General features: G+C 43.0%; 1 long non-coding RNA gene across 1 annotated transcript; it reads left to right on the top strand.

Moving 5' to 3' along the window:
• The first annotated feature begins 65,973 nt into the window (after positions 1–65,973).
• On the top strand, positions 65,974–118,460 carry LOC139389988 (uncharacterized). Its single transcript, XR_011629451.1, has 5 exons — positions 65,974–66,102; positions 68,296–68,379; positions 101,069–101,183; positions 116,127–116,213; positions 116,569–118,460. It is a non-coding gene; the product is annotated as an uncharacterized lncRNA (long non-coding RNA).
• The last annotated feature ends 25,719 nt before the right edge of the window (positions 118,461–144,179 follow it).

Genomic DNA, 144,179 nt, shown 5'->3' with positions numbered 1-144,179 from the left:
ATTTGCATCTGCTACATGCAACTTTGCATTCAAAACATGAACACATGTAAGGCTCTGATTGCTGACTGGAAACCATACATCCTGAGGCTGCATTTATTGTAGCTGGGGATTTTAACAAAGCTAACCTGAGAACAAGACTTCCTCAGCATATTGAATACAGTACACGAGCTGGTAGCATTCTGGATCATTGCTACTCTAACTTCTGCGATGCATACAAAGCCCTCCCCGCCCTGCCTTTGGCAAATCTGACCATGACTCCATTTTGTTGCTCCTAGCCTATAGACAGAAACTAAAACAGGAAACGTCCGGGCTCAGGTCTATCCAACGCTGGTCCGACCAATCGGATTCCACGCTTCAAGATTGCTTCGATCATGTGGGCTAGGATATGTTCCGGATAACATTGATGTATACGCTGACTCGGTGAGTGAATTTATTAGCAAGTCCAAACCTTTCCTAACCAGAAACCGTGGATTGATGGTAGTATTCACGCAAAACTGAAAGCTCGAATCACTGCTTTTAATCATGGGAAGGCGACTGGAAACATGTGTACTGTATTCACATGACCGAAAACAAACAGTGCATCTATTCCCTCCGCAAGGCAATCAAACAAGCAAAGTGCCAGTATAGAGAAAAAGTAGAGTTGCAATTCAACAGCTCAAACACGAGACGTATGTGGCAGGCTCTACAGTCAATCACGGATTACATAAAGAAAACCAGCCCCGTCGTGGACATCGACGTCTTGCTCCCAGACAAATTTAAACAACGTATTTGCTCGCTTTGAGGACAATACAGTGCCACTGACACGGCCCACTACCAAAGCCTGTGGGCTCTCCTTCTCCATGGCCAATGTGAGTAAAATATTTAAACATGTTAACCCTCGCAAGGCTGCCGGCCCAGACGGCATCCCTAGCTGCATCCTCAGAGCATGTGCAGACCAGCTGGCTGGTTTGTTTACAGACATATTCAATCAATCGCTTTCCCAGTCTGTTGTCCCCACATGATTCAAGATGGCCACAATTGTTAAGGTAACTGAAGCTAAGGTAACTGAACTAAATGACTATTGCCCCGTTGCACTCACTTCTGTCATCATGAAGTGCTTTGAGAAACTAGTCAAGGATCATATCACCTCCACCCTACCTGATACCTGAGACCCACTCCAATTTGCTTGCCACCCCAATAGGTCCACTGACGATGCAATCACCATCACACTTCCCTATCCCATCTGGAAAAGAGGAATACCTATGTAAGAATACTGTTCATTGACTACAGTTCAGCATTTAATACTATAGTACCCTCCAAACTCATCATTAAGATCGAAACCCTGGGTCTCAACCCCGCCCTGTGTAACTGGGTCCTGGACTTTCTGACGGGCCACCCCTAGGTGGTAAATGTACGAAACAACATCTCCACCCAGCTGATTCTCAACACTGGGGCCCCACAAGGGTGCGTTCTCAGCCCTCTCCTGTTTTCCTTGTTCACCCATGACTGTGTGGCCATGCAAGCTTTCAACTCAATCATCAAGTTTGCAGAAGACACTAGAGTGGTAGGCTTGATTACCAACAATGACAAGACAGCCTACAGGGAGGAGGTGAGGGCCCTCGGAGTGTGGTGTCAGGAAAATAACCTCTCACTCAATGTCAACAAAACAAAGGAGATGATCATGGACTTCAGGAAATTGCAGAGGGAGCACCCCCCACCCACATCGACCAGACAGTAGTGGAGAAGGTGGAAAGTTTTAAGTTCCTCTGTGTACTCATCACGGACAAACTGAAATGGTACACACACACAAACAGAGTGGTGAAAAAGGCGCCAAAGCGCCTCTTCAACCTCAGGAGACTGAAGAAATTTGTCTTGTCACCTAAAACACACAAACATTCATAGATGTACAATCGAGAGCATCCTGTCGGGCTGTATCACCACCCTTAACCGCAAGGCTCTCCAGAGGGTAGTGCGGTCTGCCCAACCCGTCACCGGGGGCAAACTACCTGCCCTCCAGGAAACCTACAGCACCTGATGTCACAGGAAGGACAAAAGGTTCAAGGACAACAACCACCCGAGCCACTGCCTGTTCACCCCACTTTCATCCAGAAGGCAAGGTCAGTACAGGTGCATCGAAGCTGGGACTGAGAGACAGAAGCTATTCTTCAGTCTCAAGACCATTAGACTGTTAAACAGCCTTCACTAACATAGAGGCTGCTGCCAACTGTTACATTCCCCTGTATTTCAGGAAATGGCTTCCTGGATTCCCCTAAGCAACTGATTGGTCAGCCCCATTAAAGATTGAAGCTCTGACCCCGCCCTCTCGTCAGGAGATCCACCTGTCTGCAATTATCGACACCCTCTGCAGCTTTAAAAGCCGGTGTTTCTTTGTTAGGAGAGAGAGTTTCTGGATGTCCTGTGTTGGTCGTTGCGCAGAGACAGTGTTGTTGAAAGTATTGTGTGTGTGTGTGTGTGTGTGTGCGTGTGCGCGCGCGCCAATAGGACTCAGTGTGCTTTGATTATTGAAAATGTTCATTTTAAGTTAGTAATTATTCTGTTTTTGTTCCCAGGGGGGAAGGGGAAGGCACCTTTGGAGTGCTTAGGCAAGAGGCCTGCGGACATACATAGTAGTATGTACTCTGTCTATGCACAATAGGTAAGACCTGGGCGTACCACCCCCTGTATTTTGGTTAGCGCGCTAAGAATAGGTAAGTAGTGGGTGGGTCGGTCGGTAAGGTAGGCATTCTTTGCTTTGGTTCGGTCCAGCCTATTTTTCCCCACATTACCATGTGAAGGAAATACATTCCCTGTTAAAGGTAAACTGCCTCTGTCATCCTTACCCGCACCTACAATCACATACCTCTTTCACTTCACGGGGAGTTGAGTGTAGCAGGGTGTTGCATTCCCTCCTCCAAGAGGTGTATGTAACACCAACATACAGACTCAAATCTCTTGCTACTTTAATAATTGGATGTAATAAATGTATCACTAATCACTTTAAATAACACCACTTTAATAATGTTTACATATCCCACATTACTCATCTCGTATGTATATACTGTTCTATACCATCCATTGCATCTTGCCTTTGCCGCACGGACATCGCTCATCTATATATTTATGTACATATTCTTATTCACCCCTTAAAATGTATGTGTGTGTATAAGGTAGTTGCTGGGAATTTGGTAGATTACTTGTTAGATATTACTGCATTGTCGGGACTAGAAGCACAAGTATTTCACTACACTCTCATTAACATCTGCTAACCTTGTGTATGTAACCAATAAAATTTGATCTGATTTTACTGGCAGCATCAGTGGCAGCCATGCTTCCCCACTCTTACTGCTGACTGGCAGCATCAGTGGCAGCCATGCTTCCCCACTCTTACTGCTGACTGGCAGCATCAGTGGCAGCCATATTCCCCCACTCCTATTGCTGACTGGCAGCATCAGTGGCAGCCATGCTTCCCCACTCTTACTGCTGACTGGCAGCATCAGTGGCAGCCATATTTCCCCACTCTTACTGCTGACTGGCAGCATCAGTGGCAGCCATATTTCCCCACTCCTATTGCTGACTGGCAGCACCAGTGGCAGCTGTTTTCTCCTCATTTCCCACACTTCATATGTCTCTATTTCCTCACTGTAAATATGCAGATATTTACACAGTTGCCTGTATTATATTCACACATTTATTTTTTTAAACTATCCCCTATTTATAGATTTTTTTAAACAATCGTTGAAATTATTTAAATGCAAACAAGTCCATAACTTTAGAATGTCTAATTTGATTCCTGAGGGGTAATATATACGTAAACTTTTCTGAATTTTGCTAGCTTCAGTTAGCTTCACATTCCAGCTCATGCTTCCTCTGTACCATGACGGTGGGTATTGCTGGTCCGCCTGCCGCTAACTCTAGCAGGCTTGTAACTGCGCATGCATGTGACATGAGGCTAGTCGAACACTGTACTCTTCATAGAGGGAATGCTGAAACATCAATCCATGGGCAAGGCAGTACCACATTTTCATTTGGCTGAAATCAACATGAAGGAAAAGTTATCTTGCAAATTCAGCAGGCTATGATGTGAAGTAGGATTTTTAGAAATGCCGTCTTTGGTGTGCTTTGTTGTGCTTTGGTGTGCTTTGTTATGCCTATAAATGCACACAGAACCATTTTCCCACTCCTAATAAAGTAATTGTATATCGCCATACAAACGTTTTAGTGTGAGTGAACATTCAAATACATCCTGCTATTACAAAATATGTGAAAGGTATTTTAATATTACTATTTTTTAACACAAAACATTTGATTCTTAAAATATTTAATTGTTTGTTTTCCTCAAATGAATGGGATGATGACGCAATGTTTACGAGAGGGAGGGAATCTGATTTCGTTGGTCCTCAACTCGTGGCTTAGACACTTCATTCAGGATAAATGGAGTTAGCCCTGAGTCAGCCTGCCCCGGAACAGGTTGGTCCCGAAGCATTCATTGCCAGAGAAATGCAACTGGCTAAAAGGTTAGCCACTTTCGTAGTACCAGATATCCTGAGTTAAGGTTGGGCAGTATCCAGATTTTGGGATTTACGGTCTTACCGGCTTAATACACAAGGGGTGCCAAAAAACACAAAAAAGCCCATTGAGTGTCTATTACCAGAATGCTAACAACATTTGCACAAGTAACAACACATTTCAATGGAAGCTGCTAAATATGCTAACAAGCGCAAACTAAAATAAACAAATATCAAAGACAGGCAGTTCATAAAGTTATATATAGGTATGTATAGGACTTACCGAATGTCAATTTTTGTGAGTTTGGACACTATAAGTGAATTTGAGTGAGATACATTGTTCAAATTAGCAAAGTTGGACACATACTTGTCTGAAGGAAGAACGGCTCTGGAGCAGCATGTGTAGGCCACATGCTGTGTCTGTGTGGGGTCTGGAGTAGCTAGGGCAACAGGTAGTTACCCCATATTGATAAAGTGAAAACAAGTTTTTAGAAATTTTTGCAAATGTATTAAAAATAAAAAACAGATACCTGTCTTACCTAGGTATTCAGATCCTTTGCTTTGAGACTCGAAAATGAGCTCAGGTTCATCCTGTTTACATTGATCATCCTTGAGATGTTTCTACAACTTGATTGGAGTCCACCTGTGGTAAATTCAATTGATTGGACATAATTTGGACAGGCACACACCTGTCTATATAAGGTCCCACAGTTGACAGTGCAAAAACCAAGCCATGAGGTCAAAGGAATTGTCCGCAGAGCTCCGAGACAGGATTATGTCAAGGCACCGATCTGGGGAAGGGTACCAAAACAATTCTGCAGGGTTGAAGGTCCCCAAGAACACAGTGGCCTCCATCATTCTTAAATGGAAGAAGTTTGGAACCATCAAGACTCTTCCTAGAGCTGTCCACCTGGCCAACCTGAGCAATCTGGGGAGAAGGGCCTTGGTCAGGGAGGTGACCAAGAACCCGATGGTCACTCTGACAGAGCTTCAGAGTTCCTTTGTGGAGATGGAAGAAACTTCCAGAAGGACAACCATCTCTGCAACGCTCCTCCAATCAGGCCTTTATGGTAGAGTGGCCAGACAGAAGCCACTCCTCGGTAAAAGGCACATGACGGCCCTCTTGGAGTTTACCAAAAGGCACCTAAAGGACTCTCAGACCATGAGAAAGAAGATATTCTAGTCTGATGAAACCAAGATTGAACTCTTTGGCCTGAATGCCAAGCGTCACGTCTGTAGGAAACCTGGTACCATCCCTATGGTGGCAGCATCATGCTGTGTGGATGTTTTTTAGCGGCAGGGACTGGGAGATTAGTCAGGATCGAGGGCAAGATGAATGGAGCAAAGTACAGAGAGATCCTTGATGAAAACCTACCCCAGAGCGCTCAGGACCTCAGACTAGGACGAAGGTTCAACTTCCAATAGGACAATGACCCTTGGCACACAGCCAAGACAACGCAGGCTTGGCTTCGGAACAAGTCTCTGAATGTTCTTGAGCGGCCAAGCCAGAGCCCGGACTTGAACCCGATCAAACATCTCAGGAGAGACCTGAAAATAGCTGTGCAGCGACGCTCCCCATCCAACCTGACAGAGCTTGAGAGAATCTGCAGAGAAGAATGAGAGAAACTCCTCAACTATAGGTGTGCCAAGCTTCTAGCCACATTCCCAAGAATACTCAAGGCTGTACTCACTGCCAAATGTGCTTCAGCAAAGTACTGAGTAAAGGGACTGAATACTTATGTAAATGTGCTAATTTCTAAAAAACGTTTTTTTATTTGTCGTTATGGGGTATTGTGTGTCGGCTGTAAAGGCTGTAACGTAACAAAATGTGGAAAAAGTAAAGGGGTCTGAATACTTTCCGAAGGTGCTGTTTTTTTTAGGGGGTAGATCAGTTTTAATATTGCAGATAGATAGTGGCTTCCACCAATCTAATTGTTTGCATAATTTACAATCCAAAATATATTTGTGGGTAAATATATACAATTATATACTTTTTAAAATATATTTTCCTTTATTATTTTCCCCTAACCTTACCATCCCTCCCTAATTGGAGTAAACTAATGGACAATAACACTTAGGCTTCTACTTCCAGCTTATACATACTATATACATTTTACGGACAGTTATTTTGTTTTTTGTCCCCTTCCTTCAGCTCCACTCAACCCCTCCCATCTGTATCTCATTGGGAGTGAAATCCAGCCAATGCAACTTAGATGAAGTTTGACTCAAGTTAAAATAGTTCAACACAAATAAAATATATATATTTTTACCATGCTCTTGATAAATTATATAAAGCCTTATTTTGGGTGGCCAGTGGACAGTGTGTGTAGACTGGCCGTACCCTTTCTGAGCCAGACTGTCTGTAGGCTTCCACAGGAAATGAGGTCAGCACCAAATGCACTCCACAAGTTGTGATGTCATTAGGAAGGGATCAGAGACATTGTACGGACAAAAGGTTACCAGATGGGCACAACTCTGAGCCCAGAGCTCCAACTTGCATATTTATATGACAAACAGTCTTTCTCATATCCCTTGTTTGAATTGTTGTTGTTGTTAATCTTCTTCCTTTGTTTACTTGGAATAGACGTCAAGTGCTGACACTTCAAAGCTGTTTTATTCTGGGGTTGTCGCTTGACGGATGTTTTCTTTGCATTACGAGGATTGAGGATAGCTTCCAGGCACTCAGCCATCTTGGCCTGACTGTTTGAACTGTAGAAGAGAAGAGAGATTCAATAAGCCCAGCAGACACCTGCCATGCCTGCCCCCAGTGCCCCTTTTCCCTTTGCGTGGTTCACAAAACAGCAATTCTTTACTTGTGGTATACTCCTGCAGGCCTCCAAGGTGTTGGGGAGGAACAGAAGGGGGTGGGAGGAACAGAAAGGGGGTTGGATGGGCAGAAGGGGGTTGGAGATGTTAGTGAGAGGAGCAGAAGGTGGTTGGAGGAGCAGATGGGGGTTGGAGATGTTAGTGAGAGGAGCAGAAGGGGGTGGGGGGAGAAGAAGGGGGTGGGGGGAGGAGAAGGGGGTGGGGGAGGAGAAGGCAGTGGGAGAAGCAGAAGGGGGTGGGAGATGTTAGTGAGAGGAGCAGAAGGGGATGGGGGGAGAAGAAGGGGGTGGGGGGAGGAGAAGGGGGTGGGGGAGGAGAAGGCAGTGGGAGAAGCAGAAGGGGGTGGGAGGAGAAAAGGGGGGTGGAAAGAAGGGGTGGTAGGAGGAGAAGAACAATTTATGTCTTTAGCTGTTTTTGTATATAAACTCAGCAAAAAAGAAGAAATGTCCTCTCACTGTCAACTGCATTTATTTTCAGCAAACTTAACATGTGTAAATATTTGTATGAACATAACAAGATTCAACAACTGAGACATAAACTGAACAAGTTACACAGACATGTGACTAACAGAAATGGAATAACGTGTCCCTGAACAAAGGGGGGGAGGGGTCAAAATCAAAAGTAACAGTCAGTATCTGGTGTGGCCACCAGCTACATTAAGTACTACAGTGCATCTCCTCCTCATGGACTGCAACAGATTTTCCAGTTCTTGCTATGAGATGTTACCCAACTCTTCCACCAAGGCACCTGCAAGTTCCCGGACATATCTGGAGGGAATGGCCCTAGCCCTCACCCTCCGATCCAACAGGTCCCAGACGTGCACAAAGGGATTGAGATCTGGGCTCTTCGCTGGCCATGGCAGAACACTGACATTCCTGTCATGCAGGAAATCATGCACAGAACGAGCAGTATGGCTGGTGGTATTGTCATGCTGGAGGGTCTTGTCAGGATGAGCCTGCAGGAAGGGTACCACATGAGGGAGGAAGATGTCTTCCCTATAACACATAGCTAAGTCCGATGATGCTGTGACAACAAGCTAAGTCCGATGATGCTGTGACACATCACCCCAGACCATGACGGACCCTCCACCTCCAAAATCGATCCCATTCCAGAGTACAGGCCTCGGTGTAACGCTCATTCCTTTGACAATAAACTCAAATCCGACCATCACCCCTGGTGAGACAAAACCGCGATTTGCCATTGAAGAGTACTTTTTGCCAGTCCTTTTTGGTACAGCGATGGTGGGTTTGTGCCCATAGGCGACGTTGTTGCCGGTGATGTCTGTTGAGGACCTGCCTTACAACAGGCCTACAAGCCCTCAGTCCAGCCTCTCTCAGCCTATTGCAGACAGTCTGATCATTGATGGAGGGATTGTGCGTTCCTCGTGTAACTCAGGCAGTTGTTGTTGCCATCCAGTATCTGTCCCGCAGGTGTGATGTTTGGATGTACTGATCCTGTGCAGGTGTTGTTACACGTGGTCTGCCACTGTGAAGATGATCAGCTCTCCGTACTGTCTCCCTGTAGCGCTGTCTTAGGCATCCCACAGTACTGACATTGCAATTCATTGCCCTGGCCACATCTGGAGTCATCATGCCTCCTTGTAGCATGCCTAAGGCACGTTCACGCAGATGAGCAGGGACCCTGGGCATCTTCCTTTTGGTGTTTTTCAGAGTCAGTAGAAAGGCCTCTTTAGTGTCCAAAGTTTTCATAACTGTGACCTTGCCTACCGTCTGTAATTTGTTAGTGTCTTAACGACCGTTCCACAGGTGCATGTTCATTAATTGTTTATGGTTCATTGAGCAAGCATGGGAAACAGTGTTTAAACCCTTTACAATGAAGATCTGTGAAGTTATTTGGATTTTTACGAATTATCTTTGAAAGACAGGGTCCTGAAAAAGGACCCTGTTGAGTCCTTTTTGCTGAGTTATATATATACACACACAGTGCATTCAGAAAGTGTTCAGACCTCTTGACTTTTTGCACATTTTGTTACATTACAGAATTATTCAAAAATGTAATACATCTTTTTTTGTCATCAATCTACACACAATACCCCATAACGATGAAGCAAAAACAAGTTTAGATTTTTTGCAAATGTATTACAAATTAGAAACTGAAATAATACATTTACGTAAGTATTCCGTCCCTTTACTCAGTACTTTGTTGAAACACCTGTGGCAGCAATTACATCTTTGAGTCTTCTAGGGTATGACGCTATAAGCTTGGCACACCTGTATTTGGGGAGTTTCTCCCATTCTTCTCTGCAGATCCTCTCAAGCTCTGTCAGGTTGGATGGGGAGCATCGCAGCACAGCTATTGTCAGGTCTCTCCAGAGTTGTTAGATTGGGTTCAAGTCCAGGCTCTGGTTGGGTCACTCAAGGAATTCAGAGACTTGTCCCGAAGCCACTCCGCGTTGTCTTGGCTGTGTGCTTAGGGTTGTTGTCCTGTTGGAAGGTGAACCTTCACCCCAGTCTGAGGTCCTGAGTGCTCTGGAGCAGGTTTACATCAAGGATCTCTCTGTACTTTGCTTTGTTCATCTTTCCCTTGATCCTGACTAGTCACCCAGTCCCTGTCACTGAAAAACATCCCCACAGCATGATGCTGCCACCAACATGCTTCACCATAGGGATGGTGCCAGGTTTCCTCCAGACGTGACGTTCGGCATTCAGACCAAAGAGTTCAGTCTTGGTTTCATCAGACCAGAGAAAAATTTCTAAAAACCAGTTTGCCTTGTCATTATGGGGTATTAATGGAAATAAATAATTTAATCAATTTTAGAATAAGACTGTAACGTAACAAAATGTGGAAAATTCAAGAGGTCTGAATAGTTTCCGAATGAATGTGTATTTGTGTATATATATATATGTATGTTAATGTTTTTAAATGTTTTTTTTCCGTTGTGTCTGACCCCAGGAAGACTAACTGTCGCCATTGGCGTCGTCTAATGGGGGATCCTCATTAAAATATTCTAAAAGGGGGTGGGAGGAGGAAAGGGGCGTGGGAGTTGTAGATTGAGAAGGGGGTGGGAGGAGGAGAGTTTAAGTAGGGGTTTGAGCCATGGAACCCCCAGCATGTGGGAGAGGATGTGTGGATTATTCCCAGCAACAAAAGCCATTAGTCCCTGGAAGGACTTCAGAGGCTGCAGCTATTTAATCTACAGATTGGGAAGTATGTGAGTCCTTGGGGCCAGACCAACCACTGCTTTCCTACCATTCCCCCCTATAAAAACAACAGAGGTGGCTGAGGAGAGTAGGGGGAGGCAGGGGGGCGTTATAGGAGTAATACACCCCAAACCACTAAGTCCTATGATTTACAATGTTAAATTACACCAATATGTGAGAACAATATTTTTTGTGAACAAAGTTTGTCATTATAACAAGAGTGGAAGCAACATGTGAAAATGGTTGTGGAAATCTGTTGCAGCTCAAGTCGACTACAAAACCCACAATGCAATAATACCAAAGTCAGTATCAGCATGTGAAGTCGCTAGCTAGCTGTAAAACCAACTAAACAAACTACACTATCAATTTAGGAGCCTACAATCTCACTATGTTGAACCTGCAGTTCTTCTGAGTCTGCGCACAAAGTGCAGATGTTGCTATGGCAACCACGCCCTTTCCCACTTGTTTCCCACAGACACACAGGGTGCATTGCCTGATGGTACTTGGAGGAGAAACAGTTGAATAATTTGGTCCACTGTTTATATTGAGCACATCTAAGTGAAATATCTATGTTGTCATGAGGATATAAAAATATGGATGTGTTCTAGACAGTATGTCCATACCATCTACTGGCTGATTTGGTGTTCTAGTGTGCAGGTAATTGTTAAAAAAAAGTTTTGAAATGTGATGGTGTGTTATATCCTATCTCCAGTGACGAGAACATTATAGGTATGATGAATTCCAACACCATTTCCTGAAAGGACCACTTATTAGTTGAAATATTGTTATTTTACCCATAGATAAAACATAGACTTTCACCAAATTGACAGGAGTTTCATGATTTTTATTTCTGGGGGTGGATTATCCGTTTATGTTCTTCAACTGGGATACAGGGGAAAGAGGGAGGGGGAGAAAGGGGGCTGGGGTGGAGTTTTTGTATCCATATACAGGGACTCAGGGAGGCTATAGGGCAGGAAACCTAAGATGAACAATTCAAGAAAGAACAGGTCTGGTATGGTCCAAGTAAGGGAGGTTCTGATCACACACATCTGTGTGACTATGTGCACGGAGACTGAGAGTACAATTTACCTTTGCAAAGAGGACACCATTTACACTTCCAGTCAGGGAGCTGCCAGACCTCTGTTACAGTGGGTGGCAAATGAGTTGAATAGCCTATTTAGTTTGTTTTGGTATATATTTAATATTTTGTGGTGTCTGTCTGTCTGTAGAATCACCATGGTAAAGCTGTTAAGGCTCTGGTATGTGGAGGCACTGTGTGTGTCCTCTCCTGATGCTGAGACAAGAGGAGGAGAAGGAAAAAAAGGAGGGGAGAGCAATGATAATGGAGGGGAAAGAAAGGAGGAAGAGGAGGAGGGGAGAGAAGAAAGAGGGGGAGGAGGAACAGTAAATTGGAAACATCAATGGGGACAGCAGGGAGCTATTTAGCTTAGAAACACTCCCACACTGGTTAAAAACAACTCGTTGTCTAAAGAGGATGGAATGACATGAGAAAGTTGTAAAACTGAAACTTTGAAAACACTGAAATGACTGTGAATGGCTGCTGTGGATAGAACTCCTTCAGCACAAATCCTTTGAGAAAAAGTTAACTGCAGGCTCAGCTCTGTCCCTGTTTGACTTTGGAATGACCTAATTAAGGTGTGTGTGTGTGTGTGTGTGTGTGTGTGTGTTTGTGTGTCTGTACGTGCAATCACTTGTGTGAGTGTCTCTGTGAGTGTTTGTCTACCCATTTTCTCCCCATCACATCTTGGCCAAGTCACCCTGTTCCGAAGGGGAGTTTCAGGAAAGGCATGGCCCTTTTGAATTGGCTGGTTGTGCGTCCCTTAGCAGCCCTCTCAGACCCAGCTGGACATAGCAAGAATACTCGACTCACCACCTGGGCAAATAAGGACATTTCTACTGGCAGATTCCACAGTTTTTAGGTTATTCTAGGGTATTATTGTGGACTGGTTTGTTGTACCCAATGTAGTGGAGAGGGTATTGATAGTGCATCTGGATGGTTTGTTGTACCCCACGTAGTGGAGAGGGTATTGATAGTGCATCTGGATGGTTTGTTGTACCCCACGTAGTGGAGAGGGTATTGATAGTGCATCTGGGTGGTTTGTTGTACCCTACGTAGTGGAGAGGGTATTGATAGTGCATCTGGATGGTTTGTTGTACCCCACGTAGTGGAGAGGGTATTGATAGTGCATCTGGATGGTTTGTTGTACCCCACGTAGTGGAGAGGGTATTGATAGTACATCTGGATGGTTTGTTGTACCCCACGTAGTGGAGAGGGTATTGATAGTGCATCTGGATGGTTTGTTGTACCCCACGTAGTGGAGAGGGTATTGATAGTGCATCTGGATGGTTTGTTGTACCCCACGTAGTGGAGAGGGTATTGATAGTGCATCTGGATGGTTTGTTGTACCCCACGTAGTGGAGAGGGTATTGATAGTGCATCTGGATGGTTTGTTGTACCCCACGTAGTGGAGAGGGTATTGATAGTGCATCTGGATGGTTTGTTGTACCCCACGTAGTGGAGAGGGTATTGATAGTGCATCTGGATGGTTTGTTGTACCCCACGTAGTGGAGAGGGTATTGATAGTGCATCTGGGTGGTTTGTTGTACCCCACGTAGTGGAGAGGGTATTGATAGTGCATCTGGATGGTTTGTTGTACCCCACGTAGTGGAGAGGGTATTGATAGTGCATCTGGATGGTTTGTTGTACCCCACGTAGTGGAGAGGGTATTGATAGTGCATCTGGGTGGTTTGTTGTACCCCACGTAGTGGAGAGGGTATTGATAGTGCATCTGGATGGTTTGTTGTACCCCACGTAGTGGAGAGGGTATTGATAGTGCATCTGGATGGTTTGTTGTACCCCACGTAGTGGAGAGGGTATTGATAGTGCATCTGGATGGTTTGTTGTACCCCACGTAGTGGAGAGGGTATTGATAGTGCATCTGGATGGTTTGTTGTACCCCACGTAGTGGAGAGGGTATTGATAGTGCATCTGGATGGTTTGTTGTACCCCACGTAGTGGAGAGGGTATTGATAGTGCATCTGGATGGTTTGTTGTACCCCACGTAGTGGAGAGGGTATTGATAGTGCATCTGGATGGTTTGTTGTACCCCACGTAGTGGAGAGGGTATTGATAGTGCATCTGGATGGTTTGTTGTACCCCACGTAGTGGAGAGGGTATTGATAGTGCATCTGGTTTTAAAACAATAGTCTGGTGACATGCTCTGTGGTGGGCCTGAATGATATCTGCGATATTGTATTATTTATTTGAACTGATCTAATAGATTTCAGAGATTTAGCATCCCATTGAATAGCATAATTCATCTATTTGGTGTGTGCTGTCCTATTCATTTTTGATGGACTACATGAAGAACATTCTATTCTTTAGAAGAAGAAGAACTTTGGAATGATTTTTTTGCTACTGGTTTACCTGATATATCAAGATGCTATCTCACTGTGAAACAGACCACCTTCCTGCCCTAAACAGACCCTCAAGCTCAGCAGTGTAAATATGATTTGTCTTTTTGAATCCAATTGAATGGAGGAGGATTCATTCAATTGCTTATCTTTTGTTTGTTGTTGCTGGTTGTTTTCAATGGAGTCAGAATCCCCCTTCCCTTCAGTCCAAGATGGCTGGTACTGATACACTCATTCACAGCACGTCATCTCTCTCTCTCTCTCTCTCTCTCTCTCTCTCTCTCTCTCTCTCTCTCTCTCTCCCCCTCTCCCTCAGCACGTCAGCTCACACAGAGCCCCTGCCAACTCCCTCAATCACAACTGTAATTCCAAGCAGAATAACATTGAAATAGCACACAACAAACGGCTTATTGCACAAGCAATTACTTTGTTCTCTAGATGCATTATTTTCTATTCAGAGAATTTGACCTGATATTGCCTCCTCAGCCTCAGTGTGAATGTAGTGGGGAACTGAGGGGGTTAACCTAGCTTGGAGGGAAACAGTGACATATGGAGAACTACAGTAGAGACGACACCCGGACTACAAAACTTACTGGTTGAATAAATATGTACAGAATTAACAGGTTGTTAAAATGCCAGTTCCACTCCCCATATGGCTGAACTAGGTTGTAATATACCTGTCACACGTACTAGGCCTGAGTTACGTACAGATACCAAAACCTCCTGACCTTTTGTGAGTGGTTGTAGAGAAAGATTTTCAGCCTGACTTCAGACCACTTCATAGTTTGTTTATGGGTTACAGGGAGCAAGGGTGGCCATTGGTACCCGTGAAGGGAGAAAGAGTGTGTGGTTGTGTGCGTGCGTGTGTGTCTGCCCCTGCAGGGTTTAGCTTCTGTCCTGAAGCAGTTTAGTTCACTAACTGACCTGTCACTCACAGACTGGGGTTAGGCCTGTATTAATAGAAGTGCTGATCTAGAATCAGTTTAGCCTTTTAGTTCATAATAATATGGGGGGACTTAGATCAGCACCCTAGATCAGCACTCCTACTCTGAGACCCTTTATGGATACGGGCCCAGGCTTATCTTCAAGCAAACCGGTATCCAGAAGTTTCTGGAGTTCAAATCAAAACACATTCCTCAATAGTTCAGTTTTAGAATCCATGTTTGGAATTGTTCAGTCAATAAAACAATGTGCACTCTGTGTTGCTAGAGGTGGATGGAAAGTTTGTTGGAGGAGTTGTGTTCGCTAAGTCTTCCCAGCTGATAACAGACACTCTTTCTGTCCAAACACACAACTCTCTGGGTAGAAACACAGGGGAAAATACCACTGTTCTCCTATATAAAAATAGTTAATGAGAAAAATATAGTCTGATAATATGACACTGTCAATACCCAGCTAGCACATCATGTTCTGAGAACAATACTGTGTTTTTCTTAGAGCTTGGTAAGAGTGTGGTTGTCCTAAGGTTATATCACATACAACCTTCGCACAACTTTCTGGGAATGGGACAGGATAGTTGCTTGGCTTAGGAACATTCTTAGCACATTTAAGGAACTTGACAAAAAAATTATTTTCTTGGTATTTCATTACTTTAACATTACTTAAGCTTCCTAAAAGTTAAAACATGTTGACATTTAATATACATTTTGGTAATGGTATAGGAACATCCTCCAACTGGTTTGATATTGGGAATGTTCTCAAATAGTTCCAAGAATGTTAAGGAACAACGTCCTTCTGTGGGAATTTTAGTAATCCATCACAACGTTTCCTATAGCTTTCCTCATGGTTCTATTTAAAGTCATGTTCTCAAGTTGTTCTGAGAAAGTTAAGAAAACTTTTCAGAAAAACCACAAGAAAACGTTACTAACGTTCAGAGAACATTCTAAGAATGTTATTTAAAAACATATGCAGTCCATTCTGCGCATCAACAGAACTCTCTATCTTGTTAACTGTGTTCAGGTGTGTTGGCCACGCCCATTAATTGACTGCACCTGAATTGAATGAGCGTCTGTTCCTTTAAAATGGGGTCTGTTTGAATAGACTAAAATTAACAGCTTTGAATGAGTAAAAAAAAAACATGGTATGCTAGCTCCATCCTGGTGGCACAGTGGCCTAATTCAATGTATTGAGAACAGAAGAGCATAGGTTCAAATGTCACTGATGGTGTGCCACAATAAAAAAAAATATGTTTTTGCATGATTAATGCCTAAGCAAATGAATTGATATGTGTCATATATGTGCTTGGAGTTCAGAACAGTTACCTAAGCTGGAAATGTTATCAGAACATTATTTAATTACCTTCAAATAACCTATGGTTTCTCTTCTCACAACGTTAATAAAACCTCCCAGGAAAACTTTCAGGGAACCATAGTAAAATGTTCTTAGAACCTCCCTAAAACCAAAAAATTTAAGTTCTCACAACAGGCAAAAGTTTCACTTCTGTTTTCCCAAAAAAATTGAGTTTTACAGGGCAGGAAACTTATGGCTTCATTTCCAAAACCAATGGGAAACCAAAAACGTACGTTCCCAAAACTTCCAAGGAACCAAATGTGCTCGCTGGGTACTTTTTTATCAAGAGGTATTATTTTCTATTCAGAGAGTTTGACCTGATATTGCCTCTCAGTGTGATTGTATCTTAAGCAGTGGGGAACTGAGGGGGTTAACCTAGCTGGGAGGGAAACAGTGATATAGGGAGAACTACAGTAGAGACGACACCCGGACTACAGGAATGACTGAATAAATATGTAAAGAATTAGCAGGTTGTTAAAATGCCAGTTCCACTCCCCATATGGCTGAACTAGGTTGTAATATACCTGTCACACGTACTAGGCCTGAGTTACGTACAGATACCAAAACCTCCTGACCTTTGTGAGTGGTCGTAGAGAAAGATTTTCAGCCTGACTTCAGACCACTTCATAGTTTGTTTATGGGTTGTAGGAAGTAAGGGTGGCTGAGGTACCCGTAGGGAGGAAGTGAAGGGAGGAAGAGTGTGTGGTTGTATGCGTGTGTGCGTGTGTCTGCCCCTGCAGGGTTTAGCTTCTGTCCTGAAGTAGTTTAGTTCACTAACTGACCTGTCACTCACAGACTGGGGTTAGGCTCTGCTCAACTCACTTAACCCGCTCTGAGAGTACAGAGGACAGGGCCTATAATAATAAAGCCCCTGAAAATAGAAGTGCTGATCTAGAATCAGCTTTGCCTTTTAGGTAATAATGTGGACAAAGGGGACCTGACCCTAGATCAACACTTACTCTGAGAGCCTTTAAGGCAGCGTTTCCCAAACTCGTTCCTCAAGACCCCAAGGGGTGCACGTTCTGTTTTTTGCCCTAGGATTACACAGCTGATTCAAATAATCAACTAATCATTGATGTTTGATCATTCAAATCAGCTGTGTAGTATTAAGGCAAAAACCAATACATGCACCCCTTGGGGTCCTAAGGACCAAGTTTGGGAAACGATGCTTCATAGATACGGGCCCAGGCAAAACACAGCCCTTGAAAGTGCAATTTCAGAATCCATGGAATTCTTAGGTTAATAAAACAATGACTACTCTGTGTTGTTAATGGTAGATGGGGAGTTTGTTGGAGGAGTTGTGTTAGTTAAACTCTTCCCAGCTGATAACAGACTCTCTTTCTGTCCAAACACACAACCACCTGGGTGGAAACACAGAGAAGAATGCCACTGTCGTTCTGCCCCTGAGCATGACAGTTAACTCACCGTTCCCCGGACGCCAAAGATGTGGATGTCGATTAAGGCAGCCTCCCGCACCTCTCTGATTCAGAGGGGTTGGGTTAAATGCGGAAGACATATTTCAGTTGAATGCATTCAGTTGTACAACTGACTAGGTATCCCCCTTTCCCCTTCACTGTTCTCCCAGCAGCTTGACGTTTATTGTCATGAATCTTGTCCTGGAGGCAGAGCTGAGCAATTTCCGCTATTTATATATTACTTCTGAGCTGGCCCATCTACTGGAAATCGTTGAAGACAAAAAAGCACATTTTTGTTTCCATGAATTTATATTTATATATATAAATTAATGGAAATAAAAATTAGCTTTTTTTGTCTTGATTTAAGGTTAGGGTTAGGTATAAGGTTAGCAGTGTGGTTAAGGTTTGGTTCAGTTTTAAAATCACATTGTGGCTGTGCAGGCTAGACTACCCTGGAGAGCTGCCTCCAGTACACAAGCTGTCCCAATAAATGAGTCTTCCCATCCTGCATTCTCCTATATCAAAAAGTTTGCCGGAAAAATAATAGTCTGACAATATAACAATGTCATGGTGTCCTCATTTCAGTTGATGGGACCTAGGACTCCCCATAGCACCCATCTATAGCATCAATGATGTGATGTTCAAGGCCACATTCAAGGTCATGTGACCAGAGCTGACAGGACTGGTTTGTGCAGTGAGATGTCAGATTGACCATGAGAAGGGTTGAGAGGCAGGGATAGCATAGGGGAAGAGAGATGGGAGAGGGATGGGGGAGAGAAAGGGGGAACACAAGGAGATGTCACAGGGATTAAAAGGGAGAGATAGAGGGCTGAGGAGGGGGAGACAGAGGGGAATCCTCTGTGATGTGGTCACAGTGTGGGACACATATGTGAGGGGTTTGGAATGTGGCCTGACCCTGAGACTCCAAAAGTAGAAGATTTAAAGATAGAGGACGGGGAGAAAGAGAGATCTCTCTCTCACTTTTCTTCTCCCCTATCCAGAGTGATGTGGCGGGTAACTCTAGTAGTGTGTGGGTCTTTCAGACCCAGAGACTTTGGCACCAACGATAGCTGTTAATCAAATAGTCAAAGATGAGCTGGCTCTTCTCCACGTCTTAAGGTTACCTCTTCTGTATGCACACAATAGAGCCGGCCCATTGGAGGTAGGCTCTGCATGCCTGCACCTGGGGAGAAAGGCAGGAATGTCTATACACACACTTTAGTAATTGCTAAAAGAATAGATGTATTTTTCCCGAAGGCCTTATTACACTTTATGTCCTCTGTCTCTCTCTTCATATAGTTAAATTCCACTTCAAACGTATTCCTCATTGTTTAATGAAGATAGCATGGTCCAATTTAGAAAGTGAACATTCCTCTCCTGATCATCTGGGGCTCTCTATCTGCTGTACAGGTTACCGTCTGTCCCCACAAGGTGCTCAGCATGTGTCTGCTTTTAACCCTTATACTGCCACAACATACAGAGAGACACACGCAAAATAAGTCATAGCAGAGGTGAAAAAGATGTGAAAGCACTGAACAATTGGGATTGTTTTAAACACTTAACAAAACAAATGGTGTCGAAGAAAGAAAGTGTAATGTCGCCATTGTTTGCTGTTCCCACTACACATGATCATTAAAGACATGCTCTGGACCTTTGGCGACTACTAAGTCTTTTTTGAACCTCCCTCTTTGGGCTGGATGTGTCAATGTGTAGTTCATACATGCATAATCATTGAACAGAACTACTGTCTTACCTCAATTAGCCACAAAAAAAAAACCTAGTTTGAAAGTGAAAGGGCCAGCCCCTTAGCAATTAGAGTTCTGGCCAATGAGCTGCAGCCCCTCGCCATTTGAGTGACATCTAGCAAGATGCCTAGCGTTATCCAATGAGGTTACAAGGCGTGCCCAACTTCTCAGCGGACACAGCAGAGTGAGAGAGAGAGCAATGACGTTGTGCACACATTTGCACATACACTACCGTTCAAAAGTTTGGGGTCACTTAGAAATGTCCTTGTTTTTGAAAGAAAAGCCCATTTTTGGTTGATTAAAATAACATCAAATTGATCAGAAATACAGTGTAGACATTGTTAATGTTGTAAATGACTATTGTAGCTGGAAACAGCAGATTTTTTTATGGAATATCTACATAGGCGTACAGAGACCCATTATCAGCAACCATCACTCCTGTGTTCCAATGACACGTTGTGTTAGCTAATCCAAGTTTATCATTTTAAAAGGCTAATTGATCATTAGAAAACCCTTTTGCAATTATGTTAGCACAGCTGAAAACTGTTGTCCTGATTTAAAGAAGCAATAAAACTGGCCTTCTTAATTAAGACTTGTTGAATATCTGGAGTATCAGCATTTGTGGGTTCGATTACAGGCTCAAAATGGCCAGAAACAAAGAACTTTCTTCTGAAACTCATCAGTCTCTTCTTGTTCTGAGAAATGAAGGCTATTCCATGCGAGAAGTTGCCAAGAAACTGAAGATCTCGTACAACGCTGTGTACTACTCCCTTCACAGAACAGCGTAAACTGGCTCTAACCAGAATAGAAAGAGGAGTGGGAGGCCCCGCTGCACACCTGAGCAAGAGGACAAGTACCTTAGAGTGTCTAGTTTGAAAAACAGACACCTCACAAGTCCTTAACTGGCAGCTTCATTAAATAGTACCCGCAAAACACCAGTCTCAACATCAACAGCGAAGAGGCGACTCCGGGATGCATCTTCACTCAACTAGTCTAAAGAAGGCCAGTTTTTGTCATGCCTGCTCCCGCTCACTCTTCTTTACACGCAGCAGCGCTTATTGGACTCATCTGGACTCCTTCACGTTGTTGATTACCCTCTGTATATCTGTCTGTTCCTCTGTGGTGTTCCCTGTGTCCGCATGAATTGTTGTTATGTGTTCCGGTCCAGACGCTGTTCCTTTTCCGTTTCATGTCCATCAGCTATTAAACCTTCACTCCCTGTACCTGCTTCTCATCTCCTGCATCGATCCTTACAGTTGTATTGCTTCTTTAATCAGGACAACAGTTTTCAGCTGTGCTAACATAATTGCAAAAGGGTTTTCTAATGATCAATTAGCCTTTTCAAATGATAAACTTGGATTAGCTAACACAACGTGCCATTGGAACACAGGAGTGATGGTTGCTGGTAATGGACCTCTGTAAACCTTTGTAGATATTCCATTAAAAATCTACTGTTTCCAGCTACAATAATCTTGTACCATATTAACAGTGTTTACATTGTATTTATGATCAATTTGATGTTATTTTAATGGACCAAAAAGATGCTTTTCTTTAAAAAAACAAGAACATTTCTAACTGACCCCAAACTTTTGAACGGTAGTGTATGTGACGTAGTATGACATTTTCGGGGACCACTTTTGGCTCGTGGGCGCTACTTTCAGAACTACTGGCTAAAAAGTATACACAAGTACCAGAGCATCTCCTTAATAAAGCTTTACTGTCCACGGAAAATGTGCTATTTGGTCTGAAACAAGGTTTTGCTGGTCGGTATGCTTTTGGTCAGTAACATAGTGACAGAGTCCAAATCAATAAACGTGCTTCCTCTTTCTCTGGTGAATAGTTAAGGTTCCCTCTGGTCAGCAACAGAGAGATGGTCAGGGTAGAGTTATTTGTTGTCATGCTTTACATCATTTACACTATTTATGTCATGCTGTGGTATCTGATCAGAGTGATGTTGTGTTGCCTTTTCAACCTGTTGTCTAATATCAAGTCGCTGGCAGCAGCAGCCATCCTGCCCTGTGTTTAACAGTAACACTGGCACACTGTACCATAACTCTGGATTAACAGCCTTGGTAAGACAGGCATGTCGCTGCACACTCATTCCTACTGACTGATGGATGAGTCCACTGCAGCCATTTCATTAGGTGATGGATGGGCCCATTGTGTGGTGAGGCGGGACGATGTTTATGTGGTAACTTTTTTATGACAGGCTCTTTGAGGCTGAGTATTGTGGGTCATTTCATTAGTCTAGGTACAGCCAGACGTCCAAACGTCGGAGGGACCTCTGCTGATCTGACCAGAATGAGACATTTCAAACCCAGCGCTGTGAAATGTTCAGTACAAATTGTCTTGACGGGTCTGGCTTTGCGTGAGCCTGAGGGAGGAAACAATGTTTTCAGTTTTATAATGTACAGGTTGTCAAACTTCAGATTTAGGCTGTTCTGTCTGTAAATACGTGCATTATTACAATACATATACACAGAGATAGAGGAGCTTTGACACCCCCCTTTGTTTTTACACTGCTGCTACTCGCTGTTTATTATATATGCATAGTCACTTTACCCCTACCTACACTATCGTTCAAGAGTTTAGGGTCACTTAGAAATGTATTGTTTTTTTGTCCATTAAAGTAACATCACATTGATCAGAATTACAGTGTAGACATTGTTAATGTTGTAAATGACTATTGTAGCTGGAAACGGCAGATTTTCATGGAATATCTACATAGGCGTACAGAGGCCCATTATCAGCAACCATCACTCCTGTGTTCCAATGGCACATTGTGTTAGCTAATCCAAGTTTATCCATTTTAAAAGGCTAATTGATCATTAGAAAACCCTTTTGCAATTATGTTAGCACAGCTGAAACCTGTTGTCCTGATTAAAGAAGCAATAGAACTGGCCTTCTTAATTAAGACTTGTTGAATATCTGGAGTATCAGCATTTGTGGGTTCGATTACAGGCTCAAAATGGCCAGAAACAAAGAACTTTCTTCTGAAACTCGTCAGTCTTTTCTTGTTCTGCGAAATGAAGGCTACTCCATGTGATAAATTGTCAAGAAACTGAAGATCTCATACAACGCTGTGTACTACTCCCTTCACAGAACAGCGAAAACTGGCTCTAAACAGAATAGAAAGAGGAGTGGGAGGCCCCGGTGCAGAACTGAGCAAGAGGACAAGTACATTAGAGTGTCTAGTTTGAGAAACAGACACCTCACAAGTCCTCAACTGGCAGCTTCATTAAATAGTACCCACAAAACACTAGTCTCAACTTCAACAGCGAAGAGGCCCCCTGAGATGCTGGTCTTCTATGTAGAGTTGCTAAGACAAAACCAGACTGGCCAATAATAAGAAAAGATTAAGATGGGCAAAATAACACATAAACTGGACAGAGGAAGATTGGAAAAAAGAGTTATGGACAGACAAATCTAAGTTTGAGGTGTTCGGATCACAAAGAACATTCGTGAAACACAGAAAAAATGAAAAGATGGTGGAGGAGGGCGTGATGCCATCTGTCAAGCATGGTGGAGGCAATGTGATGGTCTGGGGCGCTTTGGTGGTGGTAAGGTGGGAGATTTGTACATGTTAAAAGGGATCTTGAAGAAGGAAGGCTATCACCTCATTTTGCAACACAATGCCATACCGTGTGGACGGTGCTTAGTTGGAGCCAATTTTATCCTACAACAGGACAATGACCCAGAGCACAGCTCCAAACTATGCAAGAACTATTTAGGGAAGGAGCAGTCAGCTGGTATTCTGTCTATAATGGAGTGGCCAGCACAGTCACCGGATCTCAACCCTATTGAGCTGTTGTGGGAGAAGCATGACCGTATGGTACGTAAGAAGTGCCCATCAAGCCAATCCAACTTGTGGGAGGTGCTTCAGGAAGCATGGGGTGAAATCTCTTAAATTGCCTCAACAAATTGACAACTAGAATGCCAAAGGTCTGCAAGGCTGTAATTTATGCAAATGGAGATTCTTTGACAAAAGCAAAGTTTGAAGGACACAATTATTATTTCAATTGAAAATCATTCTTTATAACATTGTCAACGTCTATTCATTTTGCAACTAAGTTCATGGAAAACAAGGACATTTCTAAGTGACCCCAAACTTTTGAACGGTACTGTACATGTACAAATTACCTGGACTAACCTGTACCCCCGCACATTGACTCGGTACCGGCACCCCCTGAATATAGCATTGTTATTGTTATTTTATTGTGTTTAGTAAATATTTTCTTCACTCTATTTCTTGAGCTGCATTGTTGGTTAAGGGCTTGTAGTAAGTAAGCATTTCATGGTAAGGTTGTATTCGGCGCATGTGACAAATAAAATTAGATTTTACACTTCTGTATGTGATTTACTGCTGCCTGTTCAGAATGTGAAAGGGTTGAGAATGCCCAAGTTTTAAGGGTGACTTTTATTGACAGTCTGACTGGTTGAATGAAACCTATAGTCATAGCAAATTCTTTGTCTCTGTCTTTCTTTCTGACTCCTGAATATACTGCTAGGATCATTGTCACATGGATTTCCTTGCAACACGTCTTATTCAGCCCTGACAAACATCTACTCTCTATGTGTTACATAATAACACTGTCCCCTACAGCCACATGACTCCTTTCATTCTCTGTAATGTGGAACTTACTGAAAAACTAACTGAAAAACACCGCTTTTGATCACATGACCTTACCCGGAAAATTAGGGCCTGGAGTTTTTCCTGGTCAGGTCACGGGTGTGTGTTCTCTCTAACACCTATGGAAATCAGGGTCCTTTTGAGGATGGTGTTTCCTATATTTTGATAAACTGGAGGTGGGAGAGGAGATTCCTCTGTCTGATTACTCCAACATCTTTGACACGCTACTAAATAGACATTCCTCAGCCATGACATCATGGTCATAGGCTTAACCTTTGAGGACATGACGGGACTCGACAAAACCTTTGCATACCGTCAGCACAGCCGATAGAAGAAACATCTGCTATCGCTTCAGAACTCAGCCCAGCCTGGACTCTGTGTGTGAGCGTGTGTGTGTGTTTGTTTGTGAGTGTGTGTGACTACTCTGTACAGTTTCTTGACAGGCAGTAAGCCTCTGAACTGCTAATGTGGAGCTATCAAGTTTACAGGCAGAGAAAGGAGGGCACAATGTATGCATAACAAACGACTTTTGAGTGGTGTCTCTACTGTTCTCTACTGTGTGTGTGTGTTCCTACTGTAGTCCATATGGCTCCAATCGGTCTGCTCTGTTCTGCTCTGGACATCAGCAGCACGCATACATACCTACTCAGTTAGAACCAGCTGTGTGTGTGTGTGTGTGTGTGCTACCGTGGGTCTGTGTGCATGTGTGACTATGACTGTTTCCTCACTGGTAATGTCCCCTGATATCTCCAGTGATATGTATTTTGTATTTTCAGGGTGCATGTGATGTGGCCCTACATGGATTGGCATTTGGCCGGGACTCTGGGGCCAGCCTGGGAACAGAGCATAGCACAGCACCACACAACTGATCCTCAGCCAGGCTGGAATGCCAGACATTTGAAGTCAGACGGTAGAAGTTTGACCAAATAGGACCCTGTGTCTAAAGTAAGCCCACAGGGTCAGAGCAGGGAGAAAAAAACAACAGACAATGCTTCCCGCAAGCCGGAATTAGTGAGTGCTGCTCTGCTGTCTGAGGTCTGGCTTATTGAGACGTAGGACCTAAGAGGTTGCTCTGGCGGGTGTGTACGTGCGTGTGCATGATCCTCAGGGAGGAGAGAGAGGAAGTCAAACTGCCTCCTGGGACAGTCAGAGTGTCAGTCGGACACACACACAATCTCATCCTCCCCCTCCTCTCTCTCTTTCTCTCTCTCTCTCTAAGTGGGTGGCGGTGGGATGTCATTACAAGACCATGATAGGACCTGCTGCATAATGCATCCAGCCGTCTTGCTGCTGAGGAACAAATGGCCTCTGGTCAGGATGGAGGGATGAATTATGGATGATAGAGGGATAAAGGAAATGTCACTCTGTGGCAAAAAGTTACAGTTTATAGAACTGTCCCGATGCTACAGATATAGTGCAGCATCAAACTAGATTTGAGCATCAAACCAGACTAGAGCATTCAACTAGCCCAGAGCATCAAACTAGACTGGAGTATCAAACTAGAGTTAGAGCATCAAACTAGACTAGAACATCAAACTAGATTAGAGCATCCAACTAGAGATAGAGCACCAAACTAGACTGGAGCATCAAACTAGAGTTAGAGCATCAAACTAAACTAGAACTTCAAACTAGAGTTAGAGCATAAAACTAGACTGGAGCATCAAACTAGATTAGAGCATTAAATTAGAGTTAAAGCATCAAACTAGACTCGAGCCTCAAACTAGATTAGCGCATCAAACTAGACTGGAGCATCAAACTAGATTAGATCATTGAACCTGACTAGAGCATTAAACTAGCCTATTGCATCCAACTAGACCAGAGTATTAAACTAGATTAGAATATCAAACTAGACTGGATCATCAAACTAGACCAGAGCATTAAACTAGATTAGAATATCAAACTAGACTGGATCATCAAACTAGACCAGAGCATCAAACTAGACTAGAGCGTTAAACTAGATTAGAGCATCAAACTAGACTAGAGCATCAAATTAGATTGAATTTCAAATACCTTGCAGGTCACTTTGAGTCAGTAAGTAACATGTCCTAGCAGTCAATAACGGACAGTCAGTGTGTGTATTAGCCAGTGTGTTTGTGTGTGTGTGTGTGTATGTGTAGAGTGGTTCTTCCTTTAAACGTTGTGGCGTACTGCAGCACAGCTTGCTGGGTGCCGCAGAATTCTATGGCATGTTATTTAAGTGTCAGCCATTGTTTCCAGAATGATACAATTTACCACAATCTGCCACCATCTACCACAAACGGTCGCAGCATAAGTTCAAAACCTTTAATGGAAGAACCACTGTATGTGTGACAAGGGGTGTGAAAACTGTTGTTTTGCGTGCCACCGCCACTGGTGGGACTACTCGAATTGTCACCGCTCTGACGGATTCCACCTCCCTCGTAAGTGCATCCCTGATATATGACCTTTGTTTTACGCACACACACACACACACACACGCACGCACACACACAAACACACGCACACACACACACACACACATGCACACACACACACACACATAAAGCTAATTTTAGCAGCTTCTGTTTTGCTTCCCTTTCTACCTACCTGCAGCTACTAGCCTGCCACCAAGGGGAAAACACTGCCAATTGTTGAATTAGTCATCTGTTTGATATTTTTGAGAACGCTAAAACATAACCGAGTGTAGGTTCACATGGGCAATTCTATTATTTTCAAAATGTTTATGGGGTGGCCAAGAGGGGACCAAGAACCAGTCATAGATGGCCATGAGAAATCAGAAAATTGTATCACAGATAACTTTGAGACTTATCTTAAACTACAATGCATTGTACTGAATAACTGTTTCAACTGCTAATTTGTATCTGTACCTAATCTATTCAAATAAATCAATTTGAAAATGAACATAGGGAAAATACTCATTTAGATAAAGTACACTCTTAGAAAAAAGGTTGTCCTCATAGGAGAACTCTTTTTGGTTCCAGGTAGGACACTTTTTTTTTAAAAACCTGGAACCAAAAATGTTTTTTCAAAGGGTTCTCTTATGGGGACAACCGAAGAACCCTTTTAGGTTCTAGATAGCACCTTTATTTATAAGAATGTACATATTTAGTGGTTAATCACTGGCAATTAATAATTGTCAACCTTTGAAAGCAATGATGAGATGGAATGACAGTGCTACTGTGCATTCCTTCTTTTACCCACCAATCTGATTTTGACATGGTTAGATTGGTAAAGGTGGGAACCTGGAAACCAACAATGCCTTTACTAATTCCCTACTGAAAAGGAATGGAGGAAATACTACTAATGCACAGATGAATTTAGACCTTTTATCTGTGTTGAAGCACCTGCTTTGAATAAATATACAGATATGTCCAAAATAAAGGAAACACCAGCATAAAGTGTCTTAATAGGGCGTTGGGCCACCACGAGCCACCAGAACAGCTTCAATGCGCCTTGGCATAGATTCTAAATGTGTCTGGAACTCTATTGGAGGGATGCAACATCATTCTTTCACAAGAAACTCAATAATTTGGTAGTCCTAACCATAGCCCAGAAATAGAATGCTGATTCTGGGTGGGCTAGATCGATGTCATCTATATTTTTGCCAAATGGTCGGTCGCAGCTTATAACTGGGTCATGAAACATTTAAGTGAGTCCAGGAACTACTGATGTAATCTGTACTGGTGTTTTTGTTCCCAACACGGCAGGTAGTGAACAGTGTTGAACAGTGATGAGCAGGTGTAAACAGTGGAGAACAGTGGTGAACAGGGATGAACAGAAGTAAACAGTGGAGAACAGTGGTGAACAGGGTTGAACAGTGATGAACAGGAGTAAACAGTGGAGAACAGTGGTGAACAGTGATGAACAGTGGAGAACAGTGGTGACCAGTGATGAACAGAAGTAAACAGTGGAGAACAGTGATGAACAGGGTTGAACAGTGATGAACAGAAGTAAACAGTGGAGAACAGTGGTGAACAGGGTTGAACAGTGATGCACAGAAGTAAACAGTGGAGAACAGTGGTGAACAGGGTTGAACAGTGATGAACAGGAGTAAACAGTGGAGAACAGTGGTGAACAGTGGAGAACAGTGGTGACCAGTGATGAACAGAAGTAAACAGTGGAGAACAGTGGTGAACAGGGTTGAACAGTGATGCACAGAAGTAAACAGTGGAGAACAGTGGTGAACAGGGTTGAACAGTGATGAACAGGAGTAAACAGTGGAGAACAGTGGTGAACAGTGGAGAACAGTGGTGACCAGTGATGAACAGAAGTAAACAGTGGAGAACAGTGGTGAACAGGAGTAAACAGTGGAGAACAGTGGTGAACAGTGATGAACAGTGGAGAACAGTGGTGACCAGTGATGAACAGAAGTAAACAGTGGTGAACAGGGTTGAACAGTGATGAACAGAAGTAAACAGTGGAGAACAGTGGTGAACAGTGGAGAACAGTGATGAACAGAAGTAAACAGTGGAGAACAGTGGTGAACAGGGTTGAACAGTGATGAACAGAAGTAAACAGTGGAGAACAGTGGTGAACAGGGTTGAACAGTGATGAACAGAAGTAAACAGTGGAGAACAGTGGTGAACAGGGTTGAACAGTGATGAACAGAAGTAAACAGTGGAGAACAGTGGTGAACAGGGTTGAACAGTGATGAACAGAAGTAAACAGTGGAGAACAGTGGTGAACAGGGTTGAACAGTGATGAACAGAAGTAAACAGTGGAGAACAGTGGTGAACAGTGATGAACAGAAGTAAACAGTGGAGAACAGTGGTGAACAGGGTTGAACAGTGATGAACAGAAGTAAACAGTGGAGAACAGTGGAGAACAGTGGTGAACAGAAGTAAACAGTGGAGAACAGTGGTGAACAGTGATGAACAGAAGTGAACAGTGGAGAACAGTGATGAACAGGGTTGAACAGGGTTGAACAGAAGTAAACAGTGGAGAATAGTGGTGAACAGTGATGAACAGAAGTGAACAGTGGTGAACAGGGTTGAACCATGATGAACATAAGTAAACGGTGGAGAACAGTGATGAATAGAAGTGAACAGTGGAGAATAGTGATGAACAGAAGTAAACAGTGGAGAACAGTGATGAACAGAAGTAAACAGTGGAAAACAGTGGATAACAGTGATGAACAGAAGTAAACAGTGGAGAACAGCGGTGAACAGGGTTGAACAGTGATGAACAGAAGTAAACAGTGGTGAACAGGGTTGAACAGTGATGAACAGAAGTAAACAGTGGAGAACAGTGGTGAACAGTGATGAACAGTGATGAACAGTGATGAACAGGAGTAAACAGTGATGAACAGTGATGAACAGAAGTAAACAGTGGTGAACAGGGTTGAACAGTGATGAACAGAAGTAAACAGTGGAGAACAGTGGTGAACAGGGTTGAACAGTGATGAACAGAAGTAAACAGTGGAGAACAGTGTTGAACAGTGATGAACATAAGTAAACACTGGTGAACAGTGATGAACAGGAGTAAACAGTGGAGAACAGTGTTGAACAGTAATGAACAGAAGTTAACAGTGGAGAACAGTGGTGAACAGGGTTGAAAAGTGATGAACAGAAGTAAACAGTGGAGAACAGTGTTTAACAGTGATGAACAGAAGTTAACAGTGGAGAACAGTGGTGAACAGGGTTGAACAGTGATGAACAGAAGTAAACAGTGGAGAACAGTGGTGAACAGGGTTGAACAGTGATGAACAGAAGTAAACAGTGGAGAACAGTGGTGAACAGGGTTGAACAGTGATGAACAGAAGTAAACAGTGGAGAACAGTGGTGAACAGGGTTGAACAGTGATGAACAGAAGTAAACAGTGGAGAACAGTGGTGAACAGGGTTGAACAGTGATGAACAGAAGTAAACAGTGGAGAACAGTGGTGAACAGTGATGAACAGAAGTAAACAGTGGAGAACAGTGGTGAACAGGGTTGAACAGTGATGAACAGAAGTAAACAGTGGAGAACAGTGGAGAACAGTGGTGAACAGTGATGAACAGTGATGAACAGAAGTAAACAGTGGAGAACAGTGGTGAACAGTGATGAACAGAAGTAAACAGTGGAGAACAGTGGTGAACAGTGATGAACAGAAGTGAACAGTGGAGAACAGTGATGAACAGGGTTGAACAGAAGTAAACAGTGGAGAATAGTGGTGAACAGTGATGAACAGAAGTGAACAGTGGTGAACAGGGTTGAACCATGATCAACATAAGTAAACGGTGGAGAACAGTGATGAATAGAAGTGAACAGTGGAGAATAGTGATGAACAGAAGTAAACAGTGGAGAACAGTGATGAACAGAAGTAAACAGTGGAAAACAGTGGATAACAGTGATGAACAGAAGTAAACAGTGGAGAACAGCGGTGAACAGGGTTGAACAGTGATGAACAGAAGTAAACAGTGGAGAACAGTGGTGAACAGGGTTGAACAGTGATGAACAGAAGTAAACAGTGGCGAACAGTGGTGAACAGTGATGAACAGTGATGAACAGTGATGAACAGGAGTAAACAGTGATGAACAGTGATGAACAGAAGTAAACAGTGGTGAACAGGGTTGAACAGTGATGAACAGAAGTAAACAGTGGAGAACAGTGGTGAACAGGGTTGAACAGTGATGAACAGAAGTAAACAGTGGAGAACAGTGTTGAACAGTGATGAACATAAGTAAACACTGGTGAACAGTGATGAACAGGAGTAAACAGTGGAGAACAGTGTTGAACAGTAATGAACAGAAGTTAACAGTGGAGAACAGTGGTGAACAGGGTTGAAAAGTGATGAACAGAAGTAAACAGTGGAGAACAGTGTTTAACAGTGATGAACAGAAGTAAACACTGGTGAACAGTGATGAACAGGAGTAAACAGTGGAGAACAGTGGTGAACAGGGTTGAACAGTGATGAACAGAAGTAAACAGTGGAGAACAGGGTTGAACAGTGATGAACAGAAGTAAGCAGTGGAGAACAGTGGTGAACAGGGTTGAACAGTGATGAACAGTGATGAACAGAAGTAAACAGTGGAGAACAGTGTTTAACAGTGATGAACAGAAGTAAACACTGGTGAACAGTGATGAACAGGAGTAAACAGTGGAGAACAGTGGTGAACAGGGTTGAACAGTGATGAACAGAAGTAAACAGTGGAGAACAGGGTTGAACAGTGATGAACAGAAGTAAGCAGTGGAGAACAGTGGTGAACAGGGTTGAACAGTGATGAACAGTGATGAACAGAAGTGAACAATGGAGAACAGTGGTGAACAGTGATGAACAGAAGTGAACAGTGGAGAATAGGGTTGAACAATGATGAACAGTAGAGAACAGTGGAGAACAGTGATGAACAGAAGTGAACAGTGGAGAACAGGGTTGAACAGTGGAGAACAGTGGTGAACAGGAGTCAGCAGTGGAGAACAGTGGTGAACAGTGGTGAACAGTGGAGAACAGTGGTGAACAGTGGAGAACAGTGGAGAACAGTGGAGAACAGTGGAGAACAGTGGTGAACAGTGGAGAACAGTGGTGAACAGTGGAGAACAGTGGTGAACAGTGGAAGTGTATAGAGTCATAGAACGTCTGAATGGAATGCACACGGTCGGCTGCTGTTAATTGAGCAAGGAAAGAGAGTCCCATTAATTTGCTCTTCTGACCCCTCTCCCATTCTTCTGCTTTTCTCTGTGTGAAGAATATGCTACCTCTCGTGCACACACAGCCTCGGCCTCAGTCTCTCAGGGTAGGCTAGAAGGAGAGAATAAGAATGATCTGGAAGGGTTAGGAAAAGTCTGCATCCATGACAGTGGGTGTGAAAAGAAACATGTATTCTGCAAATTTGACCAATTGTACTGCACATTTCAAAAGGAGTCAAATGATGTCTGTCAAAACTCTTGTGTGTGTGTGTGTGTGTGTGTGTGTATTGTACACACTCTACTGTACACTCTTATCAGAACATGACTATATTTATGCAGGTGATATGTGGTGCAAATATTTTAGTTCTACCAGATGAAAATACCTTAAACAACCCTTTAGGAATAGACAGCTCTGTGTACACACTGCTCAGCAAACTGGATACAGCCTCATCAACACTCTCCACCAATTAGAACCTGCTATCTAAGCTCTGAGCCAATCAGAGTTGAGGAAAGTGGAGAAGAACTAACACTGGTTTCTCTGCAACTGGAAACACTTATCTCCCTCACTAGCTTTAAGCACCAACTGTCAGAGCAGCTCACATATTACTGCACCTGTACATAGCCCATCTATAATTTAGCCCAAACAACTACCACTTCCCCTACCTTATTTATTTCTTTGCACCCTATTATTTTTATTTCTACTTTGCACATTCTTCCACTGCAAATCTACCATTCCACTTGCTATATTGTATTTACTTCGCCACCATGGCTTTTTTTTGCCTTTACCTCCCTTATCTCACCTCATTTTCTCACATTGTATATAGACTTATTTTTCTACTGTATTATTGAGTGTATGTTTGTTTTACTCCATGTGTAACTCTGTGTTGTCGAACTGCTTTGCTTTATCTTGGCCAGGTCGCAATTGTAAATGAGAACTTGTTCTCAACTAGCCTACCTGGTTAAATTGACATATTCTAAGTCAGAGCTGTCCAGAGTAGTGATGCTGGACAGTCGAGCAGGTGCGTGCAGGGATCGGTTGAATAGCATGCATTTAGTTGTCCCTGCGTTTAAGAGCAGTTGGAGGCCACGGAAGGAGAGTTGTATGGCATTGAAGCTCGTCTGGAGGTTAGTTAACACAGTGTCCAAAGAGGGGCCAAAAGTATACAGAATGGTGTTGTCTGCATAGAGGTGTACCAGAGAATCAACAGCAGCAAGAGCAACATCATTGATGTATACAGAGAAGAGAGTCGGCCCGAGGATTAAACCCTGTGGCACCCCCACAGAGACTGCCAGAGGTCCGGACAACAGGCCCTCCGATTTGACACACTGAGCTCTATCAGAGAAGTAGTTGGTAAACCAGGCGAGGCATCATTTGAGAAACCAAGGCTGTCGAGTCTGCCAATAAGAATGTGGTGAATGACAGAGTCGAAAGCCTTGGCCAGGTCGATGAATACAGCTGCACAGTAATGTCTCTTATCGATGGCGGTTATGATGTCGTTTAGGACCTTGAGCGTGGCTGAGGTGCACCCATGACCAGCTCTGAAACCAGATTGCATAGTGGAGAAGGTACGGTGGGATTCGAAATGGTCGGTAATCTGTTTCGAATACCTTAGAAAGACAGGGTAGGATAGATATAGGTCTGTAGCAGTTTGGGTCTAGTGTGTCACCCCCTTTGAAGAGGGGGATGACCGCGGCAGACGATACGAAAGAGAGGTTGAACAGGCTAGTAATATGGGTTGCAACAATTTCGGCAGATCATTTTAGAAAGAGAGGGCCAGATTGTCTAGCCCGGCTGATTTGTAGAGGTCCAGATTTTTCAGAACATCAGCTATCTGGATTTGGGTAAAGGAGAAATGGTGGGGGCTTTGGCGGAATGCTGTGGAGGGTGCCGGCCAGTTGACCGGGGTAGGGGTAGCCAGGTGGAAAGCATGGCCAGCCATAGAGAAATGCTTATTGAAATTCTCAATTATAGTGGATTTATCAGTGTTTCCTAGCCTCAGTGCAGTGGGCAGCTGGGAGGAGGTGCTCTTATTCTCCATGGACTTTACAGTGTCCCGGAACTTTTTTGAGTTATTATTACAGGATGCAAATTTCTGTTTGAAAAAGATAGCCTTCGCTTTCCTAACTGCCTGTGTATATTTGTTCCTAACTTCCCTGAAAAGTTGCATATCACGGGAACTGTTGGATGCTAATGCAGAACGTCACAGGATGTTTTGTGCTGGTGTTTTTGTTATTCACCCAATGTTTGTGGGTCTGATGGACCTACAACATTATTGAGTTTTTAAAACAAGTCAAAAAAAAATGTTCATTTAACTAGGCAAGCCAGTTAAGAACAAATTATTATTTACAATGACGGCCTACCCAGGTCAAACCCGGACAATTATATTTGGCTGATAAAATAACCCACATTAGGATAGTTCTATTTTTAAAGTTTCTCTGCCTACAGGAGTTCACAGTGGCCGGCCAAAACAAACAGTAAATAACCTTGGTCATGAACTAGTGCTGCAGAACAGCTCCCATTCAGTATATTGTTCTGTTATCTGACCTATATATGTATTTACTGTTAGTCCTTCCCATATAATAAACCAATGTAAAAGGTTCCCCTTGTACGACATTTAGGTAGCAAGTAGTTCATAAGTTATTACTGTGTAAATTACCATTAATTACCAAATGCCACATACATTGTAAATGTCCATGTAATCATCTGTATAAGCAAATGGTAAATAACAAGCATTACTGTGTGCATTCAGATAGAATTCATACAGGGTACACAAATGGTAAATAACAAGCATTACTGTGTGCATTCAGATAGAATTCATACAGGGTACACAAATGGTAAATAACAAGCATTACTGTGTGCATTCAGATAGAATTCATACAGGGTACACAAATGGTAAATAACAAGCATTACTGTGTGCATTCAGATAGAATTCATACAGGGTACACAAATGGTAAATAACAAGCATTACTGTGTGCATTCAGATAGAATTCATACAGGGTACACAAATGGTAAATAACAAGCATTACTGTGTGCATTCAGATAGAATTCATACAGGGTACACAAATGACATATTATGAACCATTCAGAAGCAGAGGCGTGTCCAAGCAGAAATTATGCTTTTTCATTCAACTCCAAACAAAGTGAACCTATTCTTCAATTCACATCTTTCCAATTCATATCTCTCCACTTTTCTGGAATGAATCTATTCTTTATAAGTTACGCAATCTGGAAGATCTTCAGACTGAAATAGTAACACACACACACACACACACACACACACACACACACACACACACACACACACACACATGCACAGCATATGTTTTACTATCCTTGTTGGAACCTCAAATGTATTTCCATCAAAATCCTATTTTCCCTAACCCCTTACCCTAACCCTGTACTTAACCCCTAACCCTTATTCTTACCCCAACCCTAATTGTATCCCCAACCCTATACCTAACCCTAGGCCTAAAATAGACATTGTCCTCTTGGGGACCTGGGACAAAAGTGGTGCACTATGCAAGGAAAAGGGTGCCATTTGGGACGCTAACTACCTAACTAACTACCTCTAACTACCTCTAATTGCCTCTAACTGGCTCTAACTACCTCTAACTGGCTCTAACTACCTCTAACTACCGCTAACTGTCTCTAACAGCCTCTAACTGTCTCTAACAGCCTCTAACTGGCTCTAACAGCCTCTAACTTTCTCTAACTTTCTCTAACTGGCTCTAACTTTCTCTAACTGGCTCTAACTGCCTCTAACTGCCTCTAACTGCCGCTAACTGCCTCTAACTACCTCTAACTGCCTCTAACTACCTCTAACTGCCTCTAACTGCCTCTAACTTCCTCTAACTGGCTCTAACTACCTCTAGCTGCCTCGAGCTGCCTCGAGCTGCCTCGAACTGCCTCGAGCTGCCTCTAACTGTCTCTAAATGCCTCTAACTGGCTCTAACTACCTCTAACTGGCTCTAACTGTTTCTAACTGGCTCTAACTGGCTCTAAATGCCGCTAATTGCCTCTAACTGGCTCTAACTACCTCTAACTGGCTCTAACTACCTCTAGCTGCCTCGAGCTGGCGCCAACTGCCTCCAACTGCCTCCAAATGACTGTAAAACCAAATGAAAAACATTTTACCTCAAATGTTTCCAACAACTTCATTGGATCTAAAGTTTTGTTTATTTACTAAGCTTTATTTTACTAGTTCAGTTGACTGAGAACACATTCACAATTACAGTAATGAACCTGGGTTAGAGATATTTTTAGTTTCTGCAATCAATAAAAGGTAGAGAATGTGAAACCTGAACATAGGCAATGCAGAGTGGTAGCGTTGTGATCCACATAGCATAGTTTGACCCCCCCCCCCCCCACACACACACACCACAGGATGTTGCTGGCACCTTAATTGGGGAGGACAGGCTCATGGTAATGGCTGGAGTGGAATGAGTGGAATGGTATCAAATACATGGATTCCATGTGTTTGATACCATTCCATTAGCTCAATTCCAGCCATTCCCCTCAGCAGCCTCCACTGACTCACACACATTCATAAACACATGCCCGCACACATACACACAAACACACACACAGTCGTTATGGCGCCACGTTGTTAGGGCTATGTCCTCCTCCTCTGTAATTATAGGTTGGGTTTGTCCCTACCAATCTTTGATCTCTCTCCAGGATAGTGGAGCTGTGTGTGTGTGTGTGTGTGTGTGTGTGTGTGTGTGTGTGTGTGTGTGTGTGTGTGTGTGTGTGTGTGTGTGTGTGTGTATGTGTGTATGTGTGTATGTGTGTGTGTGTGTGTGTGTGTGTGCACATGCTTCAAAAAGCATCTATCTGTCTGTCTATGCATGCATGCGTTAGTGATTTTCAAGCATTCTTTTTATATATAGTATACTTTATGTTGTTGCTTATGTCTACATTTAAATTTGTGTTTTCTTGTTTGCCAATGTATGTTAATGTATATTCATTCTAACCGTCTTCCCCTGTCTCATCCCCTAAGCCTCCACATGATAATCCTGTCCCATAGTGTGCTGTTTGGAGAGAGAGAGAGAGAGAGAGAGAGAGAGAAGGAAGAGGAGAGCTGGGCCTGTCTCTGTGTCCATCTAGTCTATGTCATGAGGTGTCCGACTTGTGGTTTGTTCTGGCTATCGGAGCCCGGGACTGGACTGAGGAGTGGTTTGGTCTGGCAATCGGGGTCCTGGAGTGGACTGAGAAGCGGTTTGGTTTGGTCATCGGGGCCCTGGACTGAGGAGTGGGTTGGTTTGGTCATCGGGGCCCTGGACTGAGTAGTGGTTTGGTTTGGTCATCGGGGCCCTGGACTGAGGAGTGGTTTGGTTTGGTCATCGGGGCCCTGGACTGAGTAGTGGTTTGGTTTGGTCATCGGGGTCCTGGACTGAGGAGTGGTTTGGTTTGGTCATCGGGGCCCTGGACTGAGTAGTGGTTTGGTTTGGTCATCGGGGCCCTGGACTGAGGAGTGGATTGGTTTGGTCATCGGGGCCCTGGACTGAGGAGTGGTTTGGTTTGGTCATCGGGGCCCTGGACTGAGGAGTGGTTTGGTTTGGTCATCGGGGCCCTGGACTGAGGAGTGGCTTGGTTTGGTCATCGGGGCCCTGGACTGAGGAGTGGTTTGGTTTGGTCATCGGGGCCCTGGACTGAGGAGTGGTTTGGTTTGGTCATCGGGGCCCTGGACTGAGGAGTGGATTGGTTTGGTCATCGGGGCCCTGGACTGAGGAGTGGTTTGGTTTGGTCATCGGGGCCCTGGACTGAGTAGTGGTTTGGTTTGGTCATCGGGGCCCTGGACTGAGGAGTGGTTTGGTTTGGTCATCGGGGCCCTGGACTGAGGAGTGGTTTGGTTTGGTCATCGGGGCCCTGGACTGAGGAGTGGTTTGGTTTGGTCATCGGGGCCCTGGACTGAGGAGTGGATTGGTTTGGTCATCGGGGCCCTGGACTGAGGAGTGGTTTGGTTTGGTCATCGGGGCCCTGGACTGAGGAGTGGTTTGGTTTGGTCATCGGGGCCCTGGACTGAGGAGTGGTTTGGTTTGGTCATCGGGGCCCTGGACTGAGGAGTGGTTTGGTTTGGTCATCGGGGCCCTGGACTGAGGAGTGGATTGGTTTGGTCATCGGGGCCCTGGACTGAGGAGTGGTTTGGTTTGGTCATCGGGGCCCTGGACTGAGGAGTGGTTTGGTTTGGTCATCGGGGCCCTGGACTGAGGAGTGGATTGGTTTGGTCATCGGGGCCCTGGACTGAGGAGTGGATTGGTTTGGTCATCGGGGCCCTGGACTGAGGAGTGGATTGGTTTGGTCATCGGGGCCCTGGACTGAGGAGTGGATTGGTTTGGTCATCGGGGCCCTGGACTGAGGAGTGGATTGGTTTGGTCATCGGGGCCCTGGACTGAGGAGTGGATTGGTTTGGTCATCGGGGCCCTGGACTGAGGAGTGGTTTGGTTTGGTCATCGGGGCCCTGGACTGAGGAGTGGATTGGTTTGGTCATCGGGGCCCTGGACTGAGGAGTGGTTTGGTTTGGTCATCGGGGCCCTGGACTGAGGAGTGGTTTGGTTTGGTCATCGGGGCCCTGGACTGAGGAGTGGATTGGTTTGGTCATCGGGGCCCTGGACTGAGGAGTGGTTTGGTTTGGTCATCGGGGCCCTGGACTGAGGAGTGGATTGGTTTGGTCATCAGGGCCCTGGACTGAGGAGTGGATTGGTTTGGTCATCGGGGCCCTGGACTGAGGAGTGGATTGGTTTGGTCATCGGGGCCCTGGACTGAGGAGTGGTTTGGTTTGGTCATCGGGGCCCTGGACTGAGGAGTGGTTTGGTTTGGTCATCGGGGCCCTGGACTGAGGAGTGGATTGGTTTGGTCATCGGGGCCCTGGACTGAGGAGTGGATTGGTTTGGTCATCGGGGCCCTGGACTGAGGAGTGGATTGGTTTGGTCATTGGGGCCCTGGACTGAGGAGTGGATTGGTTTGGTCATCGGGGCCCTGGACTGAGGAGTGGCTTGGTTTGGTCATCTGGGCCCTGGACTGAGGAGTGGTTTGGTTTGGTCATCGGGGCCCTGGACTGAGGAGTGGATTGGTTTGGTCATCGGGGCCCTGGACTGAGGAGTGGATTGGTTTGGTCATCGGGGCCCTGGACTGAGGAGTGGTTTGGTTTGGTCATCGGGGCCCTGGACTGAGGAGTGGCTTGGTTTGGTCATCGGGGCCCTGGACTGAGGAGTGGTTTGGTTTGGTCATCGGGGCCCTGGACTGAGGAGTGGTTTGGTTTGGTCATCGGGGCCCTGGACTGAGGAGTGGTTTGGTTTGGTCATCGGGGCCCTGGACTGAGGAGTGGTTTGGTTTGGTCATCGGGGCCCTGGACTGAGGAGTGGATCAGTGAGGGCTTCGCCACCTTATTATTATGATTGTTGCTAAGGCAACCTGCAGATCGGTGAGGGATTCGCTACATACTTTGAGGACTAATCTGGGCCAGAACACAGCAGGTATACTGTACTATACAGACCAGATAGAGGAGAGATTAAATAAAGCAGGTTACTAGACAGCATCATCAGACAGTGTTTGATTACTGATGTCTTGGGACAAGGCTTTGAGAGTTTGAGGGTGACATTTTCTTCACACAAAAAAGCACAGCTCCGTAAAACTAATTTCAATCTGGAGCACAATTTAATTTTTAACTTTTCTTCAACGCTGTGCATTATAAGGGGAATCATATTTCACCTGAGTTTTGTAATCTGTATGGTGCTGGTGATGCACAAGATCGAACACAAGTTGAAGAATTATTTGGAATCGGCATAAGTTAATGTGCCTTCCCAGTCATTTGAAATATGATGGTTATTTTAGTCACAGCTCAGCGCCATTTGCTGGTACAAAATGTTTGCCTGAATGTTGAAGGCATCACCTGAATAGACAAGGGATCACCTGAATAGATAAGGTATCACCTGAATAGATAAGGCATCACCTGAATAGATAAGGCATCACCTGAATAGATAAGGCATCACCTGAATAGATAAGGCATCACCTGAATAGATAAGGCATCACCTGAATAGATAAGGCATCACCTGAATAGATAAGGCATCACCTGAATAGATAAGGGATCACCTGAATAGATAAGGGATCACCTGAATAGATAAGGCATCACCTGAATAGATAAGGGATCATTGTCACTAAACGTTTGGTGCCAACATGAAGTAAAACATTTGATCCCATCATAATGACAGTGGAAAGAAGGAGAAAGTTGATGTTTTTCATGTCTGTACAGATACAATCCTCCCACTCCTTTTCCTTTGCCATCTAGAATTACCCAGAAATGTTCTTCTTTTGTGTGTGCTCTTTAATCACGTCACTTTTATGACATGGTTTTGTCTCGGGAAAAACAGTTAAACTCGGAAATGGGTTGCATCCCAAAAAGCACCCTATTTCCTATATAGTGCACTACTTTTGACCTAGGGCCCTTAAAGGTAGTATAGGGAATAGGATGCCATTTGAAGTAGGTGAACTATAGGGAGGAACAGCAGGAAACTCAACCTGGGCTTACATCGCTCTCAACCCCTCCTCTCCCTCTCCTCTCTCTCTCATCCCCTGCTCTCTCTCTCTCCCTATCCCCTCGCTCTCAACCCCTCCTCTCCCTCTCCTCTCTCTCTCATCCCCTGCTCTCTCTCTCCCTATCCCCTCGCTCTCATGCCCCTTCTCCCTGTCTCCCCTCTCTCATCCCCTGCTCTCTCTCTCTCTCTCTCTCTCATCCTCTTCCTCTCTTTCTCTCTCTCTCTCTCATCCTCTTCCTCTCTCTCTCTCTCTCTCTCTCTCTCATCCCCTTCCCATCTCTCTCTCACTCGCTCTCTCTCATCCCCTGCTCTCAGTCCAACTACAATACTTAGTAGAGCAGCTGCAGATCTTCACGTCCGTCTCTCATTGGTTAACACTAGAACCGCCATAGGCCAATGACGTTTGATTTTGTAAATAAAAAACGTATACCCAAAACATAGCTGTGTCCTTCCCTGACTTTTTTGTTTGTATTTTACACTACTTGTTTTTCAGAATTTTGAAATAACTTTTTTCAAATCTATCCCTAATGTAATCCACCAAGACATTGTGCTATAGGATGACTTGGTATCCAGCCAGGTGTTAATTCGTCTCTCTCTCCTCACTGAATGAATGACAAATGGATGAATGGGTGATAATTGTGCACCTTCACAATTGAATTAAAAATAGGCCTAACTGAATGATAAGGAGGGTGAAGAGGTTGATTTATTTAGAAAGACAAAAGTGTAATGATGAGTTGGTATTAGACCTATTTATCAGCAGCAAATCATCTGACAGAGCCTGGCGGGTTGATGCTATTCTCTTTATGTTTTACTTTGTAAAAAGAAGCTGTTATGGGACTGTTTCCTTTACTAGAACTCCATTACTATAACCCACTGAAGGGTAAAACTGACCTGTCTCACGACGGTCTAATCAGCTCACATTCCCTATTATTCTAAGGGAAACTAAACATGTTACATGTTGCAGTAGGTCTTTAGAAAAATGCAAACCATGTCCTTCACTCTATCCAGCGATGCAAACGATGCCAGCCCACTGAATGAATGAACATGGATGGAATGGGCGATAATTTAAATCAGGTTTGTTGGTGGTTTGTCTGTAATCTGCCCATTCTCATTTGTCTGTCAGCACAATTGTAAATTCAATCCATGGGTCTGTAGTTGTGGTGTTTGTAGCAATGGTTATTGTCCATTATAAACTGGGTGGTTCGAGCCCTTGATTCTGATACACACACACACACACACACACACACACACACACACACACACACACACACACACACACACACACACACACACACACACTAAGGGAAACTAAAAAAATATTTGAGTCATTAAAATGCAGCTGTGTTAGTCTTTCTACCACACCTGGAAAACACATCAGAGGGAAACAGACACACACACACACACACACACACACACAAACATCATGCTGTCTCTCTGATGCCTCTGGGATTTATCCAGGGTGGGGTCAGAGTGTCACCATGGGGATTAAGTCATTCAACTCAGAGGCATGGCATGGGTTAAAAATGGGGGATTTAGAACATGTGGGGCCTTTTTGAGTAGTGTAACTTTCTGTTAACATTCTGTCATAAAGAAACAAACTCTTACAGTCTCACGTTAGATCTTAATCCATGTTTCTCAAACATCACATTTTGAAAGTCAAATTTCGAAGTGTTTAAGGTGAATTTGAGTCATTACCCCCAAATTCTTAAAGTTAGGCATTAAGGGTTAAGGTTTGGGATAGGCTTAAAATAAAAATATAAAAAACAACTTTTTATTGCTGGAGATTTCAAAGTGTCACGACTTCTGCCGAAGTCGTTGCCTCTCCTTGTTCGGGCGGTGCTCGGCGTTCGACGTCACCGGTCTTCTAGCCATCATTGATGATGGCGACATCTCCCGACATCTTCAGACATGGATGGACGTTGAATACTGACTTGTATCACTGGTGACCTGACAGCAAAAAGAGCACATGTTCAACTTAATAAAAAACATGTTTTCCCATCTCATCTTTCCCCTGGTGTGGCCACCAGCTGCATTAAGTACTGCCGTGCATCTCATGGACTGCAACAGATTTGCCAGTTCTTGCTGTGAGATGTTACCCCACTCTTCCACCAAGGCACCTGCAAGTTCCCGGACATTTCTGGAGGGAATGGCCCTAGCCCTGTGCTGTGAATTGAGAGCTGGGCTCTTCGCTGGCCATGGCAGAACACTGACATTCCTGTCTTGCAGAAAGTCACGCACAGAACGAGCAGTATGGCTGGTGGCATTGTCATGCTGTAGGGTCATGTCAGGATGAGCCTGCAGGAAGGGTACCACATGAGGGAGGAGGATGTCTTCTCTGTAACGCACAGCGTTGAGATTGCCTGCAATGACAACAAGCTCAGTCCGATAATGCTGTGACACACCGCCGCAGACCATGACGGACCCTCCACCTCCAAAACGATCCCGCTCCAGAGTACAGGCCTCGGTGTCACGCGCATTCCTTTGACAATAAATGTGAATCCAACCATCACCCCTGGTGAGACAAAACCGGGACTCATTAGTGAAGAGCAATTTTTGCCAGTCCTGTCTGGTCCAGCGACGGAGGGTTTGTGCCCACAGGTGATGTTGTTGCCGGTGATGTCTGGTGAGGACATGCCTTACAACAGGCCTACAAGCCCTCAGTCCAGCCTCTCTCAGCCTATTGCGGACAGTCTGAGCACTGATGGAGGGATTGTGCTTTCCTGATGTAAGTCGGACAGTTGCTGTTGCCATCCTGTACCAGTCCTGCAGGTGTGATGTTCGGATGTACCGATCCTATGCAGGTGTTGTTACACATGGTCTGCCACTGCGAAGATGATCAGCTGTCCGTCCTGTCTCTGTAGCGCTGTCTTAGGCGTCTCACAGTACGGACATGGCAATTTATTGCCCTTGCAGTCATCATGCCTCCTTGCAGCATGCCTAAGGCATGTTCACGCAGATGAGCAGGGACCCTGGGTATCTTTATTTTGGTGTTTTTCAGAGTCAGTAGAAAGGCCTCTTTAGTGTCTTAAGTTTTCATAAATGTGATCTTAATTGCCTACCGTCTGTAAGCTGTTAGTGTCTTAACGACCGTTCCACAGGTGCATGTTCATTATTTTTTCATGGTTCATTGAACAAGCGTGGGAAACAGTGTTTAAACCGTTAAGACAGGGTTCTGAAAAAGGGATGTTTCTTTTTTTGCTGAGTTTATTTCAGTATCACCGACACATTAAAGAGCAACTGAAGGCAACACACAACTTCTCTGGTAGAAAATGGCTTATGTGTCATCAATATTAGTCAGAAACATTAATTCTAGTATTGACTACAAAGTCTAAATAGGATAATTTCGGTTATAAAGTCATTCTGTCACGACTTCCGCCAAAGTCGGCTCTTCTCCTTGTTCGGCGATCGACGTCACCGGCTTTCTAGCCATCGCTGCTCCATTTCTCATATATCCATTTGTCTTGTCTTGTTTTCATACACACCTGGTTTACATTTCCCCAATCAATCTACTTGTATTTAACCCTCTGTTTTCCATCATGTTTTGTGTGTAATTGTTTTAATGTCAAGTGATGTTCGTTAAGCGCTTTACTTTATTGTTCAGTTTTTGAGCGCATTTGTTTTGTTGTGCTCCCAGTTTGGAACTGTAATAAAGTGTGCTTTATTTAATCATACTGCTCTCCTGCAGCTGACTTCGCCTTCATACACACCCTGACAGTCTCGTCCAAATATTTTTTAAATGTCAATATCTTAATGGCTTAAAAACATCAAGCCAACTATAAATTGTAGATATTCATGTGCAAATATTGAAAGCATTTAATGAGACAACTGAAAAATGTGCAACATTAAAGTATTGTCCCATTGTGTAATTTATTGACAGTACCTTACTAGCCCCAGAGAGGCTAGCCAAAGTCAAACCAACTTAGCCACGGTCGCAGACCAACTTAGCCAACTTAGCCACAGACAAACAGACAGTCAGTCAGACAGACAAACAAACAGTCAGTCAGTCAGTCAGTCAGTCAGACAGACAAACAAACAGACCGTCAGTCAGACAGACAAACAAACAGTCAGTCAGTCAGACAGACAAACAAACAAACAGACAGTCAGTCAGTCAGACAGACAAACAAACAAACAAACAGACAGTCAGTCAGTCAGTCAGACAGACAACCAGACTGTCAGACAGACAAACAAACAAACAAACAAACAGACAGTCAGTCAGTCAGACAGACAACCAGACAGTCAGGCAGACAGACAGACAGTCAGGCAGACAGACACACAGTCAGACAGACAGTCAGACAGTCAGTCAGTCAGGCAGGGAACCACTACTTCAAGGTCTCAGAGCAAGTGATGTCACCGATTGAAACGCTATTTAGCGCGCACCACCGCTAACTAGTTAGCTATTTCACATCCGTTACACTCCTTTTCCAAAAGTTGAGAAAGTTAAAAGGAATAATCCAGCTACAGATGTTATCTCTTAATTTGAGCCAGTTTGCTACAGCAGGACAATAATCCTGCAGCAACAAGAAATGTGAATTATTATGTTGATAATAATAATTAGACATTTTGTAGGTGTTGATACATTTTTCTTAAGAGGAAATTGAGTCTGAAACTTCAAAGTGGAAATTACAAACTTCAGAAGCCTTTTTAAACCCCAAATACACTACACGTTTTAAATGTCCATTGCAGGAAAGTTATTCTGCAACAGGGCAATCAAATGAAGATCCTACATCTGTAGAGTCCATTTAGTCAGCAGTGTAACCCCTCTTATTTGTCCTGTGCATTAAACAGGCTGCCATTGTGCTAAAGGTAGGCCACAAATCACATCCAGATTTATAATGTCATTCTATAGTGTTTGTACGAACTCACCATGCTACGCTTTGACTTTACTGCTCATGACTCACTGAGCCCAGCCTTCCCGAGAGAACACACACACACACACACACACACACACACACACACACACACACACACACACACACACACACACACACACACACACACACATACAGATGAAACAAACACACACAGAGACTATACACACACAAAAACAATTAAAACAGTAAAATAAAAGTGATTCCTGTGCTCTGTCTGGCTGTGGATGCGATGATAGTTTCTGTGAAAGTGTATTGATGGTTTAGAAAAGATTAACTCAGGCTGCCATGGGCTTAGCCCTTGAAGGATTTGTCTATACACAGGCAAGACAGGCGCCTGGCTAGCTGATCAATACACTCTACATGACTGGCCGTTTCTCTTAGCTCCCTCTCACTGAGGAAATAGGAGGCAAGGCTACAGACATGGTGAAACACACACACACATTCCACGTGACAACACATACCGGTAGTATATCTCTGAAAATTACAAAAAGGTGAAACACACATACACACACACACACAGCACTCATCATGACAACACTAGGTATCTGAGCAATCTATCTACTGATGATGTTACTCCTCTCAGTCATCCGGCCGATTATTTGTGATTATTTCTGGTTACGTACAGTAGGGCTGGTCGGCTACCTGATCTGACCTCCACCAGCAGCTAATAGAGCATAAACTGTAATAGGGTAAGCATGAAGGGGGAAGAAAGGAGAGGAGATGGAGGGGATGGGGGTGGGGGGGGGGATCAGACTAGAGGACTAGAGGAAGTGACATTAGTGTTTTGTCTGCTCAGTGTGGACTACTGAGGAAAATATACTTCCTGGAGTTTACCGGAAACCTCTTCCTAGGGCACTCTGTATGTGTGTGTTCTTTCCTCTCTTTTGGGATTAACTATGTGGAGCTGGTTTCTGAGAAATCAATTTCAGATCCAGCAAAGACATGACTCAGGTCTGTTCAGGACAATAACTTTCCTTTACACAATAACCTCTATGAATAACTTCAAGATTACAGTCATTACATTAAGGCAGAATTACATCAAACATAATGACATTGTGATTGCACTACCTGGAACTATGTCTTTGTAAAAGATAACTAAAAATAGCCAAGGTTGGTTTAACCATGAGAGATTTCTCAAAGTCAGAGATAGGGGAGAACTGGGATAGTAGTAACACTCTCAATATCTCCAATCTGGCACAAGATAGAATGCACATGCTCAGTTTAGTCCTCAACTGTAATGTGAAGAAGTAAGACCCTGTGATGGACTCTTCAGAGTCCTGGAGTAGCAAGCACCATGCTCTACCAACGGAGCTACAGAGAACCATCTCCTGCTTTGTAGTTAGATTCACCAAACTTATATCAGGTTTATAACCAGTGTGTGTAGATATATTTGATGTACAGTACCAGTCAAAAGTTTGGACACACCTACACATTCCAGGGTTTTTCTTTATTTTGAAAATGTTCTACATTGTAGGATAATAGTGAAGACATCAAAACTATGAAATAACACATATGGAATCATGTAGTAACCAAAAAAAGTGTTAAACAAATCAAAACATCATTTATATTTGAGATTCTTCAAAGTAACCCCCCTATGCCCTGATGACAGCTTTGCACACTCATGGCTCTTGTTAGTGTATGAAACGTGATGGACTGACTGGTTTAAGTGTGTATTACGTAAGATGTGTATGTGATCCTTTTAATGGAAGGTGAATGTTCATCCTGGATGGACAATAAAGTTGTTTTCTATACTATTCTATTAGCCTGGTAAACCAAAGTCCCATTAAGATAGTGTTTTAGAAAGTCATAACAACTCTTTAGGTTCAGATCTTATGAGTGTACCAGCAATGACATGGCAGTAAACTGTAGATGACGACCCAGTGCAGTCTTCTTTCTCTTATGTCTTTTGATGTGATGTGAGACAGCTCTCTCCTGCTCCCCCTCTCCCTCTCTCTCTCTCTCTCTCTCTCTCTCTCCTTCTCTCTCCTTCTCTCTCTCTCTCTCTCAACAATATTTTTTGTTATGGAAAAATACATTTTACAGTGGTTTAGATTGTACAGTGATTCTCTACACTATGCATTGCTTGTTTTGTCAAATAAACTGAAATTAGGCAAACTATGAGAATTTTAGCAATCAGGAAATGGCACACCGATTTCTGCATATTGCACCCTTAAATTCGCTGCTCTGATTTGCTTGTTTACAGCGGGTCATTTATAGGGAGTTGTCGGAGGCGTTCTAGTATTGTTACATCAGCAACATTTGGAGAATTAAGGCGTTGTTGCATTGTTGGTTAAGGGCTTGTAAGTAAGCATTTCACCTGTTCTATTTGGCACGTGACAAATAAAATTTCATTTCATTTGATAACATGGCGTCCGTTCTAAAACCTGCCCAACTCTTAATATGGCTCTGCTAGATTATTAACAGTTTAAACAGAGCTCTTATCTGACTGTGTGTGTGTGTGTGTGTGTGTGTGTGTGTGTGTGTGTGTGTGTGTGTGTGTGTGTGTGTGTGTGTGTGTGTGTGTGTGTGTGTGTGTGTGTGTGTGTGTGTGTGTGTGTGAGACTAGGAGGAAATCAGAAGCTATTACCAGAGTAGACAGCACTCTATGTAACACAAAGACGTATAGCTCCCTGGACTATATCCTTACATCTACAGATTACACAGGTTTCACTGTGGAAACCGGATGAGGTACAAAAACACTAGAAACTATGCCGATAAATCAGCAGGAAGAGTCGCCTCTCAGCCTGTCTCTAAATATAACTCTTCTGAAAGAGACAGATAAACTATGGTTCCCTCCTGGGTCTGGCTTTATGCAGGTGTGTGTGTGTGTGTGTGTGTGTGTGTGTGTGTGTGTGTGTGTGTGGGGGGGTGTGTGTGTGTGTGTGTTTTCAACTATGTGTGTTCAAATGTGGGTTTGAGCAGTGACCAAGTGAACTTGAACAAAAACAGCCTTCAGATGAGCTCAAATTGAACATCCTTAAATTAAATAAAAAAGGATATCTATCAGCCCAATGGAGGTGTCAATTACATCTCACATTCCAGTGTTCCAACTTGTAAACAAGGCTGCATGGGATTACTCGTAATGCGACTCTGTGCAGCCAATGGCAATTGTCCGCTTTGGGTATAATGCCAGGAGCCACTTGTGGATTTGACAGCTGTAACACAGTTCCACCTCCGACGTCAAAACAACAGCTATGCGGATGTCGGCTAGAGCAGATGTGATTGAATAGATCCCCAAGTGTTTATTTATAAACTTTTTCAGGACCCTGACTTTCAAAGATAATTAGTAAAAATCAACTTGGCAGATCTTCATTGTAAAGGGTTTAAACACTGTTGACCCATAAACAATTAATGAACATGTACCTGTGGAACGGTCGTTAAGACACTGACAGCTGTCAGACGGTAGGCAATTAAGGTCACAGTTATGAAAACTTAGAGGCAAAGAGGCATTTTTTTCTGACTCTGAAAAACATAAAAAGAAAGATGCCCAGGGTCCCTGCTCATCTGCGTGAACGTGCCTTAGGCATGCTGCAGGGAGGCATGAGGACTGCTTATGTGGCCAGGGCAAAAAATTGCAATGTCCATACTGTGAGACGTCTAAGACAGCGCTACAGGGAGACAGGACAGACAGCTGATTGTCCTCACAGTGGCAGACCATCTGTAACAACACCTGCACAGGATTGGTACAGCCGAACATCACACCTGCGGGACAGGTACAGGATGGCAATAACAACTGCCCTTGTTACACAAGTAACGCACAATCCCTCCATCAGTGCTCAGACTGTTCGCAATAGGCTGAGAGAGGCTGGACTGAGGGCTTGTAGGCCTGTTGTAAGGCAGGTCCTCATCAGACATCACCGGCAACAACGTCGCCTGTGGGCACAAACTCACCGTCTCTGGACCAGACAAAAATTGCTCTCCTGGGGTGATAATTGGATTCGCGTTTATGGTCAAAGGAATGAGCGTTACACCGAGGCCTGTACTCAGGAGCGGGATCGATTTGGAGGTGGAGGGTCCGTCATGGTCTGGGGCGGCGTGTCACAGCATTATCAGACTTAACAGCTGTGCGTTATATGGAAGACATCCTCCTCCCTTATGTGGTACCCTTCCTGCAGGCTCATCCTGGCATGGCCCTACAGCATGACAATGCCACCAGCCATACTGCTCGTTCTGTGCTTGATTTCCTACAAGACAGGAATGTCAGTTTTCTGCCATGGCCAGCGAAGAGCCCAGATCTCAATTCCTTTGAGCACGTCTGGGACCTGTTGGATTGGAGGGTGAGGGCTAGGGCCATTCCCTCCAGAAATGTCCGGGAACTTGTAGGTGCCTTGGTGGAAGAGTGGGGTAACATCTCATAGCAAGAACTGGAAAATCTGTTGCAGTCCATTAGGAGGAGATGCAAGGCAGTACTTAATGCAGCTGGTGGCCACACCAGATACTGACTGTAACTTTTGATTTTGACCCCCCCCCCCCCCCCCCTTTGTCCAGGGACACATTATTCAATTAGTCACATGTCTGTGGAACTTGTTCAGTTTGTCTCAGTTGTTGAATCTTGTTATGTTCATACAGATATTTACACGTTTCATTTGCTGAAAATAAACGCAGTTCAGAATGAGAGGACATTTCTTTTTTTGCTGAGTTTATTTAAAGCAGTCAGTGTTTGAAACAATATCTTTATGAAAATTTTGATCCCCAGGCCTTAAATATACAGTACCAGTCAAAAGTTTGGACACACCTACTCATGCAAGGTTCTACATTTTTCTTCTATTTTCTACATTGTATATTTCTACATTCAAAACTATGAAATAACACGTATGGAATCATGTATTAATGAAAAAAGTGTTAAACAGATCAAAATATATTTTATATTTGAGATTCTTCAAAGTAGCCACCCTTTGCCTTGATGACAGCTTTGCACATTCTTGGCATTCTCTCAACCACCTTCTCCTGGAATGCTTTTCCAACAGTCTTGAAGGAGTTCCCAGATATATGCTGAGCACTGTTGGCTGCTTTTTCTGCAACTTCTGGTCTAACTCATCCCAAACCATCTCAATTGGGTTGAGGTCGGGTGATTGTGGAGAGGCCAACACTCTCCTTCTTGGTCAAATAGCCCTTACACAGCCTGAAAGTGTGTTGGGTCATTGTCCTGTTAAATAACAAATGATAGTCAGCTGTTGGAACCAAAAATCTAAAATTTGGACTCATTAGACCAAAGGACAGATTTCCACTGGTCTAATGTCCATTGCTCGTGTTTCTTGGCCCAAGCAAGTCTCTTCTTCTTATTGGTGTCCTTTAGCAGTGGTTTCTCTGCAGCAATCCGAACATGAAGGCCTGATTCACGCAGTCTCCTCTGAACAGTTGATGTTGAGATGTGTGTGTTTTTTGAACTCTGTGAAGTATTTATTTGGGCTGCAATTTCTGAGGCTTGTAACTCTAATGAATTTATCCTCTGCAGCAGAGGTAACTCTGGGTCTTCCTTTCCTGTGGTGTTCCTCATGAGAGCCAGTATCATCATAGCACTTGATGGTTTTTGTGACTGCATTTGAAGAAATGTTCAACGTTTTTACATTTTCCGCATTGACTGACCTTCACATCTCAAGTAATGATGGACTGTCATTTCTCTTTGCTTATTTGAGCTGTTCTTGCCATAATACGCACTTGGTATTTTACCAAATAGGGCAAATATCTTCTGTATACCACCCCCTACCATGTCACAACACAAGTGATTGGGTCAAACGCATTAAGAAGGAAAGAAATTCCACAAATTAACTTTTAACAAGTCACCTCATGAAGCTAATTGAGAGAATGCCAAGAGTGGTTACTACATGATTCCATATGTGTTATTTCATAGTTTTGATGTATTCACTATTATTCTATAATGTAGAAAATGATCAAAATAAAGTAAAACCTTGGATGAGTTGGTGTGTCCAAACTTTTGACTGGTCCTGTACGTCACGAGCCAAGATGTGTTTGTCCTGCTAGAACCTTATGGCTGTGAGTGATCACACCTTGCTGTGTGCGTGTGGGTGCATGCACCTGTGAGTGTGTGTACGGATGTGTGTGTGTTTGTGCATGTGTTTGTGTCCCTGTGTGCGTATATGGGCTACCACACCTGGCCCTTGGTGCCTGCAGTAGAGGACCCGGGGCCCTATTCATTAATGAATGTTTCATAAACCCGTTCAGACCCATGGCAGTGACCTAGGTTTACAAGCAAGGGGGGGGGGGTTCTGCTAAGCCAACATACGGAATTGTTTTAGGATGGTCACACGTGGATCATTTAGCTATTTGGTTTTTCATTTTAAGACCCCCTGTAGGTATAAAAACAAAATATAAAAACATTATTTTATCAAATATTTAATTGGGGCTTTACTACTATATCCCATAGAAATGCATTGAATAAAAAAGTAATAAATGGAAAAATAATCACAAGGAACCATGTTTTGAAGTGTCTGTCCTGTATTTAGGAGATGTAAGGAAGTATTTTTGTTTTTGGCCACCCTTTTTTTGTTGGCACACAACTACCTACATACTGTTTTAAGGGGATACTTTGGAATTTTGGCAATGAGGCCCTTTATCTTCTTCCCCAGACTCAGATGAAGCCTATGCCTAGTAAATAATGGTCATACCACTTCAAAAATGTGCTCTTGTAGGCTACCCGTGCACGTTGGTCCACACACAAAATAATTTCAGCGTCCAAACCCTAACAGTGCACTGCACACCCACAGTTTAATGAATTGAAAGAGACATCAGTTACAAAACCCCTACAAGTACTGTAAGGAAATTCTGCCAATGTCATTAGGCCTCCACTTGCAGTCTGAATTTAAGCGTCCACTGTTGTCCACGCGCGCCTCGATATCTGCCACTCATCTCCGCCTTGTCCACTCCTGTCTTGGTAAACAGTAAGTGTTCTCGTTGAACCAAAAATGCAATTTGAAGCATTTACCACCCGGCTTCCAGTCAATTCACACATTGTTCATGTGGCTGATAATTGTATCCACAAGTTCATCTGACAATGGAGAAGTATATGAAGGGCCTCATTACCAACATTTCGAAAAATCCCTTTAAATCAGTACTGGGTTACCTTCACACGAGGCCCATGACTGTTGTGGGGGTCATGCTGAAAAGCGGAGAGAACACCATCGTGTTGGTGAGAGTGTTATCTTTCCATAGAGTGATATAGCTTGGACACTACATCCGTTTTCAGAATGTCGCCTGGTCTGACAAACAGCACTGTAGCTCTGCCACTTTCCACTACAGATGTGGAAGGACAACATAGGCGGAAGTGGTGGATTCGCTTCAGCCATTACCACGAGCCTGTCCTCCCCAATTAAGGTGCCACCAACCTTATATCACAATTCTTACAGTAAAGGGAAACATTGATAGTGTTAACTAAATGGGAAACCTCTAGTTAAGCGAAGTTCAGTCTCTTGCTTCTCTGTGCATGCTGATATTTATTTTGCCTGGTGCGAAGGGTGTAGCTTAGAGGGAACATTGCAACTCACACATGGTTATGGGCAACAACAAAAAAGACACCTGTACTATGTCAGATATAGAGTTGAAATGCATTCAATTTTGAATTTGCGTCCCAAGATTACACTTTATATTCATCACAAAAATATTTTATCAATTGTGAAATGATGAAAAATATGAATAACATTGAGGCCAAAGAGGGCACTTTTGGTCATTGACTGCAGGAAAGGACTAGGGATTTTAAGAGCACTAATCATTGCGCTTACAGTACACACATACAGTATATACATGCATACTGGTACATACTGTACATGCACTGAACTACATGTAATTAATCATTAATGTTTTGGTTCAGGATTTCTTGCTGCTGGAGACCGTTTTTGACACGGAGAGTTAAGTTGATTTGAGAAATGCATAGGGAAATGGACACATAATCAATCCTGTGTACACCTTTTTCCACTGAGGTTTACTGAATGGTGAAAGGAGAAATGCTGTCTTTCTGCTATCTCTTCCTCTCACTCCCTCTCTTTCTCTCCTCCTTATTGTATAATCTCTCTCCTTTCTATTCCATCTTTCTCACCTTGCCTCTTTCCCACTTCAGCATCTGTCCCTCTTGTCTCTGTCCCAATCCCTGCTTGTCTCTATCCACTTCACTCTTTCTATCTTTCTCACTCCCTTTCTCCCCCTCCTCTCTCCTCTCAAAGCAGTGTCTTCTCCCTTCCTGTGCTGTAGCTTGTGTCCAGAGCAGATTGATTTAATTAAAGTGAGAGCTGGAGGGAAAGGTAAGGACGGTCAATATTTGTGTCTGCTGCATCCAACTGTAAACACCATAGACTGAAAGAGGAGGTGTGTGTGTGTGTGTGTGTGTGTGTGTGTGTGTGTGTGTGTGTGTGTGTGTGTGTGTGTGTGTGTGTGTGTGTGTGTGTGTGTGTGTGTGTGTGTGTGTGCGTGCGTGCGTGCGTGCCAGAATTTCCCTTCTCTGCTATTTGAAAGTGTTGCCCAAATTTTTCTTCACATTATAATAACTATTTTCCCAGGATTGTGTTTAATCATTGTGTCTTAGGTAATAACAGTGGTTACATTAACAATAACAATTATTCTGAACTAAAATATAAACGCAACATGCAACAATTTCAAATATGTTTTCTGAGTTACAGTTCATATAAGGAAATCAGTCAATTGAAATACATTCATTAGGCCCTAATCTATGGATTTTGCATGTCTATGAATACAGATATGTATCTGTTGGTCACAGATACCTTAAAAAATAGTTATGGTCGTGGATCAGATAACCAGTCAGTATCTGGTGTGACCACCATTTGCCTCACACAGCACATCTCCTTCTCATAGTTGATCTGGCTGTTGATTGTGGCCTGTGGAATGTTGTCCTACTCCTCTTCAATGGCTGTGTGAAGTTGCTGGCTATTGAGGGGAACTGGAATACACTGTTGTACACATCGATCCAGAGCATCTCAAACATGCTTAATGGGTGACATGTCTGGTGAGTAAGCAGGCCATAAAATAACTGGGACATTTACAGTTTCCAGGAATTGTGTACAGATCCTTGCAACATTGAGCCGCGCATAATCATGCTAAAACATGAGGTGATGGCAGCGGATGAATGGCACGACAATGGGCCTCTGGATCGCATCACGTACAGTATCTCTGTGCATTCAAATTACCATCGATAAAATGAAATTGTGTTCATTGTCCGTAGCTTATGCCTGCCTATAACATAACAGCACGGCCACCATGGGGCACTCTGTTCACAAAGTTGATTTCAGCAAACCACTCACCATCACGACGCCATACACGTGGTCTGTGGTTGTGAGGCCGGTTGAACGTACTGCCAAATTCTCAAAAACAACATTGAAGGTGACTTATGGTAGAGAAATAAACATTAAATGATCTGGCAACAGCTTTGGGGGATGCATGCCAATTGCATGCTACCTCAAAACATGAGACATCTGTGACATTGTGTTGTGGGTAAAACTGCACATTTTAGAGTGGCCTTTTGTTGTCCCCAGCTCATGGTGCATCTGTGTAATGATCATTCTGTTGAATCAGCTTCTTGATATACCAGACCTGTCAGGTGGATGGATTATCTTGGCCATGCAGAAATGTTCACTAACAGGGATGTAAACAAATTTGTGCACCACATTTGAGAGAAATAAACTTTTTGTGCCTATTGGAACATTTCTGGGATCTTTTATTTCAGCTCCTGAAACCAACACTTTACATGTTGCGTTTAGATATTTGTTCAGTGTATGTTCTGCCATTGTATTCCAGACAAGGCCTCACCATTTAAGCTATTTATGCAGACTGGCTAGATTGACCAGGAAATCCTAAAGTAAGCTGAGTGGTTGAAACATCTGCAGTAACACAGATCAGAAAAGGCCTGGTATGCTATAGTGTTGAGGTTGAACTCTGGAGTTAGTTCAGTTACATTTTAGTCATTTAGCAGACACTCCTATCCAGAGCGACTTACTGTAGTGAATACATACATTTTTTGACTGGTCCCCCGGGGGAATCAAACCAAAACCCTGTCACCATGCTCTACCAACTGAGCTACATAGGAACAGTTATTCCTCTTTTGGTTCATTTTTTGTTTTGTTTTATTTATTAGAAAAGGCAGATGGAAACACGAGTCAGACACTAGTGATGTATTTTTCATAACTGTGAAAACATTGTGGTCATGTCTAATACCAATGCAACATTATTGAAAATGTGATGTACAAGGTTTGAACTTGGGAGCTCTCTCTCTCTCTACATTGCCAAAGCAAGTGAACTAGACAATAAACAAATGTGAAATGTCTATATAGAGTGTTGTAACGATGTACAAATAGTCTCTCTCTCTCTTTCTTTCTTCTTGGTGTTCAAATAAGACATTTTCCTCTATCAGCAGTCACATGACTCATCTCTACTGCATTGACATAAGTGGATGTGAATGGTGCTATGCTTCTCTTTTCATTAGGAACTCCCAGCGTATAGATATCATTTAAGGTCTGACAGCTCTCTGCTAGTCACAGGTCTCCAACTCTCAGCTCTCTGCTAGTCACAGCGCTCCAACTCTCAGCTCTCTGCTAGTCACAGCGCTCCAACTCTCAGCTCTCTGCTAGTCACAGCCCTCCAACTCTCAGCTCTCTGCTAGTCACAGGTCTCCAACTCTCAGCTCTCTGCTAGTCACAGCGCTCCAACTCTCAGCTCTCTGCTAGTCACAGCGCTCCAACTCTCATCTCTCTGCTAGTCACAGCCCTCCAACTCTCAGCTCTCTGCTAGTCACAGCGCTCCAACTCTCAGCTCTCTGCTAGTCACAGCGCTCCAACTCTCAGCTCTCTGTTAGTCACAGCCCTCCAACTCTCATCTCTCTGTTAGTCACAGCGCTCCAACTCTCATCTCTCTGCTAGTCACAGCCCTCCAACTCTCAGCTCTCTGTTAGTCACAGCCCTCCAACTCTCAGCTCTCTGCTAGTCACAGCCCTCTAACTCTCAGCTCTCTGCTAGTCACAGCCCTCCAACTCTCACCTCTCTGCTAGTCACAGCCCTCCAACTCTCATCTCTCTGCTAGTGACAGCCCTCCAACTCTCATCTCTCTGCTAGTCACAGCCCTCCAACTCTCAGCTCTCTGCTAGTCACAGCCCTCCAACTCTCAGCTCTCTGCTAGTCAAAGCTCTCCAACTCTCTGCTAGTCACAGCCCTCCAACTCTCAGCTCTCTGCTAGTCAAAGCTCTCCAACTCTCAGCTCTCTGCTAGTCACAAACCTCCAACTCTCAGCTCTCTGCTAGTCACAGATCTCCAACTCCCCCAACCACCTCACAATCAATCTACTCTAATGACTACACCTAATCACCATGATAACTGATCTTAATTACCTCGTAGTGTTCCTTTGTCTGGCAATCCTTACCTCCAGGAATATTCACTGATAAATTGTCATCATCCCAACCTTGGAATGCGTGACGGTCAGTTGATCGGAGAGTTGTGTTTTCTGACACTCGATTGCCGTGTTTTTCCCGTGTATGATATGTTGGTAACATTGGCAGAATCTGGATCAATCTGAACCTTTTAGATATCGTATTTTTTCAGTCCTTCACTTGATCCACTACTCTAAGGTTAACAATACATTATCTTGAACATGGCTGGAAATAGAAAATGGTAGGCAACAGTTTGGAGACATAATAATAAACAATGACATCCCCACACATCCCAGAAAGGCCAAATGGAATGGGAACTGAGCAGCTGTCTATTTTTAGATCACTGTTAGTATGAGTAAGCAGCAAGGTTGTTATAGTAAACTGAAGTTAAAATGAAAAACTACTGCTCAATACAGAATTTAGTAAACAAATATAAATAAAAAGTAATATAAAACACAAACTATATTAACCTTGGTAAGCATGCAGTTTGGGGATGAGTCTAGGGTGGGTCATAACAATTCAATAAGGCCACCCTCCAGAGCCACCAGACAGAGACACCCTCCAGAGCCACCAGACAGAGCCATAAGACAGAGACACCAGACAGAGACACCCTCCAGAGCCACCAGACAGAGCCACCCTCCAGAGCCACCAGACAGAGCCACCCTCCAGAGCCACCCTCCAGAGCCACAAGACAGAACCACCCTCCAGAGCCACCCTCCAGAGCCACCAGACAGAGCCATAAGACAGAGCCACCAGACAGAGCCACCCTCCAGAGCCACCAGACAGAACCACCCTCCAGAGCCACCAGACAGATCCACCCTCCAGAGCCACCAGACAGACACCATACAGAGCATTGAATGGACAGCTCATATCCAACGCATTGAGTTTACCTGCGTAAATTGAGTTTACCAGCTCACAGAATGGGACCGCCGAGTGCTGATGTGCGTAACTCGTAAAATCATCTTTCCTCGGTTGCAACACTCCCTACCGAGTTCCAAACTGCCTCTGGAAGCAACGTCAGCACAATAACTCTTTGTTGGGATCTTCATGAACTGGGTTTCCATGGCAGAGCAGACGCACACAAGCCTAAGCTCTCCATGCGCAATGCCAAGCGTTGGCTGGAGTGGTGTAAAGCTCACCACTATTGGACTCTGGAGTATTGGAAATGTGTTCTCTAAAGTGATGAATCATGCTTCACCATCTGGCAATTTGACGGACTAATCTGGGTTTGGCAGATGCCAGGAGAACGCTACCCGAACTCATAGTGCCAACTGTAAAGTTTGGTGGAGGGGGAATAATGGTCTGGCGCTGTTTTTCATGGTTTGGGCTAGGCCTCTTAGTTCCAGTGAAGGGAAATATTAATGCTACAGCAGACTATTACATTCTAGACGATTCTGTGCTTCCATCTTGGTGAAAACAGTTTGGGGAAGACCCTTTCCTGTTTCAGTATGACAATGACCCCGTGCACAAAGCGAGGTCCATACAGAAATGGTTTGTCGAGTTTGCTGTGGAAGAACTCGACAGGCCTGCACATAGCCCTGACATCAACCCCATCAAACACATTTGGGATAAATTAGAACATCGACTGCGAGCCAGGACTAATCGCCCAACGTCAGTGTCCTACCTCACTAATACTGGTGTCTGAATAGAAGCATGTCTCCACAGAAATGTTTCAACATCTAGTGGGAATACTACTCAGAAGAGTAGAGGCAGTTATAGCAGCAACAGAGGGACCGACTGCATATCAGTGCCCATGATTTTGCAATGACACGTTTGATGAGCAAGTGTCCACATACGTTTGGACATGTAGTGTATGTGTGTGTTTGAGCTTGTAGCGTGCATCGCTAGTGTCTTTGAGCACTTGGAGTGTTTTTACAAGTGGGGCCAAGGCTATGAAAGGGTTGTGTGTGTCTCTCTCTCAGGAGTACAAAAGCCTTGCTATGCAGGGAATGGCAGCAGTTATCTAGGCTGTAAAACAGCTATGTGTGGTATCCTCCAACACAATGGCCCTTTACTGCCTCAACGCTCACTACATTCTACCCTACCCACTCTCTCACAATCACCATGACAAACACATTAACACACAATACTAGATTCATTCGGACACAAACACACTGGCAGACAACGTTAGTATTGAAATAGGAATGTTGACATCTTTTGACAGGTCCACAAACAAAGCAGCTCATTTCATTCCAGTGTCTAAAGCATTGACAAGATCATTAACAACCTAAGTGGTTACTGTAATAGTGATGTGTCCAGGCCTAAACCCTGAGGGGAACTGGAATACACTCGGTCTACATTCAAAATACATTTCTCAGATAAAGAGCAGTTGTACATTTACCAAGGATTCAATAATCTTAGCAAGACAAGGACGCCTTGAAATGGGGTGGTAATTAAGATCACAAATAGCCCCTCCGACACAAGAGCTGATTTCCATACTTTTTGAATATTTCCTGATAACAATAAAAAAAATGTGCGTTATTGGGCCAACAATAGTGGGCGCTGCAGACTTCAGCAGAACAGGATCCGATTGGTCAGCACCAGTTGATTTCTTGTTGTCAATTACTAGCAAAGCATTCAGGACTTATTTTTCTGTAAATAGTCTTAAAGAAAATCATTGACTATAATTCCTATTATCATTCAGCAAGTTTCCCCTATCAGCATCCAGACCATTATCAAGATAGCCCGCTGAAATAAAATGGTGATTAAACGCATCAATGATGGCATATTTTTCTGTAATGAGGCCAGTGTCTGCATTAATGTGTTGTGGGAGAGAGGAAGTAGAGCCCTTCAGGGATTAAGTTCAGAATTTAGACGGGTTCCCATTAAAATCCGAACGGTTACATAATAATCAGATTTATCCTTTGTGTTTTGTCTTAAACAATGATTCCTCAGTTGCTTATTAAAAGCTTGCTAGTCCGGGCCTAAGCCTGTGTTGCTGGCCTTGACCCCAAGATCAGCTCTTTTATGAATGACTTCTGATAATTCCGGAGTGCACCAGGCATTCGACTCACCTTTAACCCTTTGTTTTTTTTGGGAGCATGATTATCCACAATAGTATTGAAGACATCTGAATAAAGGCTGAATGCCAAGTCAGGTTCAGCTGAAGTACAGTCAAGGTCACTAAAATAAAGATCATCGTGTTCACTGAAGTTATTAAAGTTCCCCTTTCTGATGACATGAGGCTGACAGAAACAACTGTGCAATGGTCACTAATATCTTGGGCGAAGCCACCAGTAGAAACATATTTCTCTGATTTATTCTAACGAATACATCAATCTAGAGTTGACTTTGAAGGTTCTGTAGGGTTCGGACATGTAGGCTTAGTCACTAGCTGGGTTAAGTTTAGATCATTACACATGTATTTTAGATTGTCTAAAGCCTGCATTTTCTACTCCTATTTTAGGTCACCCAGGATAATAACTTCTGATTTAGTAGAAGATGTTACGCACGCCTCTAGTGAGAGGGAACGCAACACCCTGCCACAACTCAACTCCCCGTGGTGTGAAAGAGGTATGGGACTGTAAGGATGACAAAAGGCAGATAATTTACCATTTACTAGGAATTTATTCCTTCACACGGTAATATGGGGAAAAGGGGCTGGACGGAACCAAAGCAAAGAAAATAAATATCAAAACCCCCTCTCCTATCTTACCTGCCTACCCACTACTTATCACCACATGGTGCACTAACCAAAATACAGGGGGTGGTCCACCCAGGTCTTACCTAGTGTGCATAGACCGAGTATATACACTACAGGTATATGTATGCCCGCGGGCCTGTTGCCTAAGCACTCCCTAGGTGCCTTCCCCCCTGGGAACAAATGAAACAGAATATTACAAACAGTCCTTTTGTCATAGACATACCTTAGTAGGACCGGCTACAAAATACTGGCAACAAATGATACCTCTGCGCAACACCGAAAACACAGGACATACGAATCATCTCCCTCTGAGCACAACCAACACAGTATATAACCAACACAGTATATAACCAACACAGTATATAACCAACACAGTATATAACCAACAGCCTCCTCTCAGAAATCCTCTCTTTCTGAGAACAACCAACACAGCATATATAGCTTCAGAAGGAGTCGTTAATTGAAGACAGCTGCGTCCTGACGAGGGGGCGGGGTCAGCTCTCCAATCATGAATGGGGCTGACCAATCAGCTGCTTGGGGAGAATTTCAGGAAGCCATTTCCTGCAACTCACTCACAAATACACAAACTACAACACAGAAACTGGGGAACGTAACAGAAGACAACAAACTATACTGAAAAAAAATACACAACATATAAAGTGTTGGTCATATTTCATGAGCTGAAATAAAATATCCCAGAAATGTTCCATATGCACAAAAAGCTTATTTCTCTCAAATGTGCACAAATTTGTTTTCATCCATCTTTGTGAGCATTTCTCATTTGCCAAGATAACCCTTCCACCTGACAGGTGTGTCATATCATGAAGCTGATTAAACAGCATGATCGTTACACAGGTACACCTTGTGCTGGGGACAATAAAAGGCCACTGTAAAATGTGCAGTTTTGTCACACAACACAATGCCACAGGTGTTTCAATGCGTGTAACACAATGTGTGCAATTTCAAAATCAAATCAAATTGTATTTGTCACATGCGACAAATACAACAGATGTAGACCTTACAGTGAAATGCTTACTTACAAGCCCCTAACCAACAATGCAGTTTAAAAAATATGAGTAAGAATAAGAAATAAAAGTAACAAGTAATTAAAGAGCAGCAGTAAAATAACACCGGTACCGGTACAGAGGCAATGTTGGGGGCACCGGTTAGTTGAGGTAATATGTACATGTAGGTAGAGTTATTAAAGTGACTAATAACAGAGAGCAGCAGCGGCGTAAAAGGGGGGGGGGGGGGCAGAGAGAACAGTCTATGACTAGGGTGGCTGGAGTCTTTGACAATTTTTAGGGCCTTCCTCTGACACCGCCTGGTATAGAGGTCCTGGATGGCAGGAAGTTTGGCCCCAGTGATGTACTGGGTCGTACGCACTACCCTCTGTAGTGCCTTGCGGTCGGATGCCGAGCAGTTGCCATAACAGGCAGTGATGCAACCAGGATGCTCTCGATGGTGCAGATGTAGAACCTTTTGAGGATCTGAGGACCCATGCCAAATCTTTTCAGTCTCCTGAGGGGGAATAGGTTTTGTCGTGCCGTCTTCACGACTGTCTTGGTGTGCTTGGACTATGATAGTTTGTTGGTGATGTGGACACCAAGGAACTTGAAGCTCTCAACCTGCTCCAATATAGCCCTGTCAATGAGAATGGGTGCGTGCTTGGTCCTCCTTTTCCTGTAGTCCACAATCGTCTCCTTTATCTTGATCACGTCAAGGGAGAGGTTGTTGTCCTGGCACCACATGGCCAGGTCTCTGACCTCCTCCCTATAGGCTGTCTCGTCACTGTTGATGATTAGGCTGTAACGGTTTTCCTCCTCTTCTGAGGAGGAGTAGGATGGATCGGGCCAATATGCAGCGTGGTAAGTGTTCATCATTTTATTATATTAAACTGAACTGAACACTACAATACAAAGTAAACAAAAAGAACAACCAAAATAGTTCTGTCTGGTAACTAATACAAAGACAGAAAACAACTACCCACAAATCATAGTGGGAAAACAGGCTGCCTAAGTATGGTTCTCAATCAGAGACAACGATAAACAGCGGCCTCTGATTGGGAACCATACCAGGCCAAACACAGAAATACAAAAACATAGAACAACACATAGAATGCCCACCCCAACTCACGCCCTTGAACAAACTAAAATAGAGACATAAAAAATGAACTAAGGTCAGGACGTGACATAGGCCTACCACTGTTGTGTCATCGGCAAACTTAATGATGGTGTTGGAGTCGTGCCTGGCCGTGCAGTCATAAGTGAACAATCATAGATACATTTTTCCCCAGAAAAAGGCTTAAAGATAATAGCTAAAATGTTGGGGTAAAGGAAATGGATTTCAGTAAACAGACAGAGAAATGATTTTTTATAAGAATGGCCACTCCACCACCTCTATCTACCCTGTCTGTCAGCTCTGAATACATTATTTCCCTCAATATTAATATGAGTCCAGAATGTCCCCAGAGATCCAAATTTTAGTCATTACCAGAATGTCTGGATTCGTCTACATAGCCCAGATCTTGATGTAATCCAGTTTAGGAAGTAAACTCCTAATGTTCAGACGCATCAACCCAAGTCCTTTACGATTTGTGACCAAGCACCTCTTTTCAGTCTTATGTAGCAACATTTGAAATTGTGTTTTTTTTATACATTGGATAAAGTACAGACTCAGAGCAAGACAATTGTATATCATACAACACAGCTGATGAACAATGGGAAAGTAATTATACCTTGAAAATCGAAAAACTTGTAACCCCACTTTTGAGAAAATGGCCCTTCAATTGTTTGGTACACCTACTGGAGAGCTCTTCTTTGTCTATACCCATTCAGCATCATTCACACCCTCTTAAGCCTTAGCCCCACCCATCTATTTAAGGATTCACATGTGAGGCCATGTGCTAAACAGAATGAGTAAGGTAGTGTAGTAAACATCCAAAGATTTCAAGACTAAAAGTGGTCAAAATAGTAGCCTACAATAAGGAAAAACTCCAGGTAAAATGACACTTTATCTAGTCCTTGGCCTAAATCCTAATCTTACTTTTGTGCAGGTCATGTTGTTCTTCACATTACCGTCTCTGGTAAACACACACTACATCAAATACAGTCTATGTTTATTTGTCACATTCACAAGATACAGAAGGTGTAAGCAGTATAGAAAAATGGTTACTTGCATATTTGCATCGTAGCAATATCAAAAATAGTGGTCCAGGTAAAAATATGTTATAAATCATTTAGAACTATTAGATTATGTTTACCCAGACATACTTGTCTAAATTGATGGATCATGTGAAATAAATGCTAACCACCCTCCAGCCACATCTAGATAAGTGGATGGGTCACTATTGTCTAGATGTACACATGTTCATGAAATACAAGATGGCCGTAATCACTTGATGGGTCACTTGATAACTTGATGGGTCATGTGAAAGAGAGGTTATAGGCACCCCACAGCCACGCCTAGCTAAGTGGATGGGGCTCTACAGAAGGCGTAAATGGTACAGTGAAATTATTACTTGCATATTTGCTTAGTAGCAATATATAAAATAGAAAGTGTCAATATCATGTTGTTTAAATAACAAAAAGTATCAATTCCCGTAGAGAAAGAACAAAATAATATACCGTATGTACAAAAACAATATCAGCGATACTGGTGATAGACAAGGTAGTTAGTTATATGTGTAACTGGTGTGAAATAGCTAGGTAGTTAGCGTGGTGTATTTTAAGTAAAATATACTTAAGTATCAAAAGTAAAAGTCTAATAATTGCATATCCCTTATATTAAGCAACCCAGATGGCACCATTTTCTTATTTTTATTTATTTATGGAAAGCCAGGGGCACACGCCAACAATTCAATTCAAGGGGCTTTACTGGCATGGGAAACATATGTTAACATTGCCAAAGCAAGTGAAGTAGATAATATACAAAAGTGAAATAAACAATAAAAATGAACAGTAAACATTACACTCACAATTGTTCTAAAATAATAAAGACATTACAAATGTCATATTATGTTTACACTCAGACATCACTTACAAATGAAGCATTTGTGTTTAGTGAGTCCGCCAGATCAGAGGCAGTAGGGATGACCGGGGATGTTCTGTTGATAAGAGCGTGAATTAGACCATTTTCCTGTCCTGCTAAGCATTCAAAATGTAAAGAGTACTTTTGGGTGTCTAGGAAAATGTATGCAGTAAAAATTGCACTATTTTCTTAACTGGACGGTTGAGCTAACGTAGGCTAATGCGATTAGCATACGGTTGTAAGTAACAAGAACATTTCCCAGGACATAGACATATCTGATATTGACAGAAAGCTTAAATTCTTGTTAATCTAACTGCACTGTCCAATTTATAGTATCTATTACAGTGAAATAATACCATGCTATTGTTTGAGGAGAGTGCACAATTTTGAATTAGGTACATTTGGGCAGTCTTGATACAACATGTTGAACATAAATGCAATAGTTCATTGGATCAGTCTAACTCTTTGCACATACACTGATGCCATCTAGTGTCCAAAATCTAAATTAAACCTGGGCTGGAATAATACATTATGGCCTTTCTCTGGCATTTCAAAGATGATGGTACAGAAAAATACAAAATAATGGTTGTTTTTTTCTTTTAATGATCTTTTACCAGATCTATTGTGTTATATTCTACTACATTAATTTCACATTACCATAAACCTCAAAGTGTTTCCTTTCAAATGGTACCAAGAATATGCATATCCTTGCTTCAGGGCCTGAGCTACATGGCAGTTAGATTTGGGTATGTCATTTTAGGCGAAATTTAAAAAAAAAAAAAAAAAGGGGCGGATCCTTAACAGGTTTTTAAGGAATCTAGTGAAGTAAAAGTAAAAGTAGTCAAAAATATACATGGTAAAGTAAAATACAGATACCCCCAAAAAACGTCTTAAGTAGTACTTTAAAGTGTTTTTACTTAAGTACTTTACCTCACTGGTAGTAGGTACCAGGCTCACAGGTTTGAATGTCAAGAACAGCAGCGATGCTGTGTTTTTCACTCTCAACAGTTTGCCATGTTTATCAAGAATAGTCCATCGCCCGATTGACATCCAGCCAACTTGACACAACTGTGGGAGTCAACATAGGCCAGCATCCCTGTGGAACGCTTTCGTCACCTTGTAAAGTGTATTCCCTGACAAATTGAGGCTGTTCTGAGGGCAAAAGTGGGTGCCACTACATTATTAGGAAGGTGTTCCTTGTTTTGTACACTCGGTGTGTTAGTCTCCAGCATTATTAAGTTATGTGAAAAATACATCAACTTACAGTGCAGTAAAACCGGGGTTTAAGTTGTTAGAATGTCAGCTTCTATTGCAGTGACCCACCTTCCTGGACAGGTGAGTTTAAATGGGTATAATGGTTTAAAGTGAGTCCAGGGGTTAAATACCAGGCGTTAAAATGTCAGCGGGAGTAGGAGTGGATAAAATCACAAAATGATCAAGGTATACTACAGTGTGCAGTATAGTATTCTACAACAGTGTGTAGTATAGTAATCTACAGTTTACTACATAATTATATAGTAAATACTGCAGCATTCTATTGTAAACTGTAGCATTTTTTTATGTGTGTTTGTGAATACCTTGCGTGTGTGTTTGTGGGCGTTAGTGACTTAGTCCTATGTGACGCTCTACACACCGCTTTACGTAATGAGGGGATTTTTCCTCTCCTCCATCTCCTCCTCTAATTTCTTCCTTCCTTCCTCCCTCCCTTCCTCTTCTTTCTCATTGTTGCTCTCATCCTCTTCTTCCTTCTCCTCCTCTTCTCTCTCATTCCTGTCTCTCCGAAGTCAAGCCGTGAGTTTTTGTCAGAAAGGAACAAGTGATCTAGCTCACTCCTTTCCTCTTTCTCTCTCTCTCCCTCCCCTTCCATATCTCTCACTCTCTCTCCCCCCCTCTCTCTCTCTCTCCCTCCCTGTGCTCAACATTCCTCTTTCTCCTGTTCGATCACTCCTCTCTCTCTCTCTCTCTCTCTCTCTCCCTTTCTCTGGTTCACACCCTCCTCTCCTCTCCCGATCAGTCTCTATGTGAAGGGAGTTCCGTATGGTTACAGACTCGTATGGTGGAAGAAGTCAAAGCAAGGTAGGGGAACATACCTCCCCCTCTCTCTTTTCCTCTCTATTTCTTCCCCTATCTCTAGTTCACTCTTTCTTTCCCTCTCTGTCATGTGTCTTTGAGAAACTCAGAGATTAAGTTGTTTCCTCAGCTGTTTGAAAGACATTCTCACACTCTCTCCGCTCAGTTTATTCTCCCTCTCTCTCTCCCTATTGCTATTTCAGCCCTTTTCACTCTCTTTCTCTCTCTCCCACTTGCTCACTCTATCTCTGTCTCTCTTGGTCACCATGCATACATCTGCTGCATGTTATGAGGTGGAGTCTACTGTAGTATATGAGGGGTCAAACCCTGTCTTTATTACAAAGTCATTTGTGATTGTGGTTTGGATTAAATAGAGATTGTCTGTGATACAGATAGAAATACTGTGGCGTGTGTATGAAAGAGTGTGTGAGAGACAGAGAGTGGTAGAGAGGAAGATCTGAATTTTTATCTGGTTCTCTTACAGACAGAGCACTCCTTACTGAAGGAAAAACTAAATAACTGTCAAAAAAATGTGTCAGTAGGTGTGTATGTGCGCGTTCTGGCGTGTGTGTGTGCGCATGCACTATGAGATACTGATAGAAATAGCTGGCAGTGTGGTAGTTTTAGGTGCTCTTGTCTAAGGCAGTGTGGTAGTATTTGGGTGCTGTTGTCTAAGGCAGTGTGGTAGTTTTAGGTGCTCTTGTCTAAGGCAGTGTGGAAGTTTTTTGGTGTTCTTGTCTAATGCAGTGTGGTAGTATTTGGGTGCTGTTGTCTAAGGCAGTGTGGTAGTATTTGGGTGCTGTTGTCTAAGGCAGTGTGGTAGTTTTAGGTGCTGTTGTCTAAGGCAGTGTGGTAGTATTTGGGTGTTCTTGTCTAAGGCAGTGTGGTAGTTTTAGGTGCTGTTGTCTAAAGCAGTGTGGTAGTTTTAGGTGCTGTTGTCTAAAGCAGTGTGGTAGTTTTAGGTGCTGTTGTCTAAAGCAGTGTGGTAGTTTTAGGTGCTGTTGTCTAAAGCAGTGTGGTAGTTTTAGGTGCTGTTGTCTAAAGCAGTGTGGTAGTTTTAGGTGCTCTTGTGTAAGGCAGTGTGGTAGTTTTAGGTGCTCTTGTGTAAGGCAGTGTGGTAGTATTTGGGTGCTGTTGTCTAAGGCAGTGTGGTAGTATTTGGGTGCTCTTGTCTAAGGCAGTGTGGTAGTTTTAGGTGCTCTTGTCTATGGCAGTGTGGTAGTATTTAGGTGCTCTTGTCTGAAGCAGTGTGGTAGTATTTGGGTGCTGTTGTCTAAGGCAGTGTGGTAGTTTTAGGTGCTCTTGTCTAAGGCAGTGTGGTAGTTTTAGGTGCTCTTGTCTAAGGCAGTGTGGTAGTATTTGGGTGCTCTTGTCTATGGCAGTGTGGTAGTATTTAGGTGCTGTTGTCTAAAGCAGTGTGGTAGTTTTTAGGTGCTGTTGTCTAAGGCAGTGTGGTAGTTTTAGGTGCTCTTGTGTAAGGCAGGGTGGTAGTATTTAGGTGCTGTTGTCTAAGGCAATGTGGTAGTTTTAGGTGCTCTTGTCTAAGGCAGTGTGGTAGTTTTAGGTGCTCTTGTGTAAGGCAGTGTGGTAGTATTTAGGTGCTCTTATCTAAGGCAGTGTGGTAGTATTTAGGTGTTCTTGTGTAAGGCAGTGTGGTAGTATTTAGGTGCTGTTGTCTAAGGCAGCGTGGTAGTTTTTAGGTGCTGTTGTCTAAGGCAGTGTGGTAATTGTAGGTGCTCTTGTGTAAGGCAGTGTGGTAATTGTAGGTGCTCTTGTGTAAGGCAGTGTGGTAGTATTTAGGTGCTCTTATCTAAAGCAGTGTGGTAGTATAGCCATGATGTGACCACACTCTGTAGGGACTGATGGGGTTACTTCTGCGGCAAGGCCGTCTCGCTGTGTGGCTATACCTCCACCGCTGACTCGCTGTTGGGGCTTGCGTGTAATCAGCCGTGTAGATGTCTGTGTTTGTGTGTGCGTGCGTGCAAGTCTGTGTGTTTGTGTGTGTGTGTGTGTCTTTCCACTTAAGCAATGGAAAGTGCGTCTAAAATCTGTTTATAGGTACTAACTCATATTAGACGTGTGCTACTTCCCTCCCTCCCTCCCTCCCTCCCTCCCTCCCTCCCTCCCTCCCTCCCTCCCTCCCTCCCTCCCTCCCTCCCTCCCTCCCTCCCTCCCATTCTCCCTCCTTTCCCTGGGCAGGTAGTAAAATGGATTGGTGTCAGTCCGAGCGATGGAAAGGGCAGAAAGTGGAAGAGAACAGATCCCAAAGAGAACTTCAAAGAGGTAGGAGCCCCTTTAAATAGACCTCTATCTCAAGCTCTCATAGTCTCAGTGTGTTCTGTCTGTCAGACACACTGCTTCCTAGTGGACTCTCTATCTAAGGCTGTCTGCTCTCTCTCTCTTTCTCTCTCTTTCTCTGTCCCTCTCTCTGTGCATTTGTACATGCGAACATGTGTACATGTCTTTACCTAATCTGCACTGGGTTTTGGGCCAAGGTCAGGTATCAGGGTCAGGGATTAGAGGTCAGAGATTAGCTGAGGTCAGATTGCGTGTTAATGAGGAATTCCCCAAGGACAACACACACACACCTGCATCACTAATGAGCAAGAACCAATCTATTACCCACCGAGGGTTAGGAACCTTCAGCCTATATTTCCTGCCTGAGATAATGAACCTCATGGGTTAGCTGCTACTGACCATTTTAAATGGAGGCTGTAGCTTGTCACAATATAGTATAAAACAATATAGTTTAAAAACTTGTAGCCAAGGTTGTCCTGAAAAGAAAATGGTAAAACTCTTCATTGTGAGGCTAAATACACTGAGTGTACAAAACATTATGAACACCTGCTCTTTCCATGACAGACTGACCAGGTGAACCCAGATTAAAACTATGATCACTTATTGATGTCACCTATTAAATCCACTTCAATCAGTGTAGATGAAGGGGAGGAGACAGGTTAAAGAATGATTTTTAAGCCTTGAGACAATTGAGACATGGATTGGGTATGTGTGCCATTCAGAGGGTGAATGGACAAGACAAAACATGTGCCTTTGAACGGGGTATGATAGTAGGTACCAGGTGCACCGGTATGAGTGTGTCAAGAACTGCAATGCTGCTGGGTCAATAGTTTCCTGTGTGTGTCAAGAATGTTCCACCACCCAAAGGACATCCAGCCAACTTGACACAACTGTGGGAAGCATTGGAGTCAACATGGGCCAGCATCCCTGTGGAACACTTTTGACACCTTGTAGAGACCATTCCCTGACAAATTGAGGCTGTTCTGAGGTAAAAAGGAAGTGCAACTCAATAGTAGGAAGGTGTTCCTAATGTTTTGTACACTCAGTGTTTGTCAACGTGTGTCAAATTTGTACGTTGTAAGTTAAAGGCACTTTGTGTGTGTAATTAGTTCCACAGCCATTTTTGCAGGTAAAATGCCCAAATAATAATTTCTAGTTGAATGAACATATGAGACAATTTGAGCAAACACATGATTTTCAGTCGATCAAAATTTCTGCCTAGGTTTTCTCATGTTGGAGCTAATGTTGGAGCAACTAAAAATGTTAAATTCAGGTAGCACTTTGACTGAAAAGTTGAGTAAACAAAAAAGAAGCTGTGGAACCAGTTAATTAATAATATTTACAGTTGAAGACGGAAGTTTACATACACTTAGGTTGTTTTTCAACCACTCCACAAATTTCTAGTTAACAAACTATAGTTTTGGCAAGTCAGTTAGGACATCTACTTTGTGTATGACACAAGTCATTTTTCCAACAATTGAGTTCCTGTATGTTGTTATGATCACACCCCGACTTGTTAATAAGTTCATGCGCAAAGTGACTGGTGTGTTTACGGACATATTCAATCAATCCCTATCCCAGTCTGCTGTTCCCACATGCTTCAAGAGGGCCACCATTGTTCCTGTTCCCAAGAAAGCTAAGATACCTGAGCTAAACGACTATCGCCTACTCACTTCCGTCGTTATGAAGTGCTTTGAGAGACTAGTCAAGGATCATATCACCTCCACCCTACCTGACACCCTAGACCCACTCCAATTTGCTTACCTCCCCAATAGGTCCACAGACGACACAATCGCAATCACACAGCCCTAACCCATCTGGACAAGAGGAATACCTATGTAAGAATGCTGTTCATCAACTACAGCTCAGCATTTAACACCAAAGTACCCTCCAAACTTGTCATTAAGCCCGAGACTCTGGGTCTTGACTCCCCCCTTTGCAACTGGGTCCTGGACTTTCTGACGGGCCGCCCCCAGGTGGTGAGGGTAGGAAATAACATCTCCACCCTGTGTGTGAAAGGAGTGTGCAAGGAGTCCTACAAACCTGACTCAGTTACACCAGCTTTGTCAGGAGGATTGGGCCAAAATTCACCCAACTTATTGTGGGAAGCTTGTGAAAGGCTACGAGAAACATTTGGCCCAAGTTAAACAATTTAAAGGCAATGCTACCAAATACTAATTGAGTGTATGTAAACTTCTGACCCACTGGGAATGCGATGAAAGAAATAAAAGCTGAAATAAATCAGTCTCTCTACTATTATTCTGACATTTAGAATTCCATAAAGTGGTGATCCTGTCTGATCTAAGAAACAGAAATTTTACTAGATGTCAAGAATTGTGAAAAACTGAGATTAAATATACTTGGCTAAGGTGTATGTAAACTTCCGACTTCAACTGTAGTTGAAACAACTAGATTTGTATTTTTTACAGTGCACACTGAGGGGCAGCAAAAGGGTCTCTTCCTGTGGGAGGGAGAGTGTGAAAATCAGGCCCCATGAAAGAATAGCCAATTACTGCGTGCTTGGCAATGCACCTCAGCCCACCCCACCCCTTTCCACCTCCCTCCTCAGGCCTCTTCCCTGTGGCCCATCATCGCTGCCTCCCTCTCTCTATCTCTTTGTTTCTGTGTACAGAGGGAGCCCCTGGATGGGCCAGGTGTATTTAATATTAGCCCTTCATGTACTTCAAACGCGCCTGCCCCCATCCTCCATCCTCTCCTCCCCCCATCTGTCTGTCACAGGTTTATAAATCACCAAGCAGACCGGCTCTGTAAAACAGAGGATGATAGGAGAGACGGAGAGGGGAAGGGGGGGAGAATAAAGGTAGAGGAGACAGTAGGAAGTGTAGAGAAGACGGGGGATGAAAGATGGGGAGAGGTGATATTAGAGAGGGTGGTCGTGAGGGAAGAGAAAGGTGAAGGGGCAGAGAAGATAGGAGAGGAGAAGACAGTGGAGAGGAGAGAAGGGGTGAGAGAGAAGTGCTTGGATGGTAGTGGAGTAGGAGGAGAAAAGGATGAGAAAATATTTGACTTGAGGATGACGACAAAAGATGAGAGACGAGAATAGAAGAGACAAGATGAGACGAGACAATTGGATGTCTATCCATGTCCTGCTAGAGGCAACAGTGAGCTCTATTACCATCAAGTAGGGTAGGGCTTTGCTAGGGAGTTGTGGACTTAGGTTGTAGACAGGGGTGGCGGATGGATGGAATCCCATGACTCCAGATCAGAAGGTTGTGTGTTTGATCCCAGTGGTCTACACTTGTTTTGTATTTTTTGGTTTTAACCCTATTCCAAACCATAACCCTTACCTTAATCATTCATAATGAGTGCCTAAATGTAATGTTTTAACCATATCCAAAACCATAATCCTTAATTTGGAGCTGCTTCACAATTTGACATTTTTAGAAATGGAATGATACTGAGCAGGAGGAGTCAACCCAGGGAGTCAAAAAACTTTGGAGCAACTTAGAAATTTTACATTTGAAGAAATGTGGAAAAGTGTCTAATTCTGTAGTTAGAGCTTGTTGATTACGTCATAGATGATTAGTGTATACACACACACACACACACACACACACACACACACACACACACACACACACACACACACACACACACACACACACACACACACACACACACACACACACACACACACACACACACACCCTTGCACACACACCCTTGCACACACAACCACAAAGAGTGGATACACACACACACACACACACACACACACACACACACACACACACACACACACACACACACACACACACACACACACACACACACACACACACACACACACACACACACACACACACACACACACACACACCCTTATCACATTCCACAAAACACTCCAGAGGGAAAGATTCCTCTCAGCTTAGATTCATGAGGTATAGAGCGAGAGAGAAACAAAGAAAGAGAGAATACTATATTTCTTGCCATTGCAAGTAAAGTGGAATACACCCACCTTATTAAACATATCAACTCGTCTTTCAGCTCCTCTATACACAGAGCTTTATGGAAACAGATGTCTGTCTTGCCTCTCCTTTTAGTTGTCTCTTTCCAATGTAGCAGTGGCCAAAACACTGGCCCATTCACTAAAGAAAACTGTTGTATGAGAAAGAGGGACGGACGTGTTTCCCTAATGGTTAAACAACGTCTGTTTCACTCACCTCTCATATATATAATACTGCTAACCAATAAGTAAGTATCTGTTGATTTGACAAAACAATTGATTCCCATTCAAAATCCTATTTTCACTAAACCCTAACCTTCACCTTAACCTTAACCCTAACCCTAACCCGAATTCTAACCCTAACCTTAATTCTAACCCTAACCCTCAACCTAACCCCTAAGCCTAAAATAGCCTTTTTTATTGTAGGGACCAGTGAATTTGTCAGAATTGTCCCTGTTTTACTAGGCTTGTGAGATATTCTGGTCCCCACAAGGATAGTAAAACCAAAAACACAAACGTACACACACAAACTGTATTCAAACTGTGTAGACATATGCTTTATGTAAGCTGGTACTTGGCACCACACTTTCCTCGTCATCACACTTCAGTTTTACTGTAAAGTTATTTTAAGGAAGATCATGAGTGTAAAAGGCATAGTATAACTGTATGGGAAGGAACGGTTCAGGATTTTATAGTAGGACAGACAGTGAGAAGAAAGTAGGATGTAGACACAGATTTGAAGAGACCCAGAAAGAGAAAGAGGGACATGGAGAGAGTGAGATGGATAGAGAGAGAGATAGAAATAGAGATATAGACAGAGAGAGCTAGAGCTAGACAGAGAGAGATAGATATAGAGCAAATCATGAGAAAACAAAAAGCAAATCATGAGAAAACAAAAAGAAAATTACTTGACACATTGGAAATATTTTTTTTAAAACAGAGCAAACTAGAATGCTATTTGGCCCTAAACAGAGAGTACACAGTGGCAGAATACCTGACCACTGTGACTGACCCAAACTTAAGGACAGCTTTGACTATGTACAGACTCAGTGAGCATAGCCTTGCTATTGAGAAAGGCCGCCGTAGGCAGACATGGATCTCAAGAGAAGACAGGCTATGTGCACACTGCCCACAAAATGAGGTGGAAACTGAGCTGCACTTCCTAACCTCCTGCCCAATGTATGACCATATTAGAGACACAACCCTAACCCTCAGATTACACAGATCCACAAAGAATTCGAAAACAAACCCAATTTTGATAAACTCCCATATCTACTGGGTGAAATTCCACAGTGTGCCATCACAGCAGCAATATTTGTGACCTGTTGCCACAAGAAAAGGGCAACCAGTGAAGAACAAACACCATTGTAAATACAACCCATATTTATGTTTATTTATTTTCCCTTTTGTACTTTAACCATTTGTACATTGTTACAACACTGTAAATATACATAACATGACATTTGTAATGTCTTTATTGTTTTGAAACTTCTGTATGTGTAATGTTTACTGTTAATTTTTATTGTTTATTTCACTTTTGTCAGGCCTACAAACCTGACTCAGTTACACCAGCTCTGTCAGGAGGAATGGGCCAAAATTCACCCAACTTATTGTGGGAAGCTTGTGGAAGGCTACGCGAAACGTGTTGCCCATGCCAATAAAGCCCCTTGAATTGAATATAGACAGAGAGACAGAGGGAGAGCTAGAGCTAAACAGAGAGAGAGAGAGCTAGACATAGAGAGCTAGAGCTAGACATAGAGAGCTAGAGCAAGACAGAGAGAGATAGATAGACAGAGACATATAGAAATAAACAGAGAGAGAGATATAGACAGAGAGAGCTAGAGCTAGAGCTAGAGCTAGACAGATAGATAGATAGATAGACAGAGAGAGACAGAGAGAGCTAGACAGGGAGAGATAGAGATAAACAGAGAGAGATTGAGAGATTACACCTTATACTTCTGTGAGTGTATTCACACTTCCGTGAGTGTAATGTTTACTTTTCATTTTTATTGTTTATTTCACTTTTGTATATTATCTACCTCACTTGCATTGGCAAAGTTAACATATGTTTCCCATGCCAATAAAGACCCTTGAATTGAATTGAGAGTGAGATAGACAGAGAGAGAGAGAGACAGACAGACAGACAGAGAGAGACAGACAAACAGAGACAGACAAACAGAGAGAGATAGATATACAGTTGAAGTTGTAAGTTTACATACACTTAGGTTGGAGTCATTAAAACTCATTTTTCAACCACTCCACAAATGTCTTGTTAACAAACTATAGTTTTGGCAAGTCAGTTAGGACATCTACTTTGTGCATGACACAAGTCATTTGTCCAACAATTGTTTACAGACAGATTCTTTCTCTTATAACTCACTGTATCACAATTCCAGTGGGTCAGAAGTTTACATACACTAAGTTGACTGTGCCTTTAAACAGCTTGGAAAATTCCAGAAAATGATGTCATGGCTTTTGAAGCTTTTGATAGGCTAATTGACGTAATTTGAGTCAGTTGGAGGTGTACCTGTGGATGTATTTCAAGGCCTACCTTCAAACTTAGTGCCTCTTTGCTTGACATCATGGGGAAATAAAAATAAATCAGCCAAGACCTCAGAAGAAAATAGACCTCCACAAGTCTGGTTCATCTTTGGGAGCAATTTCCAAATACCTGAAGGTACCACGTTCATCTGTACAAACAATAGCACGCAAGTATAAACACCATGGGACCACGCAGCCGCCATACCGCTCAGGAAGGAGACGCGTTTTATTCTGTCTCCTAGAGATGAACGTACCTTGGTGCGAAAAGTACAAATCAACCCCAGAACAACAACAAAGGACCTTGAAGATGCTGGAGGAAATAGGTACAAATAGGTAAGTATCTATATCCACAGTAAAATGAGTCCTACATCGACATAACCTGAAAGGCCGCTCAGCAAGGAAGAAGCCACTGCTCCAAAGCCACCATAAAAAAGCCAGACAACAGTTTGCAGCTGCACATGGGGACAAAGATCATACTTTTTGGAGAAATGTCCTCTGGTCTAATGAAACCGAAATAGAACTGTTTGGCCATATTGACCATCGTTATGTTTGGAGGAAAAAGGGGGAGGCTTGCAAGCCGGTGCACTTCACAAAATAGATGGCATCATGAGTGAGGACAATTATGTGGATATATTGAAGCAACATCTCAAGATATCAGTCAGGAAGTTCCAAACTTCCAAAGTTGTGGCAAAATGGCTTAAGGACAACAAAGTCAAGGTATTGGAGTGGCCATCACAAAGCCCTGACCTCAATCCTATAGAAAATATGTGGGCAGAACTGAAAAAGCGTGTGTGAGCAAGGAGGCCTACAAACCTGACTCAGTTACACCAGCTCTGTCAGGAGGAATGGGCCAAAATTCACCCAACTTATTGTGGGAAGCTTGTGGAAGGCTACGCGAAATGTTTGACCCAAGTTAAACAATTTAAAGGCAATGCTACCAAATACTAATTGAGTGTATGTAAACTTCTGACCCACTGGGAATGTGATGAAAGAAAGAAAAGCTGAAATAAATCATTCTCTACTATTATTCTGACATTTCACAATCTTAAAATACAATGGTGATCTTTACTGACCTAAGACAGATACTTTTTTACTAGGATTAAATGTCAGGAATTGTGAAACTGAGTTTAAATGTATTTGCCTGAGGTGTATGTAAACTTCTGACTTCAACTGTAGGTAGCTACCTATCTGTGGTGTATTTGTCTCATTCATCACTCTTCTGTAGGTCTGTTTCCAGGGTCATTTGAAGGTTACTACCTGTCTCATCACTGTGTGTGTGTGTGTGTGTGTGTGTGTGTGTGTGTGTGTGTGTGTGTGTGTGTGTGTGTGTGTGTGTGTGTGTGTGTGTGTGTGTGTGTGTGTGTGTGTGTGTGCGTCTATGGGACTCCCTGTAGTGATGTGTGCCCATCCTGACGAGTCATTTAATGGAGTCGCTCAGTAAAGTGCCACTTTGTGCTTTACGACTCTCTAAGGACAACACACACACACACACACACAGAGAGAGAGAGAGCAAGAGAAAATGCAGAAACATTTCACTGTCATTAAAATGCAGCTGTGTTAGTCTTTCCACCACACCTGGAAAACACATTAGAGGGAAACAGACACACACACACACACACACACACACACACACACACACACACACACACACACACACACACACACACACTGAGGTAACATGTGGGTCTATCCAACAGCTCACTCACAAGAATTCATACCAAACACCAACTGACAAATACGCCATTGTACTGTATATAGGACAGAGAGTGGTTGGGTAAATAACGTGGTGTGTTTCGATAGAGTGGTTGGGTAAATAACGTGGTGTGTTTTGATAGAGTGGTTGGGTAAATAACATGGTGTGTTTCGATAGAGTGGTTGGGTAAATAACGTGGTGTGTTTCGATAGAGTGGTTGGGTAAATAACGTGGTGTGTTTTGATAGAGTGGTTGGGTAAATAACGTGGTGTGTTTTGATAGAGTGGTTGGGTAAATGACGTGGTGTGTTTTGATAGAATGGTTAGGTAAATAACATGGTGTGTTTCGATAGAGTGGTTGGGTAAATAACGTGGTGTGTTTTGATAGAGTGGTTGGGTAAATGACGTGGTGTGTTTTGATAGAGTGGGTGGGTAAATGACGTGGGGTGTTTTGATAGAGTGGTTGGGTAAATGACGTGGTGTGTTTTGATAGAGTGGATAGGTAAATGACGTGGTGTGTTTTGATATTGTGGTTAGGTAAATGACGTGGTGTGTTTTGATGGAGTGGTTGGGTAAATTACGTGGATTGTTTTGAGTCAAACATGACGGAGAGTAAGACAGGGGAACAAATTTCAAAACGGAAACGTGACTCTTCTACAGACACAGACAATTTAATATTTTCACCACAGGGAATGGTAAAGGTCGAAACCGATATGTTAAAATCAATAAATGACAAACTATACTTGAATTAGGTAGTAAGGATATAAAAGAGTTGAAGGCAAGCCTCAAGATGAGTGATGAAAAAGCTGCGACATTGGAGAAGGAAACACACAAGCTAAAAGGGACAGTCAATAAGATTGAACCCGAAATGAATTAAATTAAAAGGAGAACACCGTTCTGAGGGAAGCCTTACTGGACATACAAACTAGATCAATGAGAGAGAATCTGGTACTTACAGGTATCCAGGAGAAAGAAGGAGAAGTTCCTGAATCTGTAGTTAGAGTGTTCCTCCTTACAGCGCTTCAGATCCCACGCGAAGTTATCGACAAAATCCAACTTAAACGTGTACACCGCTTCGGACAGAGAGGCCAAAGGTATGACCGCCCAATCGTTGCCAAATTTGCTTCATTTAATGATAAAATAATGGCTAAAACCCTGGGTAATAGACTTGCTGGGACCAGAATTGGCATGAATGATCAGTTTGCAGAACGGCGCAAAGTTCTGTATCCAATTTTCAAAGAAAATAGATTAAAAGCGAAATGAGTAGCTCTAGTCGTTGATAAACTATACAGTATATTGATAACCAGTTGTTCAGTGACACTAAGACTACGCCATGGTTATTTTAAAAATTACAAAGTTCTCATAGATGAGGAAAATAAACACAATTCTAGCCCGGTTATGGATTGTAACAATAAAATAAAAAATATAGCTTTTCTATATATCTTCACATATAACTAATTGAACAGACAAGCACTAATTCAACATAGTGAAGATAAAAAACTAAGTAAACAGAAAACACAGTATGTGTGGATGGTGTGGTGTGTGTTTATTTTTATTTGTTTTGTTTGTAAAGTTGAGAGTAATGAAATGGTTGCATATCCCAGGGCCAATGTATTGCTGTGGCTGGGGTATGAGAGGGCTTTCAATGTTGTGCAGATGATGGAAATACAGTGGGGCAAAAAAGTATTTAGTCAGCCACCAATTGTGCAAGTTCTCCCACTTAAAAATATGAGAGAGGCCTGTAATTTTCATCATAGGTACACTTCAACTATGACAGACAAAAAGAGAAAAAAAATCCAGAAAATCACATTGTAGGATTTTTTATGATTTTTTTTGGTGTCACATTCTGACCTTAGTTCCTTTGTTTTGTCTTTGTTTTAGTATGGTCAGGGCGTGAGTTGGGTGGGTTGTCTATGTTCCTTTTTCTATGATTTGGTATTTCTGTGTTTGGCCTGGTATGGTTCTCAATCAGAGGCAGCTGTCAATCATTGTCCCTGATTGAGAAAAATACTTAGGCAGCCTGTTTTCACCCTTGAGGCGTGGGTGATTATACTTTCTGTTTAGTGTGTTGCACCTGACGGAGTACAATTTCAGTTTAATCCACCTGAAAGGACGGAAACAAATAGTACAATAAATATTGTGGTTAAATTCAAATATACTAATTGATTAAAAGAAACTGTATTTATCGAAGAAATTTTTAAAAAAGGTATAATTTTAGTGAATGATATCATAAGTAGGACTGGTGGAGTTATGTCACACATGCAGCTAACACAGACATATGGAAATGTCTGCTCTACCAAAATTAATTAACCAATTAATTACAGCATTACCACAAAAATGGAAGAGGCAAGTATAAGGGGAAAAGTAAGGAACTTGTATGTCGGCCCTGTATTAAATTAAAGAACATAAATGGTTAAAGAAAAGTGTGATAAATAAAAACATATACCAATTTCATTTAAGGACCAAAAAACTGACAGCTGTGCCATATAAATTGCAAAATAGTTGGCAAGAGATTTTTGATGTACCCATTCCATGGCACATGGTTTATGAATTAATACGCAAAACAACGCTGGATTCAACACTTAAAATTTTTCAATTTAAATTTCTATACAAAATTCTTGCAACTAATAAAATGTTATATATATGGGGCATACAATCTTCCCAGCTCTGCAGATTCTGCTGTGAGGAGGCAGAATCATTAGATCATTTATTTTGGTATTGTCCATATGTAGCTCGTTTTTGGTCACAGGTCCATGAATGGCTGAAGAATTGCAACATTTGCCTAGAACTAACGCTACAGATAGCAATACTGGGTGATTTGAAAGCCATAGTCAATCAATCAATAATATAATAATTATTTTAGCAAAAATGTTTATTTTTAATTTACAATCTGTAGAAGCTATGAGAATAGGAATGTTCAATTATTTTGTGAAGCATCACAGCACAGTTGAAAAATATATGGCAAATAGAAATCCGAAATGAATGATGTTGACAGATAGATGGGAGGGGTTGAATGGAGCTGAAGGGTGTGACTAATAACAAGATAAACATTGTAAAGCATACGGGATCTGTAAAATGTATATATGTTCAGAACTTTTGTGAAATAGCATAGTTAAAAATAGAAATCAAACTGGATGGACATCAGAAAGAGAGGAAGGACTAAGAACAAACAAGAGAGAACTATTGTAAAGTAGACTGTGTCTGTAAAATGTGTATAAGATGTATAAATTGAAGGTAAAAGCCGAAGTGTTTATTAGTTTACTCGAATTGGGGGATCGGCGGTAGGGTTTGCGGGGAATAATAATAAAGGGTATATTCTTTTTAAAAAGTATGTATGTCTATATAGGTACAGTGCCTTGCGAAAGTATTCGGCCCCCTTGAACTTTGCGACCTTTTGCCACATTTCAGGCTTCAAACATAAAGATATAAAACTGTATTTTTTTGTGAAGAATCAACAACAAGTGGGACACAATCATGAAGTGGAACGACATTTATTGGATATTTCAAACTTTTTTAACAAATCAAAAACTGAAAAATTGGGCGTGCAAAATTATTCAGCCCCTTTACTTTCAGTGCAGCAAACTCTCTCCAGAAGTTCAGTGAGGATCTCTGAATGATCCAATGTTGACCTAAATGACTAATGATGATAAATACAATCCACCTGTGTGTAATCAAGTCTCCGTATAAATGCACCTGCACTGTGATAGTCTCAGAGGTCCGTCAAAAGCGCAGAGAGCATCATGAAGAACAAGGAACACACCAGGCAGGTCCGAGATACTGTTGTGAAGAAGTTTAAAGCCGGATTTGGATACAAAAAGATTTCCCAAACTTTAAACATCCCAAGGAGCACTGTGCAAGCGATAATATTGAAATGGAAGGAGTATCAGACCACTGCAAATCTACCAAGACCTGGCCGTCCCTCTAAACTTTCAGCTCATACAAGGAGAAGACTGATCAGAGATGCAGCCAAGAGGCCCATGATCACTCTGGATGAACTGCAGAGATCTACAGCTGAGGTGGGAGACTCTGTCCATAGGACAACAATCAGTCGTATATTGCACAAATCTGGCCTTTATGGAAGAGTGGCAAGAAGAAAGCCATTTCTTAAAGATATCCATAAAAAGTGTTGTTTAAAGTTTGCCACAAGCCACCTGGGAGACATACCAAACATGTGGAAGAAGGTGCTCTGGTCAGATGAAACCAAAATTGAACTTTTTGGCAACAATGCAAAACGTTATGTTTGGCGTAAAAGCAACACAGCTCATCACCCTGAACACAACATCCCCACTGTCAAACATGGTGGTGGCAGCATCATGGTTTGGGCCTGCTTTTCTTCAGCAGGGACAGGGAAGATGGTTAAAATTGATGGGAAGATGGATGGAGCAAAATACAGGACCATTCTGGAAGAAAACCTGATGGCGTCTGCAAAAGACCTGAGACTGGGACGGAGATTTGTCTTCCAACAAGACAATGATCCAAAACATAAAGCAAAATCTACAATGGAATGGTTCAAAAATAAACATATCCAGGTGTTAGAATGGCCAAGTCAAAGTCCAGACCTGAATCCAATCGAGAATCTGTGGAAAGAACTGAAAACTGCTGTTCACAAATGCTCTCCATCCAACCTCACTGAGCTCGAGCTGTTTTGCAAGGAGGAATGGGAAAAATTTTCAGTCTCTCGATGTGCAAAACTGATAGAGACATACCCCAAGCGACTTACAGCTGTAATCGCAGCAAAAGGTGGCGCTACAAAGTATTAACTTAAGGGGGCTGAATAATTTTGCACGCCCAATTTTTCAGTTTTTGATTTGTTAAAAAAGTTTGAAATATCCAATAAATGTCGTTCCACTTCATGATTGTGTCCCACTTGTTGTTGATTCTTCACAAACAAATACAGTTTTATATCTTTATGTTTGAAGCCTGAAATGTGGCAAAAGGTCGCAAAGTTCAAGGGGGCCGAATACTTTCGCAAGGCACTGTATATATGTGTATGTGTATGCATGTGTGTATGGATATATATATTTACCCCAAAAATATGGGTGATTGTAAATGATGCAGACAATTACATTGGAAGCAACATTCTTTCTGCAATATTAAGCTGATCTACCCCGTAGAAATAAAAGGACCCAGTGTTCTGTGGGAAATTGAGTCAAAACTTTCACATAAAACCTAAAGTGGTGATTCAGGCATCACTTCATTCATAGGCTTTCATGGGCACAGTACTGTGCTTGTGTGTGTGTGTGTGTGTGTGTGTGTGTGTGTGTGTGTGAATGGGGTGGACTAAGTGCTAAAACATCTGTCTGTGCTGGTAATGATCGAGGAGCCGACGGGACCTTCAGACCGCCCGACGCAATTAGCCTCCTCAACACACACACACACACACACACACACACACACACACACACACACGAGAGCTTTATGTTACTGGGCCCATAGACGCCAGGGATTATGGAAGCGCCCGCACATGAATCCAGAAACTATACTTCTCTGAGATGTATCTTTGTGTTTGTGCTGGCGGTTTAACTCATTGATGATGTCTTTGTTAGTTGGACTAGTTTGGACGGACCATTAGGTGGTGGGAGGGGGTTCGGCGGGGGATTTCATTTTCTCTCCTTTTGAATGGTAGGTTTAAACATTAAGAACACCTGCTCTTTCCATAATTAGAATTACCAGATGAATCCAGGTGAAGCTATGATCCCTTATTGATGTCAATCAGAGTAGATGAAGGGGAGGAGACAGGTTAAAGAAGGATTTTTAAGCCTTGAGATATTTGAGATATGGATTGTGTATGTGTGCCATTCAGAAGGTGATTGAGCAAGACAAAACACTTTGGAAGGGGAATAGTTGTAGACACACCGGTTTGTGTCAAGAACTCCAAGGCCGCTGGGTTTTCCACGCTCAACAGTTTCCTGTGGGTTTAAGAATGGCCCACCACCCAAAGGACATCCAGCCAACTTGATACAACTGTGGGAAGCATTGGAGTCAATATGTGCCAGCATCCCTGTGGAACTCCCTCCCACTCACTCACTCACTCACTCACTCACTCACTCACTCACTCACACGGGTACACACATTCCAGACCATGACCCAGTTTGCCAGACATGCCACAGAATCCAAGTCTGTACTGAACGCCAGGCTGTTTTGAATATCATGTGTTATTTTGGTCTGTTAAATTGGCTGTGGTTGCATTATGATGTTATACTATGAGAAACTTCGGTATGGATCGCTTCACTAATGAGCTGCATTCCTCATTTCGAAGTAAACAAGTGTCTTTCACTTACTCAGATTAACAGGCACACATATCACTCTACCAGATAGACTCTGGTAACGTGTACCCATCCACCCTCAAACATGATGTGTACCCATCCACCCTCAAACATGACGTGTACTCATCCACCCTCAAACATGACGTGTACCCATCCACCCTCAAACATGATGTGTACCCATCCACCCTCAAACATGATGACCCATCCACCCTCAAACATGACGTGTAACCATCCACCCTCAAACATGACGTGTACCCATCCACCCTCAAACATGATGTGTACCCATCCACCCTCAAACATGACGTGTACCCATCCACCCTCAAACATGACGTGTACCCATCCACCCTCAAACATGATGACCCATCCACCCTCAAACATGATGTGTACCCATCCACCCTCAAACATGACGTGTACCCATCCACCCTCAAACATGATGACCCATCCACCCTCAAACATGATGACCCATCCACCCTCAAACATGACGTGTACCCATCCACCCTCAAACATGATGTGTACCCATCCACCCTCAAACATGATGTGTACCCATCCACCCTCAAACATGACGTGTACCCATCCACCCTCAAACATGATGTGTACCCATCCACCCTCAAACATGATGACCCATCCACCCTCAAACATGACGTGTACCCATCCACCCTCAAACATGACGTGTACCCATCCACCCTCAAACATGACGTGTACCCATCCACCCTCAAACATGATGACCCATCCACCCTCAAACATGACGTGTACCCATCCACCCTCAAACATGACGTGTACCCATCCACCCTCAAACATGACGTGTACCCATCCAACGGCATCCCAATAACCTCACAGACGTGTGAAAGAGTGAATGAAAACATGTTTCTGCTAGAATTGCCTCTTCTTTTGTTTATAATGTACCTGATATCAGGGTTGATCATTCTAAAGGACGTTTTTAATGGTGCGGGCAGTCAGACAGACAACTTTGGGATTACACAATTGTTTTTCTCCCGCTGATTTTATAAATTCAAATTCATTGTTTATTCATTCCTCTCCTCTCCCAATTTGGGCCATGCGTGTGTTTGTGCTGTGCCGAATGCAGGCTGCATGGGGCTGCAATGGGGAGTGTGAGGCGAGCTGATGAATAATAATGTTTTTAACTATAAATAAATAATAAAGGAATTTCAACTTGTTTTCGTTTAAAATTAGATTTTTTGGAGTCCAAGTGAATTTTTGCACAGCCCTACAAAAGCAACAAAGGCAAATACCTAGATATACAGTATGTTGTTTATATAATGAAGCAAACCTATGCCTATACATTTGCTGCATGCAAATAAAGACAAATGTACCTTTATTTTAATTTAACCAGGTAGTTCCCCTTTATTCAACTAGATGGGCCTAATTGATATGAAAATTGAATAGATGGAGCAAAAAATCTAATATCATGCAAGCAACCTATAATCTACAGAAATGAATGAAAGGGGTGATTTTCGCCGTACACCGGCTACAAACACACCTGCTCTTGTTTCATTTAGCTATGTTGGTTCTTTCCATGATATTGTGAAATGTTGTTTGTTAAAACAGTACAAAACAATTCATCTCAAACAACATATCATATCATGGCACGCAGGCTACAAACACCCGTAGTAGTGATTACGGCTTGTCCATATGCTTTTAATGATAGCAACATTTTTGACCCCCAAATTGCGTCTTCTTAAGATGCTGGAGGAAACTGCACATGAGGAAGTTAATTAGGCAACCAAAGAGCTCATTATGACTTTGGGTCTTGAGGGTGGAGCCCACTGATGAAGAGCCTGGACCCTCACAGACAAATAGACCAATGGTCAGTTCTCCGACTGGAGCAGAAAACATTACGCCCGAGTCAAGACAACTATAAAACAAAGTAAAAGACTATATGTCAGTCAAACTCGATCCCAGTCTAACAACCAGACTTGGCACTGTTTTGTTTTTGTGGCAGGCACAGAGATTTCACTTCCCGATGCTCAGCAACCTTGCCCACCAAGGCTTCTAGTGCCCCCTCCGAGCGGGCGTTGGTGTGTGTGTGAGAGACGCTCCATGCTCAAAACAAACTCATTCTCCACGGGCATTTAAAGTGATGGATAAAAGGCCTATAGCCTAATTCACTGTGTTTGTTTCATTAAGAAGTGCCTTTGTGTTTAGCATGAGATGTTTTGTTCTGTTTTAACAAACATAGTTTTAATATGTGACCTTTATTTAACTAGGCAAGTCAGTTAAGAACAAATTATTATTTACAATGACGGCCTACCCCGGCCAAACCCTAACCCAGATCCAGACAACACTGGGCCAATTGTGCGCCGCCCTATGGGACTTCCAATCACGGCCAGTTGTAATACAGCCTGGAATCGAACCAGGGTCTGTAGTGATGCCTCTAGCACTGAAATGCAGGGCCTTAGACTGCTGCGCCACTCGGGAGCCAGAAGAAAGAAACTTAGACCCATACCAACCCACCGCCCCGCCGATACACACACTAGCCACTAATACCACCACCTAGATGCATCATAGCCATTGTACACTAATGCAGTACTATTTTCAGAGTGCTACAGAACACACACACACTGTTAGAAGACTTCTACAGAACACACAAACATTGTTAGAAGACTTCTACAGAACACACACACTGTTAGAAGACTTCCACAGAACAAACACTGTTAGAAGACTTCTACAGAACACACACACACTGTTAGAAGACTTCTACAGAACACACACACTGTTAGAAGACTTCCACAGAACAAACACTGTTAGAAGACTTCTACAGAACACACACACTGTTAGAAGACTTCCACAGAACAAACACTGTTAGAAGACTTCCACAGAACAAACACTGTTAGAAGACTTCTACAGAACACACACACACTGTTAGAAGACTTCTACAGAACACACACACACTGTTAGAAGACATCCACAGAACAAACATTGTTAGAAGACTTCCACAGAACAAACACACTGTTAGAAGACTTCCACAGAACAAACACTGTTAGAAGACTTCCACAGAACAAACACTGTTAGAAGACTTCCACAGAACAAACACTGTTAGAAGACTTCTACAGAACACATACTGAATCATCATGATTGAGCAACTTCCCATTATCTGAAGCTTAGAATAAAACACAGAAGGTATAAATAATAGCTAGAAAACTCACTGAGACATAAAACACTGGCTGGTTGCTTCTCAGGGGGGGGGGGGGGGCTGGCTGGCTTCACTCTGTCAAAGTAGTAGACAGCACAACAATAGACAGCACAGTGAACCAGGAAAAAGAGACCCCATGCATTTGGGAGTAAAGAGAATGTTAAGTAATCAAATTCTACCTTATTGGAGGAGCAGTTCTCAGCATCTCACTTTTTTCTAGCTTAGCGCAAAGATTCACAGTTGTTTTAGCTACAGATTATAAATATAGGAACATAGTGGAGAGAACAGCTTTATAGTCAGGCTGAATCATCATGAATTTAAATAATAAAGACTCACTAAAGTAAGTAGTAGGGCTCAAACAAAAGTTAACCTGTTAAATTTAATGTAAATACAGAGGATTACCAGGCCTTGTTCTCCGAGCATGCGCTGTCCAACTGGCAAGTGTCTATCACTGACATTTCCAACCTGTCCCCGGTCGAGTCTGTAATACCAACATGTTTCAAGCAGACCACCATAGCAGACCACCTTGGTCTCTGTGGCCAAGAAGACCAAGGTAACCTGTCAAATGACTACCGTTCCTTAGCACTCATGTCTGTGGTCATGAAGTGCTTTGAAAGGCTGGTCATGGCTCACATCAACACCATGATCCCAGAAACCCTAGACTCACTCCAATTTGCATACCGCCCCAACAGATCCAGAGATGACACAATCTCTATTGCACTCCACGCTGCCCTTTCCCACCTGGACAAAAGGAACACCTACGTGAGAATATTATTCATTGACTACAGCTCAGCGTTCAACACCATAGTGCCCTCAAAGCTCATCAATAAGCTAAGGACCCTGGGACTAAACACCTCCCTCTGCAACTGGATCCTGGACTTCCTGACAGGCCTCCCCCAGGTGGTAAGGGTAGGCAGAAATACATCTGCCAAACTGATCCTCAACACGCGGGCCCCTCAGGGGTGCGAGGTTAGCCCCTCCTGTACTCTCTGTTCACTCATGACTGCGTGGCCAAGCACGACTCCAACGCCATCATTTAGTTTGCCGACAACCCAAAAGTGGTAGGCCTGATCACCGACAACGATGAGACAGCCTATAGAGAGGAGGTCAGAGACATGGAAGTCTGGTGCCATGACAACAACCTCTCCCTCAACGTGATCAAGACAAAGGAGATGATCGTGGACTACAGGAAAAGGAGGGCAGAGCATGCCCCCATTCTCATCGATGGGGCTGCAGTGGAGCAGGATGAAAGCTTCGAGTTCCTTGGTGTCCACATCACCAACAAACTATCATGGTCCAAGCACACCAAGGCAGTCATGATGAGGGCACGACAACGCCTATTGCCCCTCAGGAGACTGAAAATTTGTCATGGGTCCTCAGATCCTCAAAAAATTCTACAGCCTTACCAATCGAGAGCATCCTGACTGCTTGCATTAGTCCCTGGTATGGCAACTGCTCGGCCTCTGACCGCAAGGCACTACAGAGGGTAGTGTGGACGGCCTAGTACATCACTGGGGCCAAGCTTCCTGCCATCCAGGATCTCTATACCAGATGGTGTCAGAGGAAGGCCCTAAAAATTGTCAAAGACTCCAGCCACCCTAGTCATAGACTGTTCTCTCTGCTACCGCACGGCAAGCGGTACCAGAGCCCCAAGTCTAGGTCCAAAAGGATTCTTAACAGCTTCTACCCCCAAGCCATGAGACTGTTGAACAGTTAATCAAATGACTACCCGGACTATTTTGCATTGACCCCCCCTCTTTTTTTTACTATTCTGCTACTCGCTTTTTATTATCTATTATATATGCATAGTCACTTTACCCCTACCTACATGTACATATTACCTCAATGACCTGGACTAACCTGTACCCCCGCACATTGACTCTATACTGGTACCCCATGTATATAGTCTCATTATTATTATTTTATTGCTACTTTTTATTTTATTTTTTACTTCAGTTTATTTTGTAAATATTTTAATTTTCTTAAAATTGCATTGTTGGTTAAGGGTTTGTAAGTAAGCATTTACACCTGTTGTATTTGGCGCATGTGACAAATACAATTTGATTTGATTTGTAAATGTATATTTCTGCCTCAATAGACATAACCAAAGTAAGAGGGGGGCCATAAACAATAACTAGTAATGATGCATACTCCATGAAAGATGAAAATCTCACCATTCTGTGAAACATTTTAAGAAATTGCTGAGGTATACTCACTTTTGAGGAAGAAAAGTAGAGCCGCACACTCTAGGAGCTCAGATGCAATATTTGAATAACCAACGTTTGGACAGACAAGCTGTCTTCATCAGGGTACAATGACAAACACTGCGGGTCACTAGTTTATATAGTGTCACACACAGTTGTGTTGGCTGTGTGTGGCTTGATGTCATTGGTTAATTTACAGAATAGAACACATAAAAACATGAATGGACAACATATGATCATAGATGCATTTTGGCTACATAAGCCTACAAACATTTACAATGAATAGAAAAATCACAATAATCACAAGAATGGCTTCAGATCAAAGTCTACGTTGAGACCGTAGGGAGCAAAGGGTCTTTAAATGAAAGATCCAGGCAGTCTCTCGTTTTAACAATAAATTGTCGATGTCACCCCCTCTCCTAGGGAGGGTGAGGTGTTCGATGCCGATATAACTGGGTATGTTGAATTTTTGCACCTAATGATGCTCGGAGATTCGTACTTTTAATTCACACTTAACTAGCCAGCACCTCACCTAAACAGGTGTTCTACTCCGCTAGCCAGCATCTCACCTAAACAGGTGTTCTACTCCGCTATAGCCAGCATCTCACCTAAACAGGTGTTCTACTCCGCTAGCCAGCATCTCACCTAAACAGGTGTTCTACTCCGCTAGTCAACACCTCTCCTAAACAGGTGTTCTACTCCGCTAGCCAACACCTCTCCTAAACAGGTGTTCTACTCCGCTAGCCAGCACCTCACCTAAACAGGTGTTCTACTCTGCTAGCCAGCACCTCACCTAAACAGGTGTTCTACTCCGCTAGCCAACACCTCTCCTAAACAGGTGTTCTACTCCGCTAGCCAACACCTCTCCTAAACAGGTGTTCTACTCCACTAGCCAGCACCTCTCCTAAACAGGTGTTCTACTCCGCTAGCCAGCACCTCACCTAAACAGGTGTTCTACTCCGCTAGCCAGCACCTCATCTAAACAGGTGTTCTACTCCGCTAGCCAACACCTCTCCTAAACAGGTGTTCTACTCCGCTAGCCAACACCTCACCTAAACAGGTGTTCTACTCTGCTAGCCAGCACCTCATCTAAACAGGTGTTCTACTCCGCTAGCCAACACCTCTCCTAAACAGGTGTTCTACTCCGCTAGCCAACACCTCTCCTAAACAGGTGTTCTACTCCGCTAGCCAGCACCTCATCTAAACAGGTGTTCTACTCCGCTAGCCAGCACCTCATCTAAACAGGTGTTCTACTCCGCTAGCCAACACCTCTCCTAAACAGGTGTTCTACTCCGCTAGCCAGCACCTCACCTAAACAGGTGTTCTACTCCGCTAGCCAGCACCTCATCTAAACAGGTGTTCTAATCCGCTAGCCAGCACCTCACCTAAACAGGTGTTCTACTCCGCTAGCCAGCACCTCAACTAAACAGGTGTTCTACTCCGCTAGCCAGCACCTCACCTAAACAGGTGTTCTACTCCGCTAGACAGCACCTCACCTAAACAGGTGTTCTACTCCGCTAGACAGCACCTCACCTAAACAGGTGTTCTACTCCGCTAGCCAGCACCTCACCTAAACAGGTGTTCTACTCCGCTAGCCAGCACCTCACCTAAACAGGTGTTCTACTCCACTAGCCAGCACCTCACCTAAACAGGTGTGTGTTTCTTTCGCCTCCAGAATACTCACTTTTGAGGACACAAACTCAAGTACATAATAAAAATACAATGAAAATATGGAAATATGAAATATCCTATATGATGTAGTTCCTATGAGATCAAGAGTGGCAATTGTCTGTCTCTCTCCATGACCCTGTATGCATAAACAAATCATCATCACAGTGTCCAATGTGTGTAGAGAGGACCAGTAAAGCAGTACCAGAACAGTGATGATGAAAGGTTATGTGCTATAGCTGTACAGGGTCATGGAGAGACAGACGTCTTCCATATGGCATCATACTAGTTAGAATTGCAGAACCACTGGAGTGCAGTGCCAGTACAGTAGACTGCAGTAACCAGTATTCTTTGGTTCTGCTATAAGTATTGAACTATTCACACTATTTGTTCTCTTTAGCTAACCTAATATACTGTCACTACTGTTCTATGCTATTGTATTATTTTGCAATAATACATGCTGTTGCATTAGTGTCGATACGCATGTAAAATGAAACAGTCAGTCCTCAAGTGTTAGCGGTTAGAGCGTTGGGCCAGTAACCGAAAATCTCCTGTTTTGAATACCCGAGTCGACAAGGTTAAAATCTGCTGACATGTCCTTGAGCAAGGCACTTAATGCTAATTTGCTCCAGGGGTGCCATACTTCTATGGCTGACCCTGTAAAACAATACATTTTACTGCACCTATCCGGTGCATGTTTTTTGTTATAGTGGAAGATTTGTATTTGTCCTCCATTGTTTTACTATTGATAGATATGTCCTCTAAGTGATGAGCCAACATGGGCAGGGCCAGTCCTGAACATTTAGAACTTAATGAATTTCAACCAGAATGAATCAGACTTTCACAGGTCATGCAGCCTGAGGTGTTAGACGTGTTCAATAGTTCCACCATGACCTAGGAGTTGACCAGAATAGAAAGGTTGTGGCTCCATGTATAGAATCGACTAGTCACTTTTTTCAATACTTCTATGAAAAATGTATAAAAAAATAAAAAATAAAAAAATATATATTTTATTTGACACATTCAGGCATTCACACAATCACACGTTTAACAAGGTGTTGGTAAAGGCGTCTGCATGCTTCCCATTCGAAACAGTTCAGAACACTTTGTGCATATATTACGATTACATTTTGTGACGTTTTGGTCTTCGGCAAGGTTTTTATAGGGATTCTTCAGTTAAGTGTTTGTTGTCATTCAACAAGAGACGACTCGTTTTCTTGCACATTTTTTCTGCACCAAAGATCTTTATATGATGTAAAATCACGCTACTAAGACCTCTGCAAAAACATCCATATTAAAGACAGTTTTATTGAGTTATCTTAGATTAATTCAGACTATTTTGGGGAAGTGTATACTGGCTACGGCATCTAAATATGGACAAACAGTACTATTACTGATTTTTTTCTCATTTTTCAAGCGAAGATCTTATAAGGGAGAATGCGAGCACATTCGCTTGAGTTCGGCTAGGCGCCATACAAAGTGAAGCATGCTGACACTTTAAGTCATGTGTGGGTATGGTGTGATATACAGTATATGGAATGGATTGACAGTTTATAGTTCATGTTGTGAATGTCCCATTTACTGAGAGCAGTCATCTATCTGCTAGTCACTCATTGTCTGTCCCTCCATTCAAAATAAATCAAGAAGCATTGTCTGTGGATGAGACCGTGTGTGTGTCTCGAAATCAGGCTTAGCATACCTTGTAATCAAGATGAACATTTTACACACACACAAACAAAAGGACATCTTGCTGAGAAGGGCCAGATAAATAAGAGGGTGGGGAGGTACGGAGGGACGAGAATGACATACATTAAAGAGGGAAATGGAAAGAGAGCGCGCGATAGAGAGAGAGCGTAACCCTAGTACCTGTAGCAGGGGCTGAGGCGTTTAGCTGGTGGTGCCAGAGAGCTTTTACCAGTCTGTGGTCAGACAGAAATTAAAGGCAATGGAGCGATTGAATGGTCAGTAACACACACACACACACACACACACACACACACACACACACACACACACACACACACACACACACACACACACACACACACAGTTGAATGGACTTTGAGAAATCACTGTTAGATGTTATAATGTCACAGTGATTCCACGTCTCCATCACCCATAATGCAGAGTGACTGAACGAGCATTCTGACACACACACACACTCACACCGCTGGAAAGAAGAAAAGTAGGGAGGTAGGGAGGGAGGGAGGGGGAGAGAAACACATAGCTCATTAAAATACAGATGTGACTTACAGTGAGGGAAAAAAGTATTTGATCCCCTGCTGATTTTGTATGTTTGCCCACTGACAAAGAAATGATCAGTCTAATTTTAATGGTATGTTTATTTGAACAGTGAGAGACAGAATAACAACAAAACAATCCAGAAAAACACATGTCAAAAATGTTATAAATTGATTAGCATTTTAATGATGGAAATAAGTATTTGACCCCTCTGCAAAACATGACTGAGCACATGACTGGCAAAACCCTTGTTGGCAATCACAGAGGTCAGATGTTTCTTGTAGTTGGCCACTAGGTTTGCACACATGTCAGGAGGGATTTTGTCCCACTCCTCGTGGCAGATCTTCTCCAAGTCATTAAGGTTTTGAGGCTGACGTTTGGCAACTCGAACCTTCAGCTCCCTCCACAGATTTTCTATGGGATTAAGGTCTGGAGACTGGATGGGCCACTCCAGGACTTTAATGTGCTTCTTTTTGAGCCACTCCTTTGTTGCCTTGGCCGTGTGTTTTGGGTCATTGTCATGCTGGAATACCCATCCACGACCCATTTTCAATGCCCTGGCTGAGGGAAGGAGGTTCTCACCCAAGATTTGATGATACATGGCCCCGTCCATCGTCCCTTTGATGCGGTGAAGTTGTCCTGTCCCCTTAGCAGAAAAACACCCCCAAAGCATAATGTTTCCACCTCCATGTTTGATGTGTGGATGGTGTTCTTGGGGTCATAGGCAGCACTCCTCCTCCTCCTCCAAACACTGCGAGTTGAGTTGATTCCAAAGAGCTCCATTTTGGTCTCATCTGACCACAACACTTTCACCCAGTTGTCCTCTGAATCATTCATTCATTGGCAAACTTCAGAAGGGCATATATATGTGCTTTCCTGAGCAGGGGGACCTTGCGGGCGCTGCAGGATTTCAGTCCTTCACGGTGTGGTGTGTTACCAATTGTTTTCTTGGTGACTATGGTCCCAGCTGCTTTGAGATCATTGACAAGATCCCCCCGTGTAGTTCTGGGCTAATTCCTCACCGTTCTCATGATCATTGCAACTCCGCGAGATGAGATCTTGCATGGAGCCCCAGGCCGAGGCAGATTGACAATTATTTTATTCCATTTGCGAATAATCGCACCAACTGTTGTCACCTTCTCACCAAGCTGCTTGGCGATGGTCTTGTAGCCCATTCCATCCTTGTGTAGGTCTACAATCTTGTCCCTGACATCCTTGGAGAGCTCTTTGGTCTTGGCCATGGTGGAGAGTTTGGAATCTGATTGATTGATTGCTTCTGTGGACACTAACAAACTAATCTCAGTTTGTTACCTGTATAAAAGACACCTGGGAGCCAGAAATCTTTCTGATTGAGAGGGGGTCAAATACTTATTTCCCTCATTAAAATGCTAATCAATTTATAAAATTTTTGACATGTGTTTTTCTGGATTTTTTTGTTGTTATTCTGTCTCTCACTATTCAAATAAACCTACCATTAAAATTATAGACTGATCATTTCTTTGTCAGTGGGCAAACGTACAAAATCAGCAGGGGATCAAATACTTTTTTCCCTCACTGTATACCTATACAGATATTTTGGGAGGTGTTTGAAGCAAAAGCATTGATAACAACCACATCAGTCAACATTACACTTCAGATGGATACCATGATAGCAGTGATTAGTAGAAGGTAGGGTTTACTGTAAATCTCTCTCAATTAGCGTTTTTTGGGGAAAGAAAGATTGAGAGAGGGGTGGAGAGAGAGAGAGAGAACAGGTCAAAGATAAAGAAGCTCTCACTGTCTGTCTGTCTTTCTCGCTCTCGCTCTCTGTCTCTGTTTCCCTGTTTATCTTCTGTCATTTCTATAGTGAAATAACAGGCAGGTCACCCGTGACGCAAGGCAGTTTTCGACGTCCATCCATGTCTGAGAGTGTCGGAGATTACGTGGAAATTGACCACTATGGGCAACAGTGAGCACTACCACCTTCAAGTAGTCTTCAGTTCGGTTTTGCAAGGGCTTTGGGTATGGGGATGGTGGATGTATGTAAGCATCTGTCTCTGATTCAAATGGTTGCATGTTCAAATCTGGTGATAAAAAGTAGCATTTTGAGATTTTTGTTTTAAAAGTTCATCCATGTTTCTCAAATGTCAAATTTCAAAGTTGTTCCGAACATCAAATTTCAAATAGTTTAAGGCATCGTTTCCTAATCTCAGTCCTTGGGACCCCAAGGGGAGCACTTTTGTTTTTGCCGTAACACTACACAGTTTATTAAAATGATCAAACGTTGATGATTAGTTGATTACTTGAATCATCTGTGTAATGCTAGGGTAAACAAAAAAAAACATGCACCCCTTGGGGTCCCGAGGAACGAGTTTGGGAAACCCTGGTATAAGGTCTATGATGAAGTTTGAATCCAGCGATAGAAAGTCAGAATTAGACGTTCATCCATGTTTCTCAAATTTCAAAGTTGTTCCAAACGTCAAATTTGGCGTTAACTCCAAATTGTTAAGGTTAGGGTTAAGTTTAGGCATTATATAAAATATCAGAAACAACTTTCTATTGCTGGATAGGAACTTGCAAACTTTGGAATCAGAGGAAGACGCTTACGCCCATCCCCCGTCCACAACTCCCTAGCAAAACCAAAGCCGACTTGAAGGTAACAGCTCTCACTGTTGCCCCTAGTGGCCGGTTTCCATGTCATCTCTTAATGTTCTCAGACATGGATGAACATCGAATACACACACACACACACACACACACACACACACACACACACACACACACACACACACACACACACACACACACACACACACACAAGGAGAGACTGAGACATAGGATGCACTGTATATGTTAGGGAAGCTACATTAATTTCCTGTGTTTGCTAAACATTTCATAAGCTTCCTTTGGCATTGTGCTGTTAGCTGTCCCTTGATGATGTGTGTGTGTGTGTGTGTGTGTGTGTGTGTGTGTGTGTGTGTGTGTGTGTGTGTCTGTGTCTGTGTGTCTGTGTGTGTGTGTGTCTGTGGGAGGAGCATTCAATAGATCATGGTAATGTAAATGTATAACTCACAATTGTATCAGGGTTGCTGGATTTTTCTTATTTCACCAGCATATTTCCCTAAGATCCTCTGAGGCAGTCGCTTTCAAACTTTTCTTGCCCAGGGATCCTAATATGATAGCAAAAACGTTTAAAAATCACGTATTGTCTTATCATCAGGTGAATTATAATGGCAAGTAGAAATAATCCACATTTAAAATGAATTGATATTTGTATACAGTTTCATGGTTTCATTATTTTGCCCTCCCCACAGTTCATTTGAAGAGGAGGTATAAAACCCTAACATAGTCTGTTAACTAGAAAGGTCAAGATTTCTTGGCACATTTTTACATTGAGCTAAGAGAAAATATTGGTTAGTTCTCAAATATGGTATTATTTAAAGATATAGTTGAATACACTCAGCTACTGTTTTATTATTGTTTTATTACTACTTATTACTTATTACCCTAGTTATTAGTGTATTAGGGCAGTCTCATCTGTCATGGTGCCTTCTTATTCTGGGATTTCACTGTGCCCCTGTGTGTGGAGACACCAATCTGTATGTTTGATATCAGTGGATATTAAATCATGTTTCACTAATATCCCAAACACCAAATCACACTACAAAATGAATGATGATGGTTCCCCTAGTCCAGCTGTTTTGAGCTGATGAGGCTGAAACCCACTTTTAGACAAGGCTGGAGGGCTACACGATGGGACTAACTAACCACTTTAGAGGGGGACAGAAACAGGAAAATGAAGATATGCGGGGGGAGGGGGGGGGGGGTTATGGTTCATACCAAGCCTCTCTCCGTACCCCCAAGTTTCCATCTTAAATGACCATTACTCTCCACTCTGAGAAGTGTTTATTTGTGTTCATTTTGGAGAAGGAGTTGTGGAGTGTTGAGAGATGTAGGATATATGGAATGGAAGGATGGATGAAATGTCTCTTTCATGTGGAGGAGTTGAAGCAGACCACAAAGACCAACAGATCATGGTGCTAAGTGGCTCTGCAACACTCAAACGTACACACAGAACACACACACACACACACGCAGTGTTTGATCTCATCCCTCGGTCAGGGCTGAGACTAACAATAGCCTCAATAGTCTTGTGTTGAAAGCATTTCCCCACTAGAGTGGGAAACCCATCCCCTGTCTTGGCCCTACACATAAGCTCACGTGAACCACTCACACATATTGTGTGTGTGTTCGTGCGTATGCTTGACTTTGTGTGCTCGTGCATGTGAGAGTGAGAGAGAGAGTGAGAGAGAGAGAGTGTGAGAGAGAGTGAGAGAGTGAGAGTGAGTGAGAGAGTGTGTGTGTGTGAGAGAGAGAGAGAGAGAGAGAGAGAGAGAGAGAGAGAGAGAGAGATATTAGGGGTTTTATGACCAGATTCCTCTGGCTTTTCAAAGGTTCCCTGGCAGAGAAGAGGATAATGGGTGGGCCTCTCAGAGACCTTTAAATATGGAGGGACTTAACAGTCACCTCTCACAAAATGGAGGGACCTAACAGTCAGTTCTCACAAAATGGAGGAGTGGTGAGGTGAGGAGAGCAAGACAGAAAAACAGACAGACAGAGATGTCAAATTGTCTTTTTACCAAATTACCGTGCAACAGACCATGTATTCACCCTGCACCCCCCAATTAACAAATAAACAAACCAAAACAAAGTATTTTGATGTTTATTTGACGTCAAAATAGCTTTTGATTAAATTTGTCATGAGGGTCTGCTATACAAATTGATGGAAAGTGGTGTTGGGGGAAAAACGTACGACATTATAAAATCCATGTACACAAAAGTGTGTGGTTAAAATTGACAAAAAACACACATATTTCTTTCCACAGGGCCATTGTGTGAGACAGGGATGCAGCGTAAGCCCCACCCACCCTGCTAGTATCTGAAGTCAAATTTATACTGTTTTCTGATGATCTGACACTTCTGTCCCCAACCAAGGAGGGCCTACAGCAGCACCTAGATCTTCTGCACAGATTCTGTCAGTCCTGGGCCCTGACAGTAAATCTCAGTGAAAATAAAATAATGGTGTTGCATAAAAGGTCCAATTGCCAAGACCAAAAATACAAATTCCATCTAGACACCGTTGCCCTAGAGCACACAAAAACTATACATACCTCGGCCTGAACATCAGCGCCACAGGTAACATCCACAAAGCTGTGAAAAATCTGAGAGACAAGGCAAGAAGGGCCTTCTGTGCCATCAAAAGGAAGATAACATTTAACATACCAATTAGGATCTGGCTAAAAATACTTAAATCAGTTATAGAACCCATTATGGGAAGCCCTTTATGGTTGTGAGGTCTGGGGTCCGCTCACCAACCAAAATGGGACAAACACCAAGTTGAGACTTGTTTGAATTCTGCAAAAATATCCTCTGTGTACAACGTAAAACATAATTAATAATTAATGCAGAAAATAATTAGGCCGATACACTGTAATTATCAAAATCCAGAAAAGAAGAGTTAAATTCTACAATCACCTATAAGAAAGCGATTCCCAAACCTTCCATAGCAAAGCCATTACCTACAGAGAGATGAACTTGGAGAAGAGTCCCCTAAGCAAGTTGGTTCTGGGGCTCTGTTCATAAACACAAACAGACCCCACAGAGCCCCAGGACACCAACACAATTAGATCCAACCAAATCATGAGAAAACAGAAAGATAATTACTTGACACATTGGAAAGAATTAACAAAAAAACAGAGCAAACTAGAATGCTATTTGGCCCTAAACAGAGAGTACACAGTGGCAGACTACCTGACCACTGTGACTGACCCAAAATTAAGTAAAGTTTTGACTATGTACAGACTCATTGAGCATTTCCTTGCTGTTGAGAAAAGTTGCCATAGACAGACCTGGCTCTCAAGAGAAGACAGGCTATGTGCACACTGCCCACACAATTATTTGGAAACTGAGCTGCACTTCCTAGCCTCCTGCCAAATGTATGGCCATATTAGAGACACACATTTCCCCTAGATTACACAGACCCACAAAGAATTTGATTTTTTAATTTTTTTATCAACTCCTATATTAATTGGGTAAAATAACACAGTGTCCAATCACAGCAGCAAGATTTGCGACCTGTTGCTACAAGAAAAGGGCAACCATTGAATAACAAACACCATTGTAAATACAATCCATATGTTTATTTATTTCCCCTTTCATACTTTAACTATTTGCACATCATTACAACACAATATATAGACATACTATGACATTTGAAATGTCTTTATTATTTTGTAACTGTTGTAAGTGTAATGTTTACTGTTCATTTTTTATTGTTTATTTCACTTTTGTTTATTATCTATTTCACTTGCTTTGGCAAAATTATGGAAAAGATTCCCATGCTAATAAAGCCCTTGAATTGAAATTGAATTGAGAGATCTATGTGCAGACTATCCACAATATATTACTGTCAGTGTGTAGGCCTGGGATCTCCAACCTTTTCAAGCACGAGAGCTACTTAACAAAAGAAAACATGTCCTGAGCTGCACATTTTTGTCTAGCTTTCAAATAGGCACATTCTTCTCTTATCCTCTTCCCTTGTCCTTAGTGTACAAGAGAAAGTAGTACACTGTTTTCTGTCAATGTACTTGGTAAAATTATGATTAATTAGTAACTCAAAGGAGAGCTCTATAAAATATTTGTTTTTCCCCACAAATTCTATTTGATATTTTGCCAAATTATGTTTTTCATATTTTTCCTGGTTTTATATTTGTTTCGTTTTTCACTTGCAAAAAATTACAGAGAAACAACGAAATGGGATGTTTTGAGGCAGGGGTCTCCAAAAAATGAGTAGCTCGTGACATGTTGTATTTATCTCTCATGCTAGAAAAGTTTGGAGATCCCTGTTCTGAGGCCATGTCCATGCATAAATCAGATCAGAAGACCATTTTTTTTTATGTCTGAAAGAAAACTAACACATTTACATTTTTTTTGTGTAATTCCTCTTTAATAGTGCATCTGACCTTTTAATTGTGAATCTAGTGAGTGAGGAATGTGCCTTCTAACGTGCTGGTTTAGCGATGGTTCTGTACTGCTGCTGTTGCTCATTTCATGGCAATGTGAACAAATACCAAATAATAGATACAAATTCTATACTTACTCATGATATACTTCTGCCAGGTAAACCTACCTTTCAGTTAACTGGGAAGATTTTGAGGAAAGTATTTCTTTCAACCCACAAGGTAGTTTTCACATCAACTGGCTAAACATGGAGTGATAGACAAACACACGCACCACACAGACAGAGACAATATTGCTAGAAATTAATTGGCAGATATTGTATTAGGTTTGGCGTTTGAAGCCAATAGTGACTAACCAGGGGTGGGATAACGTCAATGTTACGTTGATTAGATAATAGCTGGGAACTTGCGGTGTCTGATACTTGTGAGATTTGTTTATGGCAGTTTGCAGTGGAACAAGTGAAAAATGCATGTATGTTCAGAATTGTTAGGCGAGCTACTCATAGGTGGGCTACGAGCTACTGATAACTCTCGACCTGATGGGGAACCCTGGTGTAGGCTATACTGTATTTGTTTGACTTGAGGTTTTGCCAGCCTCTGGTTGTGGATACCATGGTTGGAGGAGTGAAAAATATGAACAGGAGAGGAGAAATGTATTAGAAAAGTTGCATATCTAGGTGTGTGTGTGTGTGTGTATACAAATACACACACACAGACACAGATCAATTTTCATACCTGTCTCTATGGAGCCTATTTGAGAGAACAAGAGCTGGGAAATATGTGTTTGGTCTATCCCAGGGAGAGGCAGGCAAGGCTGGGCACAGCTCACAGCACCGCGGGGGCGTCACTCTGGAGGCCCTTTCTGTATATTATCACAGAATACCACATCTCATCATAACACATCATTAATCAACACTACAACAGAGCAAACTTAGAACTGAACATATCTAACATATTCTTCCTTTAATCGTCTCTTTCCTATCTTCCTCTGTTCTAGAACTTATTTAGTCATGTGTGGAAACCTGCTCTCTTTTTCCATTGAATAATATTTCATGGTCATAAAGCTTTGGGCATCAGCAGAGAATAACTTTAATCAAAGATGTTCCTTCTTTCACTTGTGGCTGTGTGCTGTTGATAGATTTAGAAGACTCATCATCTCCCCAAGGTGTGGTGTTTTAATAAGAGCTGTTTTCACTGTCTCTTTCACTCAGTCTACGGAATAACTCCTCCGCCTTCCTCAATCACCGCTCGGCTTCAAAATATAACATTCCCCCAACGTTTCCCTAACATTCCCTCAACGTTTCCCTGACATTCCCTCAATGTTTCCCTAACACTCCACCAACCTTTCCCTAACACTCCCCCAACCTTTCCCTAACATTCCGCCAATGTTTACCTATAGTATTTGAATAGCGTTCTAGCTGGACCCGAAGACTTTCAGTCTTTGTGCTAAGCTAGTTAGCATTGGGTCATGAAACTACATCTAACTTCCTTCACACTAGACGCAGATAAAAACTGCATATCCAAATGGTATCCAAGTTCATCTGACTCTGGGGATGTAGATAAAGGGCGTTGCCAAAATCCATAATCAATGTTTTTTATAAAATACCCATCAAACAAAATTAAATGTCTCCCGATACAGATATTGTACTGGAATTGTAGTACTGTATGTTGTGGAGGTTGACTTGATCTGTATGGCACATTTTCCTGTGAATACTGTAGTCGGGATGATGATTATTACAGGTGTTTGTTAGCTGTACGCTTAATGCTACCCTGTGTGTGTGTGTGTGTATGTGTGTGTGTGTGTGTGTGTGTGTGTGTGTGTGTGTGTGTGTGTGTGTGTGTGTGTGTGTGTGTGTGTGAGTGCATGTGGTCATGTAAATCATACTGATGTTGTTGATCATTTTGAGACCCACAAATAACTCTTCCCTTCTATTTACATTGCCTAGGTGACGTCGGAGAAGCTGGTGTTGGTATTGGAGCTTCTGCTGACGGATGGAGCTCAGTGTGACGTCATTGCATACTATCCAGAGAACCTATGATGTACAGAACAAGGACGCTGAGGTAAGACACACACACACACACACTTTAGTTTTCATTTGTTCTCACCTCCCATGCAGTGTTTGGTGCTGTGTTATGTTACGTGCAGTATACTGTCCAGTATCTACATGATCAATTACATTTTACTTGAACTGAAGTGAGCATCTTTTGTAGTGATCAATGTAAAAAGACAAAACATCTTAAAGCAGGAATGGAAGACATTTGTATCATAGGATGAGTAAGTGCACTCTGCTCATAATATAACTTCCTATACTGACAATGTACTTCACTTCTAAGAATAAAAGACCGTAAAGGATGCGATTGTATTGACCCAGTCTGGCCTTCAGTGGTTCAGCACGAGCATTTCTTTGCAAAGGCCTGTATAGCCTGCCTGGAGGTAGCAGACCAACAGAGAAACTGCAAAACGACAGTGCAAGGACAAATTGGAGTCTCAATTCAATGGCTCAGACACAAGACACATGTGGGAGGAACTCCCGACAATCACGGATTATAAAGGGAAAAGCCAGCCACATCGAGGACACCGACGCCACGCTTCTGGAGAAGCTAAACTGGGTGCTCTCGATCTCTGTGGCCGACGTGAGTAAGATATTCAAGTATGTTATTTCTCGCAAAGGCTGTCGGCCCAGACAACATTTCAAGCCGAAGCCTCAGAGCTTGTGCAGACCAGCTGGCTGGTGTGTTTAGGGACATTTTCAATCTCTCCCTATCCCAGTCTGTTGTCCCCACTTGCTTCAAGATGTCCACCATTTTTCCTGTACCCAAGAAAGCGAAGGTAACTGAACAAAATGAGTATTGCCCCGTAGCATTCACTTCTGTCATCATGAAGTGCTTTGAGAAACTAGTTAAGGATCATATCACCTCCACCTTACCCGACACCCTCTGCGCAATACAATTTGCATACCGCCAAAGATCCACGGATGACGCAATCGACATTACATTGCACACTGCCCTATCCCACCTGAACAAGAAGAATACATACTGTATGTAAGAATGCTGTTCATCAACTACAGCTCAGCCTTCAACACCATAGTCGCCCTCCAAGCTTATCACTAAGCTCAGGGACCTGGGTCTGAACCCATCCCTGTGCAACTGTGTCCTAGACTTCCTGATGGGCCGGCCCCAGGTGGTGAAGTTGGGCAAAATACCTCTGCGGCAATGATCGTCAACAAGGGGGCCCCACAGGGGTGCATGCTCAGCCCCTTCCTTTATTCCCTGTTCACCTATGATTGTGTGACCATAATGTCTCCAACTCAATCATTAAGTTTGCTGACGACACAACAGTGGTAGGCCTGATTACTAACAACGACAAGACAGACTACACGGAGCCCTGGTGGAGTGGTGCAGGAAAAATAAACTCTCCCTAAACGTCAACAAAAAGAAGGAGCTGATCGTGGACTAAAGAAGGCTGAAGAAATTTGTCTTGGCCCCTAAGATCCTCACAAACTTCTGTAGATGCACAATTGAGAGCATTTTGTCAGACTGTATCACCACCTTGTACATCAACTGCACCACCCACCCCCCAGGACATCTGCATGCCCTCCAGGACATCTACAGCAGTTGGTGTCTTAGAAAGTCATCACTAGCCGGCCTCTGCCCAGTACCCTGTCCTGAACCTTAGACACTGTCACTAGCCTGCGACTACCAGTACTCTAACCTGCTGCTACTGTATGTACAGACCGCTGCTACTGTATGTACATTGTCATTGAACACTGGTCACTTTAATAATGTTTATATACAGTTTTACCCATTTTATATGTATATAATGTATCCTAGTCATGGCTCATCCTATATAGCTACTGCTGTACACACCACGCTTGTCAAATCAAACTGTATTTGTTGCGTGTTTCGTAAACAACAGGTGTAGACTAACAGTGAAATGCTTAATTACGGACCTTTCCCAACCAACCAATGTTATGGTTAGTGCTCTGTCCTTCCATGTAAGTGTTGTAGAATGTGTGTGAGATATGTGTGAGCAGTTAATGTGGTGTGAAGGATAGTGTGTGAGAGCACTGGTTTAACTTCTTATGGCTGCAGGGGCAGTATTGAGTAGCTTGGATGAAAAGGTGCCCATTGTAAATGGCCAGCTCCTCAGTCTCAGTTGCTAATATATGCATATTATTATTAGTATTGGATAGAAAACACTCTAAAGTGTAAAATATTGTCTGTGAGTATAACAGAACTGATAATGCAGGCGAAACCCTGAGGAAAATCAAACCAGGAAGTGGCTTCTATTTTGAAAACTCCAGGTTCCATAGCCTCGCTCTGCTCCATTTAAAGGGATATCAACCAGATTCCTTTTCCCATCGCTTCCTCAAGGTGTCAACAGTCTTCAGACATAGTTTCAGGCTTTTATTTTGAAAAATCAGCCAGAAAGATAACATCGCGTCAAGTGGTCGCATGAGTTTTGCTCGCGCAACAGAGTTTGGACAGCCATTGCTTTTCCCTCTCCTACTGATAAAGACATTTGCAGTTGATATATTATCGATTATATATTTTAAAAACAACCTGAGGATTGATTATAAAATTATCCCGTTAACAGGATTGCTGCCATAACACGTTAAACGCATGCGTGTGTGATTATGTTTGAGGTGTGTGAGTGATCATGATCATGTGTGTGTGAATGCATGTGGAAGTATATGTCTGTGCCTACGAATGAGTGTGTTTGCATGTACTGAGAGTGAATGCGTGACTGTGGCTAGCTTCCTTTCATGTGGGTCTCATGTGATAAGATGTGTATGTGTGTGTTTGTAACGGCCATCTGTCGGTCAAGCACATAGGGCACATTGTACCACAGAAGGCCTTGAAGCCCATGCTAGGTTGAAGGGTCCAGAGAGGAAATAAGTATGTTACACCATACCACACCAAGGACACTCCTCATGTGTAGGAGGAGAGGAGAAGAGAGACCTGCAGGGTCGTTTTATAATCAAATCAAATTTTATTTGTCACGTGCGCTGAAGTACAACAGCTGTAGACCTTACAGTGAAATGCTTGCTTACAAGCCCCTAACCAACAAAACAGTTCAAGAAATAGAGTTAAGATATTTACTAAATAAACTAAAGTCAAAATAAAATTAAAACATTTAAAAAGTTACAATAAAATAACAACAATGAGGCTATACATAGGGGGTACCAGTACCGAGCCAATGTGCGGGGGTACAGGTTAGTCAAAGTAATTTGTATATGTTATTAGGGGTCACTGGGGGGAGGTCAATAGTCTGGGTGGCCATTTGATTAATTGTTCACCAGCCTTATTGCTTTGGCGTAGAAGCTGTTAAGGAGCTTTTTGGTCCTAGACCTGGCGCTCCGGTACTGCTTGCTGTGCGGTGGCAGAGAGAACAGTCTATGACTTGGGTGACTGGAGTCTTTGAAAATTTTGGGGCCTTCCTCTAACACGCCTAGTATGGATGGCAGGAAGCTTGGCCCCAGTGATGTAACTGGCCGTACACACTACCCTCTGTAGTGCCTTACAGTCAGATGCCAAGCAGTTGCAATACCAGGCTGTGATGCAACCGGTCAGGATGCTCTCGATGGTTCAGCTGTAGAACTTTTTGAGGATCAGGGGACCAATGACGAATCTTTTCAGTCTCCTGAGAGGGAAAAGTTGTTGTCGTGCCCTCTTCACAACTGTCTTGGTGTGTTTGGAGCATGATAGTTTGTTGGTGATGTGGACACCAAGGAACTTGAAACTCTCGACCTGCTCCACTACAGCCCTGTCGATGATAATGGAGGCCTGTTCAGCCCGGCTTTTCCTGTAGTCCACGATCATCTCCTTTGTCTTGCTCACATTGAGGGAGAGGTTGTTGTCCTGGCACCACACTGCCAGGTCTCTGACGTCCTCCCTACAGGCTGTCTCGTCGTTGTTGATGATCAGGCCTAACACTGTTGTGTCGTCAACAAATTGAATGGTGGTGTTGGAGTCGTGTTTGGCCACGCAGTTGTGGGTGAACAGGGATTACTGGAGGGGACTAACCACGCACCCCAGAGGGACCCCAGTGTTGTGGATCAGCATGGCAGATGTGTCGTTGCCTACCCTTATCACCTGGTGGTGGCCAATCAGGAAGTCCAGGATCCAGTTGAAGAGTGAGGTGTTTAAGTTCCAGGGTCCTTAGTTTAGTGATGAGCTTTGTGGGCACCATGGTGTTGAACACTGAGCAGTAGTCAATAAACAGCATTCTCACATAGGTGTTCGTTTTGTCCAGGTTTGGAAAGGATAGTGTGGAGTGAGATTGAAGTTGCTTCATCTGTGGATCTGTTGGGGAGGTATGTGAGTGGGTCTAGGGTTTCTGGGAGTGGGTCTAGGGTTTCTGGGACGATGGTGTTGATGTGAGCCATGACCAGCCTTTCAAAGCAATTCATGGCTACCGACATAGAAGGATGTAGAGTACTGTGCAGTCAGGTCACATGTGTTACAAGTTACAAGTTAAAAGTCCATGTCTTAGGATGTCGGGAGATGACATGGAAACCAGCCACTAGGGGGAAAAGTGAGCGCTGTTACCTAAATCTTAAGGCCTCTGGTGCCAAAGGTTACATGTTTGAATCCTGCCATAGAAAGCTGTTTTTGATATTTTTGTTTTAAGCCTATCCCAAACCTTAACCCTTAGATTAACCATTCAGCGTTAATGCCCTTACCTTAACATTTCTGAGTTAATGCCTAAATTTAACCTTAAACACTTTGAAATTTGACGTCTGACAAACATGGATGAATGGCTAATGCAGACGTGAGACAGCAATAGATTGTTTCACTGTGACCTTTACCAGTTTAAGCTAGGGAAAGAACATGTTCAGCATTTTTTGTCGAGTTCAGACCAACAGTTATTGTATTTAGGGGTACTTGTCTGTGTATCTGTTTGAATGCCATCCAGGCCACCCTGCTCTGATGCCCTGAGTAACCCCGGCAGTAACTCCATGTGCTGGGTTGCATTCCTGGGGAGAGCCCTGGAGCTCCCCCTTACCCCTTTTTTACCCCCCCCCCCCCCCCCCCCCCCCCCCCCATCAGGCCTACAGGTGTGTGTGTTCATGCCAATGTGAGTGCATGTGTGTATTGAAAGCGAGGTAAAAAAGATCAAGGAAAATGAGAAATATATAGAACTGAAATGGCATGTTAGTAAGTGATGTGGTATTACACCAGGTTGTTAAGATAGACAGACTCCTGTTTTAAGGGATGTGGTATAACACCTGTTTGTTAAGAGAGATAGACTCCTTTTATAAGGGATGTGGTATTGTACCTGCTTGCTAAGACAGATAGACTCCTGTTATAAGTTATGTTTATTTTGGTTGCTAAAGGGCACTTTTCGGCATTTGCTGTATGATCGATGAGTTACTCCATATTGCAAATGTACGGTCCCTTACTAGACGTCCGCAAATTTTTGTAAAATTTGCCGACGGCGGCGGGCCGTGCACCGGGGCCAGATCTTCCGGGAAGTCATCGACGAAGTCTCTCGGACATTCGGTTTCCGTTTTATAACATTTTCACATTTTGGTCATTTTTCCGCGTTAAATCCGGTAAATTCCACCAGATGGCGAATGGAATCTCATTGCAAATGTACAAAACATCACCAATCACGTCATGGCCATTTCTCCTAAACGGAAAAGACTTCGAAGACGAAACTTGGTGAGCATAGGTTTGGACTAATGGGCTGCTAGCCCCGAAAAAGATGGTGTCTAGGCCTCAACGTTTTTTGAGTTAAGAACATTTTTCTGGGATTAAATGTCAAAAATGAAAATAGAGCGCTAATTTGACTGCTTCATGTCAAAGTACATGAACCTACGGTTTCAGGAAAAAAAGAACCATCCATTTATATATAGTAATTTAAGAGAAAATGTACAATGTACAATTGGTGATGCTCCAAAAAATACAAAAAAAAAAAAAAAAGTTACAGATCCAGTTGTGGCATGTTCAGATGAATCCAATAAGGTAGATTTCGGAGCTCTGCGAGATTTCTGTGATTTTCTGAAATCCCACACACTCATTCAACCCTTTGTAAATCAGTCAGTTCTTAACGTAAAGACTTAAAACTCAAAATTGTGTAAGAGCCTACGCCAAAGAGGATATGTGTTCACTTTCAGCTTTCTGTGTCAACCGGAAGTGCCTTAAATTGGGGTCATAGGTGCTGTTTTGAATGGTTAAAAAAGGTCAGATCTTTTCAAAACTTCATATGTGTGATTAGGCAACCCTCAGGAACTGTAAATCAGTAATTTATTCCATCAGATTTCCAAGAAAAACTCACACACACACACAGCAAGGATGGAGTGACACAGTGTGGGGCTTAGAGACACACAAAGCCTGCAATAGTTACCTTCGTTCGAACTATCAAAGAACAGTCAGACCTAGAGCTGTGAACTTTAGAAACCTGTTCTAGAGCTCAAGTTGATAGTGCACGGTGAGTTATGTGGCTCTAGAAGGTTCTCAGACCGAGAAACAGCCACGTACATTTACAATAACTTCAATTCATTTTGACCATCATGAAAATGACGACATTTAGAAAAGTCGCAAGACTAGGTGCACTGAAACCACCTCGGCCCATAGAGACAGACACCAACGTTTCTGTCCGATAGCTCATAGCCTGGAAAAAGTGGATTGTCAGCAACAATCAAGGTCGTTGCTCGGGCATCGAATGACCTATCGAGCCGAAACTCGGGATTCCAGGTCGCCTCATAGGCCTACACATAATGTCAGAACTGGACCCGCAGTTGAAAGTAACTACGTGTTTTATGTTTTTATTATGGTTTCAACTGAAGGCTCTGTGAATTATGGGCCTGCTCTGAAATATGTGATAGTTGGCTTCTAAATGAGTTGGAAAAAGTGGGTTTGGTGTCAGATGATATCAGTTTGGTGTCAGAATGATATCTAATTGACTGATGGATGGTGACTTGCTGGCTGACTTTTGTCCATTTGCAATATGTTTAAACAGTGATGAACCATCACCAAAATGACAGACTGAAATCAACACTAAAAATGGCATTCCCATAGTCTCTTGGCCGTGCCGAGTTCAACGAGATGCCCCGCTTGACCGTAGCTCGCTCTGAGCGCAGCGACCGTGTAAAAAAGAAGTCCCAAAATGAATCCTTTCCCTAAATTTCAGGTGCTTTTGGGGGACAGTGGTGGAACCGTTAGGGGTAGAAGGACAATTCAACCACAGGAATGTTCTTAAGGTCCTCTCAATCTGTGCAAGCCTAACCTTGACCGTGTGGCATTGACCATTAACAGTGAAAACAGGGTTTTTTCATCTCACAGATTACAATGACATCTCTCCCCATAGGAATACATTGCCTGCTCCCCTAAATTCAATCTGAAGCCGATGTGGGTTATGAATGCCTTATGAACCTGTTTTTGATGACAATTCATCAAGCCACTATGAGGTCTACCTGTGTTGATTCTAAGCTTCCTGGATCAACCAGAAGTGATTAAATTCACCCTAAATGTGTTTTGATATACCAAATCTGCAGTTTGTGAAACTCACTGCATTCAACCCTGTGTAGATCAGTCAATTCTTAACGTAAAGACTTTGAACTTGGGATTCTGTAAGAGGACACCCCAATCAGGATATATATTTTCTTTTAGCTTCCTGTGCCAACCAGAAGTGCCTTAAATTGGGGTCAGAGTGGCAGTTTCGAAGGGCTAAAAAGGTCAGATGTTTCCAAAACTTCATATGTGTTTAGGCAACTCTCATGAACTGTAAATCAGTCATTTCTCCCAACAGATGTCAAAGAAAAAACTCTCTCTCACACTCACACACAGCAAGGATGGAGTGACACAGTGCGGGGCTTAAAGACACACAAAGCCTGCAATGGCATTGCCATAATCTCTTGGGATTCGGAACTTGGGATTTGGGGTTGCCTCAGCTAGGCCTACACATAATGTTAGAACTGGACCCGCAGCTAGAACGTAACTATGTGTTTTATGTTTTTATTATGGTTTAGACGCTGTGAATTTTGGGCCTGCTCTGAAATATGTGATAGTTGGCTTCTAAACGAGTTGGAAAAAGTGGGTGTGGTGTCATCTTGTATCAGTTTGGTGTCAGAATGATATCTAATTGACTGATGGACGGTGACTTGCTGGCTGACTTTTGTCCATTTGCCATATGTTTAAACAGTGATAGACCATCACCAAATTGACATTCTGAAATCAACACCAAAGAGCGATGGAGAGGAACCAGAATCACTGCCCGGCCATCCCGAGTTCATCGGGCCAGTCAATTTCGCATTCCTGCAGTTTTTTTGAGCATGTCAAATTCGTGATGGTAAATGCCCATTGAAAAATATTGCAAATGGACAGCCGGGCGCCTGGTGATTGGAACGGGTTACCAGGAGCACATTTTAAAAAACGTTTTTGAATGCCTTTAGGGGGGTGCAAAGCGTCCACAGTTGGGTAGGGAGAACCCCCCCACCCATGGAGAGGAACCACTATCACTGCCCGGCCATCCCGAGTTCATCGGGCCAGTCAATTTTGAGCATGTCAAATTTGTGATGGAAAATGCCTATTGAAACATATTGCAAATGGACAGTATATTTGCAATAAGATTCAACAGTGAAAAAACATTACCAAATGGACATGATGAAATCCACACAACGAGCAATGGAGAGGAACCACTATCACTGCCTGGCCATCCCGAGTTCATCGGGCCAGTCAATTTTTCATTTCTGCATTATTTTTGAGCATGTCAAATTTGTGATGGTAAATGCCCACAGCCGTGCACCTGGTGATTGGAATGGGTTACCAGGAGCACATTTGAAAAAATATATTTTTTAATGCCTTTAGGGGGGTGCAAGGGGTCTACGGTTGGGTAGGGAGCATACCCCACCCGTGTCCATCCAATAGGCAGCGCCCCTGGTCATTTTGGACGTTTAAAAAAAAATCATTAAAAACAACAGAGTCCCACTTCTCCCTCATCATACATGACAAATAGACCATCTAGGTTGATTCATGGCTTAACATAGTGCTATATATCATTTGTGCAGTATAAATGCTATTTGGACATGGTTCACTGACTTTGTACATGGCAAATGGACATAACATCCTGATTTGGCACTTTCAATACTTTCATTTTACATTTGGACATTTCTTATGGCATTTGGCAATGGTTCACTGACTTTTGACTTTTACTTTTGACTTCCTATGAAATCATATTGCAAATGGACAAAACATATGCCTTATAGACAATTAAAAAACATATGACAATAAAATATGACAAAAGTATGTTCATACAGTTCTTATACATATGTAATTAACAAAAAAAATCGAAATCTTTTTGAAAGACGGTCCAGAAAGCACTTTTTTAAGGGGGTGCTATGTTTTTGAAAAAAAAAATCACATGTTCAAAACTTGACTTGATGTGCATTTGCAATATGAACATTTACCGTGGAGCGCGCTCGCCATCTTTTGGAATTTTGCTGTGTGACACAGATTTGAATGAAATGACATCCATTTGAGTGGTATTGTACATCGTGTATATGTTTCGTACGGTGCCAATAAGTTTCCATTCCTTTTTGTCAATTTCAGGGGGGGTATTCCCTTACTGTTATAAGGGATGTGGTTTTACACCTGGTTGATAAGATAGATAGACTCCTGTTATAAGGGTTGTGGTATTACACCTGGTTGCTCAGATAGATAGACTCCTGTTATAAGGGATGTGGTATTACACCTGCTTGCTAAAATAGATAGCTTCCTTTTAAAATTGATCTGGCATTACGCCTGGTTGCTAAGATAGATAGCTTCCTTTTAAAATTGATGTGGCATTACGCCTGGTTATTTTTAATTTCACCTTTATTTAACCAGGTAGGCTAGTTGAGAACAAGTTCTCATTTACAACTGCGAACTGGCCACAATCAACAACACAGAGTTACACATGGGAATCAACAAACATACAGTCGATAACACAATAGAAAAGTATATACAGTATGTGCAAATGATAAGGGAGGTAAGGCAGTAAATAGGCCATAGTGGCAAATTAATTACAATTTGGCAATTAAACCCTGGAGTGATAGATGTGCAGAAGATGAATGTGCAAGTAGAGATACTGGGGTGCAAAGGACCATTTACATTTTATTTTTATTTTTATAAATAACAGTATGGGGATGAGGTAGTTGGATTGGCTATTTACAGATGGGCTCTGTACATGTGCCGTGATCTGTGAGCTGCTCTGTCAGCTGATGCTTAAAGTTAGTGAGGGAGATATGAGTCTCCAGCTTCAGTGATTCTTGAAATGTGTTCCAGTCAATGGCAGCAGTGAACTGGAAGGAAAGGCGGCCAAAGGAAGAATTGACTTTGGGGGTGACCAGTGAAATATACCTGCTGGATCGGGTGCTACGGGTGGGTGCTGCTATGGTGACCAGTGAGCTGAGATAAGCTGTAGCTTTACCTAGCAAAGACTTATAGATGACCTGGAGCCAGTGGACTTTGGTGACAAAATGGATGGCACAGTGATAGACTGAATCCAATTTGCTGAGTAGAGTGTTGGAGGCTATTTTGTAAATGACATCGCCAGTGCAGTGGCAGTTGGGAGGAGGTGCTCTTATTCTCCATGGTCTTCACAGTGTCCAAGAACTTTTTGGAGTTTGTGGTACAGGATGCAAATTTCTGTTTGAAAAAGCTAGCCTTTGCTTTCCTAACTGCCTGTGTATGTTGGTTCCTAACTTCCCTGAAAAGTTGCATATCGCGGGGGCTATTTGATGCTAATGCAGTACGCCACAGGATGTTTTTGTGCTGGTCAAGGGAAGTCAGGTCTGGAGTAAATCAAGGGCTATATCTGTTCCTGGTTCTACATTTTTTGAATGGGGCATGCTTATTTAAGATGGTGAGGATAGCACTTTTAAAGAATAATCAGGCATCCTCTACTGGCAGAATGAGGTCAATATCCTTCCAGGATACCCGGGCCAGGTCGATTAGAAAGGCCTGCTCGCTGAAGTGTTTTAGGGAGCGTTTGACAGTGATGAGGGGTGGTCGTTTCACAGTAGACCCATTACGGACACAGGCAGTGATTGCTGAGATCCTGGTTGAAGACAGCAGAGGTGTATTTGGAGGGCAGGTTTGTTAGAATGATATGAGGATGCCCGTGTTTACGGATTTGGGGTTGTACCTGGTAGGTTCATTGATCATTTGTGTGAGATTGAGGGCATCAAGCTTAGATTGTAGGATGGCTGGTGTGTTAAGCATGTCCCCTTTTAGGTCACCTAACAGCACGTGCTCTGAAGATAGATGGGGGGCAAACAATTCACATATGGTGTCCAGGGCACAGCTGGCAGAAGGTGGTCTGTAGCAAGCGGCAATGGTGAGGGACTTGTTTCTGGAAAGGTGGATTTTTAAAAGTAGAAGCTAAAATTGTTTGGGCACAGACCTGGATAGTAAGACAGAACTCTGCAGGTTATCTCTGCAGTAGATTGCAACTCCGCCCTCTTTGGCAGTTCTATCTTGTCGGAAAAGTTATAGTTAGGGATGGAAATGTCAGGGTTTTTGGTGGCATTCGTAAACCAGGATTCAGACACTGCTACAGAGTGTGCTAAAGCAGTAAATAAAACAAACTTTAGGAGGAGGCTTCTAATGTTAACATGCAAGAAACCAAGGCTTTTACGGTTACAGAAGTCAGCAAATGAGAGTGCATGAAGAATGGGAGTGGAGCTAGGCACTGCAGGGCCTGGATTAACCTCTACATCACCAGAGGAACAGGGGAGGAGTAGGATAAGAGTACGGCTAAAGGCTATAAGACTTAGTCATCTAGTAAGTTCAGAACAGAGAGTAAAAGGAGCAGGTTTATGGGCATGGTAGAATAGATTCAAGGCATAATGTACAGACAAAGGTATGGTAGGATGAGAGTACAGTGTAGGTAAACCTATGATGAGAGAGGTATCGTCTCTAGAGACACCATTTAAAGCAGGAGAGGTCACCTGTGTGGGAGGTGGAACAAAATGATTAGCTAATGCATATTGAGCAGGGCTGCTAATCACTAACCAAAACAGCAATGAACAAGGCATATTGACATTAGGGAGAGGCATGCATAGCCGAGTGATCATAGGGTCCAGTGAGTAGCTAGGCAGGCTGCAGACATGGCGATTCAGACAGCTAGTGAGCCGGGGCTAGCAGGCTAGCAGAAGATCCTTAGAGGGACGTCGTGACGGATGAAGTCTGTTGTAGCCCCCCCGTGCAGTAATGTCGGCAGACCAGTCGTGATGGATCAGCAGGGCTCCGTGTAGTAAAAGGATCCAGTCCAATTAGCAAAATATATATATAGTAGCCCAAGAAATTGGCTGATGGACCTCTTCAGCTAACAGTCCGGTATGCTCTAGACAGCTAGCGGGCCCCAGCTAGCAGGCTAGCAGATGGGCATTCAGGGGACGTCGCGACGGAGGAGCCTGTTGAAAAACCCCCTCGGGCGGATTACGTCGGTAGTCCAGTCGTGATGAACGGGGCTCCGTATCGGTTGTAAAAGGGGTCCAGGCCAATTGGCAAAATAGGTATTGTAGACCAAGGAGTGGCTGATGGACCTATTCAGATAGCTGGGAGATGGGCCTAGCATAGGTTAGCTCCAGGCTATTTGGTGCTTTTTTTGGGACAGAGACGTTAGCCAGGAGTAGCCACTCGGATAGCAGCTAGCTAGACTGTCAGGAGATGTCCGGGCTAAAGGTTAGCTGATGACCGCTAGCAGTGGCTAGCCTGACTACTAGCTAGTAGCTAGTTAGCTGGCTAGCTTCTGTTGGGGGTTCCGGTTCTAAAGTAAAGATAATTGCAGATCCATACCACATTGGGTGAGGTGGATTGCAGGAGAGTATGTTGAAGTTGAGGTTAAGAATTGAAAAAAATATATATATGCAAAGAAGAAACGATATGAAAAGATATATACACGGGACAGGACAAGACGAAGACAAAGACGCCTGACTGCTACACCATCTTGGATAAGTAATGTAGCATTACTCCTGGTTGCTAAGATAGATAATCCTCCTCAGTTCTCTGCTGCCTGTGACTGGAACAAATTGCAAAAATCGCTGAAGTTGGAGACTTTTATCTCCCTCACCAACTTCAAACATCTGCTATCTGAGCAGCTAACCGATCGCTGCAGCTGTACATAGTCTATTGGTAAATAGCCCACCCATTTTCACCTACCTCATCCCCATACTGTTTTTATTTATTTATTTTTCTGCTCTTTTGCACACCAATATCTCTACCTGTACATAACCATCTGATCATTTATCACTCCAGTGTTAATCTGCATAATTGTAATTATTTGCCTACCTTCTCATGCCTTTTGCACACAATGTATATATAGACTCCCCTTTTTTCTACTGTGTTATTGACTTGTTAATTGTTTACTCCATGTGTAACTCTGTGTTGTCTGTTCACACTGCTATGCCTTATCTTGGCCAGGTCGCAGTTGCAAATGAGAACTTGTTCTCAACTAGCCTACCTGGTTAAATAAAGGTGAAAAAAAAAAAAAAAAAAAAAAAAAAAAAGATAGCCTCCTGTTATAAGTGATGTAGCATTACACCTGGTTGCTAGTGTGCTAATAAAGTTTCTGAGGTGTATTGTAGAACTAATGATAAATAGAAATGGAAAGAGAAGGTAGAGAATTGGGAAATAAAGAAGAGCGGAAAGATAGTGAATGAATGATATGTCAGATGGCGGGATGTTGACAGACAGAGCGAAAGTGAAGGAAATAAGAAGGGAGAGGGGTTAATGACAGAGGGAAGAGGGAAAAGAGTTGAGCGATAGAGAAGAAGGAGAGTGGAAGGAGAGATAGGCCATCTGAGGCCTAATTAAGCTCATGTTTATTTACGAGGCTCCAGAGGTAAAGGGTGCTTTCAGAGACACTGCTATCAATGGAGTGTGGCCCAGCTCTGTTTCTCACTGTTTCTCACGCCCCCAAACACAGGTGGAAGGGAAAACAGTGTGTGTGAGCGTGTGTGTGTGTGTGTGTGTGTGTGTGTGTGTGTGTGTGTGTGTGTGTGTGTGTGTGTGTGTGTGTGGGTGTGTGTGTGTGTGTGTGTGAGCGTGTGCGTGTGTTTGCACTCGTTTGTCTGTGCATACATCTGTGTGGGCGTGTGTGGAACATCAATCAAGACATGAGAAGGAAAATAATCCTCCTCAGTATTGCTGCTTCCATCGAGGAGAATGTATCATCTAGGAGAGAAAAAAATACCCTCTCATCATTTAACTCACAGATCACTCCCATCACACACGCACACACACACACACACAGACACAGACACACACACAGACATACGCACGCACACATGCGCACACACACACACACACACACACACACAGACACACACACGCATACACACACACACACATAGACACACAGACACACACACACACACACACACACACACACACACACACACACACACACACACACACACACACACACACACACACACACACACGCACACGCACGCACAAACAAGATCTCACTGCTTGACTTCAGTATTCGACGTTTGTCCAGGGGAGCTGAACACTGGGAGCCGAAGCTCGCAGTTTACGCCCATCCTCCATCTTCGTCTACAACACCCTAGCAAGCCTTCTTGATGACAATATCGCTCACCATTGCACCTAGTGGCCTGTTTTGAAAGCATCTCCCGACGTGTTGGGGACCTGGAAGAACATTGAATATCGCCTTGGGTCTGGAGTGACCTGGCTGCACACACACACACAGGGACACACATAGAGAGGATGAGGAGGGATGATGAGGGAGGCGGGGACAGGGACAGTCTCTGAGCTCTCTGGTGACTGTGGCAACAGAGCTGCCATTGATCCTCTGGGAAAAAGGCCAGGCCTTTTCTTACAGACACACACACACACACACACGGACGGACGGACGGACGACACAGAGAGAGAGAAAGATTGTTGGTCTAAAATGTTATATATTTTATTGTTCTTAGTAAATGATTCTCCGTGTCAGACTACGACCCTCATGAGCTCTTCCATGTATCTGCATGCCTGTTGTTTTTCTTTCAGGTTTGGCATTGCTGGTGTGAGCTGCTGGTCAAACACGAATACTCTCAGGCTTATGGAGATGTGGAGCACTCCCTCATTCACCACTAGGTAACACACACACACACACACACACACACACACACACACACACACACACACACACACACACACACACGCACGCGCACACACACTCACTTACATAACATGTAACGCTGACCCTTGTGCAAAAACATGTTGTGTGTGTTTCTGTATGTTCTGTATGTATACTGTACATGTTGTGTGTGTTTCTGTATGTTCTGTATGTATACTGTACATGTGTGTGTGTTTCTGTATGTTCTGTATGTATACTGTACATGTTGTGTGTGTTTCTGTATGTTCTGCATGTATACTGTACATGTGTGTGTGTTTCTGTATGTTCTGCATGTATACTGTACATGTGTGTGTGTGCGTGTGTTTTCTCCAGGCCATGGGTGTTTATCTGTATGGGGAGCTGATGGTTCAAGAGGACTCTGGGCAGCAGGCTCTGGCCAGGCGCTATCTCTCATTGGTCCAGAATGAGAAGGACCAATCAGCTCGCAGAGTGGTGGAGGAGATGGTCGTATGAGCTGGCACACAACTGGTACTGACCCGCCCAGCTGAGCCTTCTCATAACTATTGGTACTATATGTTTCTGAACATTCTTATGTACCAAGTGATTCTGGTACCTTTTCTATTATGTAAAGAACAGGCTGATGTGAGCTCATATTCCTTTGAAACTATTCTGTATGATCTCGTCAATACAGTAGATGGGCTGACATGTACTGCCTCTTCATTGCCAAGTTTTCTCCAGTTCCTCTGCCGTGTTTAGATGTTTGTAATGGGTCTTGTTTCGTCATTTTGCTCTGAGAGTGATACTGTAAAAAAGTATTTGTGTTGGGTGTATTTTGCCCAGCCTGAAGTGACTTGGCCATCTCTCTCTCACACATTCCTCCTCAAGCTCTGTTAGTGTGTACGTACACTACCGTTCAGAAGTTTTGGGTCACTTAGAAATGTCCTTGTTTTTTAAAGAAAAGCACATTTTCGGTCCATTAGAATAACATCAAATTGATCAGAAATACAGTATACACATTGTTAATGTTGTAAATGACTATTGTAGCTGAAAACAGCTGATTTTTAATGGAACACAACGTGCCATTGGAACACAGGAGTGATGGTTGCTGATAAATGGCCTCTGTATGCCTATGTAGATATTCCATTACAAATCAGTTGTATACAGCTACAATAGTCATTTACAACATTAGCAATGTCTACACTGTATTTCTGATCAATTTGATGTTATTTTAATGAACAAAAAATGTGCTTTTCTTTTAAAAACAAGGACATTTCTACGTGACCCAAAACCTTTGAACGGTTGTGTATGTGTGTGTGTGTGTGTGTGTGTGTGTGTGTGTGTGTGTGTAAGCTCGGAACGCTGCCTTTTCCGTGGTTTCACAGGAGCGCTGTCAGTATGTGTTTGTCAGGGCAGGAATATGGGAATGTGTTCCTCAAACAAACTGATAGCAGACGAGGAGAGGAGGAGAGAGAGTGAGCGTTTTCAGAGAGAGGGGGAAATGAGATGACCTAGTCTGCGGTTAGCCCTGTGCGGCTTTTTACTGTGTTTACTCTGAAATTCCTGTGTATGTGTGTTGCGTTTGTGTGTGTTGTATGTATAACTGCACTGTCCCCCACTTGGAGGGAAGGTGGTCTCAGGCTTCTCATAACAGCAAGGGGTTTACTAGTTACCTCCCTCCCAGCGAGGGGAAGAGAACAAAAATGTATGATTCAGATAGAGAGAGAGAGAGAGAGGGAGGGAGGGAGGGAGGGAGGGAGAGAGAGAGAGAGAGAGAGAGAGAGAGAGAGAGAGAGAGAGAGAGAGAGAGAGAGAGAGAGAGGACTCTGAAGGAGTAGATATTTTCATAGTGTGGGCAATAACAGGGACACTAGAGCTTTTCCTAGGAAAGAGGGCCATTCAGACTATCTAGCGAGGTCTGAGGACGTCGGGAGATTATGTGGATACCGGCCACTAGGGGCAACAGTGAGCGCTGTTAGATAGAAGAAGTTTCGGTTTTGATTGGGTGTTGTGGATGGGGATGGCTGTACCTATCTGTCTCTGGTGTCTAAGGTTGCATGGTTCAATCCAGTGTTGTGTCTTTACTATCATTAAATTGAAGACTTATAGTTTTGATCAAATATTCTCTGTAATTAGTATTACGTGATCAAACTGATTAATCATGTAACTGTAATAAAACTAGGATGTCGGGGCACCAAGGAAAATATTCAGATTACAAAGTTATAATTTCCCAATATAACCTTTCAGATATTTTCATATCTGATCCATAGTCTTCTGATTAATGAATTATTTATTTTACCTCACGTTAGTCTCATTCCAAACGTTGTAAATTGTTGGTTATCTGCACGAACCCAGTCTTCACTGTGAGTCATCCATACATCAATTGTCTTAAATCATTTATTTATTAACTAACTAAACAATCACAGAAGTGCACACACAAACACAGTAAATATGGTTACAAGAAATGATAGGGAGATATGCCCTAGTGGGCTAAACCGGCATGGCGGCTTGTTAGACAAAAGGGAAGTGGGGGTCGACTAAGAAGTCATTACAGAGTTAATAATTATAACAATTTAAATGCTAATCCTTTGCACATGAACGCTCACTCATTTGGGAACAATTGCAAACAATATATATATTGTCGTCTTGATCGCTGTTGAAAAGTTAGTTTCTGTTGGAGTTTTCGTCCTCTCTCTTTCTCTCTCTCTCTCTCTGTGGTTTGGATGGATCGTTCAGAGTGACATTCATTTGTTTGGTTATAGAATGAATGTTTCGGCGGTTGTCATTCTTCGCGTTCAATGATACCGAATTCCTAGCTGCAGATTAGTAATTAATATCAAAGACTTGTTCTTATTCTGTCGGTATCAATAGTCTAAGAGTTTCACCACGTGGTATGGTTAAAATATTCAGCAATGGTCTGCAACCTTTGTCCTCCCGTGATTGAGAGAAACATGGTCTACTGAGAATTTCTCAAAGTTGGGTTTTATTCGGAATAGCAGAAAAGGGGCTGTCCCAGGATGCCTGACCCTAACTGGGCTCATGGGCCGTCCTCTGATTTAGTTAAACTCAAAAGGGAACTGGAGTTTCCTTCATTAAACAGTCCAAAAATCACATTACACAATTTTACAAACAGTTTCATCCTCACTCATTCATCTTATACAACAATTAGATGTAAACCTCATATCTGAGGCTATTATATAAACAGTGTTATGGTAATGTGGCCACACATGAGCTTCCCCCATGAGCTTCTCCCATGAGCTTCCCCAAGTTGTAACAAACGGACCAGTTTGCAGCTGGATTCTTCACCGATATTTTATACCTTCTCCAGAACATAAATGTTGTTCGGACCTCAAGTTCTGTGAGGTGGAAGAAATTCCTTTGTTCTCTATGAAACTTCACTCTATCTCTATACTGTGTGGCCATGAGGCAGGGTCTTCCCTAGGAATTTACGACCTCACTCTGACCACAGCAGTCTGGTTGGGGATGGTGCTTGCTGTACCCAAAGAGGGCAATGTCATGACACCAGCGATAGAAAGTTGTTTTTGAGATTTTTGTTTTAAGTATATCCCAAACCTTAACCCTTACCTTAACCATTCTAAGTTTATGCTTAACCTTAAGATGTCAGAGTTAATGCTTAACTTAGCCCTACCATTAAAAAATCTGAGTTAATGCCTAAACTTAACCTTCCACACTTGTAGATTTGACCTTTGGAACAACTTCAAAATGAACTTTTTGAGAAATATGGATGAACGTCTCATTTTGGTGTGAGACTGAGGTTTATTCACTGTTCTTGTTCTGGATATCTACATGTTCTGCATGGTGTAATACCCACAGTCATGTCAAACCCTAGCCATTGCATACACACTGAACAAAAATATAAACACGACATTCAACAATTTCAAGATTTTACTGAGTTACAGTTCATATAAGGAAATCAGTCAATTAAAACAAATTCAATAAGCTTTAATCTATGGATTTCACATGACTGTGAATACAGATATGCATCTATTGGTCACAGATGCCTTTTATTTTTTTAAAGGTAGGGGCGTGGATCAAAAAAACAGTCAGTATCTGGTGTGACCACCCTTTGCCTCATGCAGCGTGACACATCTCTTTCACATAGAGTTCATCAGGCTGTTTATTGTGGCCTGTGGAATGTTGTCCCACTCCTCTTCAGTGGCTGTGAGAAGTTGCTGGTTAATGGCTGGAACTGGAACACGCTGTCATACACGTCAATCCAGAGCATCCCAAACTTGCTCAATGGGTAACATGTCTGGTGAGTATGCAGGCCATGGATGAACTGGGACATTTTCAGCTTCCAGGAATTGCTTAGAGATCCTTGCGACATGGGGCCATGCATTATTATCCTGAAACATGAGGTGATAGCGGTGGATGAATGACACAACAATGGGCCTCAGGATCTTGTCACGGTATCTCTGTGCATTCAAATTGCCATCGATAAAATGCAATTGTGTTCATTGTCTAGCTTATGCCTGCCCACACCTTAACCCCACCGCCACCATGGGGCACTCTGTTCACAATGTTGACATCGCTCACATGATGCCTTACACGATGTTTGCCATCTGCCCGGTACAGTTGAAACTGGGATTGGCCATCGAAGCTGAGCATTTGCCCACTGAAGTTGGTTACGGCGCTGAATTGCAGTCAGGTCAAGACCCTGGTGAGGATGATGAGCACGCAGATGAGCTTCCCTGAGATGGTTTCTGACAGTTTGTGCAGCAATTCTTCGGTTATGAAAACCCACAGTTTCAGTCAGCACAACTTTCCAAACTTGAGACATCTGTGGCATTGTGTTGTGTAACAAGACGGGACATTTTAGAGTGGCCTTTTATTGTCCCCAGCACAAGGTGCACCTGTGTAATGATTATGCTGTTTAATCATCTTCTTGATATGCCACATCTGTCAGGTAGATGGATTATATTGGCAAAGGAGACATGTTCACTAACAGGGATATAAACAAATGTGTACGCAAAATTTGAGAGAAATATGCTTTTTGTGCGTATAGAACATTTCTGGGATCATTTCAGCACATGAAACATGGTACCAACACTTTACATGTTGTGTTTATATTTGTGTTCACTACAATATCAGTTAGTCAACTGGATATCTATATTCATGTCTGTCAGATCTATCTCTACATCTGTGGTTAAATATGTCGTATGGCTGTTACCATTTGGGACACATTATGGTCTTATAACCGGAGGTGCTGCTAAGTACTTGTCCAGATGATGCAGAGACATACAGATACATCCTTCATCAGGCGGTGGCCAAGCAAGACGAGAAGGGTGCTTTCATCCACACACACACACACACACACACACACACACACACACACACACACACACACACACACACACACACACACACACACACACACACACACAGGGCAGCGTTGTGTGTGCAGAGGGGTGGAGAAAGGTTTTCCAGGCGAGTGCTCTGTCTGTCTCTACTCAGATAAATCACTTTACACGCACACTCATCTGGGGCCACAAGCCGTTGGCCCTTCCTGTCGCTGTGGCTCTGTCTCTGTCCACTACTGTCTGGCCATCATCACTCACTTTCCTCAGTACGAATCCACATATAATTCCAGCTTCAGTACAGGCCTAGAATAGAATATAGTAGAATAGAATAGAGTCTGCTGCAGTTCTCACAAACTCCAAACCTGGGGACAGAGAACCATTCGTTTTGACTTAATCAATTTCTTTGTATTGACTTGTTCATGTCTCTGACTAAAAGGTAACACACTACACCAAAGAAGAAGGAAGAGACTAGGGCTACAATAACATGCCTGTCTGCCTGTATGCCTGCCTGCCTGCCTTTCTGCTTGTCTGTCTGTCTGCCTGTCTGTCAGACTGCCAGTCCAAGATAACTTTTCCTGCACTTTGTTTTTAAAACATGGGGGTAGAGATGAACTCACCCCCTCTTTCCTCCCCTCCCCTCCCTCTCTGTCTCTTTTCTTCCCCCTGTACATGCCTGTGGAATCCCTCCTGATCCGCTTAATGAGGGGCATATCATCGGTGTGGTGGAGCATAGCGAATGGGAGAGGAGGAGAGGAGGAGAGGGGGAGAGAAAGTGGGAGAGAAAGATAGAGAGGGAGAGAGAGATCCACAGGTTTGGCCTTTCATGTATCGCCTTTAATGTCAGGATTCCTGGTACGCTAAGTTAGGGATAGAGAGGAAAAGAGAGAGAGAGAATAAGAGAGAGAAAGAGGAAAATAAAAAAAGAGGGAGAGAAAGAGAAGAGAGGAAAAGAGAGTCTCCTGGTCTTTCATGTCTGCTCTGGGAGGGTTCCTGGCGTGCTGATTTGTGCCTTAAGATAAAATCACATTGCCAGGGATTACCACCCAGACCAGACCCTGCCGGTTGCCATGACAACTAGAGGCTCCACCACTCAGCCGCCCACAATAATAAAGTCAAATAAGACATGATGATCTGGGAGGGTGTGTGGTGTGCATGACGAGGATGAGAGGCCCCACACAGGGGAGAGGGGCAGGGGTGGAAACTTTTTGAGCACATGTCTCTATGTGGCGGTCTATGTTCAGCCCACCTTCATGAAAATGTACTGTACTACTGAATTACTCCCCATCACTACACAAGATCTACACAAAACCTACTGGTTTTACTACTTGATTGCTATTGCGATGTGTAGTAGACCAGTATTGATTTACGTAGTAATTTAAGTAGTAATGAGGGAGAAATTGGGATATTTCACTACTATTTCCTACTCATATCACTACATAATTCTCCCTTAATGATGAGCTTTTAGGTATCTACTACTTAAAACCTACACAATTCAAACACGTTCACTATTGAATTACTACGTACTACTGCTGTATGCCTACTCAATCCCTATTGAATTACTACATACTACTGCTGTATGCCTACTCAATCCCTATTGAATTACTATGTACTACTGCTGTATGCCTACTCAATCCCTATTGAATTACTACATACTACTGCTGTATGCCTACTCAATCCCTATTGAATTACTACTGCCATTTGTGTGTGTAGTATTGTGTCACTGCGGAATTGCGCCTGATCCTTCTTCATTTCCTACATAAACCCTTTTAAATTACTATTGAAACATTTACTACAGTTTGCCTTTTCAAAATCACCATTGACAAAGTCAAGTCTTCTTATGCCGAGGGCTAAACACAATACCGTTTTGGCTAGCAATCTTTTTAATCTGGTGTGTGTATCTATCTGCCAGACAGGCAGTGACCTCTCTCCCACCAGGTACAGAGCTTAGCTGATTGGTGAACAGTGATTGATCTCCTCTTTGTTCACAGTGGCTAAGTTCTGCACCTGAGGAGAGCATGACAGCTAGAACCAGACAAAGAGATAAAGGGAGAGAGAGGTGGAATGAGAGGATGCGCTGACACCATTTCCCTCCCCCCCACACGTCTAAACCATATGAACAGCTTTGCATGCAAGATAAATTCCTCTCTCCTGTCTCTGCATGTCTGAAGAGACCCTACCTACACTGGAGTGGAGATGTACAGTAGGAATTTAGACGTATGTGTGTGTGTGTGTGTGTGTGTGTGTGTGTGTGTGTGTGTGTGTGTGTGTGTGTGTGTGCATGCTCCATGGGAATTCGAACTTGGAGTCTCCTTCATAAGTTTGATGTGCTGCACAATTACTAATGAGCCTTGCGTTATGCTCTCCTGCCCATTCTCTGTTTCTCCCTCTCTCTTCTCTCTCACCACACCTCTCTTTCTCTATTCTCTTTCTCCTCCCGTGTCTCTATGATCTCTCTCTCTCTCTCTCTGGGCAGACTGATGGAGATAGGGATAGGGAGGGCTGGGGACACAGGAGACAGTGTTAATGAGAAATTAGGAGACAGGCTCTGCTAATGCTGCTGCTCAGTGAGCCACTATGACATGGACCCGGGAGGACCATCTTCCTCCTCCTCCACTTCCTTATCCTCATCTTCCTCCTCCTCTTCCTTGTCCTCTATTTTTTGAACTAGAAAAAGATTTAATCAGCAGCACTAACAAATAGGGATGGGATTCAAATTGATACTATAGGATTTTGGCAATGAGGTCCTTTATCTACTTCCCCAGAGTCAAATGAATTTGTGGGTACCACAAAGTACACCTTTAAAGATTTTGGGCACTGGCCCACAGGGATAGTAGAACACAATTTCTGCTAGCCCGGGTCCAAAGTCTGTGCTCTGCGATATTTGAAAAGACATTCCACTAGTCAGCGGGTTAGTTGGGCATATTTTCTACTGCCTTTAAGTACTAGCCTCTGGCTAGCCGTTAGCTTAATTTCTATCCCGGCTAACAAATATGTTCAAGTCATATTCGTTAAAGCAATATCTATGGTCGATCTTTGCCATTACTACTACCTGATCGCACAATGCCATCTCTTATTTGAGTGTGCGATCCGGTACAGAGCATTGTACACAAACGAAAACTGTCGATGTTGAACTATTGAGCTCAGACAGTAACTAGCCTAATCAATGGCCCGGGATTTAATCAAAGTCGTGTTGTCGTAAAGAGCATTGCACTTGACTTTTAAAGGTAACTATGCTTGCGCCAAAATCCACAGAATATCTGGGAAATTGCCTTTAATAGCCAGATTTTCGCAAATGCAGTGTGCTGCTCTATAACATGTTTTTGATTGAATCCCAACCAATGGATCAGAGTGAACGCACTGAGCTGGAAAGGCAAATGTGGCGGTGGTGCGGTCAGTGGAAGGACGGGAAGAGGTAGGTGGAGAGCTGTCGTCTTTTCTTCCTGAAACAAAATGGCGGTTGTAAGCGAGGACAGATGTGTGAATTAGAAATGAAGGCCATGTGGAGTCTGCCTGGAAAGGACTATATTTAGGGCCTGTTAAAAGAGTAATGACTATCAAAGGCCTGTAAAAGAGAGGAATTACCATCGGTGACAATATCTTAAGCTTGATTTATTACAGCCTAATGGGAGGGAAGTGGGGCACATCAAAGCACAATGAAAACCTTATAGAAAGGAGAAACCCAACTTTTTTCACTCTATTGCCAGAAGTCAACCTAACTTTGCTCACTTTAATATCCTAGGTTAACCTCACTTTGTTATCTTATTATAAGCCTATTGTGAGGTGCCATATTCCTGGTGTGGGACTGTCTAACTGTTTCCCCAGCCAGACTCCAGCACCTCTGACTTGTTATTGGTGTTGTTAATATGGAGCTGAATGCATGAATGGAACTGAGAGAAATCAGAGCCATGTTATGTTAGACTTACTGTTCTTACTTAACCGCTTTCAGTGAGACATACAGTACTGTTGCATTGTTGTTGATGATAGGTTCTCAATTCATATTTCAAACAGCGTGAAAGAGACTTGCCTCCCAGAGATGCAGGTGCGTCTCAGCAAGAAAGACAACATTTCATAACAAAATATTGAGAAGACGGAGAAGGGGAAGAAGAAGGAAGAAGGAGAAAGAGGAAGAGAGCACTATAGAGGACTGTGCCTCCTGTGCCTACTGAGCTGATAACAGTACTACTGGATGACTGGCTCAGTTCAGCAGGAACAGGAGTCCAGCCCACACCAACACCAGATAGACATACAAACAGTCAGACAGACAGACAGGCATCAGAATCATCCTCCAGCCCCGAAGAGCTACACAAAAACATCAACACACCTGACTGATACCGTCAGGGGATGCATCCCAAATTACACTGTATTCCCAATATGTGACCGACCGGCTCAATTTGCTTATGTAGCAAAATTAGAAATTGTGTTTTTTACATTGGATAAAAGTAGAGACTAGGAGCCAGAAAATGGTATATCATACACTACATTTGAGGAACAATGGGAAAGTAATTCTGCTTTGAAAGTTGATAAACTTGTAACCTCGATTTTGAAAAAATGGCCCTTAAATATTTTGCTACTGTACCTACAGGAGAACTCTTCTTTGTCTACACACATTCAGCATCGTTCACACCCTCTTAAGCTTCAGCCCCACCAATCTCTTTAAGAATTCACATGTGAGGCTATGTACTAAACAACCAAAGATGTCAAGACTAAAGGCGGTTTTATAGTACGGGTGTGTTTGTAAATTGAATACGGAGTGCCAGAGTGTGCTCTGGGCGTTCGTAAACTCAGAGCATTTTCAGATTGTCTGTTCGTAAATTCAGAGCGTTTTGATCTCGGAGGAGTAGGGTTGATTTGACTGTTCTGACCTAACAACAGCAGTCAAGCACCCATGCTAACTGGCTAACGTTGACTAGCTACTTCCAGACACAAATGAGAGAACAGCTCACTCTGACCATTTTACTCACCCTAGCAGAGCTGGTTAGGCTGTTTTTATGTTATCCAGAGCGTTGGTGACTGCAACTGTGCTGCTGCAAAAAATGTGAGTACGATTTTTTGGCCAAGTTACTGACACCGGCCATATTCAAAGGGTGTTGAGCATTTGTACATTTTGTCAGATATTCTGCTCTCTAGCACACTCAGATGAGAGTGTTCTGAAATCGGAGTAGATAGCCAGAGCGAATTTACCAGCTACGTCTATCGACAGTTGTCGCTGTGACATCAAAAACATTCTATTGAAATAGTTACTTGCATAGTGGAGTCTTTTGTTTCGACATGTAGCTAGCTAGCTAAAGAATGAACCCTAATCCCAACTCATAACGTTACTACCCTGAATGAATCTGCACGTAGCTAACATTAGGCTATAACTAGCAATGCAAATGGCTCTGAAATGCAAATAATATCACTACACAGATCATACACGTAACATTAGCTAGCTAGCCAGCCAGTTAATGTTAGCTAGCTCGCTAACAGTACACTTTAACTTGAAATGAAAATTACTTTCTGGCAAAATTAGAAACGTTTGTTTGTCACCCTATTCTCTGTAGGAAAAGCCCAGGAAGCTGGCCGTTTCTGAGATACTGGAACCGGCGCACCTGGCACCGACGATCATACCATGCTCAAAGTTGCATAGGTCACTCGTTTTGCCCATTTTAACATTCAATCAAACAGTAACTGAATGCCTTGATGTCTGCTTTATTTCGCAAGCCACAGCCACATGACTCAACTGTCTGTAGGAGGGCAAAAAAATGTTGTGAACAGGGTAGTGCACATAATAAACTGTCCACTGAGTGTATAGTACATTATATTGGGATGCCCACAGCTATGTAGTGAGAACCTATCCACTTCTTTTCTCCATGGGTGCTCCTAATAGTGAGGTATTTTGGGACACAGATTGGTCGTTCCACGAAATGAGTCCCTTTTGGGTAGTGTACTCACATCATTTTGACATTCTGTCATAAAGAGCACATGTTCAACTTAATAAAAAATGTGTTTCCATCACAAGAGTTTCAATTTAAAAATACAATAGTATGTCCCTATTAAGTGCAAAATAAGGTAACAGGGTTGACCGTAACAGGGTTGACCGTAACAGGGTTGACCGTAACAGGGTTGACGATTTCAATATTAAATCAGCCATAAATCCCCTTCTGAAAGGAGGAATGGAAGGAATGGAAAATACCCTTAAAAATGAATTGCTAATCACATGAAATAAATCATCTCCAGAAATGACTTCTTCAAAACAACAAAATAACCAGGGCCGCATTCACATGCTCGTCAGAACTTCCTATTTCCTAGTTGTGATGTCAACTTTGTTTCATTCATGTGCTTTTTTGTCAGAACAAATTCTTCAACCAATATGACTTTAGCTAGCTTGATACTGTTATTAATTATAAGGTTAGCTAGCTTGCTTAACATTGATGATATGGTCAAATTAGCTAAATGATCCATATTTTTAAGGTTGCAATCTTTTGGTTAAAAAGGTAAGTGGTGAAACGTCACAACTCGGCAACTATATTTTTTCAGGCGGAACTAGGATTTTCCGATAACTCCAATTTCACGTGAATGCGAGCTTTTCAATGATGGTGAAAACGTGGAGGAACTTTGGGGTTAAGCGGGTTACAATATTCAACTCCACAGAGGAACATGCCAGAATTCAGCATTTTGTCACTTTAGCAAACTAAAAAAACAGATTTATTTCAGTTGACATGTGGTCTATATTAAAGGGTACTTCATTTACTATATATCTTGCTTTTAAAATTCTAAATTGGTGCACAATTTCTACTTAAAATGTCAAAGGGATGCAAAAGGGACTACTTTTGTGGATTGACATAGTACAGGGAGAAAGACAAACCAGAGTGTGTAAAGCCAGACCATCATGGTAAATTCCCTTAGTGTGTTTAGTCTGTGGCTGGGATCTGCTCTAAGAGTTTACACTGGAAATACCACCAGGAAACAGGTTTTCATACTATTAACATTACCTCGCTAACTCTAACTCTGTAATCAAGGGTTCTCAAAAATATGGGAATCAAAGAGAAATCCTATTCTTCTGGCATTTGTAAACATGAAATGTGGTCTTTTAAATAAAGTGCTGGCTAGGTTGACAATACATTTATTTTCCTCAGGAAATGAGTCAGGAAATATTTTCTACACTTGATCATGGGGACCAGTGGATCTGTCAATAAAAAACATTGTAAAACAATGCACATCTTTTTTAAATTAAATTATAGACGAAAATGTATTTCAGTGTACACCACAGTTATACAATATACACACATATACTTATAGTTTTAACATATCATTTAATTGTTTTGCCCAAAAGGGATGTTACGGAACTGTATAATTTCAGCCAGTAGTTTTGAGTGGTAGTCACATAGGCAAAACGGCGCACCTTTTCTTGTGTACTACGTTATCCAATTGTGTACTATGTTATCCATTTTGTATGATATGTTACCTCTTGCAACAACATCTTTTGGGGCAATTCGTACGATACATTGCCTTTGGAAAGTATTCAGACCAATTGACTTTTTCCACATTTTGTTACGTTACAGCTTTATTCTAAAATAGATCAAATAAATACAAATCCTCAGCCATCTACACACAATACCCCATAATGACAAAGCAAAAACAGGTTTTTAGAAATATTTGCAAATATATTAAAAATACAACTTAAATACCTTATTTACATAAGTATTCAGACACTTTGCTATGAGACTCGATATTGAGCTCAGGTGCGTCCTGTTTCCATTGATCATCCTTGAGTGGAGTCCACCTGTGGTAAATTCAATTGACTGGACATGATTTGGAAAGGCACACATCTGTCAATTCAAGGTCCCACAGTTCACAGTGCATGTCAGAGTGAAAACCAAGCCATGAGGTCGAAGGAATTGTCCGTTGAGCTCAGAGACAGGATTGTGGCGATGCACAGAGCTGGGGAAGGGTACCCAAAAATGTATGAAGCATTGAAGGTCCCCAAGAACACAGTGGCCTCCATCATTTTTAAATGGAAGAAGTTTGGAACAACCTAGACTCTTCCTAGAGCTGGCCACCCGGCCAAACTGAGAAATCTGGGGAGAAGTGCATTGGTCAGGGAGGTGACCAAGAACCCCATGGTCACTCTGACAGAGCTCTAGATTTCCTCTGTGGAGATGAGAGAACCTTCCAGAAGGACAACCATCTCTGCAGCACTACACCAATCAGGCCTTTATGGTAGTGTGGCCAGACGGAAGCCACTCTCAGTAAAACGCAAATGCCAGCCCACTTGGAGTTTGTCAAAGGGCACCTAAAGACTCTCAGACCATGAGAAGCAAGATTCTCTGGTCTGATGAAACCAAGATTCAACTCTTTGGCCTGAATGCCAAGCGTCACGTCTGGAGGAAACCTGGCACCATCCCTACGGTGAAGCACGATGGTGGCAGCATTATGCTGTGGGGATGTTTATCAGCGGCAGGGACTGGGAGACTAGTCAGGATCAAAAGATGAACAGAGCAAAGTACAGAGAGATCCTTGATGAAAACCTGCTCCAGAGCGCTCAGGTCCTCAGACTTGGAAAATGACACTAAGCACACAGCCAAGACAAAGCAGGAGTGGCTTCGGAACAAGTCTCTGAATGTCCTTGAGTGGTCCATCCAGGGCCCGGACTTGAACCAAATCCAACATCTCTGGAGAGACCTGAAAATAGCTGTGTAGCAACGCTCCCCATCCAACCTGACAGAGCTTGAGAGGAACTGCAGAGAAGAATGGGAGAAAGTTTGTAGCGTCATACCCAAGAAGACTTGAGACTGTAATCACTGCCAAAGGTGCTTCAACAAAGTACTGAGTAAAGGGTCTGAATACTTATGTAAATGTGATATTTCTGTTTGTTATTTGTAAACAGTTTTTTCTTTGTCATTATGGGGTATTGTGTGTAGATTGCTGAGTATTTTATTTTAAATCCATTTTAGAACAAGGCTGCACTGTAACAAAATGTGGAAAAAGTCAACGGGTCTGAATACTTTCCAACGGCTCTGTATGTTACAAATCCAATTTGTACAATATGTTAAGATATTTGTTGTGCTCAAGATCCCGGACTGCATCTTTAAGTCAGCCAATGTACAGAATCTAACAACCACAATGATCAGTTAACAGACCATTACTCAGATTATATTAACACATTTGAAATATGTACATATTCATAATCAGAGTTGAAGGGTTGTCATGGTTTGTGTTCAATACCATTCAGTATAGTTGGTGTAGAGACATTCTGTCAGTAAACATTGAGTCCATAACAAGTGTTCCATGTCATTCTCTTCAACACACAAATGATGCTTCTCCATGTGTGTATAATGTGAGGAATGTGTTGTGAGACAGTTATATGGGTGGGAAGGTTAGGACACGTTTTATGACTTGTTGCCCTTGCATGGCTAAAAGTGTGTCTTGGTCAATGTTCCCGCTAAGCAGGAGAAGTTACGTGCAGAAACACACAAGATTGAACTTCACAAAAATGTACACTATCGTTCCTGGCTAAAACAGATAATATTTTCACTCTACTGTGTTCATTGGGATTGAATCAACATAATTACAATCCCTTTCAATGCATCAAACCAAATCTAACTTCCAGCCAGAGTTGGTGATTTTGTTGTAGTCTGAGGAGCGCATCAGAGTAGCCTTGTTCTATTTCACAGGCATGAGCTGTTTTTCCATCAGCCATGGTCGGAGAGTAGCCACTGGCTTTACCTCGGGACCCAAACAGGTTCTCTCAGTTACCACCCATTGTGAAAAATCATCTCCAAAATACAATCTGGAAAACTATTTATAATGCTATATTGATATTAAATGTCGCAATTGTATGACAACAGAACAACATTCCCATCTCTTGCATTGTCAATAATAAAAAATGTCCCACAATTGTGTTGAAGAGTTATTATAAACTCATTGGTTTGAGACCACAAAATCAAACCAACTTGGAGCTGCTAATAGTTCGATATAGAAATTACCAATGTGTGCACATTTGTTGATATTCTTTGCTAGTTAGTGAGTTACTAGGCCGGTTATAGCAAATTTGGGTCAGCAACAGGAGAGTGATTCCTTCCTACAAAATCACAAAACTTTGACATATCTATCTGTCTTTGAAAAGCGAGTCAAGAGAGCTTTTTTGTCTTAAAGGGGCAGTGTCCTATTTTGAGACAGGCTTGAATATGCAAATAAGCCAATAGGCAGAGGGTAGAATACATTTTTGTATGATTCTCTATATGGTAATAATAATGCTAACAATTAATACAACATTTTTTAAAAGTGCTTTCTTGCTTCTTGTATTATATAACACAATGTACCCTCCGCCGAGTCACCAAAAAACGGATATTCAGGTTTTCATGGGACATGGAAAGAAAGCCTGTGATGTGACTTCCTCTTTGGGACGATAACAAGGCGACACTCCATATTAACTCCTCCCCCTCCACATTTCCTGGATTGGAGTTATTTTTCTTCTCGTCAAGACCAGTATGTAGTAGGGGATCTAGTTCCAGGCCTTCCTTTTTTGCGACTGCTACGTTAGGTTAAACACATCAGCTATTTGGCCAATTGTATTACATATTTCTAAACGGATTTGAGCTTTCGGAAAACATCATTCCTAAAATGGCTCATGTCAAGCCATGCATAATATTTTGTTAAAGTTGGATGGAATGTAGATCTACATTGAACACCACATATTGACTATTGTAGGAAATATCATAGAAGTTAACAGCTATATCTATGGGGAAATATGATGGTATTTGCTCCACTGGTTTTGTTGATAGGTCACTCTGACAGGACTACATTATGCTCAAATAGCCACAATAGCATATTGGACACTGTCTGAAATTGTAACTTAAAACGGGACCGGCCCCAGTGTTTACAGTTAATGCACGCCATTAAAACAGTTACAACTCTTGTCAGAGTCATAGTGTCTGGTTGGTGGAGCAGCCTAGCACAGCTGTGTGTGCGTCCCATCGCTGTATAGCGGCTGTGAGTGTGTGTGTGTGTCGTGAGGAACCATTTGTGTGAGAGTGTCTGTGTCGTACCATGTGTGTGAGTGTGTGTGTGTGTTGTGTTGTACCGTGTGTGTATGTGTTGTATCGTGTGTGTGTGTGTCGTACCATGTGTGTGTTTTGTATTGTACCATGTGTGTGAGTGTGTGTGTATCGTGTTGTACCATGTGTGTGAGTTGTGTTATACCATGTGTGTGAGTTGTGTTATACCATGTGTGTGAGTTTTTCCTGAAGAACCATGGTCATTGGATTAACTCTGTCAGTGAGGCTGGAGGAAGATCTCACTCTGTTTAGTCTGAGCTCAACCATTGTGAGGACACTGCTTCACGGACCAGCCCTGACTGCTGCACTACCTGAAACACACACATCACACACACAAGCGTTAAGGTATATAATACAAGGCAGAAAATGTGTTCACATATAGGTGATGCCATCATGTGTATAGAGGGATAGAGAGAAAAAACAGGTGTTTTGTAGTGTGTGTGTGTGTATGTGTGTGTGTGTTCCTGAAGGAAGAGCTCTCCCTGTAGACTATCTCCCTTGCACCACTGTGGGAGAAAACTGCAAAGTCTACCAGGAGGCTGACGATCAATAGCTAGGCCAGAGGCGGCTACTGGGAGCAGGCTGACATCAGCTCGGCCAATGACTGCAGTCAGTCAGCAGGAAGGGGAGGAGCTGAGAACAGGAAGGGTGACCTGAGGTGATCCCAGGCTTCTCTGGCTGCCACCTGGAGAAAGAAAGAAAGTAAACTACCTTCTGCCGGAAACTAGAGTAGAAAAAAAGAAGCAAAGTTAACAACACTGCAGATTCATTCTCATCATACAAGTCTTGTAGTTTTTCAAGACGAGGGCTGGATGGGAGGGAAAAAAATGGCCTCAGAGTCTCTCTCTCTCTCTCTCTCTCTTCATCCCTCCCTGCCTGGGTTTCATCTCTCCCTCCCTGCCTGGGTTTCATCCCTCCCTGCCTGGGTTTCATCCCTCCCTGAGAAATGAAACCCAGGCAGGGAGGGATGAAACCCAGGCAGGGAGGGATGAAACCCAGGCAGGGAGGGAGAGATGAAACCCAGGCAGGGAGGGATGAAACCCAGGCAGGAAGGGAGAGATGAAACCCAGGCAGGGAGGGAGAGATGAAACCCAGGCAGGGAGGGATGAAACCCAGGCAGGGAGAGATGAAACCCAGGCAGGGAGAGATGAAACCCAGGCAGGGAGGGAGAGACGAAACCCAGACAGGGAGGGATGAAACCCAGGCAGGGAGGGAGAGATGAAACCCAGGCAGGGAGGGATGAAACACAAACACCCTCAGAGTGGGATCAATACCGTATCAGTCTCCTTCACCCCCTCTTTCTTTCTCCTCTCCCTTTATCTCTCTCTCTCTCTCTCTCTCTCTCTCTCTCTCTCTCTCTCTCTATTTTTCCCTCCGCTCGCCTCTTCCCTTCTAACCTGGAGAAACTATATATTATTCATCCCTCAGTCGATTATTCATCCATCTATCTATTGGGCGAGCTATGCTGAAACCAACCAGGACAGGTCAGCCAGGACAAGGAGGTGGCCATCTATTGACGGAGTTGACACCAGTAACCACCAAGCCATACCTTCTTCACATGTTCTCACATGGGTTTAACAATGGTAGAAACTCCCGCCAGCCAATGCTCACACCAATCATATGCTTTCAAATCCATGACAGGGAGTGTGTAAGTGCACACTGTGTGGAGCATGGGGACGCACTGAACATCTCTATCCAGCCAGCCAGTACACAGCAACTGCTGTGTCCTGTGGTGTCCCCTGTTGGCTGGTGGTAGAAGGTTAAGAGCCACAGCAGAGGGCCACAGTCCTGGGTTCTGGCTGAGACCAGTAGCTCGCTGGCCACCTCCACCCAGTCAGCACACTGCACCAACAGGAACCAGGCCTCAAACACCCCACACTGACCCCTGGAGGACGGGAGGACAACGCTTACACACACACACCCACACACAACTAATTAAACTAGCACCCAACTTTTATCTGAGAGATAGAGAGAAGGCGGGAAGAGAAAAGGCATGGTTGAGAGAGAGAGTAGATTATAAAATAGAAGGAAACAAAGAGAGAGGGGAGAGAAAGGGAGGTGTGGTTAGAAAGAGATTGGTAAGACACTAGAGTTCAGACAGCTGCACTAGACAGAGTTTTAGATAAGAGTCAGGACAATAATCTCTCTCAAATGTCCTTAATTCCATCATTAGATTCCCTCTCTTCCTGCCTTCCGCTTCATAACTTTTAAACACACCCATCAGAAGCCCCTGGCAGCTGTGTCTCTGTTCCGAAAACTCTTTCCCACCGCTGGCTGGGAACGGCTGGGAATTCCGCATGGCGTTCCAGAATGGAGCGGTCTGGATAATGGGTGGAGTTTGAAGCCACAGCTGGTGGGCAGCAAGTCAGCCGTTCCAATCCCCAGACTGGATTACCATCTCTCTATTCTCAGTGCTGCCTCTCTTTCTTCCTTTCTCTCTCCGCTACTGCTTTCTATCAATCCATTGGCTGGGCCCCCCTCTCTCTCTCTCTCTCTCTCTCTCTCCTCCCTCTCTTTCTCACAGCAATATTCTCCCTCTCTGCTCCCTAGCTAACAGGCTTTACTAATCCTGTGAAACCAAACCACACACCAAGCGCTAGTGTGTTCTGACTCAGTTGGGAAAATATCCTGCAAACCAACATGTTAGCAGTAGACTAAAGAAAACAGAGCTGAGGTGCTGAAGACAACATGCACAACTGAACAAGAGGACAAGTACATTAGAGTGTCTAGTTTGAGAAACAGATGCCTCACAAGTCCTCAATTGGCAGCTTCATTAAATAGTACCCGCAAAACACTAGTCTCAACTTCAACAGTGAAGAGGCGACTCCGGGATGCTGGCCTTCTAAGCAGAGTTCCTCTGTCCAGTTCTCCAGATGATACTCAACTAGATGTTTTATTGCTTCTTTATTGCTTCTTCTTTTTTTTCTGCTGTGCTAACACAATTGCAAAATGTTTTTTTTAATGATCAATTAGCCTTTTAAAATGATAAACTTGGATTAGCTAGCACAACGTGCCATTTGAACACAAGAGTGATGGTTGCTGATAATGGGCCTCTGTAGGCCTATGTAGTTATTCCATAAAAAAATCATCTGTTTCCAGCTACAATAGTCATTTACAACATGAACAATGCCTACACTGTATTTCTGATCAATTTGATGTTATTTTAATAGACAAGAAATGTGCTTTTCTTTCAAAAACAAGGACATTTCTAAGTGACCCCAAACTTTTGAATGGTGGTGTACACAGTGTACAAAACAATAGGAACACTTTTGCCCTCAGAACAGCCTCAATTTATTAGGGCATGGACTCTGCAAGGTATCGAATGCGTTCCACAGGGATGCTGGCCCATGTTGACTCCAATGCTTCCTACAGTAGTGTCAAGTTGGCTGGTAGTGGATCTCTACTCTGAACAGCTCGTTCCATCTCATCCCACAGATGATCAATTGGATTGAGATCTGGTGACTGGGCAGGCCACTGCAGTAAGCTGAATTCACTGTCATGTTTGTGGAACCATTCCTGGACAATCCTAGCCTTGTGGCATGGGGCATTATACTACTGAAAAAATGTATTTGCAGATGGATACACTGCTGCCATGAAGGGATGCACCTGATTGGCGATGATGTTCAGATATCCTGTGGCATTCAAACGTTGCTCCACTTTTATCAGGGGCCCAATGTATGCCCTGAAAACACACCCCATTTTGTGATAAAAGCAGATATATTGAGTACTATAAAGGGTAACCAAGGATAAAGCTCAGTTACTGATGATCTTGTGATTATTGTTGATGATAGTCAGGAATTAGTAACTACTTCACCTTTTTCAATCATCACATATTGATTATAATGCAGCTGTGACACACATATGTTATACATAACAGTTATTTATTGGAGCTCCCGAGTGGCACAGCTGTCTAAGGTACTGCATCTCAGTGCTAAAGGCATCACTACAGACCCGGGTTTGATTCCAGGCTGTGTCACAACCAGCTGTAATTGGGAGTCCCATAGTGCGGTGCCCAATTGGTCCAGCATCATCCAGGTGAGGGTGTGGCCGGTGTAGGCCGTCATTGTAAATAAGAATTTGTTCTTAACTGACTTGCCTGGTTAAATAAAGGATAAATACAATTATTGAGACACAGAAAGCCATTAATTCACTCTGAGGTTAAGATTATTCACACATAAGAAATCACACACACAGGATGGGTCATTAGTAAGCTCCGGGATGTGTGTTTGAAAGATCTTCAAAGGACACACACTCATGAAACAACACATACATTATGTGGATTTTGATTCAGGAAGCCCCCCGCACCTCTCTGATTCAGAGGAGTTGGGTTAAATGTGGATGACACATTTGGGCTGAATTAATTCAGTAACTGATTAGGTATCTCCTTTCCTTCCAGTTGAGGCAACAGAAAAGCAAGCCTAACATATACAGAATGTGTTACAGTGCCCTCTAGTGGAGTTGGTAACACATCTCAAAATCACATCTGTACACTCCAACCGGAACACAGGCATCTGATTCCCAGCCCTTTTCCCACTGCAAGATAACTAACTACCACTGTGGACAGTATTGATGGAGGTCCCTTATAACTGGAGGTGTGGCTGTACAGTTCTACCTCATGATCTGTAGACGATAAGGTTAAGGGATTAAGTGTGTGTGTGTGCGTGCGTCTACTGCTGGATGAGGCTACATGTAAGTGTTGTATCTTCCTATGCACCCATGAGTTTCCCAGTCCAATTGCCAGAGTTTCCATGGCTATTCTATTGATTCTGCTTCTATAATTACTGTACCTGAGGCTGCAGAGCAGAGCAGAGCAGGACAGAGCAGGACAGGACAAAGCAGAGCAGGACAGAGCAGAGCAGGACAGAGCAGAGCAGGACAGGACAGAGCAGAGCAGAGCAGAGCAGGACAGAGCAGAGCAGAGCAGGACAGAGCAGAGCAGAACAGAGCAGAGCAGAACAAAACAAGACAGAGAAGAACAGGACAGAGCAGAGCAGGACAGAGCAGAGCAGAACAAAACAAGACAGAGAAGAACAGGACAGAGCAGAGCAGGACAGAGCAGGACAGAGCAGAGCAGAACAGAGCAGAGCAGAGCAGGAAAGGACAGAGCAGAGCAGGACAGAGCAGGACAGAGCAGAGCAGAACAGAGCAGAGCAGAAAAGGACAGAGCAGAGCAGGACAGAGCAGAGCAGAACAGAGCAGAACAGAGCAGAGCAGAGCAGGAAAGGACAGAGAAGAACAGGACAGAGCAGGAAAAAGCAGAGCAGAGCAGGAAAGCAGGACAGAGTAGAACACGACAGAGCAGAGCAGAACAGGAGAGAGCAGAGCAGGACAGAGCAGATTAGCACAGAGCAGGACAGAGCAGAGCAGAACAGAGCAGGACAGAGCAGGACAGGGCAGAGCATGACAGTTGCCTGCGGAAGCAAAGGGTGAAGATGTGGACAAAAACATATCTGCACCTCCAACATCTTCAAGCGGCTTGGGACCTACACAGAGCAGAGCATAGCAGGACAGAGCAGATCAGAACAGGACAGAGCAGAGCAGGACAGAGAAGAGCAGAGCAGAGCAGGACAGAGCAGAGCCGAACAGATCAGAGCAGGACAGAGCAGGTCAGAGCAGAACAGAACAGGACAGAGCAGAACAGGACAGATCAGAACAGGACAGAGCAGAGCAGGACAGACCAGAGCAGGACAAAGCAGATTAGCACAGGGCAGGACAGAGCAGAGCAGGACAGAGCAGGACAGAGCGGAACAGAGCGGAACAGAGCAGGACACAGCAGAGCAGGACAGGACAGAGCAGAGCCGGACAGATCAGAGCAGGATAGAGAAGAGTAGAACAGAACAGGACAGAGCAAAGCAGGACAGAGCAGAGCAGAGCAGGACAGAGCAGAGCAGGACAAAGCAGAGCAGGACAGAGCAGAGCAGACCAGGACAGAACAGAGCAGGAAGGAGCTGAGCAGGACAGGACAGAGAAGTGCAGGAAAAAGCAGAGCAGGACAGAGCAGGACTGAGCAGAGAAGGACTGAGCAGAGCAGGACATAGCAGAGCAGGACAGAACAGAGCAGGGCAGAGCAGTACAGAGCAGGACTGAGCAGAGCAGGACATAGCAGAGCAGGACAGAACAGGACAGAGCAGAGCAGAGCAGAACAGAGCAGAACAGGACAGAGCGGGACAGAGCAGAGCAGGTCAAACAACCTGTACCAGGGGAAAGACACACACACAGTGCTCAACACACACAGCGCTCACTTGTACCTACCAGAGAGTAATCAAATGGTTTACAGTAGGAGTATTGTACATCTACTTCATTCACTTTTCAGAATGAAGCGTCTGTATGGCTCACCTGAAGGTATCGTTCACTATTAAGAATATGGAGTCATGCTTGGAGCTTTTGGCTGAAACATACACAAACACAAACGTGGTAAAATATCAGAAATGGCCTGCCTGTACACATGGATAAATGTACACTACATTATCCAAAGTATGTGGACACCCCTTCAAATGACTGGATTTGGTTATTTCAGCCACACTTTTCTGACAGGGGTATAAAGTCGAGCACACAGCCAGGCAATCTTCATAGACAAACATTGGCAGTAGAATGGCCTTACTGAAGAGCTCAGTGACTTTCAACAAGTCAGTTTGTCAAATTTCTGCCCTGCTAGAGCTGCATCAGTCAGCTGTGAAGGCTGTTATTGTGAAGTGACAACATCTAGAAGAATTAACGGCTCAGCCACGAAGTGGTGGGCCACACAAGCTCACAGAACGGGACTGTTGAGTGCTAAAGGGCGTAGCGCTTAAAAATTGCCTGTCCTCTGTTGCAATACTCACTACTGTTGACTAACCCCATTCGTACAAATTTGCACAACCGTGGCATTCAACGAGGCTGCAATGAAAACTAATGGGACTAGTGTTGGCCTCATAATCTGAGGTGTGAAGTATGTTTCACACATAATGCAACTCATTCTGTGACGTACAGTGGCTTGCGAAAGTATTCACCCCCCTTGGCATTTTACCTATTTTGTTGCCTTACAACCTGGAACTAAAATAGATTTTGGGGGGGTTGTATCATTTCATTTACACAACATGCCTACCACTTTGAAGATGCAAAATATTTGTGAAACACACAAGAAGAAACTTGAGCGTGTATAACTATTCACCCCCCAAAGTCAATACTTTGTAGAGCCACCTTTTGCAGCAATTACAGCTGCAAGTCTCTTGGGGTACAGTATGTCTCTATAAGCTTGGCACATCTATCCACTGGGATTTTTGCCCATTCTTCAAGGCAAAACTTCTCCAGCTCCTTCCAGTTGGATGGGTTCCGTCGGTGTACAGCAATCTAAGTCACACCACAGATTCTCAATTGGATTGAGGTCTGGGCTTTGACTAGGCCATTCCAAGACATTTAAATGTGTCCCCTTAAACCACTCGAGTGTTGCTTTAGCAGTATGCTTAGGGTCATTGTCCTGCTGGAAGGTGAACCTCCGTCCCAGTCTCAAATCTCTGGAAGACTGAAACAGGTTTCCCTTAAGAATTTCCTTGTATTTAGCGGCATTCATCATTCCTTCAAATCTGACCAGTTTCCCAGTCCCTGCCGAAGAAAAATATCCCCACAGCATGATGCTACCACCACCATGCTTCACTGTGGGGATAGTGTTCTCGGGGTGATGAGAGGTGTTGGGTTTGCACCAGACATAGCGTTTTTCTTGATGGCCAAAAAGCTACCTTCTTCCATATGTTTGGGGAGTCTCCCACATGCCTTTTGACTAACACCAAATGTGTTTGCTCATTTTTTTCTTTAAGCAATGGCTTTTTTCTGGACACTCTTCCGTAAAGCCCAGCTCTGTGGAGTGTACGGCTTAAAGTGGTCCTCTGGATGGATACTCCAATCTCCGCTGTGGAGCTTTGCAGCTTCTTCAGGGTCATCTTTGGTCTCTTTGTTGCCTCTCCGATTAATGCCCTCCTTGCCTGGTCCGTGAGTTTTGGTGGGCGGCCCTCTCTTGGCAGGTTTGTTGTGGTGCCATATTCTTTCCATTATTTTTATAATGGATTTAATGGTGCTCTGGGGGATGTTCAAAGTATCGAATATTGTTTTATTAACCAACAATGATCTGTACTTCTCCACAATTTTGTCCCTGATTTGTTTGGAGAGCTCCTTGATCTTCATGGTGTCGCTTGCTTGGTGGTGCCCCTTGCTTAGTGGTGTTGCAGACAATGGGGCCTTTCAGAACAGGTTTATTTAAATTGAGATCATGTGACAGATCATGTGACACTTAGATTGCAGGTGGACTTTATTTAACTAATTGTGTGACTTCTGAAGGTAATTGGTAGCAACAGATCTCATTTAGGGGCTTCATAGCAAAGAGTGTGAATACATATGCGCAGACCACTTTTCTGTTTTTTATTGTTGTGATTTCTTTTAAACAAGTTATTTTTTTTCATTTCACTTCAACAATTTTGACTATTTTGTGTAAATCCATTACATGAAATCCAAATAAAAATCCATTTAAATTACAGGTTGTAATGCAACAAAAAGGAAAAATGCCAAGGGGGATGAATACTTGTGCAAGGCACTGTACATCTTCTCTGAACCAGGTGTAGCGCTTCCATCACAGATTAAAAACAAGAAAGGGACAGTGACAGGATAAGGGGGATACCTAGTTATTTGTACAACTGATTGCATCATTTTTTTGCGTCATCACTGCAAGCAATCATGACTCTCAAAAGCCATGACAGCCGCCATTTACATCTGAAAATAACTATAGCGCCGCCCTAAAAACCTAAATTCGATACAAACATTAAAATACAGTTGAAGTCGGAAGTTTACATACACTTAGTTGAGTCATTAAAACTTGTTTTTCAACCATCCACAAATTTCTTACAAACAAACTATAGTTTTGGCAAGTAATTTAGGATGTCTACTTTGTGCATAAGACAAGTCATTTTTTCAACATTTGTTTACAGACAGATTATTTCACTTATAATTCACTGTAGCACAATTCCAATGGGTCAGAAGTTTACATACGCTAAGTTGACTGTATCTTTAAACAGCTTGGAAAATTCCAGAAAATATTGTCAAGGATTTAGAAGCTTCTGATAGGCTAATTGACATCATTTGAGTCAATTGGAGGTGTACCTGTGGATGTGTTTCAAGGCCTACCTTCAAACTCAGTGCCTCTTTGCTTGACATCATGGGAAAATCAAATGAAATCAGCCAAGACCCCAGAAAAATAATTGTAGACCTCCACAAGTCTGGTTCATTCTTGGGAGCAATTTCCAAATGCCTGAAGGTACCACATTCATCTGTACAAACAATAATACGCAAGTATGAACACCATGGGACCACACAGTCACCATACCGCTCAGGAAGGAGACGCGTTCTGTTTCCTAGAGATGAATGTGCATTGGTGTGAAAAGTGCAAATCAAAGCAAGAACAACAGCAAAGGACCTTGTGAAGATGCTGGAGGAAATAGGTACAAAACTATCTATATCCACAGTAAAACGAGTCCTATATCGACATAACCTGAAAAGGCCGCTCAGGAAGGAAGAAGCCACTGTTCTAAAACCGCCATAAAAACTACGGTTTGCAACTGCACATGGGGACAAATATTGTACTTTTTGGAGAACTGTCCTCTGGTCTGATGAAACAAAAATGGAACTGCTTGGCTATAATGACCATCGTTATGTTTGGAGGAAAAAAGGGGAGGCTTGCAAGCCAAAAAACACCATCCCACACCATGAAGCAGGGGGTGGCAGCATCATGTTGTGGGGTGCTTTGCTGCAGGAGGGACTGGTGTACTTCACAAAATAGATTGCTTCATGAGGAAGAAAAATGATGTGGATATATTGAAGCAACATCTTAAGACATCAGTCATGAACTTCTCAGGGCTAGTGGTCCCGCTAGAGGGACAACTTCCGGTGAAACTGGAGGGCCCGCAATTTAAATAAATAATCATAAATATTATGGATTTTAAGGATTTATGTACATATAATTGTCTTATATCGGCTGAAAACTTAAATGCTTGTTAATCTAACTGCACTGTCCAATTTACAAAAACATGCCATGCGATTGTTTGAGGACGGCGCCCCACATTAAAATATTTTTCCACTGGCACAGGTTTCATACAATCACATATAATGATAAAATATTCACTTACTTTTTGAAAATCTTCTTCTGATTTGTCATCCAAAGGGTCCCAGCTATAACATGTAGTGTCTTTTTGTGAGATAAAATCTTTCTTTATTTCCCAAAAAGTCAGTTTAGTTGGCACCATTGATTTGACTAATCCTCTCGTTCAACTTGCAGAGAAAGGAATCCCAAAATCTACCCCTAAACTTTATTTCAACAGGCCAAAATAAATTTATATTTACTCCTCAGACACCCTAAAATGTTTTTCTTTCGAAAACTTATTGTGGGAAGACCAGGCAGGAGTAGTGTGAATTTGCCCCTAGACACTAATCAACTGTCAGTGTTACCTTCAATTCCACTAATGGTTAAAGAGTATTTGGAAAGGATTAGCTGATCCTAGCTTGGTGACTAACTTGTAGCAGACAACTAATGGGATGTGATGTCTTTGTAAAAGTAACTAGCCCCATCTAGTGTTCATCTTGTGTCATTGCACCATCCTACCCCAGACCCACTACATCCTCTTGACCTCTTCCCATCCTCTAACTCTTATGGTCATGACACATGAGAGATATTTATAATGTAGTAGGTCGCCTCTCCTCCACTCAGCTTAGCAAACGAGAGATCAAATACGACAATCCTGGAGCCATATAAAAGGTGTTAGTGCGTGTGTGTGAGCGAGCACACGTGTGTGTGCGTGTGTGTGTGTGAGTGCGTGTGCGCGCGTGAGGACAGTTTTCTCTAGTGAAAACAGATAGGTTTTTATCATCCTCCTCTTTCCACTAATACTTCATGGAGGGTCAATTACAGCACGTCCAAACATCCTGTTGTTGGCAGCCAGGCCCAGGAAGATCCTGTTTATGGTTACTGGACCTCCATCTCAGGGAGAGGATGAGGAGGGAGAGGAGGGAGAAAAATCTCAAAGCAGGAATGTGATACTAATGACATGTTTCCCATTTTTGATTGCAGTTTAAACAACTGAGGGAGAGAGGCGAGCCAGTCAGCTACGATACCTATCACACACACGTGCAAAGACACACATGTGGACACGCGGGCACACACGCATGCACAAATGCAAACACACACATGGGCTCGGGCACACAAATACACACAAAGTCTACACACATCTCTATCGAGACAAAGTGGGGTCGCTATTTGGCTCAGACGCGAGACGTATGTGGCAGGGTCTACAGACAATCACGGATTACAAAAGGAAAACCAGCCATGTCGCAGGACACCAACGTCTTGCTTCCAGACACGCTAAACACGTTCTTTGCCAGCATTGAGGATAACACAGTGCCACCGACCTGGCCAGCTACCAAGGACTGTGGGCTCTCTCTGTGGCCGACATGAGTAAGACATTTAAACTTGTTAACCCTCGCAAGGCTGCCGGTCCAGACGACGTCCTTAGCCGCGTCCTCAGAGCATGTGCAGACCAGCTGGCTGGTGTGTTTACGGACATATTCAATCTCTTCCTATCCCAGTCTGTTGTCCCCACAAGCTTCAAGATGG

The sequence above is a fragment of the Oncorhynchus clarkii genome, chromosome 30 (genome assembly GCF_045791955.1).
Source record: "Oncorhynchus clarkii lewisi isolate Uvic-CL-2024 chromosome 30, UVic_Ocla_1.0, whole genome shotgun sequence".
In the NCBI taxonomy this organism is placed as follows: domain Eukaryota; kingdom Metazoa; phylum Chordata; class Actinopteri; order Salmoniformes; family Salmonidae; genus Oncorhynchus; species Oncorhynchus clarkii.
The sequence above is the reverse complement of the archived record's forward strand: the minus strand, read 5'-3'. Positions and strand labels throughout refer to the sequence as shown.